This window comes from Lutjanus erythropterus, chromosome 9, assembly GCF_056507025.1.
Source record: "Lutjanus erythropterus isolate fLutEry1 chromosome 9, fLutEry1.hap2, whole genome shotgun sequence".
Taxonomy (NCBI): Eukaryota; Metazoa; Chordata; class Actinopteri; order Lutjaniformes; family Lutjanidae; genus Lutjanus; species Lutjanus erythropterus.
In genome coordinates this window covers 11226313-11370491 of record NC_139325.1, presented here as the reverse complement: position 1 = coordinate 11370491, position 144179 = coordinate 11226313, and the positions used below count along the sequence as shown (strand labels likewise).

The 144179-nt window shown below is 40.7% G+C and overlaps 3 protein-coding genes across 4 annotated transcripts; all 3 read right to left on the bottom strand.

The window, feature by feature from the left end:
• Positions 1 to 5714: 5714 nt before the first annotated feature.
• On the bottom strand, positions 5715 to 14519 carry slc52a3-2b (solute carrier family 52 member 3-2b). 2 transcript variants are annotated; one of them, XM_084726156.1, is made up of 4 exons: positions 14338 to 14519; positions 8306 to 9399; positions 7671 to 7794; positions 5715 to 6492 (listed from the first exon to the last, which is right to left on the bottom strand). In XM_084726156.1, the coding sequence occupies exons 2-4, from the start codon at positions 9340 to 9342 to the stop codon at positions 6280 to 6282; spliced, it is 1374 nt and encodes a 457-aa protein (XP_084582282.1). In that variant the 5' UTR covers positions 9343 to 9399; positions 14338 to 14519; the 3' UTR covers positions 5715 to 6279. The 2 variants fall into 2 exon arrangements, with proteins under 2 accessions (XP_084582282.1, XP_084582281.1); XM_084726155.1 differs by lacking the exon at positions 14338 to 14519 and adding an exon at positions 11376 to 11650.
• Positions 14520 to 18613: 4094 nt separating this feature from the next.
• On the bottom strand, positions 18614 to 45623 carry macf1b (microtubule actin crosslinking factor 1b). Its single transcript, XM_084726153.1, has 40 exons — positions 44920 to 45623; positions 39585 to 40321; positions 39351 to 39407; positions 37906 to 38067; positions 37082 to 37248; positions 36810 to 36969; positions 36617 to 36701; positions 35276 to 35520; positions 34480 to 34599; positions 34261 to 34368; positions 33921 to 34139; positions 32563 to 32766; positions 32239 to 32470; positions 31902 to 32128; positions 31683 to 31805; positions 31491 to 31592; positions 30097 to 30198; positions 29796 to 29960; positions 29434 to 29589; positions 28882 to 29079; positions 28311 to 28439; positions 28034 to 28204; positions 27791 to 27946; positions 27478 to 27684; positions 27243 to 27362; positions 26987 to 27156; positions 26723 to 26882; positions 26292 to 26486; positions 25730 to 25855; positions 25194 to 25337; positions 24805 to 24993; positions 23657 to 23771; positions 23310 to 23476; positions 23000 to 23162; positions 22621 to 22775; positions 22451 to 22525; positions 22081 to 22198; positions 21730 to 21875; positions 20616 to 20736; positions 18614 to 20471 (listed from the first exon to the last, which is right to left on the bottom strand). The coding sequence occupies exons 2-40, from the start codon at positions 40239 to 40241 to the stop codon at positions 20446 to 20448; spliced, it is 6342 nt and encodes a 2113-aa protein (XP_084582279.1). The 5' UTR covers positions 40242 to 40321; positions 44920 to 45623; the 3' UTR covers positions 18614 to 20445.
• Positions 45624 to 58934: 13311 nt separating this feature from the next.
• Positions 58935 to 132752, bottom strand: LOC146321116 (plectin-like). Its single transcript, XM_084726152.1, has 36 exons — positions 129122 to 132752; positions 101320 to 101381; positions 96851 to 96865; positions 95746 to 95835; positions 94113 to 94190; positions 93880 to 93972; positions 91552 to 91718; positions 87382 to 87497; positions 87107 to 87210; positions 86264 to 86383; positions 85399 to 85494; positions 85178 to 85305; positions 83859 to 83952; positions 83200 to 83354; positions 82759 to 83080; positions 82347 to 82424; positions 81961 to 82122; positions 81709 to 81813; positions 81522 to 81617; positions 81264 to 81389; positions 80612 to 80764; positions 80366 to 80520; positions 80058 to 80184; positions 79399 to 79582; positions 79257 to 79280; positions 78437 to 78594; positions 76680 to 76858; positions 76443 to 76581; positions 75604 to 75960; positions 75428 to 75511; positions 75227 to 75331; positions 74692 to 74790; positions 69399 to 72752; positions 60250 to 67315; positions 59933 to 60049; positions 58935 to 59755 (listed from the first exon to the last, which is right to left on the bottom strand). Exons 1-34 carry the CDS (start codon positions 132735 to 132737, stop codon positions 61163 to 61165), a joined length of 17094 nt encoding a protein of 5697 aa, XP_084582278.1. The 5' UTR covers positions 132738 to 132752; the 3' UTR covers positions 58935 to 59755; positions 59933 to 60049; positions 60250 to 61162.
• Positions 132753 to 144179: the final 11427 nt, after the last annotated feature.

Sequence of the window (144179 nt, the reverse complement as noted above, 5' to 3'; positions counted from 1 at the left end):
TTAGTTACTTGGGAAAGACATGTCTGCTTTAATTTAATAATTGTGTAATACTCTGAGTACTGATTCAACTTCTTTAATCAAGTAAAGTGAAAAGGTACTGCCATTGAAATGTATATGTATATGTAAGTATAAAAGTAAAATTTAACCCTGAAGGACATTTCTATCAGCTGTTTCTGTGCAAAGCTAAGTTAACTTAAACTTACTCCACAGTCGAGTCTCTCTCTGTCTGTTTTGTCTTCAAACGTCTTTTAGGCTGTTTTCTTCTTGTTATGTCTTTCCTCTTGTTACATCATTTTTTTGTCCTGTTCCACCCATTTTCATCTTGTTACATCACTGACATCATTTTGTTTTGTTATGTCATTTTCATCTTGTTATGTCATTTTTCATCATCTTATGTCTCTTTTGTCATGTAACATCTTTTTCATCTTATGTCGCTTATACCTCTTTTCATCTAGTTACCCTGTTTATGTTGTTTTATGTCTTGCTACGTCACTTTTATTTATTGTGCTATTCATCATTTTCATTTTGTTACATCTTTTTAATTTTGCTTAACTCCTTTAAAAGAAAACATAGTTATATTATTTTAGTGTAGCTATATTAATTAGCGACAGCTGTCACATTTTTATCTATCATTGTACCCATTATCATTAATCAGAGTTATTATTACCACCACCAAAGAGCAGTAACAACTAGCATGTGTACTACACTTTTATTGTATATGGTTTAGACAATAGGATTTCAGTAGAAGAAGACCCACAGGAAGCTAAATATGTAGCTCACATCATCTGAACTGTCTTGCGCCACTGTAAGGTCAGGTACTTTGTGACATGTTACTCCCAGCACTGGTCATATAGATATAACAAGATAATAAACCTAATGTGGTCACACCAAAACAAAAGTTATTTTCTTGGTATAAACTGCTTCATTATCTCAATAAATCAGCTTCGTTTAGATAACAAGATAATTTAACTCATTATCATGACAAAACAAGCTTTGTTATGTCAAGGTAATGACATAATTAACGTATGATCTCGAAATAAATGCTTTTTTTTTTTTTTTTAAATTGCAAGCATGGCTGGTCACGGCTTCCACAGATGTGAGAGTGGTATCTTTGTTCTCATTTAGCTCTCTTAGATGCCATCAGAAGATGACTCTCAAAATACTTCTTACTTCTTACTTCTTACTTCTTACAGTATAGATCTCCAGAAAATAGTGAAATATTACCTTTTCTCAGGTCTGAAAGATCTGACTGTGTGCATTGCGTAAGAAGCACTGATAGCAAATTATTCAGCCTTCGCTTTAGTATTTATATGTGTGTCGATGTGTATGTGTGTGTGTCTGTATGTGTGTATAGACATATCTCTTAGCTGTCATCAGTCTGTCAAGGTAATGAACCCTACTTTACTGCAGCCTCCAACAGCTCTTTAAGGCATACTTCACACCACTGAAGAAATACACTCAGGTATTAGTTGTTTTGCCTGGATGGGCCGCTGGATGATGGGTGGGCGGGGATGTTATTAGGAGCATTCATCTACAAGGCTCCCCAAGCCATACTATACTGAAACTGACCACAAGACAACCCTATCATCCTCAAAGATTACCTGTCTCCTGCACGGTATATGAATGTTTTATCATAAAAGCTTTTCTTTTTTGCTAAGTGCCTCCTTGAGTGTTTGCTTTTAACTTTTGATTACTTTATGTCTTGTTGCGAACAAGAAAAAAAGAAAAAGACCTGGCCCATTTGAATATAATGGACTTAACGGGAAAGGTAGTCTCGCTTGCTTCATTGAGAGGATATATCGCACCGGTGTAATCCAACACAGCGGGTGTGAAAAAGTTTGCACAAAGTGGTAAATTAGAGCAGTGGCAAAAGTACACACAAGTAAAAGAAGATCCATGTGTTAAAAAAGACTAGAAGTACTGATTCAACTTATAGGCTCTGAAATGCACTCAAAGTATAAAAGTAAAAACATAGACCCATGAAGGACATTTTTACCAGTAGTTTCTGTGCAAAGATAACTGAACCTCACCTTAACAACCTCATCGTCATTTCTGTTATTTTTGACTTTTCACACTGTTCTTTTCAGTGCGGATAATTTCTCATCTCTCATCTTAAATCTTTTCTGTCTTGTCACATCATTTTCATTTCGTTACATCACTCCTGCATGATATGCAGTGATGGATAGACCAGAGAATCATCTTTACTATGTGTTTTGTCCCATCCATTTAGGTTGAAATCAGTCTCGATGTCGCGGGGGCGGTGCACAATGACACAAAATAGAAATAATTTATCATTTAACTTAAATACATTAAAACAATTTTTTCTGAAAACTGAGTAAAACAGAATGTAGGGGAAAAAATGTAGGGAGTAAAAGTAAAAAGAAAAATAAATAATCAAGTAATGTATAGATACTTGAAATCTCTGCTTTAGTACTGGTAGTTACTTCCCAAATCTGGTAAGTGTGTCCCTTTAAATATCTTCTGTTGTGTTTCAGTGTGTTGGAGTCGCCGAGTTTTTATCTTGACATTGTCAAAGTGGGCCAAGCAGGTGGAGAGTCGAGGGAAAAAACAGACATGACACAATCATATAAATAAAACAGTATGGCAGGCTTTGTATAGGATCCATATGTTTCCGTCTGCGAGGAAATATAGGATGTCATGCATTACAGTGTAAAAAGACTCATTTACAACCATTAAAAGCAGCCTGATTCAACATCTCAGCCTTTGATGTGGCAGATCACATCTCTTTTGGCTCTTTTTTATATATGATAGCTGAGTTTCTCTTTTTATATAGACGTGAGTCATTTAGAAGAAAAAATATTTTTCTCTAGTTTGGTCTAGACGTCGAGGTTTCCAGCCCCCCCACCCCAGCTCCTCTAGGTTTTACCAGACGTCGCGTTGTGAGAGGGGAATGGTCGATTGCATAACGGAAGGCGAGACTTGATCGTTCCTGGCCTTCTCACAAAATTCAATCATTCTCTGCATACTCCAATCCCATGACGGCCCATTAAAGAGCAGCGCAGGCTAGGATTTCCCCTCATGTGTTTTAAATTGAAATTATGGTCACAAAGTCTGCCATATGCATGAATGAAGGAAGACAAGGAGCCTGGGGAGAAGGAGATATCAAAATAGTTGGACAGAGGGAGAGAAGGAGAGAAGCAGGCAGGGAGATAAGGAAGAGTGCAGTCCCTTCTTTCTCTCATTATGTTACTTGTGTCATCCTGCCATGAACATATTGGATATTGGGCAACATGTCCACCTGTCTGAATCTGTGCACTTGGATCATTTCATAATACTTAATGGGACTGTGTTTTTATAGACGATTTCAGAAAAACATGAGAAAAATTTCCCCGTACTCTGATATTTACCTGTTGCTAAAATCATTCAGAACAGGTCTGTGCCTTTTAAACTCAGCACACCATAAGTCATAGAAACTGTGGGGAGAGATAAGGGGAATAGGTGAAGTATGAGACACCAGGAGATGATGACCCCAGATGTTCTCTGAGGAACCACTGGGATCTGAATCAGACGCTGACTGGCCATGAGTTCCTCATTCCTATTTGTCCCCGTAGACTGGAGGAAGGATATAAACACACACGTGCATGCACACACGCGCACACACGCGCACACACACACACAAATACACCTCAAAGACACTCTCTCTGATTTAGTGTGAGGAGGATATGATGCAGACATGACCTTAGAAAACACCCCAGAGTCATGCATCACTCCTACACCTCAACTCAGGTTGAGCAATTTCTCAACAAACTTAGAACCACCCAATATGAGGACAGAGAAGTTTCTGTTTACGCTCAGTTTTTAAGCAGAATCAGGTTTAAAGTTCAGTTTGTTGTTACTGACTCATTTAGCCGATATGACCTCATAAAACAATTTTTTGAAGAAGTTATATTTCATAATTAGTATATTGTTAATCTTGAATCTTGACTGCAGCTTAATGTGCAATCGCCTCAATTCCCAATGAGTATCTTTTGATCATACAGCGACATCTAGTGTTTGTTTAGAAGATGTGCAGGCAACCAAAATGAGTGAATTATTCACTGGCGTACCATACAGAGACAGTGGGCATTGATTCAAACCAATAATTCACAAGTTAATTTCTGGAAACGGATAAACACCATTCTTAAATGTTCAATAAAAAAAATAAATTAAAATGTGATTTAGGAAAATAAGATATCTTTTTTTCCAAATGAACCCTGCAGTTGCTTTTTTCAATTAAAGTGCCCAAACAGGTAAAATATGTGTTATTTAGTTATAGTTTTTAACTGGTTATGACCTATATGGTCTAAACAAAGAAGACCATCAAGATTGGCTATTTCCTTATAGTTATTCTTAATGTCTGCCACTGGGTTGGATGCTCTTTGAAATCAGATAAAAAGTGTCTGTCTCCATTTTCCCAGGCAAATTACAGTGAGTACATTAGCCAGTTAAAAAGAAACATTGTCTACAGGCACCTCCAAAATCAATACCATATTAAAGTTCCTTAATAGCAGCTTTAAATAGAATTTATCTATGTTATCTTTTTAATTTTTATGTACAGTTGTGCACTACCATGCCAACCTGTGAGGTACCTCAGAACCACTGTCAACACATGGCTCAAGTTTTGAGTTCAAGTTTTGTTCACATGGCCTTTTATTTCATAACTATTAAAATACAGTGGGCATTGCATTGATAAATACAGTAGATGTAGTGTGTGGAATGTATATCTGTTAAGGAGTGGACAGACTATTAATTGGAAAAATAGTGCAATATTTCTTTAACTTTCAATTCAGAGATGCATTTTGAAATTGTTTTAAATCCAATGTGTCCCTTTTCTAATGAAAAAATCTATTGGCACACAAAACATGTTTTAGGAATCTGCTGATGCTCATTGGATTTTGGTGTCATGTGAACTATATACTAGGGAATATTATCAGGACACACATTTAAGTCCAGATATCTGAAAAACTGTGACTGTCTACTGGGCACATAATTCTGTGAGACTGTGAACTGCAAAGTGGCAGAGAAGGGTTGGACAGACTGTGTGTGTACTGAATGTTTTTTTTTTTGTCTATTTCTTTTTCATCTTTTTCTCTGCATCTCTTATTTTTCCTTTTTTCCTGCATTATGTGTCTGTTCTGTACCCTGCAACATTTCCAGTTCTGTGCACAGAATTTAGTGTGGGGGAATGCTGCTTAGGTCTCTGATTCAAAAGTACCCTTTACAAATTCTACCACTTAAACCAAAACACACAACAGAAGATATTTGAAGGGACAGTTCACCTCAAAATCAAAAATACATATTTTTCCCCTGATATGTAGTGCTGTTTATCCATCTAGATTCTTTTGGTGTGAGTTAGAGTTTTGGAGATATCAAACGTCTGACTTCGTTCCACTATAATGAGACTTTTGGTGCTCGAAGCACCAAAAAACTACTTTCTGTCTGCAGTAGAATCTAACAGAACTCCTTCAGAGTCTACTTTTCCACTAGAAAGAAAATAGTTCCTACATGAAACTGCTTACAACAAGGACTGTGGATTATTTTGAGTAACCAGGTCATATTGAAGAGAAGCCCAACACCTCGAAAACTGATATCTCCAAAACTCTGCAAGTCACACCAAAAAAAAAAAAAAACACTTAGACATAAAGCCTTCTGCCCCAGCTGGATTTGTATAAGGGAATTGCTGTTTTGTTTCTTTGCAGTACAATGCAACATACTTAGGCAGCAGTAAAAGTGTTTTATTTAGTATTGTAGAACAGTTTCTCCACTCAGGTAACACAAACAAAGTACTTCACAATGTTAAACATTGTACACTAAAAAAAAAAAAGCACAAATCTTTCAGTGTCTCAAATTAAGGCACATTTTAAAGCCAAAAGTACCATATGTTCTTATAAAAGTAACATCAATCAGTTATACTCTCACATAATGTTAACAATTCAAGTAATCTGGCTTTGACCTCTGGACTGAGAAGGACAGACAAAAATGTCTTGTGCAATCCAGCCCACTGACAGGTACCATTTTATTTTATATATGTAGTCTTTATGTAGAGTTCACTTCATGAGTCAATAAATACACTATATAAAACATAAATCTAACATCTGACTGACAGAGGAGCAAATCTATTACACATCAGTAGGCAAACATCTCTGACCTCTCAGCTCTGTTGAAACAAATTGGAATATGTAAAGCTTCTGACTGCAAAGAGTTCAGTGCTAATAAAATAAGAGCAAATTACATTTCAGTTTTTTTACAGCAGTGCTTTGACTTAAACATATGTGTTTACTACATCGGACACTTGGTGTTGCAGGCATCACCCGTCTTGAAAAGTCCGTAGACACTGACCAACGGGAACATGGACAGTGCACCAACCATGGAGCCCAACTGCACTACTGCCCCACACCACACGAGGGCACTGTGGCCCTCATCCCTCAGAATCACCCCAATGATGACCTTCACATAGGACAGGGACAGGACAAACAGGATCCAGGTCAGCACCTGCAACAAAGGTGAATATTATACATTACAGTGATTCATGAACAGAGTGGTACAATAGACAACAAGCTGAACCAGTTTACGTGTTAGTTCCTCCTCTTTTGTGGAAGTTCTGCAAGTTAAGAAATAAGTTCCTGTTGTGTGGCTGAAGTTGTCATGTCATAATTACTGACACAACAATCATAGCTAAACTAAATTTTTAGTGCATTTGTTTTAACTGTGTGGTAGCAGGCCAATGTTTTTTTGTGTTATTAATTTTAAAGGCACTGGTCACCTGAAAATCCAAAATATATGGGTCTGTAGTGGTGTGAGTTGGCAGGTTTTGGAGATACTGGCCATAGAGAAATAGAAATAGATGGCACTCAGCTTGTGGTGGTCAAAGCATAAAAAATTAACACCAAAATCTCTTTCCGGAAATCATGACCCAGTTACTTAAAATAATTCACAGGCCTTGGTGTGGTAGTTTGATGTAGGTGCTACTTTTTTTTCTACAGTAGCATGAAATTAATTTCTTTATAACTCTGTTTAGAAAAAACAATGAAGCTGCTTTTGGTGATACAATTAGGACACATACAATACACACATGAACAATGGAGAAACAGAGAATATGAATACAAATATAAGGGAAATATATAAAAAAGAAAAAAAACAAAAAATAAATATTAGCCATCAGCCTTTCCCAAAAGTCACCCTGATACCCGATATCTCACTTGCTATTGGGATATTTTTCCTAAAACTGTTTTTTTCTGCACTCTAAAACTTTATTATGAAAGAGTGTCTGAGCCTTTTTCATGCCAGATACATGGCAGCATGATGTTTCTTGAAGCGTCACTATGCTGACAACACCCATTATCAGCAGACACAAGGGGTGAGTGCGGCTGATATACACTTGAGTCAACATGTCTGGGAAAATACATGAGCGTTTACAACTACAGCACAAACATGACTTGATATGTTATTTGAGTTGACACGACTTGATGTTAAAACCTGTCAATCATATTACAAAACCAAATCATATAAAGTCTAAACATACATGTGACTATGACACGTGGGTTGTACTTGCATTCTTTTGTAAGGTGCAGAATGAGTGCCTTTTACAAGACAGAACATGACTTCAAAATTCACAGTCTAAATAAATAAAACATCTTGATTCCCAGTTCTTTAAAAAAAATGAATCTTACTATGATTGCAGTTCCAGAGGCACTGTGGACCAGCAGTGGACACGGACTAAGAGCAGCCATGGCCATGATGTAGGCTCCAAATCCAGTTCCAACTGCTGTCAAGAAACCCATGAAGATGAGAGACCTGGAGACAAAAATAAGTATGTGTAAACAAGCATTTTCTGTTTACACTACTCTACACTACTAACTACTTTGCGTCATAAAATACACAAATAAAATACACAAATATGATAGTTTTAATTAATACAATACTGATAACTGGTTTGCAAATGGTGCCGAGGCACAGTGGTGCGCCTTGAGGCAAGTCCAGATGTGTCTTGGGATGTGTGACAACTGTATATATTTATGAAAGTTATGAATGAATTATTCATTTACTATATAATGTACTCTGTACACACTGCTGCCTCCATTGGTAATGGAGGCCCTTTTTTGCAGAGATATGAATACAGATGTGCCTTTGGTGCACTTTGGACCCAAAACATTTTGAAAACCACTTTTTCTATCTATGTGCTCTACAAACTCTAGTGACCAGTAGATCAGTTTTGACTGAACCCATAGAATTCTTGCAGGGAAAAATCTTTGAGTCTTTCGTCACAATGATCATTTGAAGTAGTGGTTCCATAAATCATTCTTACCTGATGGGCATAAACATGGCGATGAAGCAGGCCACTGGGTTAGCAACAGCTGCCATGGTGGCAGCTAGATGGTAGGCCTTGTTCCCATAAGGCAGACAAGAGTAAGACTGGACTGATGGGAGCACTGCATTGGTCAGAGCATTGACCCAAGCAAGTACGACAAAGATGAACATCACCTCAAAACTGCTATATGTCCCCCTCCCAAAAGAGCTCCTGGGTTCCCTCCTAACGGCTTCCAGTGGGCTGATCATAGGTTTCTGCTCTGGTGTCTGGGCGTGCAGGGACAGATCTTGCTCTCCCTTCCCAGGGGCCAGATTTACACTGAAGTACAGGTGGTTCTTCCTCTCCCGAGCCACAGCTGGGTGATAGTTGAGTAGGATGAAGGCTACCAAGCACACAACCATCATGGCGCTGAGGAACATGAAGAAGACCTGGGCAGAGAATTTTGCTGGCAGGTAAGTGGCTACTAGTGCTCCACTGTCTACCATTGAGGCATTGTCAGCTGTTGGGTTGGCTGCACCAGCCAAAGTGGCATTCTTACACTGGACTACACCAACACCTTGAATCAAAGCCACTAGTGCAGGCACCAGACCACTGAGGCCTTCGCCTGCGAAGTACGTGGTGAGGTACTGCGGACGCAGCCGCATCATGAACGGCAGAAAGGTAACAGAGGAGGTGCAGTCCACCACTGAGAGCAGGAAGCTCAACACCAGCAGGGGCACACTGTGCAAAGAGCCCGCTATTGTCACCGTGTGCCTCCAGAAGAAAGCCAGCAGGAATGTAGCAACGATCCCCAAACCTACGATGCAGTAGATGACCGGCCGCTCATCGAGCACCCCTGGGCGGAAGCGGTGCATCAGAGTGATGAAGAGAGGACCTATGTTGGCCATCTGGATGAGGACTGTGAGGTAGGATGGTAGATACCAACTCTCTGGGATCTCCGGTACCACCAGGGGGAGCTCTACCCACATCCCGTTGATTGCCACCCAGGAGCCCATACCGAACAGGCACGCGAGCACGTGAGTCAGCAGCGACATGATGGAGTGATGATGATGATGGAATGAGGTAAACCAGGAAATGTAGATCTACACAATCTGAAATACAAACACAACACAGGACATTTTTATCAGCAGAATGCGAAAAATTGAAGAATCATTACCACAGTCGAAAATAAAAAAATTAAATTAAACTAAACTGCTTTTTGTCTGGTATTCTTATATCAAAAGCCAATTAGTTCATCCAACTCTATGATGGACATGTTACAACATTTCCATTTAGTGTGTTGTTACTGAGTAACAAACTAGCAGATTGTACAAACTACAATACAAACTGAATGTAATAAGACATTACTATTATTTCAGTACAGATATATGTACTGTTTAATAGAGATTATAAGCAGAAAGGGAAATGATGATTAGGTTTTTTTTGTACCTTGGAGTCTACATCATGCCAGCATCTTTGTAAAGTTATACTTAGGCACACGTTTACCATGTTCACCATCTTATAGTTCAGCATATTGATATTTAGCACACAAAATGTGAGTGGTTGCTAAGAGAAAACTGAGGAATAGTGAAGAGCAACCCACAAAGAAAGTGTCCAGTATGTCAATTTAGATATTTCTGAACTAATTACCTAATGATCTATTAATATAGTATCTCCCAGTCTGATCACTGACTCATGATCCACCCAGTTATTCATAATTTACTCATCAACATTCATTATCTCATTTCTTAGTAACTACTGAGTAACAGGGCTCCCCCTTAATATTTGATTAAACTTAAACACAGACCTTTTCTCCTATAACACTGAAATCACCTGTGCACTGCTGCGAACTGTGCTGTAGCTATCAATAGCCAATTAGCTCAGTTAGCTGTACTTTTGTTAGACTGGCACACAGTCTCCAAGACTGACAATAACGTTACCGAGGTGATATACAGGACTCTGACTCCAAGGACAGTGAAGACACAGTGGGTTCAGGCAGGGACACGAGGCATGAAGGAATTTGAGCAGTCAGTTTGTAGCAAGTTAATTTGTAGGTACACATCATCCACAATGCTCATAATTCTGCAGTTATTGTTTTTTATGAAATTGGAAGCTATTTATTCCCATGTTTTAAACACTAAGAACTGTATGAATTGTTACTGTGTTGAAAATTAAATGTTCAGTGGCTTTACTATTTTTTGCAACACATTCAGAATGATCACTACTTTTGCTGTTTGGATTTAACAGGTGGCTCACTTGCTGCCCCAAAAATATATATTAGAATGATTAAATTTATATCATAAACATGCTACAACAGGGCAACTGTTGACTTCAACAGTAAAATTATTAGTATGGGGAAGCCCTAGTACTCACATCTTGTGTACTATATTGTACAGTTTTACCACTTAAATTATTTGACATAATGATGGCACTAGGGGGACAGGAATGTCTGCCATCATCCTGTCATTGCTAAAAATAAATGTGTTTTGAAAAACATCAAAAGAAAAAAGTATGTCTCAGTAAGTCAGCACAGTATATCTGAATGTCACATATTTGTCACTGAGTGCAAAACCATGTCCCCATGTGGCTCGGATTGACCTTCCCTGTCCCCCCTTTCCATTGCCTCTCATCCCATCCCTCACTCATGTGCCATTTGGCACGGGATACCTGACCTCTCACATACTGACACACTGCTCCCATAAAAAGCTCCATGTGGCTCCGACATAAACAGATACATTAAAGGGGAATGATTGTAATAAACATTATATCTGTCACTGTGAAGGACTTCCTCTAATTAAAACCACAAGCAAATGGTAGCATTTCATTTACACCATTTCAACACATTAGTAAATTTTTATTCTGAAATCTTTTTATAAGAGTGTCTTGAAATGAAGAAATGCTTAATGTCAAAATTACCTGGAACTCCAAAGTTTCAATGGACTTCCTGTTCCTGATTCTAAGTCTAATACCTGAAACTGTGCAATCATCCTAGTTCCAAAAGGATTGACGTCCTGGGATAACCAGGAAATCCTGTAATCCATACTTCCGTCATAAACCCTCTACAAGGTGTCAGAATATATCATCTTACCTCAATCAGAACATAGTCGGGACGAGCCAGCTCTCCTTTTCCCTCTTCCCTTTCAAAAACCGTCACTTCATTGTGACCACAGTGTTTTCTCTTACATCAGCCGTAAGTGTGTGTATGCCTTCCCTCCCCCTTTTCTCCTCCACACACGCACACACATATCCACAGGCTTACATTCTGCTTCCGTGTCCCTGCTGCACTTGACATGGAAGGGAGGGACTGCACAGGCGCACATGGTTCGCACCACCATGTCACTTTGATCGTCCTTCTATTGGAGGGTGGTTTCAAAACCAGACAGCCATGTGCTCTCAGTGTACCGGGGAGCTCAGTAATAGGAGGATACACAGTGAAGGGGGAGGACCGAGTGAGAACAGCTCCTCCTTTTCCTTTTCCCTCCCCCAACCAGAATACAACCTTGCAGCCTGCCCTCCTTTAACCACACAGGCTGTAGAGTAAAAGAGAAGTGTGACCCTGTTTTTGGTTTCACAACCAATCAAGTTATGTATTAAATGTCAGAAATACCCAGCCTGAAATACCCCCTTGGTTTTTACCTCTCTTCCTCTATCGTTTTTAGTTTATTCCTCGTGGCTTGCTGAGTCTTTCCTGCTCATTGTGCCAGCAGTACTTTGCATGTTGGTTTACAAATCTAGCTGCACAATAATCTATGGTGTGATCAGTTACTCAACTGAAAATACCAGTCTGTCAAGTTGAACTCCAACAGCACACCCATGACACTGCAGTTTAGATTTAAAAATGAAATGAACTGAAAGAAAAACCCTCACAACATACAGTATGGTGTTTGTGTGCCAGCTGAATAGGCCAACAATCCTCATTTCTACTCAGTCACATCTGACACACAGTTACTATAAAGTAGAGCATGTGGTTGTAATGTCTTGGTAGTGTTTAAGGGCCTTTTCACATCTAATAATCTGAACAAAGGTTAATTTTTATGTTACATTGTATATACTTGATCTGGTAAGTTTTCTTTTTTTTTTTTTTACATTGCCTCATTTTATTTTGTTTTCTGGTCCTGACACTTACCCTATTCCTATAATTGGTCGGAAAGTCTGAATCATCCAAAAACACATTTTGATCTGGACCAGGACTACCTCTTTCGGGTTGAACCAAGGTTCGGCTGGTTGGTCCGGGCTGTTTAGCTTGTGAGGCAGTTGGATTCGGGAGATCATAAGATCACGCAAGAATCCATCTTGCCAGGCCTCAAATCACCAAAAGTGGTGCAGTCAATCAGCATCCTAGGAGGGACTGCTGACAGGTTTTAGGTGTGGTGATATCAAGAAGCATCCATGAAGGCGATAACCTGAAAAGTGTCTTTTATGTGCATGCTTTCTTTACAAAAATGACAAGAATCATCTACTGACATGCTATTTAGTTAGCGTGTCAGTAGATGATTCTTGTCATTTCTTGTCACAACTTCAGACTGCAGTTTGTTGTTGTATTTACATCTGGCATGTCAGGTTACGGGACCGTGGCAAGCTCATAAATTTTTGTTTACATCAAACTGTAAAGTCCAAATGTTTAGCCAAACAAAAGTATGAAGGGGCCCTAAAACATAATTGTAAATTTAAAGGATAGTACAAATACTAAAACCATCAGTGTTGCACAGAAGTACCCTATGTGCTTGATAGAACAGAGGCAAGAGGTTTCCGGCCCTAACCTCCTCAACGCAAAGGAAGTGGTGATGGAGGGGTTTTTCAAAAAGTTCTGCAGGGCTTCTTATTGCATCCTACAAGCAGCTCCTTTAATAGACCCTCCCAGTAACTCAGTGAAATGGCTGTTCGGGCATGAAAAACTGGGTTTCCTCTGTCCTGCATCCTTAAGTAAGCCAGGATACTTTCATTAACTAGATCCATTATAAAAAAGTTGCATGAGACCTTGGGCCTGGAGGAGGACTCACAACCCACCACCACAGAGCTCTACCAGCTGATCTCACCCTTCTTACTAAACCTGCAGTCATCACTGTAGTGCTGATCAGTATGGCTGACACAGAGCACAATGTCGACATGTTTTTTAACCATGCTAGCACTAAGGATGCCAATGCTGGTAGTCAGTTGATTCAGACTGAAACATCTCAAAAACTAGATGGTTTCCATAAAATCTGGTACAGACATTCTTCATCCCCAGAGGATGAATCTGCAGCCTTTGGTGATCCCCTGGCTTGATTTCTGATGTCTCCATGAGCTGATGAAATTTGGTTTTGAGCAAAAAGTCTTGACAACTTTTGGAGGAATTGCTATGAAAGTTGGTGTACACATTCATGCCTCTGGCTGAATTGTAAGAACTTTAGGGCCCCTTTAAATGTTCATCTCACACCATCATCGCATCAAATTTTTTATGTTTAGAATAATTTTGTTCAACAGACATGACTGGAGAAGTGAGCAAAAAAAACATACTCAAAAACTAAACCAGAATGCCCTTCTGCAAGTTCACACGAATCAGTGATAATACTGACAGACAAAGCAGTACATTTTTTCAAGGTTGCCAGCTACAAATAGGATTGAGAGCTGCTTGGGAATGTTGGAGGACCTGTGTTATACAGCAAACTGCTATAGAACACTGTACATTAAATTGCATAGATGTTGATATTGTTGTGATCTTATATTGCAGTTACACAATTTTAAATAAATGAAAACCAATCTAAAAGTATATCAAAGTGCTTCATAGAGTCAAATTTGGTCTTTTTATATTCTCAAATGTTGAATATACAGTAAATGAAGACAGTTACTAAGCAAAAACAGTCCAGTGGAAAAACTGCCAGATCAAACTTTGGTTGTTAAAAAAGTTTTTTTCATATTTTCTGTTATCAAACCTCTAAGCTAGACCATTTTAGATTTCCTCATTATAAGATTACACAACTTCACACAAAACACTATAAACTGTATGAACTCCTTTCAGCATGATAAATTACCTCTATTCATCATTCTAAATTAGACAAGATACCACCTACCTGCTTGTGGGAATGGCAGTGCAGAGGCAGTTCTGGTCGCGAGGTTACACAAGTGCAGCAGAAAGTGGGTTGAGGGTTGCTGCGTTCAGATGCGTAACACCACTGCGGCCTTGTGATGTTTCTGACTGGAGAGAGCGCATGCACATTGAGTTGAGCGCTTTGTACTTCACAACTCTGGATCTTTGAGTCTGTGTCATGTGACAGCAGAGGGCTGAGCCAGGGGTCCGGTTTGGGAATCAAAGTCCTCAGCAGCAGCAGCAGGGGTGGGTGGGTTGTTAGGTGGAGGGAGGGAATGAGGACAGAGGGAGGAAAGAAAAGGATAGAGGATGGATGAAGATGGAGGAAAATGAGCTTCAAAATGTTGGCAGTTAAGTATGAAAAGAATCTGATGTGTCTACTATGAGAGCGAAGGGTCTCCCCATTTTTGCAGGGTGGGTGCGGGCAGCTTAGCCAACCAGAAGATGACTTTGGACAGCTTTCTGTGCTGTCTGCGTGGGTGTTTGGTTGGGGTCGGTCTGGCTTTGTTCCGAACAAATTCCAGCCCAAATGAATGACTCCTGTTGAGCACTAACTTCATGGTATTTCATTCGAGTGACCTTGCACCCACCTCTGCACTGACTGGTACTACATGTTCCCTTCCTGAATAATAATTCTTTTTAGGCTTGTGACAGTGACTCAAATTACTTTTGATACAGTCAATAAAATTGATTTGAGTTGTCCTGGACATGGGATTAAGGCGACTGTTACATAACTAACAAATTTACACAGTGGATTGTTTTTTTGCTGCCAAATGTCAATTATGTATTTGTTCTTTGCTGTCCCAAAAGTATTTCTGTTCAACCCAATTAATTCATGCAAGAAAGCGATTCATTCTGTTTTGTTGTTTGCAAATTAGCCTTTGTAATGTTTCAAGTCAGTGTTTCTAAAAAGTTTACACTGGGTAGCACCTTAAAAAATATCGAGTTTCAAAGTACCATCATTATGACCAACATTAAAGTACATTCATACAGGCCTACCATCTTAAACCAAGTTCTCAAAACTCATTTTTAAATTGCAATTTAAATATTTCTTAATGTATTTCATTGAAATTTTGATATGTGTTTTAAATTACTTAACTTTGAAAAAAATATTTCTGAAATTCCTCCACTTACCACTAGGGGGAGATTGCATGTGTACCAGTTATTTCCCATATTGTAACTCTGATATCACATCCTTTTTCTGTGCTGAGTGTGGGACAATTTGTTGAATGGAAAACTACTACTATTAACCATACCTTTAAAAGCATAATAGGTCATTTCCACATTAAAATATTTAAAAAATTACTAGACCTATTTTATATATTGCCTTGATTTGTGTGCTTCCATTATCCCAAATGTTTCCAACCATGCTAAACCCCAGATCTGTAATTTATTCAAGGTAACAGTGCGTTTCATTCGGTCAACTGAACCCCCGTTAGTTGCAATAACTTCCAGGGAAACATAGGCTAACATGGCTAAATGTAACATGAATAAAATTTGACATGATTTCTATTCAAGTCATGTAAGTTTGTCATCGGCAACTCCCATGATCCCACGCTACTTCATTACGTCATCAAAGTTATATATTATTGTTTTGATTGCAAGACCCTGCATACTGTGCATTTAAAGGGAGGGTCATTGAAAATCATTCTAAAGTTATTCTAAGTGATCACCTTTATGGTATGAGGAAATATGATCCCTGGAAGAATGTTGTTCATAACCTCAAGCACAGTTTAGCAAACTTGGAAAATCTTTGCCAAACAGTGCTGAAGCTAATCTGGCTTATTGATGTGCAGGGTGCAGCTCAGCCTGATTCTGAAGCATGGATAGAATACAGTGTGCCCCAGGGTGAGATGATGATGAACAGAAGACAGTTATGTCCAGCCTCAGGACAGTGCTGATCTGATGAAACCCCAGGACACTCCTCTGACCTCCTCTGACCTGGACTCATGGTGGATGTTTGTGTAGAAGTACAATACTCTGCTTACTTTCTCAAAACTGCTGGGCTGTGTGTTTAAACAAATATGTCTGTGTTTTTGGTACCTCATGTTTCACTTGTTAGACATCAACAGGAGGGCAACTTGAGCTGCGGACCCACGGATGGAATTTCTGACACTGAGAATTTATGATTAAATAAGATAACAAACACAAAACTATGTACACTTAGAGTCTCTTAGCTTCACTGTCTTGTAACAAAATCATGGAACAGAGTTATAAATTTATGCACAGGATGTATTTTACCCCACTACACTTGAGGAAGATATATCCTAACTCATCCTCTCAATGTTATTAAAATAAAACATGTACAGGGTCAGTCATTCATGTTTCATGGGAATGTAGAACACTAAAACATTTTTGGAAAGAGGCGCACAATCTCACTGTTCAGGTCTTGCAGATTCCATCTGATATTTCTCCAGTACGATACCTCTTTGATACAGAACTGAGCAGGACACTGGACCCAATGTCTGCAAAGATGATCGCCATAATATCATATACAACAAAGAAGTGCATTTTATTCAGCTGGAACCAGCAAAGACCCCAGCATTTAATTTGTTCAAAGAAATACTGAACGACACAACTGGAACAATGCACTTACACTTAAAAAAATAAGGGGGAAATCTTATTATTTTCTCCCCATGAGTCATTAGTATTATCATTTTATCTTGTCTTTACTGTCTGTGTACTCGTTCAGGGGTGTTTGCAAGTACACTTGACCTTTATTCTTATTGTGTTGTTGTTGTTTTGAAGGTTGTCCATTCTTTCAGCTTAATATATAGATCCTCATTAACAGAATGTAACATGCAACATATTGTCTTATTTTAATACCTTTATCTTAATAAAAAGTATTGAAAAGTTGTATCACTGTACAGTTTTTAGTTTCATTTTTTACAATTGCTTATGCACTAAAATGAAAAATAATGCACAGTTAGTGAGACCTGACACTCACACACACAATTTTAAGTACATTCTCAGCCTCACACTCCATACGAAACACTACACACAATGTTTTGCAACATACAAAACAAATTTTTCTACATTCTACATTGCAATATTGAATGCTTGACTGAGGGATTCCCATTTCAGTGACTGCATTTCAAGTGAAAAACTGTAATTCACATAATTGGAAGCAAGCGCGAACTTTTTTGAGTCACTGCATGTAATTGATGACAGGTGTGTTGTAGTTGTGTTCAGCATCTACTGCCCACATTTACCATTTTGCAACAGGTGTGCATCACAGTGCAAAACGTGTCTTAGCGAGTGAGGATGTGTTTAGAGTTTTGCCAGTAGTGTGAATGATTTGATAAATAGGTTAAGAGCTCTGAGCATTTGGTTCACAGCATGAGTTTTTTTTTTGAGGTCAGTATTTTGCAGTTGTGAGAAAGTGCAATTAGGTCAGAATGGCAATCTTTCATTTTTTCATTGTTTTGTTTTTGCAAGTGCAACGGTACTGTTTTAGTCTCACTGCTCTTGTATCATCATGTTCCAGCTGCAGCAGGCAGGTGCTTTCTATGGAAAAGCTCAGATAAACCTTACTGCATGCTACACGCCCAGTACTGAGAAAATGGTGGAAACCAAAAACAGAGATATAAGGAGAGTCAGTACTGGATTTATAAACATCAGACGGCCAGAAACATGGTTCCAGTGCTGCTCCAAATTTGCATTACGTGTAAATAGACAACTGCTTCCCAACAACTTCATCAAACCAACTTTGGAGCAATTATAATTAAATTGTAAATACAATATCATGTTAATGTGAAAACAATGAGCAATGTGAAAGGGATCACTTGTGATAACCGACAGTAAATTTACTTAAGCTCTTTGTTTAGCTGTAAACTTGGTTGACTTTCACTGCTCAGATAGCATCACAGCAGGCAGCTGTTTCTAGTGAAAAACCTCTAAAACCCCACTGTACACCACCTGCCTACAGTTACTGACTGAACTGATGAACAGGGTGGAGTATTAGGTAACTAAAGAGACACTTACTTTTTGTTGGGGACCAAAAACAGAGTTAAAAGAGAGTGAATGACTCCAAATGAATGATAATAACTGCTGAATGAATAAATTAGCAACTCTTTGCTAACAAATTCACCCTCAGTTTAAAAGGTGATGTGTTAATGTTGTGTTCACAGCTGGTTTCTGCTGCCCCAATTCTTTTAATTGCATGTATAAGAAATTACACATGCACTAGCACATTAGCCAAACTGAGCAAATGTGTTTTAAATAATCCTGAACACTGTATAATATTGATGAGACAATGATCATGGCAAATATTTAACTTTTATTACAAAAAGATTTATTTTTTTATACAAGTGGACGTAAAATTATTAGTGACATTCATCTACAGTTTGTCTAAATCAGAATGAGTGCTGGGTATAGAAACATTTACAGTACAGAAAGATTAGGGTGCATAGCAATAGAAGTGAAATCTGGCTATTTTTACAGTACAGTAAATTTTCAACCTTCTCCAACATCAACACATTGAGGCGAAGAGGAAAAGGTACTTTATCATGTAAAAACATTTTTGACTTTAAAAAATCATTTTGACAACTGCATAGACCAAATGCAATTCGGTACATAAGCTATCGTCTTCAACCTCAGGAAGATCTAGTACAAACGTACACGTACAAATACAGGAACTCTACACGGATGATAACATATTACACTGCTCTATAATGAAAGAGAGCAAAGGCCAGGAGCAGTGCAACACTGAACAGCAGGTGCAGCAGACTGATGGTGGAGCTGCTGTTGCTTTTTTCTCTAGGAAAATCTATTTCAGTATTTTTTTTGTTTTTGCTGAAAAAAAATGCATATTGGTATCTTCAGCATCATGAATAAACATTTTTCTAAAACACCTTTGAAAGAGAAATAATAGCATCAAGATCATTTCTGAATGGATTGAAGGTCAGAGAAAAAAAACATCAAGGTAGAAATACAGAATATTAATAATATACTGCTTTTGGTAAAAGAGGCTGGAAATGGAAAACAAAAGGAAAATAAAGGTAGATTTCACTAAAAAAAATGACACTGTTCAACCAGACATCACCCCTAGTGCATTCACATGAAAAATTAATTCTCTTACTCACGACAACTGCCGATTTTCCCACTTATCTACAGTAGTTGGACACAGAAAAGTGCATTTTTTTATGAACAGCATGTGCTAAACAAAACGTTCCAAGGAAGAAAACAAACATCTACATTTTCACAGTAATGTTCCATAGAAATACAACATACATCCAAAGGCAAAAACCAATCCTGAGAAAATAATCTCTACAAATCAACAATGACCTGTTGTACTTCAGTGCATTGTTCATCGCACAATCTCCAGTGTTTAAAACATCCTTACAATAAAGAACCATAAAAATACATAATTATCTGAAAACATGGTGTCAAAAAGTAAAAGACAAAAAAAAAAAAAAAACAGCGTGGCCCTGCCAACAATGTCATCTTCATGGAATGAAATTAAAACAAAAGTATCACACAAGTTGAAGGACATAATTCTGTGACCTTCACATACTCATGGTTTTGGTATATGTATTTTTTGGGACGCTAGTTGGGGAAGTCAGACAGTACAACACCTTCACAAACAATGTACAAATGTCTTCTTGCTGTATGTCACTATTAAATCAATAACACCACATCACTGCCCATAAGAGAGTATTATTCTTGCGTTCTGGTACCGTCTGACTTTTCTTTTCTTTACAACCAAAAAATCACAAGCTGGAAAAAAAAATCTGATTTAAGCAAGGCTCTGGCTATCATGCAAAAAGCATCCATGCAGAACTTTTCGATTCCTACTCTCTACACAATCAGATACTAATGTATGAAATGCAACATGGGACAAACAAATCTTTGTCTTGCATCTGGACTGACTGACCTCCTCAGTGTCCACACAGAGAAGACATGATCAGATGTTAAAGAGCCTTTAGCATCACCTCTGGTGACCTTCGCTGCACTTTTCTGTCAGTGTCGGCTGTTTCTTTTTGTCCCCCCCCAATCACGTTGCTTCTTCTTATCGCTCTGTTTCGGGGCCCCAAGGCTGTGTTTGGACTCAGCTCTGCAGCATTCACATGGTGCTCAGGGGCAGAGGTAATCATGTGGGTAACCTCTCAGCTTCGTCTGCAGGGTGCACAAGAATGAAAACAGACAAGGTAGAGGGTTAACTTCACAAGTTGTAAGTCCCTTTCATGTTAATGTATCCAGTGGGAAAAAGTAGCCCTGCAGGATGCATGACAAAGCAAATTTCTGAGGTGACTGGCCAACCTGATGGCGAGGGAGAATCGTCCTCCCCTGTTGTGACAAACTGTAGATCAGAGCCCAAAGCTGCGATGGAGCTTCTGGGACGAATGCAGCGGTCACCTGAGAAACTTCTGCGCAGTAATGCCTAAAAAAAGACACGTTAGACTGATTAGAGTAAGAAGTGTCAATGGTAAAATGTCTTAAAGTGCTCATGGAAAGTTGCTGAATGTAATATTTTACGGTGGGAGTGGGTTTTTTTTTTCAGCATTTTACACAGGATAAGATTCCACATGTTGACTTGTTATGCTAACATGAAGTCAAAACTTTGCAGTTAGAAGAGTGGAACTGGATGAACTGGAGGACCTTATATGTAAATTAAAAGAAGTTATGGTAACGTTATACTGGCTTATTAATTAGGATCAACTTAACATTAAATGTCATGTCTGTCAGGATATAATAAACACTTTCTTCAACTCCCCAGTTTCAACACTGGGTCAGAGTTTCTGCTAACTTAGCTGCCATTGGTGGGCAACAGACCCACAGGCTCAGCAGCCTCCCAGTGAACACAACTGGACCGGGACCAAACAGAGCCCCAGAGGCCAACAGGGCATTCAGTACCAATGTTTCCTGATGCAAAGATAGCTTAACTTGTTGCTAAAGTAGCTAACCACTACCTCAACCGCTGGATGCCAGGAGCCAAATCTGGCAAGAAAACCACCTTTGTACAGTATTCCCTATCATAAAACCTCCATCTGTCTCGGAGGCTGTGTTTGGTCACAGTCTAATCTTGTTCACTGGGAAGTCCCAGACTGTCAGCAGGGTTATGACCGCTGTAGCTGAATGGCAGGGTGGACATAGCATGAACACTTATTCAGTGCTACTGAGTGCTGCAACAAGTCCCTCCATAGCTGCCTGTTTTTACAGGAAACATGCAAATATGCAGAAGCAAATAGCACTCTGCTCTCCGTATCATGTGGACTTTACTAAAAATAATGATAGTAATAATAATAAGAATATTAATAGGGTTTTGTATTCTGATGACACTATGACATATATTTTCTAAGATGCTTATCGTAACTTGGAAATCTCATACCGTTGCAACCCTAATAATGATAATGATTGATAATAATTGTCTTGCCTTGCGTGTCATGGGGCTGGTGGGGGCAGAGGCACTGCTGTAGAGGCTGAGGCTGGAGTTAGACCTGCTGACAGTCAATCCCTTCGAAGAACTCCCTGCAGGAGACAAGTACTTCTCCTTGATCTTCAGGTTGGTCCTGCCTTTTACTGTTGGTGACACGGCAGGTGAATTTAACATAATACTGTAAGAATGTGTCATTTATAGCAGACATTCCACTTGACTAGTTTTTATAGACGACATTACTGTTGTATAATAGAGAGGGAAAAAAAGATTTTTCTGTGTGCTCTGTTCTCTTAAGAAAATACAGTTTGCAGGAGTTCTTGGACACTAAAGGTATTGTAGTGTACTGACCTCTGCAGGGGTCATTCTTGACCAGGAACTCATCTAGAGCAGTCCAGCCTCCTCCCACCCTGACCATCAATGTGCTGCGCAGGATACGAACCATCCGCAACTGCTGGGAATCTCCAAACTTCAACAAACAGACAAAATACATGTTTCAAGTTAGAGTTTTTGAAGCTCTTGTTGCTGTGGCATCTTCAACCTGCATTTTCAAGATATTACTGATCATGTTCTTTACAATAACCCAGGTATCATATATATATAACTACAAACAAGCTGGGACTATAAACAATTAATTTCGCTTCTGGCCAATGGAAAGCAGAGAACTCAATGTAATAGCTGCTTTAATATGTTTTTATAACTTTGCATTAAAATGACTCACCCTGTATCTATTGGCACTTATTTGCTCCACTTGGAACCTCTTGGGACAGTTGCACTGTGACACCTGTCGACTCACCTAAAGAAGGCGAAGTAATGAGATAGAGTCCCAGTAAGTACAACAGTAAGTGTCCTCTGTGTGTTTGTGTTTTCTTATGTACACACTGTCCACACCTCTTCGTTGATTTGATCTGCATCCAGCGTTTTCCTGTAGGGATCTCTGCTCGGGTGAAGCGCACTCACAAACTCATAGTAGTCGATGTATCCGTCGCTGTTCATGTCGAAGATGTTTGCAACTGCATTCATCTCCAGAGAGTTGGTGGGAAATTCTGCAGCAGAGAGGTGTAAAGTTATTAATAATAATTAAGAATTTTGTACCTGTAAAATTCATTTTTCTTTTTTAACTTGAAGTGCTTATGCTTTCCTGCTTTGATCAAATAAAATAAAAGTAGAATGCCATGACTTAAGCATGTGTAAAAAAGGGTATCTGACTGACATGAAATGAGTGATATGGGCGGAAACACTGGACCGATTTATGACAAGCAGGTCTTACTCGAGGCAAGGACATAATCAACAAACTCCTTCTGGGTGATGCGTCCGTCCTGGTCCCGGTCGATACTGCGGAACACGTCTAAGATCCGTGACTTCAGGTGACTGATCCACTGAATGTAACGCTTTCGCCAAATATTGAAGTCAAAGTTTGCAAACTCCTCCATCTGTCCAGAAATGCAAAATATCGTAAACGTCATGTGGTTATTACATTAAGTGGTGACGTTTTATCGAGCTTGATATCTTACAAAACATGTTCAAAGGACTTTATTGGCCAAAATTTAATTTGTGTATGATTTTAAAAGGACAATAACCTCTTTGAGTGCTTGCTGGTGTTGTTCCAGGTGTTTTTGCCTCGCCACAGACAAGAGCCACAGTTTCTGCCACTGACTGACCAGCTGACTGAGCTCTGGGGTCTGGGGGTCGAGGTGCTCCAGGGGAACCGGTACAGCGGGCTGCAGCTTCAGAGTGCTCCTCCGCTCTGGAGGGAGGAAGAGCAACATGAGAGACTGGAATCAGCTTAGGTAGCTAATTTCTGCTCTACACATCATCATCATCATCATCATCATCATCATCATCTGTGTCAGTGCCTGTATTACAGTAATGACCTTTTTTATTGTGTTCATAGAATTTACACTACACTGTTTTCATGGTGTCTTACTTGTGAGTGGTCGTTTGCTGGGGGAAACTTGCTGTTTAGAGACGCTCTTGTGTTTGCAGGACTTTGTGGCATTTTCAACCTCTGGAAACTTTTTATTCAGCTCCTCCATGAAAACCTGCAGAGACGAATGATCAGTGATAACATGCAGCAATGATGCTTTTTAATGTTCTGTGAGTGGTCAATTATCTGGTTACTTGTAACCAGGGTGAAGTATGTTACAATGAAACAGTAGGATGTTATAGATATTAAAATTTGTACTGCATGTTTTGTCCCAAAGTACAGTTAAGGAAGAAGGTAGAGGAAGTGCCTTAGCAGTAATCTCACATTCTGGCACCTAACTACTAACTATGCCTATACGTAACTAAAGGGACAGTTCACCCAAAAATAAAAATAGTCATTATCTACTCAACCTCATGATGATTTAAGGTCAGGTTTAGTTTTTTAGTTCACAAAACACTGCTGGAGTTTCACAGGAAAACAATGCTGAATCTCCTGAACAATTTAAGTGAATAGTGAGCAGTTTTCGAACAGAAAAAACAAAACCCCCAAAAACCATAAAATGTCATACAATGTCTCCTAAATCCCCGACATGCCCCAAACACACAGTGACATCTTTCAAGCCAACTTGGCATATTGGAGCTTTAGGAAACATGGATTACACCAGACAAAAGATGGAGGCATTTTATGTTTTTTGGTTGTTTTTTCATGTTTAAAAACTGGCAGTATTCACTTCAATTGTTTTGGAGGTTCTGCAATGCCCTTTTCCTGTGAAAGTCCAGCAGCGTTTTGTGGACTAAAAACCTAAAGCCGACCTTCAATCAGCCAGAGTGTGAGTGGATAGTGACTTAATTTTCATTTCGGGGTGAACTATCCCTTTAAATTAGTGAGAATATCAGCCTGCTATAACCAGGAAACCACCAGGAAAACATCTGCTGGAGTGAAACAGGGGCATTGTGATCGGGAGGCCACCGCAAACTGCGCTGAAGGAATAAAGCATGCATCAAACCCCGGGAGGCCGCAGGAGGACAGCTATTCAGCTGACAGCAGACCCAGTAGGTGGATTCAACAAACACATAATTCACACAGCAGGTTGTCACACACAGCCTCCCAAATGGAGGTCAAATCCATAAAACAGAGAAAAAACGTACCGTGTGCTGCTCGATCAGCTCTTGGTTCTGCTCTGTGGTCTCAGCTGGAGGCTCCTGGTCTCTGAGGCTCAGAGCTTCCTCCGCTGAGGAGATCCAGTCCAGCAGCCTCTGGACTTCCTCTCTCTCTGACTCCAGTGCTGCCAAGCTGGCCTCAATCTTCTGGCCCTGCTGTTGAGCCCACGTCTGAACCTGACTCAGGAAATAAGACGAGGAAGAAAATTACACCAGTTATATTAACATGCTCTCAAATGTTAAGACTCTAAAAAGTGCTTGAAGTATTGAAACATCAAATCAGTGTCTTCAACATTTTCAGTTTCCTAACTGATGCGGTGTATTTAATTCCTAGAGGAAATAAAAAATAGCCTTTCTGCAAGCACAAAAGCACTCACCTCCTCATAGCGGGTCTTGGTGACACTGATCCAAGATTTTAGGGTGATTATGGAGTCTGGGTGACAGGAGGCCAGGATCTCCTCACCCAGACAGTGGATGTTCTGTAACTCCACAGCCTGAGCCTGCAAGGCACCCATCGATTCCTTTACAGGGGAAGAACAAAGGATATATTCAGGAAAATACATATTCCCAAGTCAGACGAGCCATTAGTTCGGCATTCAAATACAATTCCATTAATTTCAAATGTTTTAAAAATGTAGTTAATTTTTGATCTTTTTAGACATGTTAGAAGTTTTTGGTTCAACAACAAAGTACTAACTAAAGGTCAGAGTCTCCATCCTTCAACAGGTTGAATGGGTTCAAGCAAGAGTGCAATCATCCACCCTGCTTAGCTACCCTTGATAATAACGAATCCTTATCAGGACCAGCTTGTTGTTCTGCAGCAGACCCTGACCTCTGACCTCCCCTGAAGCAAACAAGATGCAGAACAATGTATTTCCCTTAAGGGACCGATAAAGTATCACATTATACTGACCTTGTGTTGTTTGCGGAAAGCAAGCAAAGCTTCCTCCTCCTCTGGTATCACCCCATACTTCAGTACCCTCTCTGCCTCAGTGAGGCGCTCCATGAAAGAGTGGACAAGGCCGTCAAACTTTTCAGCCTAATGAGAACAGAGGCAAAGATTAAGATAAGAGTACGGGTTAGCCCTACTAATCAACTTTTATTAAAGGTCACATATCAGCCTGTCCCCTGCTTTTTTTCCCCTCTCTTTTGTTTATGACCTCAGCGTCCTGTGTCCTGAGTATTTTTGTATGTTTGTCTTTTCACGTAAGGAGGCTTGTAAATTTCCATGATTTGCTAGTTAGACTTTTCCAGCCTGACAAAATTCTGAGTGAAACACAACTACATCTCATTTGTATACGGTCAGCACAATTAAATGGATCCTCACAGCTTCAGTACTAAAAATTCAAAGACTATATATCCCCAAATAATGAGAAACTCTCAAATTAATTACTAATTATTTCAAAATAATGACTTAGTTGGACAAAATGGGCTTCATACTTTTACTTTTGACCTTTATTATTCGTTTGAAGTACCTGCTGAAGTGCTGCTTCCAGTCTGTCCTGCTTGCTGACAGACAGTTTGCACACGGCCTCCCAGCGGCCTTCCAGCTCGTCCATCTGCTCCTGCAGCCAGTGAGCATCAGCTGTGCTGCTCCTGGTCAGGTCCCTCACAGAGCGCTTCAGGGTCCTAATGCAGCCAGCCCGCTTCCCTAACTCCTTTTGGAAGGCCTAAGAGAAAGACAATTTACTGAGAGACTGCAATTTCACTACAAGACAGAATCGTGAAGAAACTGACAGAAAGTTGGACAATTGCAAGTTCAAATCAAGAAATTATGACCAGATTAATCTGTGTAAACAAAGTTGCACAAAAATTCAATACGAATTAGCATGATTCCTGTATTTCAATCAGTTTAATACTGTTAATTATTGATTCAACACATTAAAATGCATGATAGATGTTGTACCTTGTGTTTGTCTATCAGGTTGTGCACCATGTCTTTGTCTCCACCAACAGGGACGTCCTCAGCTAGTTGGGGCTCTGCTCTGTACAGCCAGTCGTTCAGGGCCTGAAGAGCATCAGTGAATCTACCTGAGAACAGCAGCGCCTCCTCCAGCTTGTGCTGCCTAAGAGAAACAAACCAGAATATTGGGTAAATTTCCAAGATGAGGATTTTTTTTTTTTAACGCTTGGTAGAAATCTGAATGCGTCCCTATCATCTGTATCATACCTCTCCATAGACTTGCCACTGATGGTGTCCCAGGTGTCTTTGAGTTCAGACAGTAGATTTTCCAGATGCTGTCTGTCATGGCTGGTTTGAGCTCTTTCGTGAAGGCTGCGTCCATTTTTTGATGTAGCTTCATACATGGGCCTCTTTGACCTCAGCAGTTTCTGGAACTCCTAAAAACAAAAGAAGTGATCAGTGAAGACATTCACATACAAATATCATATAAAACAAATTGTATTGATTGTGATGCTTACTGCACCTTCTGTTCAGTCAGCTGTTGTTTAATCTCCTCATGGGACACAGCAATCTCTTTATGTGTGTCTAATGTCTGTTCTACCTCCGTCATCCAGTCCACTAACAGGCGCCATGACTCATTAAACTGAAATTTGAGAAACAAAGACAAATATTATGCATAAGTTCCTCTGAGTGGCAAAAGCTACATCAAAATGACATGTACTATATTTTGAGAAATATGGAGAAGGTCAGTGGTATACCTGTTTAGCATTCTTTTTGACCTCCTCCAGCATCCTGCCTCTCTCTGAAACGCGCTGCTGCAGCTTTTTGTAGCGATCCTGGACGGTCATGATGAGGTTATGAATGACATCGCAGTCTTCCTTCCTGCTCAGCTCTGTTAGTCTACGGGCGGTGTTCTCCGCTGTCATCTTCTTCTCACCGTGACCGTTCACCTCATTCACCAGCGCCTGTGCAGATAAGTAAGTGTTTAATGAACCAGAAGTAAAATGTATCTGTAACTCTGGATGTGAAGCAGACATATAGACAGACTACGACAGGTATAAAAAGACCTACTCTGTGATCCTGTAGTTGAGTACAAACTGTGTCCAGAACAAAGCTGGGAGCAGGAAGGAGCCCAACAGACTCCTCACACTTGCTCATCTTCGTGAGAAGTTCCTGGACACTACTGTGGAACTCCTTGGCCAGACTCAGTCCTTCTGTAAGCTTTGCCTGTGGGAAAAGCGCATCGCTCAGATATATAATCAACCGCTAAATTAATGATAAATCAACAGGATGACACATGAAGGGTTAAATAACCTTTCGCTCCTGGACTTTGCTGTAAACAGACACCCATTTCTGTTCAAGAATAGACATGCTGTGTTCTGTGCTTGATCCCCGGACAACATCGCTGCTCTCCAGCATCCTGTGGATGGCATTCTTCACATCTGTGTAGGCGTGCAGCTTTGACTCCATCTCATTGCACAGCTCCTTTTGTGGGCGAGAAGAAGGACAGTCATTTTTTAAGAGTTTAAGAATTTTAAATTTCTTGGGTATCGCTTTATTGTGACAGTTAAAAAAAACTTTTCCATTTTACCAAGTGTGCATTGAGCCTTTCGCTGGCAGAGTCTGGCATACTCCACATAGTTTTAGAAGAGGACAGTCTCAGGTCTGTGTTCTCCAGCCACTGCAGAAGATCTTGAATCTCCATGGTAACATCTTGTACCTGCAGTAAATCATGAATTCATGAAAAGGCCTTGTATGGTCATGTGGGTGTCAGTTCACTCCAGCCTTAGAAAAGGCAAAAGTCTTATCGTGTAACATTAATTGCAATCAACCTTTGTGCTATATTTTTAAGCATGAGTGGAAAAATAACGGCATACTGACAGATTATTACTAGGTTATTACAATGTATTTGTAATAACATTGTTTAATTTATTTCATTTTAAATGTTGCCTTCCTTTATGACAATTTGGACTCGCCCCTACATGCTGGTATGGTCAATTGTACACCACAAGAGGGCGCCATGATACAATGATAATAAAGCCGAAAATGCAGTGTAGGGGAGAAATGGCTGAATCCTAATATACTGCATCACAATGTATTATGTATACATTTAACAATATTTCTATACTACTTAATAATGTAATCTATTTTTCTCCGTTCACCTGACTCAGTCTGTTTTCCAACTCCAGCTGCCTGCGTTCAGTCTCACAGCGGACAAACTCCCAGCTTTCATTAAGCTGCTCCAGTCGAGACTGCAGACCATACGGGCTGTCCCCTGACCCGACCTCCAGCAGGCCCCTGCCTGCTTTGTTCAGGGACTCCATTGTGCGAACATGAGACATCACATCATTGCGCAAGACCTTGGAGAAATAAGAAGCATTACAGGTTAGAGATTTATGATTGTATCACAATGTGTGTATCATTGGTAAAGCAAGCATTGACGGAAATAATACAGACGCTGGTAGACACAATGAACACTGTCAGGAGATTTTAATGAAAAAGAAATCAGTGTTATTCATTCAAGGCTAAGTGTGTTATCTAACAGATAAACACACAGCTCTGTGAGTTAGAGAGTTACTGTTTTCTGAGACCTTCAAGGTCTGGAAGAACTATTACACTACAGCCAAGCAATGATGGCCAAGCTGTATAATGAAGGGCTTATTTTGAAATATTCATCTCTATATATTATTGTAAATATTAAGGCCACCACCTACCTTGTGTTTGGCCAGCTCTATTTCGCAGGCCTGCAGGTCGATGCTGATTGGTTGGCTGCCCTGCAGTTGTTCAGCAGTTCGGGAAAGCCATGTGTGCAGCTCATCCAGTGTGTTTTGGAACTGACCCAGACCCAGCAGCGCACACTCCAGTTGATGCTGGTAGCAGCACAGGGAAAACAGTAAAATATCATTTTTATATATTTAAATATGGTTTCTACATCAAACTATAATAAATAACATTGTGCGTATAATGGATAAAGTAAAATAGCATATTTATATATTTAAATCTGGTTTCTACATCAAACTATAATAAATAACATTGTGCGTATAGTGGATAATGATATCTGCTTGCTTATTCTCACCTGTCTGCCAACAGTCTCTGACTCCAAGCTGTCCCAGCGCTGTCTGAAGTCACACAGCGGAGAGACAGAGCCCGGACGCTCTGAGCCTGGAGACAGACGGCACACAAAGCGATGGTTCAGGCTCTCAATCTCTATTTTCTTCTGGTAAAGTTCTCGCTTAAATTCCTGAAGGAAAAAATAAAGACAAAATACATGTTTGGAACAATAATCATGACCGATAAATCATTAAAATAGAACATGCACATCTCAAAAGTGTCTCTTTAAAATGTGAGACCAATTTACTGATAGTGTATGAACTCACCTTAAGATCACATAGCTGCTCTTTCACTGATTCCAGGTCATTTCCTACCATGAACTCCTCAGTAGACCTCAGCTCAGCTGACTTCAACCACTCAAACAGACCCTGTCAGCAAAACAATATTTACAATATTTAAAATTACACGCTGCACCACTGTATGATTTTAAAATTCAAGAAATGCTCTTAACAGCCAAACATGTACCCTTGTTGGCATATACAGCTGGATACATTTCACACAGTTTTCTTTTGATTGCTGTCTCACACAGTTGGCACCATTAAACTCATCTGCCTTTGGCAGAGGACCACACAAACTGTCAGTCACTCATCAGTAAAGCTACAGGGAGCAAGAGTCTGAACTTTACTGAATAAAAGAACTGCTTTGTCTTTGGCAGGATGCCGTCACACTGCTTGAATCAGACAGTGGTGGCCAAAGTGTCTTGTTTGATATGTCTATGACACAGACCAAGAAATATTGGTTAGTACCGTATTGGCCCGAATATAAGATGGCCCTGATTATAAGACGACCCCCTCTTTTTCAAGACTCAAGTTTGAAAAAAGACTTTTTGAACACCAAATTAATTTTTATACAGAAAATTTTTCCTTACGTTGATTACATAGCGCTGAAAAGACAACAGCTTCTCTCCAAAGTCAGAGGGCAGGCGCTGGGCTAGACTTGTTCTGCGTCGCAGCGTTAGTCCGTTACGCCGCATCATTCTTTTACACCAGCCGAGGCTAGCTTTGAAGTCAGCGGTGGGTATGTTTAGCTCTTTGGCTATTTCCACGGCCTTGAGCTGAATGACAGCTCTGCTGATGGGCATCCCGTCCTTTCGTTTCTCGTCCACGTACGCGCACACCCTCCTGTCAAGTTCTTGGAAGCGGCCGCTCTGAGGACCATGGAAAGCTTTTCTCTGACTGTGAGCATTTTTTAGGTGATCTTTTTGAGCTCTCCATCTCCGTAACATTACACTCTGTGACACCATATTTCACAGCCGCTTTGCAATTGTTTGAAGACTCTGCCTCATTTATCACCATCATCTTGAAGTTTACATCATAACTTCTCCTCAGCTGCCGGTTAACCTGGCCGATCTTCGACCCACTTTTCTCCCGATTGTCGCTACGTTTCTCCATTTTCTGTTATCTCTTCTATTATTTTCTTCTCTTTTCTTTCTTACCGCTATTTTTTATTTTTCTTCTTCGTGACACGGGTTCGCTTTGGCCTGGGGAGTCAAGTTCAGCATTCTGGCACCATCTAGCGTCGTGAATGGGTATGATGTCCAGACCCCGAATATAAGACGACCCCCACTTTTTCAGTCTTATTTCAATGCAAAAAACACCGTCTTATATTCGGGCCAATACGGTATATGGGCATGCATATAACACTATATATTGAGACACACCTGCATAGTGTCTTGATAATGAAATGCCATCTGCAGGGACTCCTCCAGCTTTTTGTGACATTCGTTCCACAGTTTGCTCAAGTTGTTCCATGTGCAGTAGAGCTTGAAGACAGCAAACAGACACCGTTTTAAGTTAGCCAACACAACACTGAACAGAGTTACGAAGGATTTTATTTAAATATTATTACTTACTTCATCTAGGCTCTTTGTGACATCTGGTTTGTCTGTATCCCCACATGCTGACATCAGATCCATTCCCAAAACGCCAAGGGTGTCCAGATCTCCCTGTAAACTGTCAATATCCTCCCTGAGAGTCTGTAAGTTGAGAGGATGAAAAAGGTTATAGTGTCTCATATATAACAATGTGGGTTTCTTATGATTTCTGTTTCTTTTAAGAGCTTCCAGACAAACCTGCATGGTTTCAAGGCTCTGGCGGATTGTTTCGGAGTCTGTCCGACTAGCGTTGAGATCCAAAACTGCCTGCTGAGCATCACTGAGAGCAGCTGTGACATCGCTGACATCACTCCAGAACTTCATGGCCAGATCTAAGAGTTTGAGCAGCCAGCTCTCCCTCTCTTGGGCCTGAGTGTGCGTCTCATCCCACATCTGGGACAGGCTGGACACTCGTTCCTGGATTGCTAAAATCACAAGGATATAAAAGGAATATTGTTAAGAATCTGCCCGTTCCCCACAGTAAATAGCACTGATACTTGTAGCATATGACTGCATACAAGAAAGATCACATTACCTGTGCCAACGGAACCATCACCAGCTGCCTGAGTGTTAGCCAGCAGCTCATCTGCTTGTGTTTTGATACTACCAAGGCCAAGTTCTAGCTTGGACAGCTCAGCCAGGGTGTGCTTGTTGTCCTGCAGCTGCTCCTGGATCCTTGGGGTGAGGCCTTGAAGAGCACTGGGAGTCTGTATGCGACTGCGCAGACGGTCCAGACTCTCTCTGATAAGGGTCATCCTCTCATTAAGCTATAAGGTACGAGAAAAGATAGGACTTTGTTTGCCTGTGCAACGTTAAGGAGAAGTTTAGAACATTTTCTGCACTACTCAAGCGTTCTTACTTGTGTGAATCGAGGCAAAGACTCCTCCAGCAGGTTAGCTGTCTCTCTGACCCGGTCTCTGATGGCTCTATGCTGCTCCTCGGCCTCTGTAGCCTTCTGGCAGAACTCATCCCCCTGAATGGGGTTAAGCTCTGACAAGCGTTTTGCCACAGAGCATACGCGTGCAATCAAGGGTCGGTGTTCTGCTATAGACTCCCTCAGACCCTTAACAGAAGAGGGATAAAAAGAAAAGTTAAAAACCTCTTTTCATATTTAGAGAGCATGCATGCTTTCAATCTCCTTTCAAAGGTAACACTGAAGGTTACAGTCAGAATCACTGTAATTGCTACTGGCATTGTGGGTTTTACAAATATTTATCAGTTGAAAAGTATTAAAAAGAGCTTCTAACTTTGATTAAGCAGAATTCAATTAGTTTAAACACACAGTTTTTTTTATTTCCTACAAAGTAACAGTTTTGGATATGCAAGGCTTCTGCCCAATAGCAAAGTTAATGTAATTTTCGCATGTCATCTATGCAGTCTGTTCCAACTCTCTCTGCCTTTAGACAAGAAAAGAGAGGCAGGCACTGCCTTTCAATGCTGGGTCTTGTTCGCTATGGTAGGCTGTGGACAGGACATCAAAGTTCCTGTTTGCTCAAGTGAGGTGTCAATCAAAAGATCAGACTGCAGTTGCCATCTTGAGAGTAAGATATTGCTTCAATCTGCATACAAACTCCAGACAGAGATGTATATATTGAGGATTATAACAAGTGTTGGCTTGCTCATGCAGGTCATGGGTATTTATGAATGGAAAGAGTGTGCTTTGGACTAAATATGTTTCTGGGTTGGGTTAATGGGACCTTGTGTACCTTGATGTAACAGGACCATTTTTGTTGTAATATTATCGAGGAATATCAAGGGATTACAAGTGCTCAGTGGTGAGTTGCCTCAGTTTTATAAATGTCTTTTTGCTTGTTTGTGGCACTGATTGTATCTGCTGTTATGATTATATCTCAAAGTGGCTGGCATCCACCACAACACAAGTATCTCAGCTTTCTAACGGTCCCATGAGTATACATGTTCACATATTAATTGTGTACTTTGACCCCCTACCCCAGTTAGGACATGATTTTAGCTTAATCCCTTAAATAGACGGTGAAGGCTGAAAGAAATCACTTGTCTCACTTTTCATTGCATACTTGACAAAACTGATATGCCATTATAAGACACTGAAAAAAGCAGAACAGCTCATTTACCCAGAAGGAAATGGTGGCAGACTGTGAAGTATGAAAGGACTTCTTTGTTAAACTGGACAAAAAGGGGAAAATACAAAAAAGAAAAACGCTGGCACTTGAATGTGGAGAGGCAGGTTTCCTCTACCTGTAAGAGGTCCTGTTGTTCCCGAAATGCCTCATAGCTAATTGTGCTCAGGGAGAGCTGGCCAATTAGGGTTTGAGTTTCCTTGAGCCAGGGAGAAACCTCAGCGAGGCCCTCTGAGAACTGGAGAAGAAGTGACTGCGCATGCTCAAGCTGCAGGACCACATGGGAATTGGTGGCTGAGGTGGTGTTGCATTGTTCTTGTAAGGCCTCTAATGGGGTCTGCATGGAGAGGTGACAGTAAAATGAAGACATCAGAAATGTAAGCATATTTTTAAACTTAAAAGTCTATTTATTTACATTGTCAGGAAAATGGTTGCATTAGAGCAAATGAGGGGAGTACCCGCAAATCGCCTGTTTCTCCTTCATCGCTGTATGTAAGCAAGATCTCAGCAATCTTCACCATCTTCTCAATGTTGAATCTGTGCTGCAGAATCTCCACTGCCAAAATCTGTTCACAATGCATCAAGTCAAAGTCACTTACCAAACAACAATCAAGTAATGAGTATTATTCAAAGTGGGAAAACATTCATTTAGCTATTTAGTTAGTTAACGTCCTGACCTTTTGCTCATAGAGTTGTTCTGCTATGAGCTCTGGATCCAGATTGATGGTTTTCAGCTTTTCAAGACTCAGCGCTGTGTCTCTGAACCAAGCCATCTCCTTCACCACTGCCTGCTCCAGCTGATGAGAACATACTGCATGTTAGCAGAGCATTATTAACAGTAAAATTGAATCATGACATTATTACTTCTGAAAACTAACAGCGCCTGGCAGCACACGCTGGCAGTAATACTCTTGGTTTGAATCCCTGCTGGAGTGCAAGATACTAAAACACAGTGGTGGTTTTGAAATAGACATTTTTCACACAAATACAGTTTCATATAAACACAGTTACTAATAATGTTATCATTACTACTACTGCATGTTAGCTCATGGGACAGGCTCTGCAACACTAAATGAAATGGGACCTTAATTGCATATCATTGGTAAGACCTGTGTTTAACCTACTATTTCATATTAATAATGCTGCCATGAAAAAGGTCTATTACAGCTAGATTAAGGTGTATATTAATGAGATGATAAGCACATAAAAAATCATTTTAGCGAATAATAAAGCTAGTCTGAGTTAACTTTCTAATTTCTTTTTTATTAAAAAGATACATAGGATGACAACATTTTCACCCATTGACAAAAAAAAAGATCTTGTATGTGAAAAGGGATGTAATGATGTCAGCGACATGACATGCAGCTTAATCTAGAGACATCTAGCTGTTTTTCGAGCAGGCTTGAGCAAAAAGTCCCATTCAAAATAGATGCAATAATGCTGGTCCTTTGTATGATTGTGTGGGAACATTACCCTCTGTCTCTCAGCTGCACATAGTACTGCATCTCCAGCATGCGTCTGCGCTCCTGCCGCCCCCAGGAGCTCCCTCTCGATGCGGCCCAGCCACAGGTGGAGGTCCTCCTGGCTGGAGGTACAGCGACTGGAGGCCTCCAGGGCCTGCTCCAGCCTCTGCAGCACGTCCAGACTGCTCAGACTTAGCACGGAGCAACGGATACGCAGAGCGTCCATCTTCTCCTGTACCTGCTGCGCTTCCTCCTCTGAAAAAAGAACAAATTGCAAACAAATAGGCTATATTTTTGCAGATATTGACAATATTCAAAATCAAGGAAAGGCAATGTTTTAAGATAGCACAAATCATAACAAAAATCACCACTCATTACTAAAAATATTACTTCATCATTTAATGTATGGTGCTGTAGGCTGCTAGAAAGTCCATTTGATACATGTGCGTGCCTCCCTTGTGTAGAGTCAGCGGGGCAGGTTTTTCACACATTGAAAATGTTATTTTTGAGAGGCTTTATATGGATTTTACAGTGCTCTGGAATTAATAGAAATGTTTGAATCACACAGGATCTCCGTTTAGCCTTGATGTTAGATGCTCTGGAATCCTCCCGTCAGCTTTGCGGGTGAGTTTTCAGATATAGCAATAGCTTTAATCAGTCCATGGAGAAAAAAAATATTTTCCAGCAGATATATTAGTTACAGCAAGATTGAGCTAGCAAAGCAGTTTTTTATTTGTATGTGTGGAATTTATTCAGTCTGGGAAATCCAACAGTCTCTTGAAAGCATTAAAATTAGCTGAAGTTAGCTGGCTGACTCAACAAGAACTAGAAATTGTCTCTACTGCTTGGTTGGACTTGCTGGAATAGTAAACTAGGTTTAATTACACTGGAGTTCTATTGACTGTTGTCATGTCAAATTGTCAAACTGCCCCACAATATGAATACAATCTTTTAAATTTTTTGGTAATCTGTTTTATAATGATAATATAACACTCAAGGGTGAGCTTTACTGTCATTATTAACACGACAGTGATGCAGTCAGGATCGAGGCCCTCATGGACACCTTCTCACACTGCCTGATTGATCAACAGAACTGTTAAATATCATACCAGATATCTGTTAGAAACCAATCATCTGGATTGGTTATACCTTTTTGACATGTTGATCAGATTCCACACAATGGAGCATGTATTAATATGATGATAAATAAACCATTTTACATATTACAGTAAAGTGGTCTGCTGTTGTTGTTGTTGTTTAGTATTAGTACTGATGTAAATAATTTAAAACCTATAATTATCAGCTTCAGTGACTATACTATGGCCATTTTACTATATGCAGTTAGCATTACCTGAAATTGCTTCCATCAGATCGTGTCCTGACTTTTGTATTTTCCCTAGATCAGCAGTTTTGACTTGAATCTCTTCAACAACAGCCTAAAAGAAAATGAAAAAATGTTAAAAATATAATTCGCTAATCAAAAAGGTCAGTGTGCATTCACAATACTGTACATGCAGTTGAATCATGCATGATAGATTTCCAACCTTGGCCTTATCCGTGGCCTCTGACAGGTGCAGCATCACTCTCTCTGCATTTCGTAGTTCAGCTAGCGTCTGTTCCACAGATATGAGCCACTGCTGCAAGCTGTCCACTCCTTCCTGGAAGAGCTGGGCCCTGGGCAGGATGAGCTCCAGACTCGCTCTCCTACCAACAACAAAATGTCCCCTAATTGTTAACACTGGTGATGAGTAAGATTTATATCACACAGTAAGCCTTGCCAAATGAAAGTGTGGCATTGCCAGTAAACATAGCCGACCTTTGCTCTGCCTCTAGCTGTAAGGCCTCCCACTTCTGTTTGAGCGTAGCGAGCTTGACCATGGCCTGCTCCCCCTCCTCTCCTGGGTGGGCCTCCACCAGCCGAGGGCCCTCCTGCATCATGGAGTTCATACTACGCCTTCGGTCTGTTAGGAGGCGCTGCAAGAGCTGTAAAAGAACACATTAAGCCATCATACTTCATGAAATCAAGGTGTACTAAAGATGGAGGAGTCTATAAAAATAATGTAATAATGTACCATTATTTGAAGAAAGACAGAAGCTTAAAGAAAATGGACAGGTGTTAAATATTTCCTCGCAGTGACTCTTAAATCAGAAACTTTCTCATCAGTACTACAGAAAATGATTCCCCTTTAACTGAGGTTTAATCTAAGAGAAATTGCATTGCCTGCAGTAAGAATTGACATTTATTTTGTATCAAAGCTCCATTCTTGTTGTTTCTGCCTTTGTGTCAAGATTCCTGTCTCATGTGTCAAGCTTACATTGTTAAGAGTCAGGCAGGTTTCACCTCATCCAAAGAGCTCACAATGGGTGTGATTACAGCTGAAAGGTGAGAGGCTTCCCTGCTTTTTTCATACCCCCAGGAAATGTTCACAAAGACCCGCTGAGGCTCATTGTGACTATGAACGCCACCCATTCACAGCTGAATAGAACTGAATTTATATTATAAAGGGAGCAGTTGAGCATTTTCCATGACCTCAGCACACCGTCCTATAAGTTAACCTCTCAGGTGTATTCCTACTATAGTACTTGAAAGATGTCTTTTGGAACAAGAAATGAGGTGAGGTGATGTTGGTGATAACAGACCTTTTGTTCTTGGAGCTGTGCTTTCACCACTTTGACCTCTGAAGATGGGGGTTTCTGATTGGCTGTGAGCTCCTCTATCTCACAGACCCATGTGAGCAAGGCTTCCAAGGTTGGGAGAAATGTCTCAGAATCTGTTGACACATCTCTCACTGATCTTGGTCCCTTGAGAAAGACCATAACAAAGTATTAGCCGGAAGTATGAATGAATGAAATACTGCAGGTGAATGATCACAGGTGAAACATGACCAGTTTCACTGCTGCATAAAAGAGTAAAAGGGTAACTTCAGTGCTTTTCAACCAGGACCCTATTTTCCCATGTTTTTGAAATTGGTCCAGAATTGAACGAGACTGCCGCCCCAATCAGGCAGAAAAAGGGTGGTCCTTGGGGGCAGTCACCATCTCTGGTTTGGTCAAAGTAAATGCTTAGATCACAGCATTAGGTGTAAAACTATTGGAAGAGGAGCAGACTGAAGTTGGACAACAGAGAACAAGCACTTAGAACAAAAATATTTTAACATCTAACACTGAATTAAGAGCTTGTTTCAACCAAACAAGAGTTGGTGATTGCTGGAACTGTGGAAAGATGAGTCAATATGGGTTTGTTTATTTTCTGTCATGTTTGGCTAAAGTTTGTTTTGCAATGATAAAATTACTGTTTCTGTAAATGGAGTGAGTTTGGAAAGAGCAAAAAAAAAAGCTGTTTCTGATTTAACAAATTCCTCCTTTCTTTTCCATGTCATCAGACAATTAGCGGAACAATCTGAGCCTGTCAGTGGAAAAAAAAAGCACTTTCAGTGGACATACTTTGATGGTTGGCAATTGCCCCAAAAGACTGCAGCTTGTTTGGGGACTAATTCCAAAAATTGTAGACCCCATCGGTCAGTTAGGGCAGGTTCACACCAACCTTGCTTAGTCATTAGTTGGTGTGAATGCCAGACTTGAACTCTGGTGCAGACCAAACAACAGCTCTCTGGTTTGGCTCAAAGGGGTAGTCTTGGACCACTGTCACGAGCATATCACTATGTACCATTTCACTGGTTTCTCTTTCTGTTTGGTGACTGGTAAACTAGTACCGCATTTGCTACCAAAATGTGGACTGGCAGGGAACAACCCTGGACACATGATGACATAACAAATGCCTGCATTATTAAATTATTTATGCAACTTTCATATATGTGGCCCCCAAGAGTCTGCTGATATGTGCTCCAGATTAACACCAACATGAATAGAACTGACTGCATGACCAGAAACATTTTCACCATGGCTTTTGCTTGCAATTTCTGGACTGTTTAAGTTTTGCCATTTGTGAGCACAGGCAGATTATTATCATTATCATAATCCTCACATTGGTTCAATTCAGGAACTAGACTTTTAGGTGTAATTCACAAAAACATGGGACATAGGGTTGAAAAATCCCAAAGTTACCCTTAAGGGTAAAAACATACCCTCCATCTATCCAGGCTGGAATCCTGGTCTGAGCTTGAGTGTCCATCACTTTGGAGCTGCAAAATAAAGAAAGTCCACAGGTTGTTTTGACTCATAAAATCACTGTTTTAAAAAGACCATTTACGATGACGTAGAGAAAAGTGAAAAGAGGTCAGAATATCAAGCTCAGATGAGAAGAGGAGAGAATGAAATGGAAGACAGATGAAATTTGTCGAGTTGGTGGTTTTATCAACCTCAGCAAGTTCCTCAGCGACACCATTCAGGACTCTAACAGTTCTGGTAACTATGGGGTCTCCTCCCTTGTCTCCAGGCGGGTACTCTGTCACCTCCACAATTTCGGTTACAATAGTCTCTGTCACCTCCGTCACCTCTGTAACTTCTCGTGATGATAAAGTCTTCCAGGACCAAGGGCTTCCTTCTCTGGAGTCTCTCCTCTGGAAGCTGGCCCTCCTCTCTGCAGCAGTCTTGTCCAGGTGAGCCAGGGGGGATCTGGCAAACTCGGGAGGCACTGTTATCCTTGTTAGTGTTCCGTTTCGGGATGTTTTTATTGGAGAAGGGCTGCTGTGCCAGGCGTTATCCAGAGTGCTGGTACTCCTGATTGTGGAGGCGGGAGAACTGCGGAGGGGTTTGTCCGAAATAGGAGTATGAGCCCCCTCCTCTCTCCTATGATCAATATCCTGTGCCTCCTTTTTGCTCTCCACCTCTCTTTCCTTGTTTGCATCCTCCCTCGTTTTGTCATTGACCACCACCTCTGGTTTGGCCTCTCCATGTTGCTCTGGGGGTTGCCACTCTCTTCGTCGTTGGTAGCACTCCTTCAGGAAGTCCTCGTCTGTCCTCACATGCTTGGACTTCTGGCCCAGGCAGCTGGGCCGGCTGATGAGGTTACCCATAATCCTTCAGCCCAGAGGCTAGTGAGGTAATAGGTGAGGTAAGGCCCCTCGGCCATGCATGCGGAAGATCCTTCAGCTACCTAAAATAAGACAAGGGGGCTCTGTGTCATGATGCAGTGAACAAGTGCTCATTGTATAAATCACTTTCTTTGCACAACATCCCCACAGTTCAGAAAATACGTATCTTTCCTCTTACCTGTAGTGCTATTTATCCACCTGTTGAGTTTGTTGCGTAGCTGAATTTTGGAGATATCAGTCATACAGAGTCTGCCTTCTCTCAAATATAACAGAACTAGTTGGCACTCAGCTTGTGGTGCTCCAAACACCAAAAGGTGAGCAGCAGACCTTGTTGTGAGCAGTTTCATGTATGGACTATTGTCTTTCTACTAAACTACACCCACCAACCATATCGTACGCAAGCTAGCTCAGTGGTGAGCCTTCATCCACGAGTAGATGCATTCCCTCTGCACAGTGATACAGTTGGTAAGGGTGGCTCAGTGGAACAAAATTGTTCTTACATAAAACTGCTCTCTGTGTCTGTGGATTACCTTGATTAACCAGGTCATGATTTCTGGAAAGAGTCACTGGTCTTGAGTTTTTCAAATATATGTTTTTGGCACTTTGAGTGCCAGAAGCCAAGTCATAATAGTCAAGAGGAGGCAGACACCTCTAATAATATATATCTCCAATATCTCCAAAACTCCAACTCACACTAAAACAATCAAGAAGGATAAATAGTACTACATTTTTGATTTGGGGGTGAACTGTCCCAGTCACTGAGTAATGTTTGTCACAGCTTACAACTTCAGAAAACTGCCATGAGACCAAACTAAACCAGTCTCCCACATCCTTTATTTGCTATATTCCTGTGCCAGCATTGCCCTTTTCTTGGCACTGAAAGACCAGAGAGAACTACAGCAGAGATACTTGGCCTGGATTCTCCCTGTCCCTTTGTCTTCCTTTAGACCACATACACACATGCTCCCCATCTATCTCACATCACCAACTGAAATATTTTGGGCTTAGAAATCAATGTGACAGGCTTGTCGAGGATCCCACTGTTGAGCCTGGCACGGAAAAGCGGTGGCAGACAGCCAGCTCTTTCTCTCACTCCGCCTGCACCAGTCCTGGGAAACCCGTGGAGGATCTGATCAAATATGACAGCCATAAAAATGCAGACATCGCCTCATTTCTCAGGGGTGACAATAAGAGGGGGGAGTCGGAACACAGGGGGTGGCATGGGGGCAGTGGGGGGGTAGGTAAGAAGAGATACAGCAATCAACAGTGTCCCTTCGTGTGCAGTAGAAATTATCATCCATAATGATCACCAAGTGGAGCTCGTAAGATACTGGGCTCTTACTGCTACAGTTTTGAATCAAACAGTGATCTCATCAACATGTTGTTTGACGCAAACTGGAAGGACTCTCATTGGCGCTGACAATTTCAAACTGTGTCAGCCCGTCTGCTTCCCCCTCAGCTCAGTGCCTTCATTGTTTTGACAGAAAGGTCAGAGGGGAATGTAATTATCTTGGTCTAGAGGAGCTGAGGTGAGCCCATCAGGAGATCACAGGGAGGGTTCCTGCTGAAGACAGGTCCTCCCTCTGAGGTGGAGTCGGACTGGTCCATTAAGAATTACACAGGTCACCTCAGGTCATGCTTGGTGACTAAAGATCTGTGGGGGGACCAATATGGGTTAATAAAGGGTGAATTGGGATGCTGGCTCCCCAAACTACAGAGAAGGGTTTTTTTCTGGCTTGAAATTGCAGATGGGGTGGATTTATAGTGCTGTATGGGTATACTCTCAGAACTAAGGGTTCCAGAAGAGTTCTTTCTGAAGGGCTGAGGTTCTACCCAGAACCTTTTTTTGAAGAAAGGTTTTGTCAAGGGTTCTTTGTAAGTCTAGGGGTTCCATTAAAAACCTTTTCATCCAAAGAACCCTTTTTGGAAAAAATAGATTCATTGTAGAATCCCTGATTGGGTTCAAGATAAAACCCTTGGAACATAAAAAGGTTCTCTGCATAACCCCCTAAGTGTGTTCTAGATAAAACCCTTGGAGTATGAGGGGGTGCATGCATCAGTGCTGACCCTAGATTGCTGACATATATGCTCATCTCCCCATTTGCCATTGCCAAAGAGGAATTTGCATGAATTTAATGAACAATATAAAATATAAAAAGGTCCCTGGTAAAACCCTCTAGGTGAGTTCTTGTTGGAAAGATGGAAAGGTTCTGGATAGAACCTCAAGAGAGAGTTCTGGGTGAAATGATTACACCACAGAAGAGTTCTCTTTAGAGACTCCCAAAGGGGGTTCTGGGTAAAACCTTTCACAGATGGTTGTAGGTATAACCCTTTATGCTGGGTTCTAGATAGAACTCTCTGAAAGGGTTCCAAGTGGAACCTTTATAAAATGCTATTCCAGGAACCAAAGTGTTATTCTATGCGGATAGGCCAAAGAACCCTTTATGGTTCTAGTTAGCACCTTTCAGTAGGCGATTTGAGGGGGGTGCTAACCCCCTTGTCGGCAAAATGACCAAAATGCATCCTTTCTAACCTGCCATCACCCCTCCCCATCCCCTAGAAGCAGTAGTTGCTTTAATCTGCCTGATTCATCGACCCTTAATCTGACTGTAGTAGCACATGGATTTGTAATTGTGACTTTTTCTCTGAGTCCTGCCCTTCTGTTTTGAAAATACAAAACCAAAAGAGTCATACATGAGTGGGTTCACTGGTCGCAGGTGAATGAAACAAACCAGGTCCATCCCCACTGCCTGGGTGCAATTATATGTTACAGTGGAGTTGAAGGGAGAGACATTTATGCTGAATATGCAGATGTCTTATCTTTGGCAGAGGTTAAAGAAACAAAGAAATCTGCATTGCGCTACTGTCAATTCCAACCCCCAAATCTGAATCAAATCTCATTTGTGCGCCTCCAAAACATGGAACCAATCATATTTGAGAGATATCACAACCTTTTAACTAAATGAGAATCTAAAATTGACCCAGTTTGGTATAATGCCTCCATGTGCATTAGGCTAGTAATTACCCACATCATGTATGTCTCTGCAGAGCAGATGATGCAGTCAAGGGATCCACAGGGGATGACACAGTCAGATCAGAGAGTGGTGGCCAGACAAAGCCCCGGCCTCTCGATCAATGATTACCCAGTTAGCTCAGATCACTGCCCAGCGGTCTCCTGAGGAGGGCAGAGAGAGTGCCTGTGGCCGTGTTCACATGGGTTAACAATTCGAGAGAGAGAGGGTGTGCCGTGTCTGGTTACTGCGCCGCATGTGTGGTCGTTTGCTAAATTACACGGTTGCCTCTACAGTGAGCTCACAGCAATGTATGTGAGGATATGCTGAGTGGTCTCATTAGAGCGCACATGGTGCACAACTAGGGAGATGGTATTAAAACTAAATATGCAAATATATTGTTTTATTAAGTCTACTAGACTCAGCCACTCAGGCTCTGATATACTACATGCTCTAAAAAGGGCAATAAAATCATTTTATAGGCAGTTTTCATCCCTCACGTGACAGAATAACAATGTCTTGACCTACTTTATTCTACAACCAAAGTAAATGAGGAAATACTCAAAAATGCCTTGAGCAATACACACCTTTCACTTTCTAGCATAATGATACCAGCAGGAGAACCAGAGAACCACTCCACCCACCACCATTTACCTCATATTGCGGATGACCTAACCATCCCATCACTTAACCTATTTTGAAATGGTCCTTAATTCAGTCCAACCCTTTCTCTGCTCTCAACAGTGATTTATGATACATGACTGCAGTCCATTTCCTGATGAATTTGATTACGACCATAGCAAAGGGGTTTCTCCGTGGTATGGCAAAATAAATACGCTAAAAAAAAATCCTGATATTAATGTTTGAATCCTGGTAGAAATCAAATCCTTCACATTTTATGTCTAATTCTAATTTAAAATGATTTTTTTTAACGGGAGACATGAGCAACACCTTGCTATATCAAAACACTATGAAAGACGTTTGTTGTATGTTCTTTTATCGATTGACCCAGTTACATTTTTCAAGGAGATAGCGGGGTTTGCAATTAGTAGCAGAACAATAATCATTAATCACAACAGTAGAGAGCCATAATGTTGTGTCACTGCTGTGTGTCTGCCTCTGCTAAGGGAGGTCCTGAAGTAGTAATCATGGTAGTGGTCTCTAATCAAGTATGGCAGCTGTGCATTCACCCATGAGACCCATAACATTTTAGGGTGGATATTGTACAAGGTCGTACGGTTCATCTCAAGGAGAATCGTCCAAAACATACAACACAAAGCTACTGTACAGAATCCAGTTTCAGCATGGCTTTGGCTAAATGAAAAGTTATTAGAAATGGCCATGCCTGCTGAGGTGTGTTAAAATTTTGATCAGACTTGAGAATCTTTTCATGAAATCCAAGCAAACTTCCGAACCAGGTAAAATATACTTACATCAAAATGATCCATACATTCTGATGGAGCATCTCATTGCCTCCTGCCCTTGCGCTTTTTCATTTGGTTAGAATAAGTAAGGAAAATCCCCCAGTTATAACTGTCACATGGCTCCTTCAATCAGTGACCAGCAAAGTCCACAACCAAACTCTCCCTGGGCCAATCCTGGTTTACTGGCAGTTTTGGCGGTTTGAAGCTAACGTGCACCACACTTACCCTGAAGCACAGTTGAGCCAAACAGCATGAGTAAAGGAATCCAGCCGGTCCTCAATCACCATTCAAAAAGGGAGAGAAAGGGGGGGAACAAAAAATCCAGCTTTGTTTGAGCATCCTTTGAACAGCCTCCCAGCCCCTAACATCCCAAACTGAAGGCTCCTCACACACACACACACACACATGCATACACTCAATCAAGTCCACTCATTCACACATGCCCACATACAAACACACTTTCTAAACACACTCACACATGCCCTGATAACTCATGCTTTTCCGTTGCCCACAGTCACAGGCAAACAATGTCCTCCTTTCCCCTCTCGGTGCACCCCTCCCCTCCCCTCACTTCACTTCTCCTCCCACCAGCTCTGCTCCTCTCCCTTTCTTCTTTGTTGTGGGAGCTGTGATAGAGGAATTCCTTCCTTGTTAACGCCGCCGATGGGATAGTGCGCCCAGATGGAGACAATGTATTCCAACGGCTCAGTTGAACTCCCACAGTTCCCGGCCAAGAGCAGTTTTCACATGGAGGTCAGATTGTGCCAGCTCCGTGTAACGACAAGGCGGCGGCATTCTCCCTGCTGCTCAGGTTGCTCCTGTACCAGGCGGCTAGGCGGCAAAGTGCCCCCTTTACCTTCCACCAGGCTTTTTTCTCTCACTCTCTCCCCCTTCTCATCCAACAAAGCCCCTCCTCTGGCTCTGACTGTGGCTCAGAAAACTCCATGCTGCTTCTGCTTGAAAAATGGGGATGGGTGGGTGGGGGGGGCAAAAAAAAGGGAGAGTTTTCTAAAGACCCCTGGGCCGCCCTTGGAACATTCACATGTTAAGTGACAGCTGCCTCTGCCCATTCCACTCTCTCGATGGCGAAGGAGAGAAGTGCATGCTACAAAAGAAGGGACCCACACCCACCCTGCTAACCCACCCACTCACACATTCACCCCAACCCCCTTGCAAGTCCCCCCTTTCCCCATTCAGAGTCAGTGCAGCAGTCTCCACAGCAGCAACAAAGACGACTAATTACTGTAAAACATCTCAGATTACTTTTCAACTCACTTCCAGCCATTGCAACCCCGGCCCATAAACAAAGAGGCTGGAAGAAAACACAAATAGAGAGCAATGGGAAGATAATACAGAGTCTTTTCTGTGCTTTTGGCATGGGAAAGCAAAGGAAGGACCCCTATGGTGAAATTCTATCATTCCCCATTTCAATAAGTCACAATATTTGCCTTAGAAATGCAGAACAGCAAGTGAACTGTATGCAAACACTATTACAGCAACATTCACTCACATTTTTTTGATGTTTGAACTAAATCATGTGAACTTTTTCTGTCCAGGTGGTAATTTAGATACAAGCTATGAGAGTAACACTGCTTTCACTACACCAGAAATACAGTATCTTTCTGGAAATGACATCATGTGCAGGTGCAACAGAAGAGTGCATACAGGTGACGGTCTCAAAAAGGGCGTTCACGCCCCAAATCCTGCCCTCTTTATTCCTTTCTGTCTTTCTCCAGCCAACCAAATAATCAACCAATTGACTGATCCACCAAATTCATGCATGCATGTACAGTACACACACCCACACACTCCTTCTCGCTTTGTCTCGCCAGGGAATGTGGACACACGCACATGCATGCAGATATCTGCCACTCAGCCTCCTCCTTAATCCACAAGGTCACTCATTTGAGTTAAAGGAGAACACATCTGAAGGAGGGCAAACCTTACTATTGACCTTTTCAATAAACACTTTTATGCTACACTATTTTTTACATAATATACTGTATATAATTTGCCTGTATAATATCTCATTGTGTGCAGCTTTAAATAACATCATATATGACTAGGAAAGAATCTTCCTGTGATTGTCTGCATGCATTCCCCTGTGCAAGTACATATATCACTTCATAAAATATCAATACCACTCGCTTCAGTGTAAAGTGCTTTCTTCATTACATGTGAGTGAAAATGTATTTGAACATGTCAATGCAAACATGGTTTATTCAGCATGAGATGTGTGCCGAGTCCTGATTTATTCACTTTGGGCCAGAGGATCATGATGTAACTCCATTAACCGAAACTTGAGTTAAATATGTTCTGCAGGAGCTTCACTCAGCGGGTTGTGTCGTTCAGAATTAAACACATCCCAAGATAAATGTTGTGTCATTTCGCTGTCATATTATATCAAAGAGTGAGTAAAATTTTGAAGGATGAGTCACTAAACAGGACGAAGAGTTTAAAGCCATGCCAGTGGCCCTTTGTCTTTAGCAGGCGATAAGTACCATGTTCACCATCTTACTTTAGCCTTTAGATAGCATGCTAACATCTGCTATTTAGCTGATTGGAACGCTATTAGTTTTGCAGGTACTGCATTTGGTCATAAACCAAGGTACTGGGCAAATTAAAAGTGACGCCAAATTTGGCTGAGGTCGTTGAAGTGCTTCCTGTGTGGTGGTGGCTGTAACTGCACAGATCCTGCCCCACTAACCCCCAGCCAATACAGTGCACAGGTTATGAGGTTGGGATACTACAAAACCATAAACCCCTTTCACGCTCGCACTGCAACTCTGCGATTATATAGAAACTGACGACAGAGCAACAGTATGTGTGAACAAAAATGTCTCAGTTTTTTGGCCCGAACCTAACTCTGTCAATTCCTTAGTCCTAAGAAAAGAAGAAAAGAAAGTGTGGGTCTTGTAAGCAGCGCACCACAAAGAGTTTCTCCTGCCAGGCAATGGTATTTTTTTCCCTGGATGGGAAAGGCATAGTGGGTCAAAACCAGAGATATACAGACGTACGCAACCAGAGCAGACTGAGGATAGTGTCAGCTGTATTAATACTAAATCTGTTGTTTTGCAGAGGTCTGGGTATCTTTATTTCTGATTTAGACTGCAACTGCTGTGAAACAGAAAATAACATTGTATCCACTGCTTTGTCCTTGCTAACTACACTTAGTCTCTTAATTCCTTTCCTATGTCGCCCTGCCTCTCTCGTTTGTTGAGCTGGGGAGGAGGGGCCAACTGTGACTGGTGCATTAACAGTGTTGTATATTATACCTTTAAATACCTGCAGTAAATCCTCTCAATAGTTGTCAAAATATTTCAATCAAAACCAGCGATGTAAACCTTATGGTGGCCTAGAGTAAATGTCAGAAGGATTCGTACTCTGGAGAGCATAAATATCTGTACAGGACTGCCCACTGTTTCGATTTTTCAGACTGACAGACCATCATCGCCATCCCTTGATCCATACTGCTAAATTTGCTAAAAAAAAAAAAAAAATCACATAATGTTATATTTAACTTTTTCTGAGACTGTTGAAGGTGGGTGTGATGAGGATCAGCCGCCAATAGTGAAAGTTAAGTCTAAGTAATAATAACTGGGATTTTCTGACAGTAGTCTCAGACAGTGCCTGATTAATAAAACCCTACTTTGCAACTGATAACAAGACTATAATCTTGGATGAAAATATTTCCTAGTGCACTTCTAGTCTTCTAAAACAGTCTATCATTTGTTACATTATCCGCATAGCTATTCATTCAGTAGTGTTATAAACCTCAGTGAATGAGCACTAAAGATGCTGGTGGTGGTAAAAATAGGCTGTTAAATCTGCTTTGAAGCTACTTCAGGTTTTCACTACAGTACTGTCCCATTTCTGACCCCCCACACTCTTCCAGCCCCAACTTATGCAAATGGTGATGAAAAACAAAAGCAGAGAAAAAAGAAAAGTGAAAATGCCTGCCACTGTGGCCGACGAGAGCGAGACTGAATTGAATAGAATGACCCCCGTAGGGTCAAGTTATTTAACCCCTAAGTACTCCAGTGCTGATGTTAGAGTTCCAGCTCTCCCACGAAACACACCCTGTACCTCACAGTGTTGTAATCTTCTGTCGTACAAAAAACAGGCTATCATATATTATGAACACCTTTAGCTGACAATACAGAGCCCAGACAGTTTAGCCGTAAAACAAATCCACAAACTCAAAGATAGCTGTTTCTCTGGGTCACTCAGAGAGCTAATGTCTTTAGCTGTTTAATGAGCAAGTAAGGCCCACATTCCCCGTCCCCCCTTTCTTTATGTGAAAGGAGCTGGCAGTGATGAGGCACCACTTTGCCAGGAAGACATTGTTGTAAAACCATGACACCTGATCCCAGCTTTCAGCATCCTGCAGCCCCCTCTGTACTAATTAAATGATTTTGCCAAAATTCTCTCCTCTCCATTTCACAGTTGGTGCACACAGAGACTGCACACAGTTCTTAAAGGAAGATGAGAGCTGATGTGGATGAAGAGCAACTGACTACTGAGCTATGCTGAGGTGTATTACACTGTAAAAAAAGGAAAGAAAGAAAAGTTGTGAAAACTTCAAAAGTAAAGCAACCAGCTGAAAAGCCTTTTTGACTTTACTCAACTAAGGGGCAATTTGTTGTGTCAGCTTACCTTAAGAAGTTGACTTAAAGTGCTGTCTTAAGTTTGTCAAACATTACATTACTATTCAGATCTTCTCACGTACTTAAAGATAGAATAGGTAGGATTTGTTCAGATTCTTTTTGTAAGTGCACTAGAGAGATAATTAATCGTGCAGACTCATTTCAAGGATGTCAAGTACTGACGTTTTGGGTTGTTAAAGTCTCTTAAGCACAGCAAAATAATGTAAAAATAAGAAGGAACTGCCTGTAGACAGGGTCTTTGGATGCAGGCACCACCACTCTTGATTGAGGGGGTTTATTTTTATATGAGTCTTGCATAATTTACCTTTAAGTTTGCTGAAAGTGCTAGTTTAAGTTTGTCACACTTGACATTACTATTCACATCTGAACTTAAGTACATAGATAGATCTTAATAGTAGGTTAATATTGTGTTTATAAAACTTAAAACAGCATGTTGACTGAACATAAGTACATATGCATATCTGAATTACAATGTAAAGTTTAACAATTTTAAGATAGCACTTTCACTGAACTTAAGTACATGGGTAGCTCTGGATAGTAATGTTAAGTTTGACAAACTTAAATTGACACTACAAATTTAGCTGAGTAAAGTCAAAAAGGCTTTGCAGCTGGCAGCTTTACCTTTTCTACTTATTTCACAAATTTTTTACAGTGCACGCTGCTACTGAAAGAAAAAAATAAATTATCTGTCCATTGTTAGAAGCTCTCATTATCCTCCCAAAATGCATGTGATAATGGAGTGGACATTGCTGGGATAGAGTAAAATGAGTTTCCAAATTAATGCGACTCCAAATTAGTGTCCAGTGGGGGCCTAAATTTGATCACAGATCCCATGTGCCAAAGGACCAGAGGAAAAAAAGATTAATTTTACGGGCTTGTTTTCCCCCTCCTCTCCTATCTGAACCTCTCCGCTGCCTTCAAATTAAATAAGACCTCAATGGCCCCTCTACAGAACATGGTAATTAGCCCTCTTCATGAGTGATGAAAAAAAGAGGGGGTTCCTTTTCAGGGTCAAACCAGAAGCACCATTCAGCATCCACACTGTCATTTATCACCAAAAGAGGTTGCTTCCAAGAAAAGTGGATGAAAGGCTGACGGGCTTCCCTACTGGGTTGCCTGGGCCTTGCTGGGCTGCCTGGATCCTGGAAATCACAGTCGTGGCTGAGACGAGGATTTAGCAGCTCTGGGACAGAGGACTTCAACTTCATCATCAGCTCTGCGTTTGATCCAACTGCTCCAAGAGAGAGGGGATTTACAGCCATAAGTCCACATCCTCCATTGAGTACAGGAAGGACGGGCAATAAAGGAAGGGGCCCCACATTGCTATTAACCCTGATAAAGTGTGTGAATAAAAAATCTCCTATGGGAGAGATTACCTAAAGAGCTATAAGATGAAAATCAATTTGACACGCCGAGCGAGAGATAAACAGTCGGATGTAACATTTAATCTCAACTTGAGGAAGCAGAACAAGCATGTTTACATCCCTGCCATCCAAGCATCCTCCATTATTCATCTGTCTTGTAGGTGGTTCACAGCAATGAAAACAGCCCCCCCTTTTTTCCTAAAGGTTATGACAGCGTCAGAGAGCAGGGATGCTGTTTGCAGTCTGTCAGAAACAGACAGGAGAGGATAATAAGCTGTGATCTCTCACCCCTCTTCCTGGCCCTGTTGGTAAGTTGTGTGTACAGGGCTTATTTGGGATGCAGCATCTGCCATAGGCCCAGGGAAACCAGAGACCTTTAAGACACAGAGAGCCTTTATGCAGAAGAGCCTCCTCAGCGGGGGGGCAGGGGAAGCTGAAAGAAGAACTTTTGACCTCAACCTGACTGTCAAAGTGAAGAGATGTCGTTTTGACTTGTCACTGACATGAAATTTAGACACAGTGTAAATAGAAGTCAAAATTTCTTTCAAAAGAAAAAAACAGTCACTATTACTCAGATGTGTCAGGATTTCATTTTCATCACTACTGACTACATTTACATGCATACAAATTTTCCACTAATATTCAAAAATAAATAAATTTGATATGTATCATGTCAACAGGATTCTGTCTGAATAGTCTGAATGTAGTATTTTCCAATTAATACATGTATGCCAATATTATTCAGGTTTTAAGAGCATTCTTTGGACATCTATACAGCACATTTGGAATATGCCTTTCACATGAGGGTTTTACCAGTTTGTGACACATGGCCTCTTGCCTGTCAAATAAACAGATTTTTGTTTATGCTCACACATCGCAGTGTCTATTTTGACGCAAAGAAGCAAAATGGCTCAAGTGGCTCCAAAAGTTACACTTTTCCATGAACCGAGTATACAATGTTGTGTGTAAACCAGAATGTTAGCAGTATATTAATTTTAATCAGTCCTGTAAACAGCTTGTTAGGAATATTACATTTTTTTTATTTTGTGCATATAAACATCATGACTGTAAAGTGACCTGCAACTAATCAGAGCGATGAAACGTGACATAGCTGTGCTTGGTCTGTTTCCAACCAGGCCATAAAATGGTTACAAGTTTTCTCTTATTACAGCTAAAGAGTACGCTATAATATGTTTCTGAAAACATTTTAGGCAAGAAATAGACCATGCAGTAACATAATCTTGGTCCATATCAACACTGCCTTTTACAGTTTGATCTGAGGCATTACATACCTGCTGGACACAATCGGATAGACCTACAACCAATCAGAACAGCAATAGGTGATTCTTCAAATCTGGACTGGCGATGCTCCTCTGTCAATCATGATACAAAACCCACCCTATATTAAATAGGGCTGATCAGGCAGGTGGAATTCTGCCTGACTGCAAGGGGAGCCAGACGGATCTACCAGAGCAAATGAAAACATGAGCTTGAAAGTTGTTTGGCCAGGGAAACAGCAGTTGACGAAACATTATTATTACAAGGTTCATTCAGCAGCTGTTTTTGAGCTTTTGATCATGTCACACAACACTCTTTTAGTAAAGGCCTTTTTAAATAAATCCTTTAAGTACTCAGAGGACTGGAATTTTGAACAACTACCTTTCCAGGACATCTGGGCAACTCCATCTGCAATCGAAAGCTCCAGAGCAGCTACTTAATGGACCCTGTGGAATCCCTACTGTGATATCAAATTCAGTAAACAGAGATAGAAAATGTTGTTTATTGTTATTATCCAGGCCTGTTCTTATGTACTGTATTTTAAAGTTTGAAAGCTACTTTCAAATTTTTGTAGCAAATTAAACATTCACATTTACTGAACTGATGGTTTGTTCTTAGACTTCTTGATCTATTAATAATCTTGTCATGTTCAAACTCTCCTGGTACATAAAGTATAAATTGACAATCTGAATGGTAATGCTTATTATATTCATGCTTGACGACCTCCAATTTGAGGCTCATATGCATCTCAGTGTTCATGGGAAAAACAGCTTAAGATGTGCCAGTGCATGCCTTGTGTTAAGGAGCAGGTGTGTGTCTCTCTCCTGTGTATTGTAGGAGGGTCTGTATATGGGGGGCTGCTGAGGGATGTCCTCATTCATGCTGCTAACTAACGAGTCCCTCAGGCCCAGACTGAAACCAGCAGTGCAGCAGACTAACAGCATTACCATGACAAAGGTCTGAGGTCGGATGCAGTATGATAAAGGCATGGTAGAGATAAAAAAGACACCCCCTTATTTCACACACTCTCGTTGGGGGTCAGGCTAAAGCTCTCCAAAGCGTTCAAGCTTTCACGATTTGATAAGACATGCCTGTGCATCTTGCACGTCAGTCCCCGGGGAAACGGAAACAAAATGTTACGTGGAAAAAGAATATTTAAACAAGAAGAACGTCTTCTGTAGAAGAATGTTTTCCCTGAGATGGTAATCAATGAGTTTCTTCAAAGGTCATACGGGTTCAGACACAGATCGTATTTTGTCCCTTGGCACTTTTAAGCACACAATCAATTAATGGCTCAAACATTCAGCCAGGACAATGGAACACATTTACTTCAATGGACCATATAACTAAATCAACCAAAACCGATTTTTACTATAACAATAAAAACATCAAGCACTCTCGACCCTTTTGTGTAACTGATTCACAGCTCATTGAAAATGTTGCAGTTACCCATCACCAAGGATAATCAAATAAATGATTACCTCACCATCTTGAAGCTGTATCATGTTAATGTTTTGTGTTAGAATGGCTTTCAGTTGGTGCTGCACAATAGATTAAGCTCAATGAAAATGTTTCTTATCTAAAGGCTGAATTTATTCTTTCAGCACCAATGCACATAATTTTAGACATAATATTAATGTGTGATTGCTCCATTGTAATTTAAATATTCAGTCAGCAAAGTCCAAGCTTTGGTAATGCAAACATTTCTCACAGGCAGAGCTGCTTTGGCGATAGACATAATCTGATTGGTTGAGTCAGACCTGATGGGAGGAACCTGACACAACAGGTTTTATGACCAATTTAGACAATGGGAGAAAAGGTAGCTGACATAGGCAATGCTAGTGCTAAGGTTAGCTTGTTAGCAAACCTGCTGCTTACGATATGTATCAAGAGATATAGAAGTATCTATGGCCATACCACCAGACTGCAGAGCAGCTTCTTCCCTTAGGCTGTGAGAGTGCTTAATTCTTCCTCAGCACTTTGATATTGCAAAATAGTTTTGTTTTATTTATGCAACTATTGTACTGTATATAATTATATATATAATTATATATTCACGTGTTTCTTAATGACAAATAAATCTGCTTTGTACCTTATAACAGGAGAATTCTTGGCTACAGCCTTGACCAAAAAATTGTTGTACAAATATTGGTATAAATGGTTGTATGACACAAAATCTACAGTTGGTGTTCAATAAATGCCTCAATAGTCAGATCAGAGTGCTCTTACCATAAAGATCCTGTTTTTCTTTTTTCTGCCCCCTTGCCTCTTCCTCCCATCTGAGTCTAACGTCTTTTCAGTGTGTGCGCTCATGTGTGCAGAGGGCCTCCAATGCCAAGCACTTCTCTAGCCTGGCTGTCCAGGCCAGGCACAATGGAGCCTGATCCCCCCCCTAGCCAGTCTGTCCCCCTGTGGCCTAAAGAAGTGTCCCTGCAGGAGTGGAGGAGGACCACCTCAAACCTCAGTCTGAAAAACCTCTCTCTCTTCTCTCTCATATTGCTCTTAATTAACTTAAGTGTAAGTTACTATACCAACCAGCATGACTCATTGGTTCATTTTTCTCATCTTTGTTGTTTGTCTTTGCTCTCCTACCAAAATTTTCTCAGACATTGTTTACAGGTGCCAGTTTTACTGTTGTTGTTGAATTAACATCAATCTGTATTGATAGGAAAAGTAGCAGCAGCAGGTAATGCTATAAGATTGAATAATCACAAGATGCTTCATGGGAAAGCGTCCTGTAATTCCTTTTGTTTGTTTTGATCATGAGGCGGGTCTAGTGATGGTGGTGTATGGCTGTCTGTTAGTTGGCCCACCATTTTGGTCCAGACAAGAATATCTTGACAACTATCATATGACTTGCTGTGAAATTTGGGATATTTTGAAATTTGGTAAACCCCTGTCTTTTCGAATAACACTGCCATCACAAGGTTGACATTTGCAGTTTGAGTGCATTTTTAAATTTTAAGATTTCTTTTTCCTATACTATTTTTATAATGAAAAAAACTGACATTCCAATCAGCTTGAGTTGTACTTTGTGTTTAATGTAAATGTACAAATGTTAGCATGATAACACACTAAACTAAGATGGTGAAAATGGTAAAGTAAACATCACACCTGCTCACCATCAGCATGCTGGCACTGGGAACGTGTTAGCATGCTGACAATAGCATTCAGTTTGACGCACCACCGCTTTAGTACAGGGCCACCGCTGTGGAGTCCTGTCACTTGAAGATAATAAAATGTTGTTGCATTGTTCCTCAGTGTGATGAGAACACGGGGCCTCACAAGTGTCTTTGTAGCCTTCAGAACAACTCTAGTATTTGGACACACAATGAGGTAGAGTGAGAGACAGGGCAGGCACATGAAAGTTTTTTTTTCTTTTTGCATGAGGACAAGTTTGGGAAGATGCACAACATGTAAAAACCTGAGGAGCAATAAAGATAATCCAACAAAAATAAACAATAAAAACATTTTTTCTAACCAATTATCTTTTATGTTGAAGTGTCCAATGCCTGATAATATCCAGCAACTTGAAACAGAAGCAGAAATTGAGTGAAAGGTAGAGGGACAACAGAAGGCAGACAGACAGTAATCCCAACTAACCCTGGGGTCCAGAGGAGGCAGCCTCATCTCCATGCTCTTCAGCCACTGTCTCAGTGCTCTGATTTGACCCCTGAACTCACACTGCCATTGACTCAAGTTCTCATCGTCCCTCCTGAAACAGAGGAGAAATAGAAAGTATAAGATGTTATACTGATCATATTTTACAAATATCTTCAACATATAATCAGAGAAATGGTGCACATGCATCAAATGGATGATCTAAATCAAGCCAAACAAATATGAATACTTGCTTTATTATTAATTTGTTTATATAGAGATATTTTTGTTCTGTCTCGACTTCTTGGTTCTGTTATCATATAATGACATTGCGTTCATTGTGATGCAGTGTATTTGTGGAATACCTGTACTACTCTGGATGCAAATGCTTACTTTAGTGTTATTTCTATTTCAGTGACTTGACATTTGTATGAGCTCTGACTGTGATGATGGGAAGCAGAGAATTGCCAAAATACCAAAGTCATGACCTGTACTACAGCAGGAAGAGGTGAAACAAAGCCTTCAAGAGTTATTATTCTTATCAAAGCATAATATAACCGGGGCTTAGAAAAATATCTCATTAGGGAGGCATCTGCTCTCTCTCTGTCTGTTGGGCTGGAACCTTTGTCTTCTTGTTTCAGTATGTTTCAATTAGATGTTTTACACTGTGTGCTCACTTCACAATGTCTTCACAGTGTCTTTGTGTTGCTGCAAAGGCAGACTCACCGGTCTATAAAGTTGATACAATTGACCAACTGTCGTCACAGGGTGTGTGTGTGTGTGTGTGTGTGTTTTAGGTGACTGTTGGTGGCCACTTTCAGTCACACTGGTCTTACTTGGATTACAATATTTGCTTCAAAATATAGACTAAAATTTAAATTTAAGTTTCAAATATTTACCATTAGCGCTTATATTGCACATGATCTGAAACTCCTTGTTTAGGATTTCTCTAAGGTTGAGTATTTCAAGGCATACCATGCAGCATTTTCCTAAAAAAAACTATATAGACTCATATACAACATAAACATGATCCCTCTAAATCAGCCAGTCCCAGGCTTAATCATCAAATCACCCAAAAATCATCTGTAGCTCACCCAAACCTTTAATCACAACTATGATCAACACGGGAGACTTATTGCCCCATGACAAGGTATAAAATTCATTGCAGTGTTAATGTTACAGGTCAGCAAATACAGTGTAACACCTGTTAAACTAGATCAGATAAACAAGGAATAACCCATCATGGCATTGTTTTATTAGTTCCAATTACTTTTTAGTTAATCGTCAATATGCAATGGTAAAGTCAAACCTATAAAACTGAAATTTAAAAATGACCTCTAAAGGCCCACCAGTGGGCTTCAGCCTACATTTCAGTCAATCACTGGGAATCACTCATGGCCCTCTAGACGTGTGTGATGGTATCTGTATTTGCAGAGACATTGCTCTCTGTCTGTAATTTCTGATTTTCTCATCATTTTGTTTGGGACATCTCTGGGCTTCAGTCTGCTGGGCAGTGCTGTCTAGCCTCCAGCCAATCTAGCATGATTAAACAAATCATAAAATAATTTTATATCTCTGATTCACTGTTTTGTTCTTGCTAACATGATTGCTCTCCAAATTCACTCTGTCTCTTTCTCTTTCTTGTTGAGCCAGGGCCAAATTTGAATGGTACAAACAATGCTGCATGGTCTACCTTTAACAGATGTTGGAATTTGTCAGTTAATCAAGGGCGCAAATTACCTATTATTGCGGCACTGTGTTAAGAAGAATGAATAAATCTTGCACATTAGCATACCCATATCTCTGATCCTGTGATGTAGGCGTTCGTGAGCCAAAGAAAGCACTTCCTTTATCCTGCAAGAGACCATTGGGACAATAGACATGCAAAGTGATCCTTATACCAGTTCTTGTGTTAAGCTTACTTTTATAGCATTTCCAGCTGTTTGAGCAATCAACTGTTCATAACTGAATACGGTAAAGACGACACCTCCGGAAGATGGTGTGAGTGTTTTTATACTCCCTTCTCCGTGTTCTTACCTCCCTGCTTCCACCCTCTGATGCAGAGAGAGTTGGGAGGGAAAGGGTCAGCTCTGAGAGGTCAAGGGAGCTGAGCGAAGAATTCTGGGAGGTGAGTACACCGTTTCTTCTGTTGGCAGAATCCTCTATCAAATCCAGTGGCTAATGATGGCAAACAGAGCAAAATATGTTCACATCTGGCATTAAAAGATTGGGTGTAAATCCACATGCGTACCAGTATCCAAAAAGGGTCTTTCAGTATCGGCTTTATCCTGATTAGAACACACCTCTTGGAGGGAAATCAAAACATGGGAGCTAAAACTGGTGTTATGTCTGTTGTACTGTATAATCATGAGCTTTCAAAAACCTAGTCAGACTCTCATTAATCTAATCATCATGGTAAACACCTTAGTGGGTTTCTAACATCATCAAAGTAGCTAAGTCACCTGATTCACTGTTGCTTCCTTAGGGATGAGTATGGGTCAGTATAACACTGCCCTCATGTGGTCAACTGCTCTGCTCTCCAGAGGAAAGAGTCATAACACTGGGTAGTTGAAAGCTATGTAACTAACCAACAGAGACCTTGCACAGCATTTCAATGAAATTGTTTCTCCTCTTTTTTAACTACTGGATATTATGTTCATAATATACTTTTTGTGCAGCAGTAAAAAAAAAAAGCTAACCATTGAAAGCTTATGTGGAATGGAACAGTAACACATTTTTTAAATATTCACATTATATTTCATATACACTATGTGCAAGACATTTACTTTTCTTTGAATAGTTCTCATAAATGTCCACATAGAACCAGCTGCTCTACAACTGTCGTGCCACGTGTCTATTATTTAAGTTTCTAGTGTGTCCTTAGTGTTCGACTTAAAGGCATAGTTTCCTCCAAAATCATCCGAAACAAGAGGTTACAGCTCAGTTGAGGAAGTTGTCTTTAATTTTTACATATGACACTGTCAAAAGCACAAGCCCCTCATCCATGAGCACATTCAGACTTCCTTCTGCACAATGATATGGCTAGAGGGTGTAGTGTGGTAGAGACAAATAGTTCCTACATGAAACTGCTCACAAGGTTTTTGGATTATCTTGAGTAACTGGGTCATTATTTCTGAAAAGAGACATTGCTGTTGAGTTTCTAAACTATATTTTTCTTGGCACCACAAGCGGAATACCATCTATTTCCATTATATTTGAAAGAAAGTAAAAATATGTAGTTTTGATTTTCCCTTTGGACAGCACTGAAAACCATATTCTACTTTAAAAATAGCTTCAGATGCAAGAATATTGATGTATGAATGACAAGAGGGCCTCTTCAGAGCATATTTATTTACAACATAGTGTTATGTTCAGAACATACAACAGAATCCACTCACCATATCATTCAAGCAGAAAATTTGCCCCATAAGCAAAATGAACCACTTAGTTTGTGAATTCATATAATGCTAAAATTAAAATCAGCAGTTACATCTGCAGTTGTCTTTATTTTACACTAACATTTTTTTTCCCAAATATCCTTTGTAAAGTTAGTAAAAACATGCAAGGCAAATTCATGATATATCAAAAAACATGATGAGAACAAAATAAAAGGATTTACAGAGGTAAAACACTTGAGAGATACATAAAAGAAATGCTTGCTGTGGAAAAATATCTAAGCAAAATAAAGCTTCAAGCTGTTTCTTCAGTTTCCAATCTGTGGCAAACTGTCAACTGAAATGAGTTAATTTGATATAATACATACATTCATGCAATGTGGTGCTGTATCAAATATGTCAATTCTCCAAATCTATCTTATTAGCACTTTGGTTGGACTGAATTTACAGAGATCGTATAAAAATATACTCAGTGGACAGCAACATGAAGATGTGCTGTTCTACCACTACAGTTAATCCCAATTTAAATGAAAGAATGAACACACAGATGTGTGTGTATTTTGGGAGTGTTCTCTAAAAAATCTTAATATGACAACATAAATAGCACTATTAGCATTCAAGTAATAAATATATGAAAAATGGTCATGAATGATGAGTGTTCCTAGAAAGGCATCCCAAGATGATGTCAGGTTGACTCAGCCTCAGCTTTCTTCAAATGTGATGTGCAATGGAAGAAAGGACATACTCAATGGCAGATCTAGAAACAAAAGAAAAAAAAAACTATGAATTGAAATCAAAATAAACCAAACCATGCAGCGAGAAAAGATGAAATAATTAAAAAAATGCAAAACAAATCTTGATGAAATTTAGCTTCATCTTTTGCAAAGGAAATTAAAAATGACATAATGTTTCCAAAAAAATGTGTACACTGTACCTGTGCAACTGTGTGAGGATGACATGGACTCACAAATCCATCCAAGTTGAAGGGATTGTATGCTCTGGCCAGCTGAGTATCTGTGCTTACATGGTGCATTCTGGGGGACTGAGGCACCTGTCAGAACAACAGGACAAAATAGCAGTAATGAGAAGGGGATTATGAATGGAAATAGTTCATGAGTCATTTCACAATGATAGTGAGTGGGACAAGGCATACATAAATGGCATAATCTAGGTTCTGAAATGTGATCAAAATCAAATAAAGAAAACAAACAAAATGAAACAAACAAACACAAAAAACTCATTTCAACTTACAAGAACCAAAATAACAGGAGGCAGGTCTGAATGGGAGAGCAGGATCAAGTCTGACATCATCTTGGGATTTACCAGGAACACTTGATTGATGGTGAATAAAAAGAATCCAATACTTGGAGTGTGTAAAACAATGGTGTAATGAAGTCTACGGATGCAAGTCCACTGAACATAAATGGGCACAAATACAAGGTAATGGCAGATGTGAAACTGGTTTTATAAAAGCCTGCGTAATTCTAATTCTGGAACTTATTTTCAGTGTTTTAAGTCTAATTTTGTAATGTGTATTCTTACTGGGTATATTATTTAGTTAGGCATTTAACATGAGAACATTAACACAAAATGTGTCCATACTCTATACAAACATTCAGAGATTTGAAGGCATCTATGTATTTTAGAATCTGTTAAAAACATTAGAACTAAATTGATATACAGTATCTTGTTAAGTAGTACTGTCGAAAAAGATAAAAAATAGACAAATATTTTTGAATTTCAAAGGAAACAAGGAATACTGGAAAAATATTTCTGTTTGACATACATACAGTATATATTAGTTTCAGAGAGCACAAGTATACAATTTTTTAACAGGTGTAAAATGAAAACTATAAAGTCACTTAAAAAACTGCAGAAATTTCATGCTTTGCTTTGAAAAATATAAAGTGACTTTAGAAAGAAAATTAATATCTTTTATATCTAGCAATGCTTGGTTATGTCTCCATATATGAGGCACAAGTTTAGACATCTGTTATGAAAAAAATAGCCTGGGCAATTCTTGATGTGACTATATGCAAGGCAGAATAAATAAATTATATTTTCTTTGTTAATGTAACTCTATTTTCCTGTGAAAAATGCAACTGTAAAGTGCATTAGTATTGTTGGTTCTTAGTCACAAGTTGTTAGGAAGAGAACTAGCTAATCAGAATCTGCGGCCGTAGCTAGTTGAAGAGGATGAGAAAGAGGAGGATGAAAAGTTCATGCTGAAGCCAGAGCCAGCATCGAAGCTGCCTCTCCTGGAGCCTGTGCGGGATCCGGTTCTTGAGCCAGTTCGGGAGCCATAGGCAGATCCAGGGCCGCTGACATTGTAGGGACTGTAGAGGCCTTTGCTGGACTGTGAGGAGGCCTCTAGAAGCCTTAAGCCAGTTCCTTCCTCGACCATGCTTTTGTCCATGGCATCTTTGAAGGAGATTTTCAGTTTGGTTTTTGGACATGTCAGATATTTAGAGTAAGCATTGACATCTCTCAGTTTCTGGGCAGTGCGGGCATCGATTGTGCCTTTCTTGATGGATTCATCTAGTGACACTCTGCCCTCGACCTCAGGCTCGATAAGTCCACCAGTCAGATATTGGACCTCCAGGAAACGCTGACCAGCCTCATAGTACAACCAGCCCTTCTTTAGAGCCTGGGAGGCAGACATCTTTACTTTAGTTCTGGGGTCTTCAAATCCATTGAATGCTTTTTGAGCCAGGTTGAGGCGATCAACCATGACTTTATCCACAAGGCCTTTTTCTGCAGCTTCAGCGACTGAGAATTTCTCCCCAGTCGTGGGGTCAATTATTCCTCCTGTGCAGGCTTGGGCCTCCAACAATCTTTGGCCTGAGATGTTGTCTACCAGATTTCTGTGTATGGCCTCAGTGATAGACACCTTCTCCAGAGTGTCGATGTCTAAGATTCCAGCTACGGGGCCTGTCTCCTCTGCTGGGTCATTCCATATGACTGCGGGTGCTTTGATAGAGGGTATGGGGCTCATAGGAGAGGAGTAAGTGGAACCAGTGGTGGAACCAAAGGAGGATGAGCGAGAGCGGAAGCCTCCCATATTTCCAGAAAGCATGTCAGCAAATTCTGTGATGGACAGGTTTCCAGATCGATATGTATCAAGAGCATTCTGGTCAACAAGGCCTCGTGCAAGAGCATCATCAACATCATACTGTCTCCCTGACCTCCTGTCAATGATGATGGATTTGACAGTACCATCAGAGGAGGTCATTGTGATCTCTTCCCATTCACACTCCTGCTCAGCAAGCTCCAGGTAGGTTTGGTGGTCAATGAGCCCCTTCCTGTAGGCCTCATACACAGTCATTTCTTTGCCTGTCTCTGGGTCTACGATGACAACTCTGCGTTTGCGAACTGAGGACTTTGAGGAGGTCTTCCTTTCTCGCTTCTTTTCTTTCAGTAGCAGGAGCACCAGGCCAGTGTCGGGATCGGTGATGCACCTCTCCATGAGCTGGAGGTAGGTGAGGTTTTCCTCAGTGTTGGGATCAAAGAAGCCTTTGGTGTCATCAGATGGATCTGTCAGGATCTCATTCATTTCCTCATCAAAGAAGCCACGCTTGTAGGCCACCTCAACGGGCAGACGGTGACTTTCCTCTGGGTCAATGATTCCACCAGTGGCAATCTGGGCTTCCAGGAGACGGATACCATGATCTTTCAGGATTAGCCCCTTTTTCATGGCCTGGAACAGGGAGATTGTTTTGCCTGAATAGGGATCTCTATACCCTGTCACTGCACGCTCAGCAGACAGGAGCTTGTCTTTGAATTCGGGTCCCACAATGCCCATCTTCACTGCTTCATTGACAGTCAGTTTGAGGTTTTTGATTGGATCAATGACATACCCTGTGGATGCCTGGGCCTCAAGGAGTTCAAATGCAGTGCCTGGCCTAATCATGTTCTTCTTCATGGCCTGGTAAATTGATAGACGTTCTTTTGTGGACTCTAAAAATACACCAGCAATACAGCTTGTGCCCTCAAGGTACCTTGATAGTCGACTGCTAACCTCCTCCACTGAAATACGACCTTCATTCAGTTCAGTGACAGTCTCCTGGTCAATGATTTGGGAGCGGAGCAGCTCCTCCATTGTGATTTGTTTTCTCAGACCCTTGAACATCAGCCTCTTGTCTCCCAGAGAGAGCAAGCGTAACCCACCATCTAACTTGCATCTCTTGAGCAGGTCTGCATATGACAGGTTCTCTCCAGTGACAGGGTCAACAAATCCTTTGACACTGTCAGTCAGCTTTTCATTGGTTTCCTTGTTGATATAACCTCTTTGCATGGCTACATCTGCTGGCAGGTGGAACTGGAATTCAGGATCAATAATACCACCAGTGGCAGTTTGTGCCTCTAGCATTTTCAGAGCGTAATCCTCTGGAACAAGGTCCTTTTTCATGGCCTGGAAAAGAGATATGATTTTGCCACTGTATGGATCTTTGTATCCTGTGACTGCCCTCTCAGCTGAAAGAAGTTTATCATGGATCTCTGGGCCGACAATACCCTTACGAACAGCTTCATCAACCGTGAGTGTTTCATTTTTGATTGGATCAACAATGAATCCTGTAGCAGCCTGTGCTTCTAGGAGGCTGAGGGCTAGTTCTGGTTTTATAAAACCTCTCTTCATTCCTTGATATATGCTTAATTTGGAACTGGAGTCAGTTGTGATTCCAGCAACACAGCCTGTGCCATAGAGATACTGTTTGACACTGGTCATCTCCATTATGTCACGGATGTCCCTCTTCCCTTGTTTGAGAAGGTTGTATGTCTCCAAGTCAATGATGCGGGCATTGTAGAGCTCCTCAATAGTTATCCTTCTCCTGATAGTCTTGTATGACAGTGGACTATCATTTCTGATGATCTCTCTCTGCTCCATGATCTCAATAATGATGATGATCATGCGCTCCTTAGTGATTTTACCAGAGCGATATTCATCCATGAGCTTCTGCCTCTCCTGCTCTGGAAGCAAATTGGAGTTCATGACATCCCAAAGGTTCATTGGTTTATCAGCAAGCCCCTCGATTGGAATGTCAATTTGGGTGTTGGTCAGGTCACTCTGTGTTTGTTCCTCTGTGTAGAGGTACGTCTTCTCCACAACAGTTGGAGACTGAGGCTTGGAGAGTGGGAGGATGTACATGCCTGTCTCTGGATCTTTCTGACACTTGTCTTTAAGCTGCCTGTAGGTACAATTCTCATCAGTTTCTGGATCTGAGAATGCCTTGTTTTCATCAGAGGGTTCAGATAGGGTCTTGGCAGTTTCTTTGTTGAAAATGTTCTTCTTATATGCAACATCAGTTGGGACACGGTGGCTGTTTACAGGGTCGATGATTCCCCCACTAACCATCTGTGCTTCTAACATTGGCATTGCATGCTCTTTCAAGATGAGATCTTTTTGCATTGCTTCAAAGAGGGAGATTTTCTTTCCTGTGAATGGATCTTTATATCCAGTGACAGCTTTTTCTGCAGAGAGGAGTTTTTCATGTAGCTCTGGTCCAACAAGGCCTGACTTCACTGCCTCATCTACTGAGACACACTGCTTTCTTACTGGATCCACAATGAACCCAGTGGCAGCCTGTGCCTCCAGAAGTGAAAGACCTGTGTTGTGCCTGAGGAGCTTTTTCTTCATAGCCTCATAAATGCTTATCTTCTCTTTTGTCGGCTCCAGGTAGATGCCAGCAATGCTATCAGAGCCCTGGAGGTATTTATTGACATCGGGATTCTCACTGACTTGTTTAGGTGTTGTTTTTCCTTGTTTGAGGAGGTCAAATGTAGGTTTGTCAATAATTTTGGAATCATACAGGGAGTCTGCTGGAACAGGAGCTCGGAGTCCCTTGAAGCTGGACTGTTCTTGTTTCTTAGCCTCTTTCTCATCTACAATTGTGATAACAATCTTGATTATCTTTTCAATTGTAAGCTTTCCTGACCTAAACTGTCTGAGCAGGTCAAGTCTTTGCTCCTCAGTGAGATATTCAGAGTTGATGATTTCCCAGATGGTCATCTTCCTGCCCTTAAATGGTCCAGAATCAAGCTCCACAGTTGCTTGAGTCATAGCCTCTTTTGTCTGGGCTTCAGTGAATGCTTGCTCCTCCTTTGCATTGATTGCTTCATCAGAAAGAGGCAGAAGTGGGAGTCCAGTTTTTGTGTCAGGGACACATCTCTTGAAGAGCTCTGAGTATGTGACATTTTCTTTTGTGTTGGGATCATAGAAGCATTTAGTTTCATCAGTGGGGCTGCTGAGAATCTTTTTCATTTCATCATCAAAATAATTTCTCTTGCAGGCCACATCATGAGGAATGTGATGGCTCTTTACTGGATCAATAATGCCACCGGTGGTCATCTGGGCATCGAGCAGTCGGATTCCTTGTTCTTTCGGTATGAGATCTTTTTTCATTGCCTGGAACAGGGATACGGTCTTTCCAGTGTAAGGATCTTTGTAACCTGTAACAGCTCGCTCTGCAGACAGGAGTTTTTCATGCAGCTCAGGACCAACAACGCCTGCTCTGACAGCTTCATCAACAGTGTACTTCTGATTATTAACAGGGTCAATCACGTAGCCTGTTCCTGCTTGGGCTTCAAGCATATTCAAGGCAGGCCCTGGCCTCATCATGTCTTTCTTCATAGCTTGATAGAAGGACATTGTCTCCTTGGTTGAGTCAATAACTACACCTGCAATGCAGTCTGTACCCTTAAGTGCTTTGTGGACAGGCTCCATTTCAGACACCTCTTTGACTGTCTTATTGCCCTTGTGCAATTTGTTGTACAGGTCTTTATCAATGATTTTGGATTCCAGAAGCTCAGTGGCAGGGACAGGTGCTCTCAGACCATCAAAGGTAATTTCATTCTTCTTCTCTTTCTCCTCTGCCACAGTAATCACAATCTTAATGATTTTTTCAATTGTGATTTTGCCTGTCTTGTACTGACGGAGAAGGTCCTTCTTCTGGTCCTCAGTGAAGTACTCAGAGTTGATTATTTCCCAGATGGTGACACTCTTTCCTTTGAATCTTCCAAATGGAACAGACACAGTTGTTTTGCTGAAGACATCCTTCGTCTCCTCTTCTGTGTATATACTTGAGCACTGAGCAGCCTTGTCTGTGATTGGCAGGAGAAGCAAACCAGTGTCAGGGTCAGTGGTGCATCTCGCCATTAGCTCAGAATATGTCAAAGGTTCCTGAGTGCTGGGGTCAAAGTATCCCTTTGTGTCATCTGAAGGGTTCTGCATAATCTTGTTCATTTCTGCATCATATTGTCCCTGCTTATAGGCTATTTCATTGGGTACACGATGACTATTGATAGGGTCAATGATGCCACCTGTTGCTTGCTGAGCCTCAAGGACTCTGATGGCATGATCATGTTCTATGAGACCCTTCTTCATAGCTTCAAAGACTGAGATCTTACCACCGGTGTAAGGGTCTTTGTAGCCAACAACTGCCCTCTCAGCTGAAAGCATTTTGTTGTGCAGTTCAGGGCCAATCACACCTTCCTTGACAGCCTCATTAACAGAAAGTTTCTGGTTCTTAATGGGGTCTAACATGTAACCTGTGGCTGCCTGGGCTTCAAGAAGGATCATGGCTGTGCCTGGAGTAATCTTCTTCTCTTTTGATGCCTCATAGATTGACATTTTCTGATTAGATGGTGTCAAAACACCAGCAATGCAGTTCTTTCCTTTAAGAATTCTTTTTAGATTCTCAGTTTCACCAAGATCTTGCACGGTGGTTTTGCCATTTTTCAGCTTGTCAAACTCCTTCTTGGGTAAAAGCCCAAGGTCATGAAGTCTGCTTGCAGGTACCTTCTCACGGATACCGTCAAAAGACAAGGGATCTGGTTTCTCTACACTGTCAGCCACATCAACATTTTGGCCATTGTAAACCTTCTTTGTTGTCTCAACCATTGTTACATGGATGACCTCTTTGTCTGTGTGTTGGGCCTCCTCAAGCTGCTGCAGCTTCTCGCGCAATTTCTGATTCTCTTCTGCAAGAATCTTTTCCTGCTCTAGTCTCTTCTTCTCCAGTTCCTTCATTTCTTTTTGTTTGTTGAGCATTTCTTTCTCAGCCTCTTTTTGTTTGTTGAGGGCAGCATCCATGGTAGCCTGGAGTTTCTTCTTCTCGTCCTCCATCTCCTGTCTCTGGCGTTCCTGTTCATCTTTGAGAGCCTTAGCCTTTTTGACTTCCTCTTCAAACTGGCTCTCCAGCCTCTTTTTCTCATCTTCAATTAGCTTCTCCTTCTTCAACAGCATCTCTTTTTCTGTCATGAATGTCTGCTGAAGCATGGTTTTCTCATGTTCCATTTGTTTCTGCTGTGCATCAGCCATCTAATAGAAAAAAATAGAAAATATAAGTTAGGACCGGTATGTAGGTAAGGCACATATTAATTGCATAAATGTTATAATGTTATGTTTTGTATCTAAATTATATATTTACAGAGTAAAGTTGTACAATGCACTCTGCTTATGCATACTGTATGGAGATAAATACCCCTATTAAAGTTGTATGTGTGTTTTTATGCACCTTTTTTTTTGAGGATGATAGTTATAAACTGATTGTCCAGTATTTTTTTTAAATAAATATACTCTTTTTCTAGCATCCTTGTTTCAAAATTTTAGGAAAAAAAAAAAATATTTGTTTAATTCTTTAGTATTTCCGCCAACATTACAAAGTTCAGATGAACTGTTAGAATGATGTTCCTTAACTAACTAATAAAAAACTTGAATTGACTTACATAAACTGGGACAAGACAGATAACTGCATGAACGTCATCCCATTCTTAACATACATATTGTTATGTGAATATTGTCCTGTCTAAAATAATTTGGACAGAACACTTTCTGAGAAGATACCATAAGTATGTTCAGCTCATCAAGAGGTCACACTGGACTGAGGACTGGACAAAGGACCCTGATCATTTGTAAAGAATTGAATAGTGTACAGTGGTACAGTCCAGTTGAAAAAATCACTGACACAGTTAATCTGGACAATTATAAACTAGATTTGACAAAGTCTATACTTTTTATTTAAATATGAAAGCTTTTATAAAGTGATAATGAAATGATGAAGTAATCTGCTGAATTTGGCAATAATAAATGGCAAATTTTGTCTTCCACAGTGCTATTTTGCTGGCTCTTACTTGGCACAGTATATTGTGTTAATTAATGTGTTGCAACTTGAGAATTTAGTGCTTACTATTAGATATCAGTAAATTGTATTCATGTGTTTGTTACACTTTATAGTGCGAGAGCTACGCCTAATATATGTCTTATTATAGATGGCAAGGGACAGAGGACACACTGTGTAATGCTTAGTTTAACAGGGATAATGCCTTCAGTTCTGAATGATTAACAGTTTGCATGGACTTTTGGAAGGTACCCTTTCAAAAAGTTAATATAGTTAATATTAAAGGAATACTCCACTGTTTTTCAACTTTATCTCTGTGTATTCCTAAAGTAAGAATAATGGTCATACCAACAACGCTTTCAATTGAGTGAATGGTATGTATACTAGCAAATCTACCTGACTCACCCCTAGCAAACCTAGGGGTGGGGGTTGTGGGTGAAGTTAACATAAACTTTGTCAACAAGGAAGTATGTGCATGTGTTTCGTGTCAGTTGATACACACTAGTGCATGTCATGCTTATGTCAGATGCAGGGCAGACAGGCTCAATTGGTATGGTGACATCTTATTTTTTTGCATGTCATCAGTGGTGGCTTCCCTAGCACAGACCCTCTACATATATTTGCTGGGGTGGAGGCATGTTTGCTGCACCTCTTAACATAGCATTCACCTTGTAACAAGTGGGATCCTGACTATTGATGACAAATGTCTTTTTCTTGACTAAGAATGGGTGTGTTTGAATGTTTTTATCCTGCAAATACATTCAACATTCAAGATTTGGGTATCATTCATGATAAACGCCGTGGGACTCCTTTAAAACTCACTAAGCAATTTCTTAGTTTCCTGGTTAATCTGTGGGTGCATGTGCTGTAATACTTGGCTATCCTACCAATTATTGAACTTGATGTTTTTGACTAAATGTCTAATGCAATATCATATTTTAATAGTTTTAATATGACTTGAAATGATGTACTTTTAATGTATTTCTGAACCGAGTTGCAACTGAGTTTCGAAACTGAAAGAAATATGAAACATGTTTTAAAAATGAAGAAACATTCCAGGAAGAAACATTCCAGGATATGAGGGGGCATTCAAGACATGATCTGCATGAGCACAGTGCACTGTAAAAAGTAAAATTAAAATCATATCCAAAATGAAAGATACGGTTTCATGATTAGTAAAATCAAAGACAGGAATAGAGAAAATTTAAGAAAGGAGTGTGTTAGTTTTGAGATAGAGTTAACAATGACATAAGCTGCTCTGTTATGCCATTTTTGACACAATACCTCTTTAGACTGATTTTGAAGGTCTTCAGCCTCCTTTTTCAGTCTAGCCTTCTCCTTCTCTAGGTCTGCGATAGCTTTGCGTAAATCATCAGCCTCTTTGCTGGTATTTAGTCTTGCAACTTCCAGTTTTTGCACTTCAGTCATTTTTTCTTTGGTGGCTATTTCAGTCTCATGAAGGCGGGATGCAATTGTATCGGCTTGCTTCTTGAATTTTTTAGCCTCCTCTTCAGCTTTGGCCTGGGCTTCACTGAGCTGAGAAACCTGAAGTTTGAGTTTTTCGGCTTCAGCTATGATCTCCAACTGCCTTTTCCTCTCTGCCTCGAGTGACTTCTGGTATTCCTCTGTTTCCTCCTCCAGACACTGTTGCATTAGTTGTTTATCCTCCAGCAGCTTTTGTGCCTGCTCCTGAGCCAAGTCCTTCTGCCTTTGGAGCATCTCTGCCTCAGCTCTTAATCTGGATGCCTCTTGTATGGCCTGCATTTTCTCTTTGACCATTTTATCTGCAAGAGCTCGTTGTTGATTGAGGTCATCTTCAGCAATCTGTCTCAAGCGTGCGGCTTCTTGAGCCTCTATGGTAAGTCGAGCAGCATCCTCTGCCAGTTTTTTCATATTGTCAGCCTCCTTGGCAAGGAGTTTTTGTGTGTTATCTTTGTCTTTCTTGATGAGGCGTTGATTTTCCTCCTCAATTTTGGTTTTCAGTTTGAGTAGTTCCTCCATCTGCACCTTGACTTTGAATAGCTCCTCCTCCACCTGGGCCCTTTGTCTGACAGCATCATCAACCTCATCCTTCAAGTGCTGTAGCTCTTCATCAAGGACAGATTTCTGCTTATCAGTTTCATCGAGCTGAAGTTTAACCTTGGCGAGCTCTTGCTCAACTTGGAACTTCTGTTTTAATGTCTGCTCTGCCAGTTTTTTGTGCTTAGCCATTTCGTTATCGGCTTGCTGCTTCTGCTTGAGTGCCGCAGCTTCAGCTTGTGCTCGTTTAGCAGCTTCGAATTCAGCCTCCTTCCTCAACCTCTCAGCATCCTCCTGAGCTTTAGCTTGGTTTGCAGCTTCTTGCTCAGCAGCTGCCTTTTGTCGTTCTGCTTCCTCTGCTTGTTGACGAAGGAGAGTGGCCTCCCTCTCTGCCTTCTCCTTAGCATCTTCTGCCTGTTTGGCAAGCTTCTTGGCTTTCTCGTACTCTTCCTTAAGCTTCTTCTGCATGATGGTGTCTTCCTTCTGTTGGGCGAGAACACTCTGGACTTGATGCTCAGCTGCACTGCATTTCTGGGCTGCTTGTTGGGCTACAATTATCTGTTTTTCTGCTTCCATGTCAGCCTCTTCTTTCTGCTTTCTGGCTTCTTCTGCTTTCTTTCTCAGGCGCTCGAGCTCATCCTGGGCTGCCTTGCGTTGTCTGGCTGCCTCTTCCTCTGCGGCAGCAATTTTCTTGACCTTTTCCTCTGCTTCCCTCCTCTTCTTCTCCTCCTCAAGGGCAAGTTTCCTCAGTTTCTCTGCCTCTTCTTCTGCTCTTAGTTTGCTTTGTTGAGTTTCCTCTGCAATGTTTTTCAGTTTGTTCAATTCGAGCTCCAGATCAAGTTTTCCAGATGAAGCCTTTTCAAAGTTGAGCTTGAGAATTCGGATTTCTTCTTCGACAACTCGCCTCTGTTTAAGCGTGTCATCCACTATTGCCTTTTGTCTTTCCATTTCAGCCTCAGATGATTTTTTGAGTTGGACAATCTTTTCCTCAATCTCTTGCTTGTGCTGGTTGGCCTGGTCTTCAAGAGCTTTCCTCTGGTAAGCCTCATCCTCAGCTTGCCGTCGGAGTCTTTCGTTTTCTGCCTCCTTCTCTTTCAGGGCAATTTCGGCCTCTGTTTTCAGACGAGTTGCATCGCTGATTGCAGCCAGCTTCTCTTTGAGAATCCTTTCAGCCTCTGATCTCTGACGAGCTGCCTCATCTTCAGCAACCTGCCTCTGATGCTTGGCCTCCTCTGCAATGGCTCTAAGCTTGCTTGCTTCGTCAGCCAGGTCCCTCATCTTAGCAGCTTCAGCCTCAAGAAGTTGTTTGCTTTTCTCTGTGTTGGACATGGTCTCCTTTTCTGCCTTAGACTTAAGCTCAATGAGTATATCCATTTCACTCCTCACTTTGGCCAGTTCATCCTCCAGCTGTTTTCTTTGTTGTTCAGCTGCAATGACTTCATTCTTCAGGCGGTAAAGTTCATCTTCAAGGAGGGATCTCTGCTGTTCTGCATTATCAAAGTCTGCTCTGAGTCGAATCAGCTCCTGTTCTGCAGTAAGTTTCTGCTGAGCTGTGCTCTCAGCTACCTTCCTCTGCCTCTCAAGTTCTTTCTCGGCCATATCTTTCTGCTTCAGGGCTGAGTCTTCAGCTTTGGCTCTCTTTTTAGCTTCACGCTCAGCGTCCTCCTTTTGCTTCTCAGCCTCTTCTTGAGCGAGGCTCTTTTTGTGAGCTTCTTCCTCAGCCTGAAGTCTTAGACGGAGGGCCTCATTGGCTTTTTGCCTCCATTTCTCAAGCTCTTTTTCTGCTTCCTCTCTGGCATTTTCCGCATCCTCTTGTTGTTTCTTGAGACGTTCTGCTTCTTGTTGCAGCTGAAGGACAGCCCCATGCTCTTGTTTGAGTGATTCTTCCAACTTTGAGGTCTTTTCCACAAAGGACATGTGTTTGCTCTGGAGCTCAGCTGCGGCACTCTTCTGGGCTGCCGCGTGAGCAACCTTGATTTGTCTCTCCTTTTCAATCTCTGCCTGCTTCACTTGCCTCTCAGCCTCCTCCGCCTGCCTCTTGAGGTTTTCTAAGTCATCCAGAGCTTTTTGCTTTTGCCTTGCAGCTTCCTTCTCTGCCTCAGATTTGCGTTTGAGTTCCTCCTCTGCCATGCGCTTCTTCTGGGTCTCTTCATTGACCTGTTTGCGGAGCTTCTCAGCTTCTTCCTGAGCGGCCTTTCTGAGTTTCTCAGCTTCAGCTGCTCTGTCACGAAGTTGCTTGAGCTCAGTTTCTGCGGTGGACTTTTGTTTTACTGTTGTCTCAAGTTGGAGCCTGATGATGCGGATTTCCTCCTCAATCTTGACCCTGCTTTGAAGAGCCTCATCCACCTGTTGAGACTTGTCCTTGATCTGCTGCTCTGAGAGGTTTTTGAGCTCCTGCAGTTCCAGCTGGACGTTGTGCTTTTGCTTTTCTGCATCTACAGCAGCGACTTCTCGCTTGCTTACTTCTTCCTGCATTCTGAGCTTCAGCTCTTGAGCTTCTTTCTCAGCTTTGGCAATGGCCTTTGCGTGAGCTTCAGCTAACTGCTTCTGTTTGTCTAACTCGGCCTGCATCTTGGCCATTTTTTTCTGCTCTTCCGCTTTGAGTTTCTCTGCAGCTTTCTGCATTAGTGGAAGCAAATGGTAAAGAAAGGATTACAATCAAGCATGACATGTTAAAAGGTAACACTATACATTAACCTGCTCAAAACCATGTGGATTAAAATTGTAATTACTGCTGTAATCACAGCCTAATCACACTGGAATATGAGCAACGTAATGTACTGTATTACCCAGGCAATGTTAATGTTAAAGTTAGCTCAAGGGTCAAGTCAAAGATCAATCACTAGATGCAAATTAGATGCACATTCATCAAACTGATGTTAAATTCACGATGCAATTAAAATAACACATGACAAGACAATTCAACAAAAATGGATGATGAGAATGTATTAATTAATGTATGGAAACAAAATATCACTTCACAACACAGCAAGAAAATCATATGGCATGCAACTGTAGCTGTAGCACTAACTCTTAAAAACTGCATTATATTTGTGATTCCAATTTATTATAATCCACTATATTTCAAGTCTAACTGATCATTATTTCTTATCAAATTGCTGAACATATATATTTTTTTCAATATTTTTTTCAAAGTTTATTGCATAAGTGCCTGGAATATTTTTATTTCCATGTATGTATTAGAGTGTCTCCCACACATTCATTTTACAATTATTATAATCATTACTAAGTTTAATATTTGTTCAATAGGCACTTGTTTAAGGCTTCTATTGAACTGTTTCATATTAAATTGTTTTCCGTCTTTATATTGTCTGTGTGCAAAGTGTGGGAACATTTTTTAACGCAATATACACATTTTTTTAAATTAAGACTAAATGCTTCATGTTAGAATATTATTCACACCATTCACTTAAGACTGGTTTTTAACTCATCCCATGCACTGGGGGTTCTTTAAATCACTATGTGCCACAAAATAGAAAGAAAGACAAAGTCAAGGATAACAGGTTCAGATGATGTTACTGTAAGTTAGGAAATAAGACATGATTCCAGGAAGTGTAAGAAGCACTGTAAAGTAGGTTAAAATGAATGCTAAGTGCACAGAGTAAGTAAGAATGATAGTTACTCTAAGAAGTGTGAATTCTATATAAAAATGCAGCGGTGAAAAAAAAAAATGCCACAAAAAGCTAAAATGCAGTTTGAAAGCGAGACACAGATGTTAGGATGACAGAGGGAGTGGAGATTATACAGTAAAGTATAGATACTTAAAACACTGTACATGATTTACCTCTTAAATGCTCAAACAAGTTAAGCATTCATCATGGCAAAGCACTGGCAAGCAGTTAAGAGAAGCAAAGAAAACAAACAAAACATTAGGGTTAGAAAAGAATGTGAAACTTTAAACTTGTGTTAATTTGGAGGAAAAAAAGGAGAGCTGAAGACCCTGATAACCAGTCTTAACTTTGATTTTAACCTTGGGGGGGGGAGTGGCCAGAGGGAAAGAAAGGAAAGGAAAACCGTAGTGAAAGAAAGAACCCCTCACTCTAAATCTACAATGGCACAATACACACAATGGATGGAGGCGGAGTAGCTAATACAAACACACTGTGTACGCTATTTGTTCAGTTTTGTTTTAGACCGTATTCACTTGAATTTAAACACAATCACACCTCATGCATCATATTTGTTTGCAATTGCTATTTTGGTTATTTTTTTCAGTTTTGCTGACCCTTTATCACTACTGAAAGCATATAATACACTCCAGTAAATCTGTGCTTCTCTAGCTTATACTGTAGATCAGCTACAGCATGCCAATGTTTCGTGCATAACCAGTGTAAAGGAACTATTTGTCATCCGTACATTAATGTAACATGTATGTGTGTCTGTATATGTGTGTGTGTGTGTGAGACACGGAGAAAAGTGCATGCATGCGCTTCGGTGATCGGCGGGGCATGTTGTTTGTTGGTTGGTTGATTATTGGGTTGGTTAGGTTAATGTTAGAATTTAGTTTGTTTGGGATCCTCAGCCAGTTGTCACGCACCTCCTCGTCCTCCAAGCGTCGCTGCGAGTCAGTGATGAACTTGATGTACTGACTCGTCAGAGTCATCAGCTCACTGTACCGGGTCCTAAGTGTAACATACTGATACAGGAAGAAACAAAAAACACTTAGAAATGTGTGATTTTCAGCGTCATGCATATATCTTTCACAATGAAATTAGTGAACGGTTAAGTTGTCCATCAAAATTAGGGCTGCAACTAATCACTATTGATTAATCTGTAGATTATTTTCGTGATTGATCAATTAACTGTTTAGTCTATAAGAGAGCCTGAGACTGTGGACGTCCACACAGACAAAGCTTGGAAAAAGTGATGTTTGCAAAGTGCAACCACAGTCCAAAACCCAAAGACTTTTCATTTGGTATCATAAATGACAAAAGAAATCCTCACATTTAAGAAGCTGCAAATGTTTGACCTTTCTGATTTTCTTTTGATAGACTAGTCAATTAATGGACTAATCATTGCACTATTTTCTGTTTTCTAGAAACTGTGTCCAATATGGCTTCCAAGAAACATACCTCCTGAATGATGTTGTCAGAAGCAGAATCAAGTTTGGTTTTCTTCAAGGGAGAAGCGAGAGGCTCCACCTGAGCTTTGTAGGCAACCAACTGGAGTTCATAGTCCTATTTGGAAAAAAGGGACATTCTCAATACATCAGTTATGCCATCAAAACTTTCTCTAACAATAATTAATGCAAATTAGCACTGTTTAATGCTCACCTTGATAGTATCAATGTATGCTTTAGCATATGTTTGACACTCATCAACTTTGTCTTTGTTGTTCTCAATCTCCTCCAGCAGTTTCTGTTTGAAAAAAGGGAAAAGAGCTGAGCTAACCGGTTTCACGTAAGGACCATTAAAAGAATTCTGGTACTATCAAGCGGCACACAACCTACCTTCTCTTGGGCCAGTTGTTCTTTCAGAGTCTTGCTGTCGGTGATGGGTACAGCCTGGATCTTCTCCTGCCTCTGCTTGGCGTCTGCGATCCAGCGGATCAGCCAGTCGTAGCTCTCGCGATAGTAGCTCAGCTGGCGGCCGAGCTGCTCCAGCTCTCTCTGACGAAGGTCGATCTGTGAGAACACGGCCTTCCAGCGGTCCTGGAGACTGGACAGCAGCTGGCGGTAGTGGTCCAGCTCGGCGTCGCGCTCGCTGTGCACGCGGGACATCTTGTCGCTCACTGATGTGGCCTTCTTCAGCTCTTCCTCCAGAGAGTCAAACACCGGCTGTTCGCCCTCGGCCTCAGCACGCATTTTCTGCAGGGTTCATACAAAAATAAAGACCAGTCAGCAGTGAGAAAACATGGTCACAATCATCAGTTAAAGGGACACTCCACTAGTTTAGCATATCAAAGTTATTTTATTCATCATGAGGAGTACATTTAATGTAAAAAGTTATACAAAGTCTTCTGTGGTAGAAAGTCTGTGTTAGAAACTGAAGGTGTGAAGTTCAGCGGACGTTGGCATTTAAGAGGCAAGTGAACCTATTGAGTTGTGGTTATGTTTGTGGAGTTATGGGAAATGTAGGATCCAGTGTTTCTGGAGATTACTAGGGACTAAATGGCCTCTGCTCTGCTGTTTTGTTTTTATCTTAATCTGTCTCTTGTGAGTTTTCTAACTTTATGAAAGAGCAACACTAAGCTGATGAATTAACCCTTTAAGACTAGACTGAACTAGTGAACTGAACTTGATTTATTTCTAAAGTGAGACATCTAATAAAAGAATCATATGCTGTTTACCTTAAGCTTTGTTCTGTAAGTCTCCACTTCCTTGACATCACTGGGGACGGTGTGAACATCGCGCAGACAGTCCTCATACTGCTTGAGAACTCCCTCAGCACCCTGGGAGTTACGGATCACCATTTCCACAGTCTTCAGCCTGGGACAAGTAAGAAGTTAATAAAGTAGCAAGGAATTGGTAAAAAACAAACAAACACTGTTTTCTTAAATCTCAAGAGTAAGTGGCTGAAGACTCACTTGTCGAGATAAACTGAGGAAAGCATGTAAGCATGATCCATCTTCTGCACAGTGAGGTCGAGCTCTGAGCGCAGGACAGGAGCTGACTGAGACTGCTGAGGGGAGGCCAAGACCTCTTGCGTCTTTACAGAAACCTTATTGAGGTCCTTCTTCAGGCCCTCAAGTTCTGCCTGGCATTTCTGTACAACAAAAGAAGACAGCAACATGTAAGGAGTCAAAACTTAACACAGGTTAAACATAAAAAAACAACCCACAATCAACTGAAAAAGAAATCCCGACCCGGCTGTTATGAGGAGCAGATTCCAAAAATGCGCTAGAAGGCGCCTTTAAATTTTAAATTACTCTGCTGGGCTTCTCTGTTCAGTGATTGGCCTGGGGAACAAATTCTTCATAAGAACCCAAGATCTCGAAGCAAATTCAATTCTCTGCTGTATTTTCGCACTTCAAAGGAACAATGAGTGCAGCTCTCACTCCATTTTTACACTACACCCCATGGTTTAGAGGACGAAGCAGTGAGAGCATGTCATTTTATTCCTCATTCCTCTTTCCACCACATTTTCCAGTCCACCAATCACGGCCCTTAAATTCCAATGTACTGCACGGGTTCTGCTACAATATGATTAAACAGCGTTGAGCATTTTCATTCAATCATAGAATTATCTCATTTTAAATTATAGTCACTTTTAACCACATCTTATCTTTTCTTCTTCACTCTCTGTGGAGTGATTTGTTTTAGCCTCTGGGTCTAGTTGGCTCCAAAGATCGGTGTAATGGATGTTTTGCCATCTAAAGATTTTGGCTGTGGAGGCTTACATGAAGTAGTCAAGGTCATTAAAATACCATGAGGGTCATTAAATGCAAATACTGCAGACACATCAACAATGGCCACATTATGTAATGGCGATATGCAGAGCATTTTGTATATGTCTAAATAAATCCATATGGAGAGAAGAAAAAAACTTCTCCATTGCCTACAATAGTGAATGTTTATGTTTTACATGAATTGTGTGTCTTATAAGACTTTTATGACTCAATTTTGCACTTTTCTCATACAACATAATGTGAGAAATACATAAGAATGAAGTAAACATTATGTATGTTGTTTAAAAATTAAGTGTATGGCAAATTATGTTTGTAATTTCAGCTATGTTTGATGTACTGAATAATATATTTAAACTTTTCTCTGTATTTTACGTCTTACACGTCTTTTAAGCCATTTATATAACACACTTACAAGATTACAGCTTCACAAAGGCTGCCCAACTCTTGTAAGTTTGATATTACACAAATCTAATAAGGTTATTGTAAGCGGATTTACAGTCATATTTAGTCTTAGCTTCCAAAGTTATACAAGTTAAATATTACTCAAATTTACTAAAGATATTGTACCTGGTTTGACTGTCATTTATATTACCTACAATTTGCAAATTAAAGATAATAATATGTAGTAAAATTTGTCTGTTGTCCATATGGGAAGAAATATTTCCTTTTGCAAAGGATATTTCCTCTTTATTTCAACTTCATCCTCACATCTAAAATGACGGGAATACAAGAAAAGCTCATGTCAGCTGGCCTTTGAGGTGATCCTCCAGACAGTTCAACTGATTTAAGCTGAGTGGGACATGACATAGAGGCTCGTAGAGCAATATCCCAATAGTCTAATTAATATGGTAATGTAGTGTAATTATTATGGTAATGATTTTTTTGATATCACATTGCTGTTTCAACACATTACAGACTTCATTTGAGTACAGTACCTTCTGCTCTGTGGTCTTCTGAACACACTGTTTCAGAGGTTCCTTCTCCATAGGTTTACGTATGCGAGCCACAGTTCCAGCTTCACAGTCCTCAATACGCAGACGCAGGTCCTTGATCTCAGAGATGTAGTTCTTACACAGAGTCTCATCCTGTTGACCTGTGCAACAGTAAACGCATTAGTTTAGTGCGGCAGAATTAAATACACTATTTATTTAGCCAAAAGGTGAGGTTGGGAGAAAAACAGATTTTTGATGCACCAAGAATGTAGAAATACTGAATAGATAATGTCGTGTTTCATTTGATTTATTCATTTTTTAAAATACTTTTAATGCATTGTCATTTTATATATGTCTTTGCTAAATATTTATTTTGTCCAATGAGCAATGAAACTCTTAATTGCTAAATAAATTAATAAATGTCTACACACCTTTCTCAACATTTCTCCGACCTTTTTTTAGCGGTGCACTTAAACACAATCATACATGCAGCTCTGCATGTGTTACGGCACAAACACACGGAGCTTTGTAGAGACTGCAGTCAAAGCATATGGTATATCAAGTATTTTCTATCTAGTAGTAGTAATCACACTATTAGGTGATGTGGCTGCGTGACCAAAAGCATAACATTCCTGTATATTAACCTGTAAATTATTGATTCTACTCTGCACAGAGCTGCAAAAAGCAACCTAGGAACCAAAACAACATGCAGTCAGAACTCTAATCTAACTGTACTGGTTATTTTTTGAACATCTCATCCACGGCTTAGAAGCGTGTCCACACACTAGCTTGGTGAGCTGTAGCTTTAACTGGCTTGACTCACCTTTGAGCCTAATAACCATTAGTCCTGAAAGGTGAACGACAGTTATATACCGTAAAGTTGCTGTACATTTATTGTTTATTCCCTTTTTATATCCATGATTTATAAAAAACTAATTTGTGTTAAAGAGACAAAAAAAAATTACCTTTCTCCATGGAGCGAACGAGGGTGTCGAAATGCTGGGTCACCTTGGTGTAGTCCTCCTCCATCTGCATGCGGTCATCGGGGCCGAAGAGCTGCGAGTCCTGGCTGTCGCGCATGTAGTCTTGGTAGTGGAGCTCCAGGTTCCTCATGATCAGCCTATATTCTTCTGGTTTCATGGTCTTTAACTGCACAGGACGGAAAAAAACGAGGGGAGGGGTTAGGAGGCAGGACTGCAGTGGTATTTCACACCATATTCAATTTGGTTTAATGATGTCTTTTTGGTTTGGAATCAGGTTTATTTCATGGACTGAAATATACAGAACCATAAAAGCAAGAACAAAATGGTCAAACAGTTTCTTTGTTCAGTTTTATTTAGGCTAATGTACGCTTTCCACTGCCTGCAGTAATTAAATTTGATTCCAAGCAATAAAGACAATAAAAACCCTGCATAGCCTGCTCTTAAAATAACAGCCTTTAGGGGCCCTTTAACCTTGATTTATTAATTTAGCTTCTATTAACTCTTTACACCTAATAGAAGCTATTGGTTTGATCAGATTTTCTATAGTTAGCTGAGGTGATGCCTGTGCTTGAAGTTTACACCAAACCCTAACATAACAACTCACAATGGCGTTTTTCTTAAATAAACGTGTCCATACTCACCATGGTGATGTTCCAGGAGCGGATCAGTGTGAAATCTTTCATCAGGTACTGCCATGACAGCAAGCTCTTCATGTCTATATGGAGTCTCTGCCACATAGACACCATCTGCTGATGACCTGCATCCAGACTGGGGAAAGAGAGAAATGAAGAAGCCGTTTAATTTAGAGAGTAGTGCGTCATTTATCAGTTAACAGTCATTTGTATCACGATTATACAGTATTTCCTTAAAAGAGAACATTTTCTAAGGTCACTTTTGGGACAGCTGCCACATAGGGGACTCGTTTAGTTTTGTTTTACTGTTTTCTCACCTGGACACGCTGTCCATGGCCTCTTTGTTGACCGGAGGTACCATGAAGCAAACAGAGGGCACCACCGCCTCGTGTCCAGAGCGGTTCAGGACCTTCCACTTGAAGGGCTGAGAGTTGTTGAGGAGCGCACACTCGTCCCCTTTATGGACAGTGATCTGAAAAAACAATCCATGACTTAGAAATACGCATTCTGTGAGAAGTACGACACTCTGGGCCGTGAATGATTACAAAGCAGTTAGTTCTAACCTCCTGTTGCTTGAAGTCACAGACGGCCTGGATAGGCAGTTTGCCTTTGATGGAGGTGGTGGGGTTGCGTGGCTTCAGCTGGATGATGGACTTGGCTCTCTTGTTCAGGCCGGTCACAAGGGTCTTGAATTCATTCAGCTGCTCCCTCTCCTCCTGTTGATTGATACATAAAAACAAACAAGATTACATTAAAATCACACCCCCTTTCTAATGGTACACATTGAATATAAAAAAGTGGGATATCATCTTGATATACTTTCTTATTCATTCTATATTTTCTTAAATTTTCTGCATTATTTTCCAACTATTTCAAGTGGAAACTCCCAATCAGCCGTCAGCCAAGGAGTGATGTAGCTGACAGCACTGATGATCTCCCTGAACCTAGTGAGGTTTATATGTAGTAACTTCATCATGCTGAAGCCTACGTCACTTCATGTAGGAAAACATTTGTAAAAGGAGTTGGGAACATTTTGATGCTAAAACATATGTACATTAACCAGAATCTGAGGGTTCTGATTTGAATACATAATGAACAAAACTGAGATGCTATAGAATGGTATTAAACCCCCCAAAAATCCTTTCCTTTGCTTTCTGGTCATCTGATCATGTGCATGCACATGTAAATATATCAGTGTAAGGAGTCTTCACTCACCACAGCGTCCTGCAGCAGATCCTCCAGTTTTGTGGCTGTGGTGGAGCGATCAACACTGTATTTCTTTTTCATGGTCTCCTGCATTTTCTTCATCTTGTCTTGAGCATCTTTCACATCAGCAAAGAACTGCAAGGAAAGAATGGGGAACACGGGGGAAAGAAAATTAGATTCTGTGCTCACTGAATACTAACGAGTGATTACGGCGGAGCAATCTGAATTCTACAGATCAATTTTCATCAATATCCATCTGTTCCATACCTGGTAGTAGGCTGTGTTTTCTTTGAGATGAGCCTCAATGCAGCAGCACAGCTGGAGGATCCAGCTCCACTGAGTCTGCAGGGCGGCTGTGAAGGCCTGCAACAGACCAAGAACACATGTTGAATGTAACTTTTACATTATGTGTGGATTTTTTTTCCTGTTTATCTAGCTTCAATAGACTAATTACCTCAACTGTCTTCTTGCCAGGATGTCCGTCCTTGACAAGTTTGTCTCCCATGGCCTGGATGTCATTGACCTTCTTCTCCCTCAGCTCCAGCTCTCGCATGAGACCCTGAACATCCCACATAAAACAGTTAATGACAACGTGGAGAAACATCATGTGTTCACATTTATGAATTTATCTAAACATGTCTCACAACATCTAAAGAAAACACGAAGTATGTGACAACAGACTCTGATGTCTTGCTCTAAAACACACCGAGTAGTTGTCTTTCTTCGCCGTCATGTTGGTGTTCCTGTCGCTCCAGTCAAAGTTGACCTCCTCCTCTTCTTTGTCATTTAACCACATCAGTTCCTTAGTGGCTGCACTGACGAACACATGGAGTGAATCCAAGTTCCTCAGACGGGACTTGGAAGAGTTCTGAAAAAAAAAAAAAAAAAAAAATATATATATATATATATATATATATTATCATTAGGAGTAGTAATGTGATATGGGAATTACATGATTAAGAAATTAATTAAAATACCAGCACTCAAATATCTACAAATTAGAGATGTTTCATGCTGTATAGAGAAACAAAGGTTGGACAGACATCAAAATGTTGTCCACATAAAAATGTTTGAAATAACAAATATATTTACCAGTAGTTTGCCATACTGAAGGTCCAGTTTACCCAGGTATTCTTTGTACGTGCCCTTGCTGACAGGAGATAGCTGGCTCTAAGGAACATGAAAGATGTTACAGGTTACACCAGTGGACCAAGGTTATTATAGTGAATTAAACTTAAAACTAAAACTAGGTAAAAAAAAATAAAAATAAATTAAAAAAAAATTAAATTGCACTGTAGAAAAAAACAAGAACTAACTGAAACAATATTTTGTACTTAGAAAACTAACTAATAAATTAAATTGAAACAAGCAAACCCACTCTGGACATTAACTGAAACTAAACAAAATTGAAAACAAAAATTAAAAACTAATGAACACTAGTGAAAAATACAAAACTATAATAACTCTGCATCTGGCAGTATGTAATGATTTCCAGCCTTACTACCTCGTCAGCCTTTGCCCGTTCGATCTTGGACCTGAAGTCCTCCACAGTCTGGTGCAGTCCTCTGTGGCTGCCCAGCTGAGACTCCACAGAGGGAAGATCGGAGCCCCACTGGGCTTCATCGATGCGATGCTGGTTCTCCTCCACCCAGGCCAGAAGGTCTTTGACGTAGCGGAGGGTCACGTCATCCAACTCAGGCCGCGCCTTCAAGGTGGTCTGCTGGGCGGTCTGCACCATGGGAGCCTGGACGGTGGTCACAGAATTCTTCAGACGAAGGTTGTAGTCGCTGCGCAAGTTCACCAGGCGCTCATGGATGCGGTAAACCCTGTAGAGACGAGATACACCATCTCCTTTATACTTTATTCTACATACATACTTTTTTGTATTCAGATCTGTGTTTTGAACAGCTTTGTAGCACTCTATCATGTTAAAAGTTGCACCCACCTGCGGTACATTTGTTCAGCCTGAGGGTGGCGCCCATCCTTGAGCACCTGCACATCATTGAAGAGCAGGCGAATCTTGTTGTCTGCCTTGTCCAGCTCCCTTTCCACTTCTGCTGTGTGCTGAGCTGGTTTCCCTGCATTCAGCAGACGAATGTCCTTAAGGGGTGAAAGTGAAAAATGAAAAATATATTAATTTTCAGTTTCTTTTCATATATATAGGAAAATAAAAGCTTGTGACAGTGATCGACACACAATCATCAGTCCTCTCACTGCCTGAAGGTTACTAGACATTCCTATGATTTTTTTCTTTATTTTTCTGTAGTTATGCATGACAAATTTGACAGATAACCTTTACAGAGATTAGTGAATGAGGCCATATTTTGGATTGAATAATGACTGTTATGTATGCTGATGCCGGTGGCAATCTTCTGCTCAAGACTGCTGCTACTGCACAGCTGAATTCTTTTAAAAGTTGAAACTGGTATTTAAAAAGTTCAGTTAAAATTCTAATCCAAAACTTGTGATCTTTGATCAAAATGACGTTAACAAAAGCCACATGGCCTATTAAGTATGATCATCTTCTGGACTCTGACTTATTTCTTCTCTGTAAACACATTTCAAAGTAAAGTACTTTCAGCATTTGACCTAAATAGGACTCACGGTCTGCAGCAGGGTCTCCAAGTGGCTGAGTTGGTCATCACACATCCCAGACTCCATCTGAACTTTAGTGACAATCCTCTGGAGCTTCTCAAGCCTGGATAAGATCAATAAAGAAAAAATATGATCAATAAAACAAATAAAATTGTGATATTCTTTGTTCCACAGGTCCCACAGTATTAACTCCCTCATTGACTAAAAACCTGTGTTACAACCACGCTGCAAACTCCAAATCACAACTTACGGCCATCTGTGTTGCAGCAAATACTCCAATTTATGAGGGTCACTCACAAATGCCATTCCTCAACAATTTTATAAAAACTACAGTTCCAGCTATGAGAAAGTCCGCTCCTCTCATACTCCCATTGTGTCTCAGGAAAACACTGCCACGTAGCAGCACCGAGTGAGACACAAATGTCTGCGTTTTCTGACAAAGACATCCAGTCTGCCCATTCAGTCATTCCACATCTCTGAACCATAAACAAGACCATCAGACTGCAGGATGAGCGGACAATCTCGTGACATGAAACCATCCCATTTTCTAGTATGCAGCGCTACTCTAAATACATTTATCATGTTTCATCAAACTTAATTATGTCTTTTATTATGTGTACAATTAGGAACACATCTATCTCAATTTAAAACGAGCCAACGAACAAAACAACAATTCAAAGATCGTTCCACCAGAATGTTTCTACCAAAGCAGGAAATTATGTAATAAGCCTGCAACTAAAAAATTACAATGGTAAAATAACAAACTGTTTGATAAAGAAGCAACTGTGGTAAAAGGTAAATACAAATATAATTATTCATGACATATTTTTTGTCATACGTTCATGAGCATAGCTTTGGAGATGTTGATGAGTGTTAGCAGGCTCGATAACTTTGAGGCTAAAACTAGGCTACTAGCTAGGTGGTATTTCTTCAGTTATAAATTCTAATAATTAAATTCAATTTAGTATCTTATTAATGTTCCAAAACTATAAACTGCTAAGCCTATTACAATTATTACTCTTTCAGCCTCTGCTGAAACAAACTGGGTTAGCACTTAGCATTGTTTTGTCCTTTCTGAACCTTTAATGATGTTCTTTTTACCGGCTCTTTTTTTAACATACTATACATTAATATCTTACATTCACTGGTGTTTTAACATCAGTTAGCCAGGTTATGAATGATAGTCTATTGGGCTAGATGTGGTGCTTAACTTATTTATTTATATACTGTTCTGTCTTGATATCAATAGACTCATTAGTTGAGGAAAAACTAGTACAATATAAATTTTATAAATAAAAAAGGTATTTTATATCTGCCACAGTCCTAACCTCTCAAACTCTATCCTGAGCAGTCGTTCTCGTTCCAGGATGGCCACATGAAGCCGACCCCATTCTTTCTCCACATCAATGGGATGGTATCCTGGAGGGACCTTCACCTGACCAGCATGCACGGCGCTCTGTGGACAGTTGGGATCAGTATGAATAAGTCATCACTCAATAGAGCAGAATACAATAAAACACAAAAGAATGGAAAATTGGGGTTATCTTGCCTCAAAGGACTGGTAGATGTGTTTAGACCGGTTCTTGTCAGACTCTTTAACCGGCAGCTCTGTTTCTTTGAACTTCAAGAACTGCCGCCACAGAAGCTAGAAGAAAAATACACACAAATGCATACATTTTAAAAATGTGATTTTGTTCACAGACATCTAAAAAATCTGCCTTCATTTTACTTGTGCAGCACGTTATTATGCTGCTTTATAAGAAAGTGTTATGCACTTGAAACAGTTAAATTAATTTGAAATCCTAATTTTCTTAATAGGATAAGTAAATTAAGCTAACACATCACGCTACAGTTCAGGTGCTTTTCTCTATAGTATCATCTCTTCAGTCACATAGCAGGTTGAAATTGAGTTGAAATTATACTGAGACAAATAACTTTACTGCCTTTATCAATGAAGAAAAATGTGACCCAGTCTTTAACCAAACTAACCAAAGATGCACGTCTGAACCTTTACTTTTGATGACGCCGTGCTGCTGATAATTTGACTTCAAAGTGAGTTAACAAAAATACTGAAGTCACGCCATGCTTTTGTTCTGCAGCGCTGACAGGGAGTGGCACAGCAGTGATTCTTCTGAGGATTAGGTTTAGCATGATTTGCCTTTTGGCTGCGTTTTCTCAGCACTGGCACTGCCCCACCTACTGTACAACAATGTCTGGGAATACAGTTGCCTCGATCTGCCCACAGCTAGACATTATGTAAGCATGCTCTTTGATCTAACAATGGACGGCCTCCAAAACCTCTTTTTCACAAGACTTATGTTATTAAGACATTTTTTTCACATATATTTGTGCTGCTCAACTTTAAAGACACCCATAACAAAGACAGATCTCATAATATCAGCGTATCAGCTCACCTCTATCTCTTCGTAGCTGGCAGGGAACTTCCTCTCCTCGAAGATCATGACATGGTGGCGGATCCACTGGAGCAGAAGAGTCACCAGCTCGTAGTACTCCTGCCAGCGCAGCTCCAGCTCCTGCAGCCAACGCAGCAGAAAAGACAGCTTGGAGTTAAACAACAACGGACAGGAGGGCTTTTCTTCTCTGGCGTCTCCATGTTCTCTCACTCACACACCAGGCTAAACTCAATTATGCACCAACAATCCAGGTCTTGTGTGAGCGCACAGGGAGGCAGAGTGGTGACGGGGTTGATGAAGGGGGCAGTGGGAGAAGGAGGACAATGGTGGGAGACAGACAGAAGCATATTTCTGCGATTCTCCCAAACTTATTATGTGCAGTTGTACCCATTTTTAAAAAGAAATTTATTTGAAGAGATCAGTTTTCACTTTATGTCAGTCAAATTTGAGATTAGGACATTACACGCATAGCATAAGTTCAATGAATGAGTTTGTATAACGTACCATACAGTGTATTTTATGAAAGCAAATGATTAGTAACAAAACATATGATCCTAATGCCTCATTTTCTGCAGTGCTAACACCGCAGGTTGCTAATTTCCTGCGATACTTGGTTTCACAAGACTTCTATTTCTCTTTAAACTTCTGCGGGGAAAAACACCACAAACAAAAGCTCATTCATGAGCACAGTCACAAGCTTGTTTGGTTTTGATTAAATCTGATCAAAGATTCAACCAGATCAAATTAGAGCAAACATTTGTGTTACCCCCAAGCACATTTATTTATAGCATTTTGGAGGTGTGCATCAACTGGTATTCATAACATAGAAGGAGTTCTGCTCACGTTAGCTCTGAGGCCGTCATGCACATCAACCCGAGGCATGGCATCATACAGGGATGATACGTAAGTGATGATGGACTTCTCATCAGGGTGTGGGACATCCACATCTGAAAGGATAAGGTAAAACTGTATTACAATCTTATTATTTTATGCTCTAATTTAATGACAGTCAGTAACTTTTAGTATTTTTGCATAATGACACAACAAAGATTCAGAACAAATCTATCACCAGTATCAACAAACGAGTCTCTGCCAAATTGGACTTTGGCCTGTCTTACCCTCTGGGTCCAGCAGGCGTGTCACTCCCAGGTCTCTCTCTGCCACGCCGAAGGCCTGTTCCAGGTTCTCCAGGTTGGTCTGTCGGTACACTTTGCCCATGTCGATGAGTCTGGGACTAGGGGAACACAGTCATGCACAAATGATCACCAATAGGGCCCAGGTCAGAGGGTTGTAAGTAATTTACAGTAACCTTCAACCATGGCATGTATGTGTAATGTCTCCATTTTGAACATTGCCAATATACATTTGATTGCTGTTTTTTTAATGGTGTGTTGATTCTTTGACTGGGAAATTTTTAAGCTATACTAAAAAGTACAGTGACACCATAGTGACTACATTCTGCATGTTGTGTTGTATTCCTTGTTTTCCATGTTCTATTTGCAGCCTCAGGAATCAAAATTAAGACTTGAGAAATGGGGAAGAATGGAAGACTAAATGTTATTAAAGGGACAGTTCTCCCTCAAATCAAAAATACATGTTTCTCCTCTGGCCTGCAGTGCTATTTATCTATTGAGATTGTTCAGGTGTGGCTGAGTTTTGGAGCTATCAGCCGTAGAGATGTCTGCCTTCTCTTGAATATAATGGAACTAAATGAAAAAAAAATAATTACAGACTCAAAAGCAATGTCTCTATACCATGTCATTGTGCAAGCTAGCTCAGTGATGCTAATGTTACAGCTCAGCCGAGAAGGAAGCCATTAATGTTTACATCCCTGTGCCCAAAGACCACACTCTCGTCCATGAGCAGATACACGCTTCCTTCTGCATGATGACATGGTTGGCTGATATAGTTTGGTAAATAGAAAATAGATCCTACATGAAACTGACTGGCAACCCACACCAACACAATCTAGATGGATAAATAGCTCTAAAAGTAAGTGGAAAAATCTGTATTTTTAATTTTCAGGTGAACTGTCCCTTTAACATTAACAAATGTGCAGAATAATATATGACATAATCCTAAATATATTAGCAGCAGTGGCTGTGCTTTTTAAGAGCTTCTGCCAGTGGCTAAATGCTGTTAAAAAGCCCAACCGTTCACCTTTCTCATAGACCTGTACCAGCACCTGCCTTTTTGTCCTCTGGGTGTTTGACTCACACTGGCAGATGTCAGAGCATCTATAGATGGATTGTAATTTATAGAGCAGCTAACAAAAATCAAGCTGACACATTTTACGTTGGCAGTCACTCGCACCTTGAACATCTCCCAAAACAGACAAAAGTTCACGTCCTCAATGCAGAACAGCAGAACAGACTGAATCCATCACTGAGTCTCATCTATCATGCACACATATATGCATAGAACTTTCAATCATATATCACAACTAAAGCAGTTTCAAATGCATTACCAACTACACAAATTCAAATGTGCAATACACCTCCCTGCAGTACTGATTATGATATGTGATAAGCAAATACAGTGCAGTATATGCAAAAAGCAACAGCAGGAGCAGATTCATACATCTCTCTGATACGTATAGTGGACCTCCGTCCAGAAACGGGAGAAGACTCCACATGGCGGACTTCCCGAACAGTGTACTGCTTTGTTGGCTTAGAGGAGCTGCTCATGCTCACTCCCTCTCTTCCATGAAAGCTACGGGACTTCCATCCCTGGGTCAGTTCCTCGCTGCTTGAGCGGGCCCCTGAGCTATGGGAGCCCCTGCCTGAGTCCCAGGAGGATCCCTCTGATGGGATATCCTCGCACAACATGACCACCCGGTCGTCCAAATCGCTGACAGATCCTGACGTGCCACCGATGAAGCCTAGGCTTCGCTTCTTAGGCTTAGACTTCTTCCGTACACTGAGCATCTTCAAATGTGCCAGAAGCTCCTCGTCCAAAGACAAGTAAAAAGGTTATTCATTCATAGAGATAAATCTTTTGATGGGTGCATGTAAATCCATCCTTTGCATAGTCTCATGTGTCCATCATCATTTAAAGATCCTCTTAATCCTTCTCAGGGGTTGCTCAGACTTTTCTAAGTTCAACTTGTAAATCTTGGAAAATCCTGAATTCTCTGGGTGAACGCATATTCTGCACTAGGATGCCCTGAATTCTGCCTCGGCACTAAATAACCACAGTTTTCATGCAGCAGCCTCAGAGTGCTACAGTAACGCCCACGCACCACACCCCTCACCTTTATGAAAGACGGCTCTAATCCAGCCTCAGGTGGCTCCAAAAAAGAAAAACACACAAGAGAGAAAAAGCTGCAGGTACATGTCCAAGTCTAAGAAAACTTGCCCCTGCAGGCATCCCTTTCTTTCAATACATAATGACTCTAAAGGATTGTGTCTTCCTCAAAATTCAACTTTCTCTCATCTAATACCGCTTTTTCTTCTGTTTGCTGTCTGGACCGTGCATGAAACCCTGTATTAAAACACCTAAAAGAAAACCAACAAACTGTAAACTGTATTGACAAATCTTGCTGAGAAACAACTGTGCATTCATTTCCCAGGATGCAATTACACAAAGCAACCCTTAACCACTAATTCTACTGTAAAGACACATGACAACATCAGGAAAATTAACATGTGCAGAGTTCAACAGCAAGGGGTTCAGATTTTAATGTTTAATACTAGGTTCCCAGCAGTTTAATAAGTTAATCATACTTAATAGAGGAATTAACATCAAGGCATTGAGTAGAGTATTACTCATGGCCAACGCCTGCCAATGATATTCCTAGCCTAAAGGTCTGAAATGTTCCTGGAGAGCCTTTAATACAGATTTTATTATAGCAGCATGAAACCACTACTGTCAGGTGCAGTAACAGCAATACAGGGCAAAAGAAGATATTTCTATGGGAAGTATAAAGCAAAAATATCAGGTTTCAATTTAACAGATAATTTGAGCACTGTGAGTACAACTACATGAAGGTTCTGCACTGTTAAATCTATATCAAACTGTCCATTATCCTTCCATTAAAATAAATCAGATATATTACCATCACATTCATGGTTATCATGTCCAAAATTATTTCAGGAATAGACACATCTCATCAATACTGAAAGTGGAATCTAATTACAGAGCAGGTTTAAACTGGCATTATGAAGTGTAATATGACATTCGAATGTGTGCCAAGGCTCCACTCCTGCTCCAGTGCACTCAATATTCAATAAATATCACTGATGGTGATGTGTTCTGACAAGATCCAGCATCTCGAATTACAGAAGCAAATATGAAACCCCACATTTTCTACTGCTTGCTGTATGATTCCATAAAAGCAGAAGGTGGGACTAGTCTGGGAACTAAACGAATCTGCGCACTCATGTTTAATTTGCTCTGGCATCTTCATCGCCCTCCCCCTCCCATTCAGACAGATTTCCACCCACCCTGGATCTCATCAGGCCAATCACAACTGTTGGTCTAATATGGGGCGGGTTTGATATGATGACTGAGGCGTTTTCATAAACAATGTGGAGCTTTCTGTTGAGTCTGCCATTGCATCAGTATTAAACAAACTGGACTACGGATGTTAATGATTAATCATTAATCGCCATTAAGAATTTAATCGATTAAAAATGTACCATTTCTCTGGGGATTTTCTCATGGCTTGTCTTCCTGGTTACTGTAGAAATAGCAACAGTTGAACCCCATCTCACACTGGACAGGCGGACCAGAGCAGCCTTTTCAAGTGAGGTTCATTTAAATTGTGTCTGCTTCATGAATTAATGTTTCAATCAAATAATGTGCTGCTAGAATTATTTAAATAATCCTCATGACAGAAAAAAAGCGTGTTTTGTATCTCATTAACTATTGCTTAGGAAAAAAAGGCACAATATTTGCAACCCTAAATTGAACGGTATTTTTTTTTCCAAAGGCAAAACAAACAACTGCCCTTAAATCTTTTGTTAAGAAAGATGTGTTTGCCGCATCTCTGACAGGATTTGGTAAAAAGTTGAATTTACTGCGCTACATCACACAGTTTATTGGTGTGGTGGTTGTTGGTCTAACCAATTGTGTCCAAAGGCATTTTGGTCAGTGACCACTGATAACGCCCCTCGTAAATCGAAGACGAACTTGAAGGTTCCAGACTAATATAGATTTACAGATTGGTCTGGCAATGCTAGGTTAAGTGGGTAGTAGTTAGTACAATAGACAGTGTGTTCTCGAAACTGTGTGCATGGCTGGTTTTCACAATCATACAGTTAATCAGTAATAAATTCACCACTTACTAGTGTTTGTGTATGACAGCATTGAAGAGCTTGCCGTCCCTCCAGCTGGTGGTGAAGTTATCACAGCGGATGCCCTGGTAGCCGTCTGTCATCCTCTGGGACCAGAGCAGAAGCTTCTCCTTGGCCGTCATGTCCTCTGACTGGCCATTGACCTGAATGTCTGAGATCTGAGACAATATATAAATAACATGTTAGGAAGGTGGCTGATGTGTGGAATATGTTAATAATCCAATGAAGAAATGGAAAAACAAATTAGTCATTAGTAGAAACCAAAAGGTCCCATTTGAATGGAATTACTGGACACCAATGATTACTTATCATGAATATGTTATTATCATCATGCCCAAGATCAATTAAAACCTTCATCATTCAGTGACTTAAAGGACCAGTGTGTAGGATTCCTGGTATCTAGCAGTGAACATCTACGGTAGCTGTGAAACGCAAAAGGCCACATCTACAGCAACTGTTGTTTGTCCATTCTCAGCTACTGTAGAAAAATGGAACAGCACCCGCACCCTCTATAGATATACAGGGCTCATTCAGTTTATGTTTTCAGGTGATTATACACAAATGAAAACATTCTTATGACAAATATATTCTATTTCTTTCATAATCTGCCAATAAAGCTCTTTAAATCTTGCACACTGGACCTTTAATATCTTTTGTGGTTGAGCAGTCAGTTATCATATTGTGTCTTTATTATATCAGTAGTGTAAAGTTTTGTTGCTTCTGACTCAGGTCACAAGATGCAGCAGGATTTCTGTCTGGTCTAGTCTGGAAAACGCTGTTGCAGCATCCAGATAACTTTTCATTTGGAGAAATTGCAGATGAGTCATAGGCATTGGGTTTTCCATTTTGTGTGTGTGTGTGTGTGTGTGTGTGTGTGTGTGTGTGTGTGTGTGTGTGTGTGTGTGTGTGTGTGTGTGTGTGTGTGTATGCATAAATGTGTCTGTACTCGTGTATTTGTGCCATATAAATTCTTTTCCCTGAATTGCTCTGCCCTGCAATTCTGCAAACATCTTTAATAAGGAATCTTTTTAAAAAGAAATGGATAAAAAGAAAATAAGTGGGGGTTTGATTTGCATTTCAAGAATAAAGTCTGAATGTTGAGAATAGTCAAACTTTCAGTGTCAGTTATAAGAAAAAATCAATTAGGGGAGGAAGATTTTATTTTCTTTTTTCTGCATTTTGATTATTAAGTTGAAATGGTGAGATAAAAGTCAAAATGTCGAGAATAAAGTTTAAAATCACATTTTGAGAAAAATCAGAATGGTATTTCAAATTGAATTTTGCCAATAACAATAATAATGATGATAATAACCTTCTCTGATTTTCTTTTCTTATGCCTGGCACTAATACCAACATTTTGGACATTTTCCATACATCTTCCATCTTCCTTCTCTCACTGTTTTTTTTCCTCATGCATAGCCCTAATACTTTTCCATAATTACATCCCTCTTCATGCCTATTTTTTTTTAGAACCTTTTCAAATAAAATGCATACAGACTACATAAAATATTTATGCTTTCATTATGTAGGTGCTTGAATAACTATTTAAATCCAGATCTTGCATGCACGTTCAACTTCAGAGTCTATTCTCTATAAAAAGCAATTAATTTAGGATGACCAGATTGTGACACTACATGATAAAAGGGTAATTTTACTCTCCACTTTGATCTCCGTGACTCACCAGCAACCACAACCCAGCTGTTTTCCCCTCTCTTTTATACAAAAGTATAAAGACTCATTGCAGAACAGAACATTGCATGTATCTACAGGGCGCAGTGATGCACCTTGACCAGATCACCACTCTCACTACCAGTGTCTCTTTTGTTTCCCATGCTGAGTTTTTGTGCAACCCAAACCACAATTATCTGACATAAAAGGGTGTGGTCCCGCCCGTTGGGCTGATACCCAGGGATTTCTGCCTGGCAGCTCTTGGCATACACAAGAAAAGCAGGAAACGGCCTGGATGCCTGGGATGTAACTGGGAGTGTAACATGACTAGTTTGGCCTGACACACCCTCCCCTCGGGAGAGTGACTCATACTTACACACCCTGATGGTGTGTCATTTCTTTATACTGTTGATAAAGTAGCTACTAGAATACTTGATGGCAGAGTTAGTACGTTATAATAGCTGTAAATGTTTTTAGAAATATGGTGAGAGGTATCAGAAAATGTCTTCTTTGAGAAGAATTATGAAGAGCAGAATCCCCTCTGATTGGCTCCAGGGAGACGGGAAACAGCAGCTGATAGGTGCAGATCCCAGAGACAGAGGTATAAGAGCGATAATAATAATGAAACACAACACTGACAGAGGAGGAGACCTGGAAGTGGAGGATGATGGTCCATATTAACCCCAGGGTCAGCTTGGGGTTCCCATCTGCTATGTCATCATTTCTGATGTTAACCAGCTTGACCTGAGAAAACAAAGCAACAATGAGTAAATGAAAATAAAAAGGTTAATGAAAAAAAAGTATCCTGTGACACAGCATTGCTTCTTCTTTGGTCAAGTTTTCACAGTTTTTCAGGATTCGGGGTCTCATTTTATGTGCCATACCTGCCGGTGTTTGAGGAAGTCCAGTGCTATCTGTACATTCTGCAGTTTGTGGAATCGCATGCGGCCTTTCTCTCTGGGCTGAGGAGGAGAGACAAAAGATAAATACAGTGTTAAGTTACTCGATAGATACTTGACTGACACTAACGATCCTTTTGGTAAACTAATGGAAAAGGAGAACGGAAAGTATCCTGTCAAAACGGAAAAAACGACTGGGGAGAAAAACTGAAAATAAGATGGAAAGACATTTACAGAAAGAACACATGTAGGAATAACTGGTGAATCTTTGATATTTTTCAATTAGGAATTCATTATTTTGATTTATTTTTATGTCTGTAGAGATACTGAGTTGACTTTATGATCCACATGGTATTGTTTTCTTTGGCTCAGTCCTCTTCACCACTATCCCACACACAGGAAATAAATGGAACATGGAGTAAAATAAACCCTTCAGTATACTGATAACAGCAGGAAATGTGCATTGACTGAGCCAGCGACAAGGTTTTGTATCATTTAAGTCATCTCACAGCAGGCTGAAATTAGCTCATGTTACAGTATACTCAGTTTGTCTTTTGAATCTCAAATGTAGATTCAAAAAGTGAAGCTAAAGAAAAAAGAAGGAACAAACACAGATGTTTCAAAAGCTCGTGCCACAGTGCAAAATAAAGAACTGCTCATGCCAAAAGCCATCATGTCAATCAAAGTCGAGTCCTGCATGTATCAGCAGCACCTATTGATAATTGAATATTTTTGTTTATATCCTGTAGCTATGTGCTAAAAGCAAACTTGTCAATGAGAGAATGGAAAGAAAAAGCAACAAAACACCGCCAGGGAGGTGTGGCTGCCGTGCACCGCCAAATCACCAGGACAGCACATGTGAATAATATTTAAAAAAAAAAAAAAAAAAAAGTAATAATAACAGGATGTCTACATTAAGTTATCGACCCACTCACCAACCGAATGCTCCTGACCACGTCTCTCTCCCTCGGCTAGCCCCAGCAAGAGCAGTGCAAAGAGAGGAGGCAGAGGCCAGACGGCAAAGATCAGCACACACAGAGGAAGGTTTAAAAGAAGGCAAACGGGAAGCGACAGAGAGAAGAACATTTAGATCAGACAGGAGTGTAGTTTACACGCACGCTCACACAAACAGGCCAGAGTTAATGTGTTGAGGCTATGGAGGCATTCAGAAGATGAGCGGAGCTGGAGCTGGTGGAGGAAGCGATGGACCGCAGCAGCAGAGAAGCTTCTGTAACCCCAGGGTGCAAAACATACAGCACCCTGCTGCGAGCTTTGAAATGAGTCTGATGCGTAAGATCTTATTTACAGACATAACAAGACTAAAGGGTGTATGAAAAAGTAAAAATCTAGCAAAGAAAATAAAAATGGCTGGTCAAATAGCTGAGATAGAGCGAAAGGAGTCTTTGTTTAGCATAGTTCAGCTCAGGTTAAGCCTCTGACTGACAACTTGGCTGCGATTTGTTAGAACTTGTTGCCACAAGGATGATATTCCTGGTTGATTTAAGATAAGCATATCTTATGAAATTAGTCTGGATTAGGTTTTGTTTTGGTGAATGGTTGAAGTAACACATGCAGAGCTTAGAGAGAGTCAGAAATCAGACGTCACGGCAGTACTCACCAGTGTCTCCCCAGAGAGGACCTCCAACAGCGAGATCAGGTTATGTCCATCCCGAAGGTCTTCATACAGGTCTGTCACGTGACGCTGTGTCTGATGGTGGAAAGGGAAAACAAACAAGTGACCATCTTCAATACTTAATCAATTCCATTTAATCACCACAGAGAATTTTCTACTTAAAGTTATTTCACTTAAAATGAGGGCAACAGCATGTGGTGAATTTCTGTGACTTATAAATAAAATTGCAAAACCGGGTGACATGTCAAACTAGGGATGCAAATTTTGTGCATTTTCCTTAACCGATAGCTGAAAATGCCAAAAATCAATTAATAATTAACAATTGATAATTTACTTTCATTTTTTCTTTTTTTCCCATTTGAAGTTTAAGTTTCCCTTTCATTTATTTTTTATTCAACCTTTATACTGAGGTAGAAACCTTTTCAATGTAAAGATCGAGCAAAACAATAAAATAAAAGCTTTCAGACACAAAAAAAAACAACTTACATAAAAGTGGCAAAACTGATTATTGATTAAAGCATTTTTAACTGATTAAATTCTTAATACTGATTAAATCATTGGCATCACTACTTCAAAACTACCCTAGTGTCAAATAATATTGCAAACTTTATGAGTTCAAACATTTTAAACTGTAATAGAAGCACTTTATACTGGTTCTAAAACCCGGCTGAGTTATATATACACGTTAGCTCAGAGTGTTCTCTCCACTAGTACAATTCTACACAGGTCAGGAATGCATAGCCGTGAGCAGTCAAGCATGACTCCAAATGCCAAATGTCATCCCTGACAAGTGATAGATGGGGGTAAAAACCAGATCAGTAAGGTCAAAAAAGGTGCACCGGTGACCAGAAAATCAACAGCAAATAAAGATGTTTAGTTCATCTTTTGGATTTCACTCAATCAACAGTCAAAACTGCATTCAGGGTTTATATAACCGACAGTGAGGCAAGTGAGAGGGGTGACGGTGCCGGAAACAGAAGATTGGATAGGAGGAGGAAAAACAAGTAAGGAAACTGACATTATCCATGCAGAAGTCTCCATGACCAGACACACATTTAGTGCAGTCCCTCTCCAGCATGCTAGTACCTACCTCCGCCCTCCAGTGCTGGGTGATAGATGGAGGAATGAGGACAGATGGATGAGTAACGGAGAAACGGAAAGAATGGAAACAAAGACGAGAGAGGAGCAGCAATCAATGGACATGAAATGAAGAGCGATGATTAGGATGAAATGGAAAATTAGATCATATGACAATGGTCACGATGGTGAATGAGACAAAAAGATGAAACACAGAATAATAAAAATTAGTTTTTGTTTTTTTTTAGTTGATTGTCAAAAGTCGGTTTTGTGGCTCTCTCATCTGTGTGTGTTTGGTGGGTGAAGGAGGCCTCGGCCCCAAAGTGGAATGAAAGTAAATTTCCCTTGCAAGTTACAACAGTGGCTGATTTATGTTGGCAAGAATTGTTGGCAAGAAGCATCCAACCTTGATGTGCTCCTCCCTGCCAGGACACTGAAGATGAACTGTGTGGATCTGAGTGTAACACTGCGACCACTAGGGTTCACTGTCTACACATGGAAGAATTTCACTGAAGACAGTCTGTTGTGTAATGTGATTAACTTGCAGTGTAAAGCCTACTAGAGTTTTGAGTAATATCTGTATTATTGACCTGCACACAATTATGTTAAAAGTTAAACATCCTAGTCAAAGAATGGACATTTGTTTGCTCATTCCCTTTGTTCAAACGATGCATTTTGTTTTTATCTAGCAGTCAATCTCTTCAGTGTAAACTCAAGAGCCATCTTTCACCACCCCTCAATTACTCTGTACTGAAGAGGCTGTGGTCTCTGAGGCTCCCCTCAGCCACGCTGTGTCTGCTGAAAGGTGGGTGTTACGCTACAAATTGCCCTCTCAGAGTCAAACAGAGTTGCTCTGTAAACTTTTCAAGGTGAAAATCATTAGCACAGATGGCTGACAGCCCCTCTTCCCCCGGTCCCTCTGCATGACTGCGATACGGTGTCTGGAAACTAAACACTTAGCATACCTCAGGTTCTGCATCATGTTTACGTCATCTTGTGCAATTCCTCTCGGGGTGGTTCTCTCACTAATAGCCTGATAATCTGAGCTCAATCTGCAACAAGTGCGGTTTTTAAGCTAGTCAAATGTAGTTTGTAGGAATCAGCTAGAAAACAGATTCTGGTTGTGCAGATGCTACGGCATTCCACTCTGTCTTAGGCGGTATAAAAAGATTTACTGAGCGCAGGAAACCACTCAACGGCCCTTTACAGCTTTTCATGGCTTCACCCAACCTGTAGTCTGCCCCTGTCAGGCCAACCATTAAGCCATTAAATCAGTTTAACATCAGTTTAACCTTAGAAGAAGATATTCAGACACGAAGTTAACACTTTCCCTACCAAACATGTGCCTTTTTCATTCAGTGACATTTTCAGTTGCTGACTATAGGTGGAGATAATGCTCCTTTTCTTGTTACTTCATATGTACTATATATACCACCATTTTTACCATTGCTACCAGCTAATCCAGTGGTGCTTTATTGGCATGGGAAACAAATGTTTACCAAAGTGTGACATAAAAAAAGAACAAAAGAAAAATGTGCACAAACAAAACAAAACATAAGAATGTAGACCTCCAGAAAAAAAAAGATACTACTACTGATGCAGGAAAAAAATACTTCTTCTACCGCTTTACATGATCCCTAATCAAGTGGAACCTGGACTACTGCTATTAACAAATCAATACACCAGTCTAAATTTGAAAATAATGTTCTAACAACAAAAAAACATCCGATTACAAAATAAGTGGCATCTAACATGGATGTCCTCTTGTACCACATTAATTTGAGGTGTAAGTCCTGTCATTCTTGGAAAAGCATCTGCACAAAAAAGCAATTAATTGAAACTAATTAACAAACTAATAGCTTATTTTACTATGATTATTATTTAGGTTCATACCGTTCTCCTTCTGGTGTGTTTATGTGTTCTGTATAATGTTTTTCTCATTACTTTTTCCAAAATATTTTTTCTATGTTTGAGACTATTGTTACAGAATAATGACTTGAGATTTTGAAACTAAATAGTTTCTATTTAAAGTTGTCATTTACTTTTATTGATACAATCAAAACTGGAGCGACCCATGATGAGCCTTTTAGACTTTTTGCCCCTCTTGCATATTCTGTGACTATTTATATCTTTGTCAAAATTCAAGACTAAAATCAGTGAGTGACAGCACATTATGTAAGATCTAAAATTCAAACTTTTGACATAAAAAATTATATTATACAGGCTATTCTTCTACAATGTAATGACAACAACAGTATCGATGTTTGAGAACTTACGCAACTTCCCTCGTATCAGTTTATTCTGGGCATAAACACAGGTAACCACCCAGACCCACAGGAGTCTGTGCAGCACATGTGCTACCGTTGGTCCTTAACCACTGTGGGCTCTGGGCCGAGACCAGAATTTGCCTTTTCAGAAGGAGCTAAGTGAGTCCAGATGTCTGTGACTCACCCTCTGAAATTCACAGTGAACACTTAAGAGAAACAAGAGGGAGTAACTCCAGTATGTTCTCATGGTGCCCTAGCAGAATACGTTAGCACTGCACATTCATGGAAAGGAAAATACTCTGATTGTGCTTATTTTTTCCCTCTTGTTCCATTTGTAAAAGAATGAATGGGCCTGTGTCTGAGGAGTGGATATACAAATAATGTGGGAGCACTTAATGTCCCAAGGTTGTAAATGTATTGCTGCCAATGGGAGTTTCCTGAAAGAAAAGTGGCACAAGGAGGAATATTTTATACTGCTGTGTGGGTGGGGGATTGTGTTACGGGGGGCTAATTTTTCACTCGTAATGAGCAACTCCAGAGTGAGGAGGGGGTGCGGCTTGTTTGACCTGCTTACCTCCCTGAATGTGTGATGCATTGGAGGGCTTTCAGTTTGAGAACAGAGAGTGAGGTAGGTGAGAGTGGACGAGTGCTGAAGGACGGTTGACACAGTCGCTCAGCTGATGACAGACTGAACTTCTGGTAAGCCTCCACAGCACAGTGCGACTCTAGAGACTGAGTGCGAGACAATAAGTGACCAGCTAAAGTGTGTTCATGAATGGGAAGCGAGGCCTTGGTAATTTTCACAGAGTCACCAACAAAGATTAGTTTAATCTCAGATCAGTTCAAATCATTCTTTTGCAAAACTACATTTTAAAATGAGTAAATCCAGATTTAAAAGTAATCAGAGCTCTGTTGCACAATTCAAACTAATCTCTGTTCAGTAAATCCACATTTAGTGATGCAAACTGCAATTAAATAATTTAATCAATGTGGCAATGCTTGCTTACCCAAAGAAAAATAAATAAAAACTAAGCTGCTCTGTATTCTTTAACAAAATGTTGCATTGTTAGCTAAAAAAGAACAAAGTTATATTGTTTGCTTGTCAGCTAAAAAGTGAAAAAATTATTTGCTAGCTAGCTAAAAGGTTTAAAAAGTGACAGTTTACTAACTAGCTAAAATGTAAATAAATGTTACATTGTTTGCTAGCTAACTAAAAAGTTAAAACTTTACATTATTCACTAGCTAGCTAAAAACATTGGTTAGCCTAGTTAGCCTTCTCATGATAACTCATCAGAGCTAAAAAGACAACTAAAACTGAGCTTTAGAAAACATTAAATTTAATTTCTTTCTTAATTTTAAGATAGTTTAAAAGTTTGGTGCAACATAAAGTAAAGTTAAAGCATGATTTAATCCAGGTTAAAAGTTAATCCTGGTTGGTGTGATCCCAGCCTTAGAGTGCACAGGTGAGGGATGGATTACATTTTAGACAATGATGGGCTTATACATACATACATAACATACATAATGTAACATTGCACTCTGGGAATGTGATCAGATATTATGCTCTGCTGTCATAAAATGTTGTTACCGCAGTTTATGTTCATAAAATAAGCCGTTCTGTCACCGGACTCAATGTTTAATCTGACATTATGTCATAAAACCGCCAGGAAACCAAAACATTACCTTCCTCATATAGACATTATCCTCCATGATTACTGTTTTGATCACCCATTATTACGCAGTGTCAAGCATTAATGCTACATCAAAATTCTTGCCAACACAAACATAAACCAACAATTTGACTCTATAATTGTAGCTCATGGATTTAATTCTATAGGTGCAGACTGATAACCTAATTTGAGTTGCAGCATTTATTAAGCACATAACACGGTGTCCTCTGGCTGTATGAAAATCAGTATGTTGACTCACTGGGAGAACATCTGCTTGTATTATTGTATCCTGGACCACAAACCGTGAATTTTACCCTTTGATATCCAGCGTGGTTGTTGCGTAAGAAAGCAGGCAACCACATGTTCATGAGCTTCAGAGAAAGTGCAATTTGCGGACACTTCTTTTGGTGAAGTTTCAACTATTCTGCGTATCTTGTTCGTGTGAAAATGTTGTCGTGGGCATGTGTGAGCAGGTACGTCAGCTTTAATGAGCCTTTTAGGGTACAAGAACAAGAAAGAGTGAAAAGTGAAGGACGTGTCCTCACCTTCATCAAGTGCTTGTTCACCCATTTTGTGAAGGTCTTTTTCTGTACTCGATCTCGTTCATCTGAAAAAGAGAAAAAACACGTAAGAAGAGGAAAATTAGAAACAATTTTTGTAGATGGAAACATTTAAAAATGTGTGCTATAGTTTGGCTGCAAGTTGACAGTAACAGAAAATGTTTATTGTTATGTCTGGGTAATACATATATATCAATATCAGGATATTAGACTGGATATCATCTTATATTTTAAATATCACTATACTGTAATATGGCATGTGTACTTTCTTTACCTGGTTTTAAAGGCAGCATTACAGTAATTTTCTGTAATCTTTATCCATTTATTCATTACATCCACATTACTGATAATTATTTATCAAAAATCACATTCTGTTAATATCTTGTGAACACCATCCCATACTATACTGTCGCAACATAAATAAATGTATCTGGTCAAAAATATGGTGATATTTGATTTTGTCCATTTCACCCAGTCCAAACAGTATGTTATTTTAGAGAAAATGTATATAATGCATTGATATATATATATATATCATACAGTATACAAATATATTATTATTAGGGCATTATATTAGTATTAGGGATAGGTACCAAAGAAATAATGTTATGGCAAAGACCGAATTGCTTCGATTCTACTGTGTAATGAAATCTGCTTGTCAATCAAGACCAAACTTCCAAATTGGTCATTCATTACCAGATTTTTAGAGTAAATCTTCAAGTTGTGCTTTATTTTGTATGTTGTAAAATTGCTTTTCATGGAAAAATGCAAGCTGCTGAACCATAAAACTAAAGAATTGAAAGACGGCTTAAGTTTAACAACATCGTGGTAAACATTTTATATTTTCATGTTGTGAAACTGGTTTGTCTATGTAAAAAAGAACTGAAAAATGAAAAGGAAGATTTGTGACATAATGTGAATTGTTCAGGATCCGGTATCAAAGTCAAAGTAACACTACCAGTATTAGTATTGTAAATTTATGGATGATACCCAGCATACTGAGATATTATTTATAAAGCATATTTCCCAGCCCTGATTGATGTATATTATAACAAAGCAGTAAACAAAAGAGGAAACCCCCAAGATACCAGACTTGTTTGATTTGTATGGTACAAACAGATTTATCACTGGGTGGAAAAACGTCTCATTGCTGCACACGCCTGCATCTGACTCAGACCGCATCAGAGCACATTCATTGTCGGCAGATGCTCCCCTATGGTCTGACAACCGCTGTATCTGCAAGGTCATGTCTCTCTATGACACCACTGCCAGCTGTGCTCGTGGACAGAAACATTCATAAAAAAGGATTCCATCGCAAAGGCCAAATTTTTAAGAGTGAAGATACTCAGCATGATCACCACAAGACATGGCATAACTACTAGATCGTGCAATTTTCCAACAAGAAACAACAAGATCTTGACAAGGAACACGCCCCGTTAAGAAAACAAACCTCCACACACCCACCCAGCGTTATGCTTCTGTTACAGTACACCACAAGGTGTGTCGCCCGCAACTTTTATTATGGACGCAGTGGATGGATCTCCCTGTTTCCAGCTGTCTCATGTGAGCACACTTAAACTAAATGATGTGGTTCATTGAACAGTTTAAATTTCACAGGACGTCAAGTGGCGCTTTGACGACTGAGGACACCAATCAGCGGCAGGTTAAGGGGCCGCCTTCGCTCCATGCCACTTCATGTCTGAGGAACCCACCTTCAGTGACTCACACAGCAGTTAATTCCATTCACATTATGCCAGAATGTATTATGGAAACCAGCACAAAGTCCTCTGTGTTATCAGCTTTAAAGGGAGTGATCTGACTGTCTACTGTGCAGTGACACACCCAGCCATGAAAAGCAATGGGCTGTGATTCAGCGCTAAAACAAAATACTTGCCCAGAGGCTACATTTGTTTTCTCTGGATGGTGTCCGTGACGGTGCAATGACTTCTACAAATGTGTTTTGGTACTAGGTTTCCATGGAAACCTCATATAGACACCGCAGACCTTTAACCTCCTCATTTATCATTCAAACCAGCGGGGGGACTGAGCTTTACCCATGCGACCTCTGTGGTTCCACTTCCTGCCAAGAGGGCCAAATGTCACCCAGAGTGGAAGCGTGATGATTGGTGACACACAAACAGAGGCTGCTGGGGACAAAACAATTTCCCAGAGGAGACACACCTTGACCTGTTGGGTGCTGCGTTCTGTTCACATAGCATTACCTAATCCTGTTTCGACAACTACTAATCTCTGTGGAGTAATTGCTCTTACAAGTGACGGGTGCATGAGAAGATAGGGGCTTCAGGTATCAAATGTCAGCAGACACAAACAGGTTTCAGTGGTGTGTGGAGTTTATGGTCCAAAACAGCATGAAAGGCAACAGCAGTAGTGGAAAATACTGTAACTAAGTACATATAAGTACTGGGCTCAAGTGCAGTTTTGAGGACTTTGTACTTAATTTGAGTATTTTAATTTAATTCTACTTTATAGGTTACTGCACTACATTTCAGAGGAAAATACTGCTTTTTACTCCACTACATTTATCTGACAGCTATTGGTTACTTGGCAGATTCAAACTGTGGTCCGGGGACCAACAGAGGGTCCTTGAGTGGGATATACACGGTCACCAGCAAAGGGATAAAGAAAATATTTTAACCTTTATCACATTTTTTTGGACTTTGGAACAAGAGAAGAAATAGAGTTGGCAGCTCTGATTAATTTAAAGTGATCCTAGTTTGATTGTTGATTGACTATGAAGACTTTATTATCTTCAAATCTAAAAATAAACACTCAGCAGGAATTCCTTATGATAACGATGGTCTAATGTGCATCTATAGTGGGGGTCCTTGACATGAAAAAAGATATAATATGATTCAGTGCTATAGATGAAATGATCAGTCTAGTTATCAGCTCCACCTTAACTAGATATTTACACATTAACATATTAGTTTATTAGTAATAATATTTTAAGAAATGCCATTAATAATATATTAAAAATGACTTTTGAGACTTTAGGTAAATTAAGGGGCTACTTATTTACTTATTAACTTTAACTTTAGTGAGATTTTGAATGCAGAACTTTTTATTTTTACATTGTTTAATTGCTACTTTCATGCAACTGTAAGATCTGAATACTTTGTCCACCACTGGTCAATAGTTCTTCAGGCTGGTGTCAGTACTGTGTGTGACACAAGAGAAATGCAAACACAATCACAATGGCAGAATCAGTGTATGTTGATGAGGTCCATTCTTCTATATCACTGCATGATAAAACCAAAATCAATTGTAATCAAGTCTGATTTGTGCATTAGATCTGTAGAAACGCCCAAAGTTTTACATTAGAAAAGAGGAACAATCTGATTGGGAAGAAGGAACACAATGTAACACACCATTCATTGTCATTACAGTACAACTAAAGTCATAAAGGCTGCAGCTACAGTGACTCATTCACCCCAAAACACACACGCATGCTGCACAATAAAAATTGTGAATGGGCTTTGCTGACCAATACGAAGTGAGGAAGCTGCTGATGCATTAGGAAAGGGGAGTATCCTCCTTCGAGTCACACTGGACACTACAGTCCAATCAGAATAACTACATGTCTGTCATTTTAAATAGACAGTAATATGGACTGCTGCTGATAATGTTGTGACATTTAAACCTGCGTGTGTCACCATCTTTCTGTGAAATCTGACAGAAGAGCCTACTGATGTACAAAATCATGAATTATATAACACACTATCCAATCAGAGCTTAACACACAAATCTCAAATTATTACAGATAAAACAAGCCTAAGACTTGAAAACTGTGCAACACTGTAACTCCATTAAATAATTCTCTCACCTCTTCCTGGAAAAACACTTAGTTCTTGCCCAGCGGCATCTCACACACATGGGAGCAAATAAATCAAGATCAAGGCTTCCAATTAAGCTATTTTCCTTTAACTGCCACCATACTGGTACCTTTTCTGCCGTCCATAGCCTTCAGCATCCCCTGGTAATAGCCTTCGTCTGAGGGCACCCTCTCTCTGCCCATGCTGCCAGAGGAGATATTCCTGTACCTCTGCGGCTGAGAGGTCATTGTCACCGTTTGTCAGCACACACAATAATAATCCTAATAATAAAATATCCTTGATGGTTTTCCCCCTCGATGGCAGCTTCTGCTTGTCTTGCTTCTATCTGTCCCTCTGGCCCTCGGTTCGTCCCAGAGTATGCAGTCCCGTGGCCACAATCCACTCAGCACTTCCCAAAGCCTATGATTTCTCTCCCCTTCTTGCTTCCTAACCTCCTCACTCCCCAATTGAGTTTGGCTCTGCCCTTCTTCTTCTCTGTTTTTTTTTTCTTTTTCTCCCGCTCACTTTATTCCTTTCATAGCAAATGGTGCCTGTGGGCTATGAAGTCTGGGCCTGTCCCTGAGTGTGATGTGTGAGTGTGTATTTAGTGGCGCTATAGTGTGCAGGACATGGTGGGCAGGGCTCTGAACACACCCCTTCCTCTTGCAGGGCGCTGTGTTTCGCTGAAGTGAGGAAGGAGAAGAAGGAGAGGCGGGGAGGGACGAGGTGTGGCAACCTGCATGTGCTATCACCTAATCGCTTCGTTTGCGCAAGACAATGCACACACAAGCTGAGTCACCGAGGATGATAAAATCATCATAAAAGTCTGTGCTAATTGTTTTATTATTATTATTATTTCTCTTGCAGAACTTTAAGAAATGTACACCCAAAAGTAATATAGATATCCATCAAAGATCCTAAAAAGGTTAAAAAGTTACAGTTTTCTCAGTCAAACACTCAAAGACATCTTGTGGTTAATCATTACTCACTCACAACATTCCTCCAACATTTCACATTAAGGGTTACTCACTGTGACGAAAAAGGAGAAGAGATGGGGGGATGAGATAGTTTTGGGAAGGGCTACTATGGTTTCCAGACAGTGATGAATGACCACACCCTGAACATCAGTGATATATTGAGAAATACAGCAGCTTATAACTCAGTGTTTGAGAAGGAGTGTGTGGTAAAATACACTTTCTTTTCACTTTTGATTTCTGTTTGAGTGGTCCTTGTTGCAATGCAGTTCTCACCTCTTAGCTTGAGTTACCGTAGCCAAAGCTCCTTTCTTTAGCTGTTGAGTCACAGTCACCATTGTTTCTCAGTCTGACTACAAGTGTCCCGCTCAGTGGTTTTTAGACCAAACAAATTAGAAAACATCAAATGCATCACTTCCTGGTAACCAGACAATTTTGGCAGGGAGGCGCAGGCAGACAAGAGTGTTCAGAAGTGAAAATCTAATAAAAGAGGCATCAACATCACTTTAACACTGTTTAAGATTATTACTCTGGGTTTTCTAAAAACTGCAACAGGCAATATGATTTCATTACAATTTAATAATTCATTTTGACCATTGCATGACACTAATTGATCGGTTCATTTTAAAAATGTGTGTTTGTTAGCACCCGAACCTTGTATTTTAGTTTTTTTAAAAACGTGGACCTGATCTTAATCAAACCTTCCTGGTTAGTTACAGCAGTCATCAACAGTCTTGTAGCCCAGCAAAATGCCAGTGCATGTTTGGTGTGTCAATTAGTGGGAGGAGCTTAGCGGAGTGGTATGAGGCAGCACATAGAGAGGCAGAAAGTTTTGCTTTGTGTATGTTGCAATTGCTTCCTATATATTGGAAAATTCTAAGCATATTTCCAGGATAACACTCTGTATATTAAGTGTTCTTCCATACCAATAGGTGTCTGCAAAAACATAAGAACAAAAATCCACTTTGTTCTATTCAATGCATCATTAAATCCAACTGATCAAGTTGGAATTGTGGGCAGTTTCACTGGTTAAAGCACTAACATGTACACTTTGTTTAAAAAGTGGCACCTGCAGCAACAAGTTACAATGACTGAATAGTGATTAATATTAAAATGTAGTGTACCAGCACAAGTGACTCACTATTGACAGACATACAGCAATATCTATAAACTACTGGACATACCAGACCAAGAGAGGCTGTAGCACCATGACACTGAGGGTACTGAGTTGAACAATGGTGCATTTTATTGCTTATTAATTGAATTCTCTTTTGTAAAATGAAAACTTTGTGATTTCTCACTATAAAAGTTACATATCATTGCTGTAAAGTTTCTCTCCAGAATCTTTGGGGCCTATTCACACAAAGTCCCCCCATTATGATCCCCTATATGGCTAGTATGTGATTTAGCAGAGGCAGGGAGTGTCCTACCTCTGCTAAATCCTGCCCCTCTTGCCCTGAGGTGGGTATATATCCCATTTCCCCCCACCCTGACTAACATCACCTCATCAGGCATCTAAAACCACTTTTCTTCCACAGCGCCTGGTATTGAACACGACCTGTACGAACAAGAAGGTACTTAATGTGTCAGCGTAAGTGTGTCTGTGTGGGTGTGTGAGAGTGTGTGTGTGTGTGTGTGTGTCCGCGCGTTGACTCATTTCGAGCCACGTTAGCAAATTTGGAGACACACCTTTGTAGTTCCATACAATGTCTAGGCAAGCTGAGGAATTAAGGAGTGGTATGCGGGCAGGCAATTAAATGAGAAAAAGGAAAGGAATAACACCAAATGCAGAATTTACTGTCAAGGACTGGCAGGATTTCATTGTAAAACCATGCATGCAGTAATTTGATTTAAGGATTCCTTAAGTTTTTCATTAATGATATACAGTGTGTGTGTAATTGAAGAGAATAGCTTGAATAGGTTATCTGAGATGCAGAAGCAACAGCAGATGATAGATGGTAAACTTGGTGACGTTCTGGCAGCGGAACATGCAGCGACACCTACTTGAGCTGGATTTCTAAACCTCATGGGAAACACTGGCGGACCCAGATGGGCGCAGGCGAGGATGCAGAAAGTGTGGAACATCTTAGTCATGAGATCTTTCCACCAAAAAGGAGACATATCATTAAGGTCTCAACATGCTTATTACACTGCTCCCTCATCTGGCTTCATCAAAACCAGATGGAACACTCCGGCTTTTTATATGAGCGGAGTGAGCTCGGTGAAAATAAGAAGAGAAAGCCCTCTCTTTCTAAATGACAAGTCTGAGGTTTGATCATTTATTATGATGTAAGTGACGGGGAAGTTGGTGTTCCTCTTCCCACATTGATCTTGTATTGACCAGCAGACATTCTGACTCTTATGGTGGAGGAATGAAATTATAATTAGCTTCACAATAAATCACGACAGAATCCCAGACGACCAGAATTATAAATTTGAATCATTAAGATAACCATGTTTGATTACCACACTCTGAAAAAACTCATGGTGAATACTGTCCAGCAGCAACCAAAGTTAGCAACAGTCTTCCCAGATGTTGGCACAGCAGCAACGTGGGTCTGTTCTGTGTCAGTGACAACTCTGACATCACAATGGACATGATGCTATTTGAAATCACTGAGAGGTTTCGATATAAAACTTGGTGTGTGTGTCAGTACTTTTTGAACATTTCCAGCACATTTTAACAATAACGCAAGAACAGTGATAACTTTAAACTCAAAATGCTTCCTTGTCCTTCTTTGTCTTTTTTTCTTCTTCATTATGGAGCACCAGCAGCATGAATTAATAATATTTTTTTTGTGTTTATGTAATAAACATACCAGTATTTATTAAATAAACTAATAACTAATTTTATTTGAAAACAATGTCCTGATGCATCTTTTTAAAAGACGTGCTGCATCAAGAGTTCACTGTGAGGCGATTGCATACAACTCAACTCGCACAACAATTGTTTTTCCGATGGCACATCAGGTAAACTTGATGAGATGCTCTTTAATCATCAGGCAGTGTGCGAGGCCACTGTTTCAGATGGCATCTTCAACTGCATTCTGCCTCAGGACTTTTGAGTATATTCATAACTACTTTAGCAAATGTTAGCATGCTAATGCTAAACTACAATGCTGATCCTAGAACACATTAAACCAGCTAAACATCAGCATGTCTCTATGAGAATATTAGCTCGTTAGCATTTAGCTCAAAGCACAGTTGTGCCTAAACACAGCCTTACAGAGCTGCTACTGTGACCGGAGACTCTTAGCCTTGTTACCAAACAATATATCATTGTGAAAGTTGTTTGTTATAATTATCATAAACAAATCCGACCACCAGCATCATGGATTGGTTCAATCCCACACCAGCGCTGGTGGTTTCGAAAACCACATGTCCCATAAACCCTTTTTTTTGTTTCATGCCAAAAAGTGTTACAGTATGCTATATGTGACATTTTTCTAAATATTTAATCCTGTCTGTGACATGAACTACACCTGAATTTATATAAAGCTAAGCAGGACACTATGTTGCCAGTTCATCTGTTATGCCTCTAATGGATTCTGACAAACATGTGACTGAGCTTGCAACCATTTCAGTCTAAAACAATCTGTATTGAAGCACTTGGGACTCCCAAACAAAGCAAACACATTAGAGGACAAAAGAATTCTAAGAATGTGTCATTATGGTTTTTAAAAGAGCTGAAGTGCCGAGCAATTTCAAAGGTTTAGACAGACAGAGACGCTGGACAGCACCTTTCATTGGAGAAAGGATTTGTTCTCCCAGCTTAGTTTACCTCTCCTCTCATTTCCCTCATCCGTCCCTTTAACCCCCTAATCTCCTGTGGTCAATTCAGGTGAAAGTGTAAGCATTTTACTGGCCGCCACACCCTGAGGAAAAGGAATGCTGATAAAAGTAGGAGCAGCCTAAACACACCCTGGATTATCACTCCAGTTGTTGTGTAAAGAGAAGGAGGAGAAGGAGGAGTAAGGGGGAGGCAAGACAGGGTAGCTGCCACCTGAATTACAGCACATGTTGGGTCATATTTCTACTGTGCTTGGCATACAAATCCAGTTGACCAAAAAAAAACAAAACAAAAAAACAAAAAAACAAAAAAAAACAACCCACTGCCATGTAGAGAGGTCATTGGCAACACGACTGTCCTTTTCAAGGTATAAGATCAAGAGTATTAACCAGGCTGTGATGATCAGTACATGACTCAAACACTCCGGTATGTGGATTTTAAGCCTTTTTTAATGAACGATTCCACTGAAAATCCACTTTAAGACTAAAACAGAGGAAAATCAAAAAACAAAACACAGACTCTCTGGAAATAGACTGTCAAGGCCAGCCTGTTTCTCAGTCAAGCAAAGCTAATGAGATCACTGAGGCTATGCTATTAAATATAATTGTGTTAAATTAGCCGTTAACTGTGTTTAATAAATCAGGTAAGATCATTTCTAATCCTGTCCTGTTTAAGGGAAAACAAAAAATAAGACTTCTATTAAATGTGTATTTGACATTTTGATCTTTATCTTTAATTATTTATTGAGATACACACTCATCCAGCTGGCACAAATGAGTCTAAAGATCTGATTGAACCACAGGGGTGAGTCATAACTGTGCAACGAGGCACTGTCCACTTATTACTCACGTAGATCTGCAACCTGTCAGCAGACCGTAGACTATGTTGTCAAAATTAGAACCAATGATGAAGCTGCAAACCCAGTTTAGTTCAGGCTAAACAAGCCTCTGGATTAGTGACGGCAGCTGAGTTTTAAAATAGCTCCATGCCGAGCTTTTCGAAGCCCCCTGTGGAAAGCCCCACATCTGGGATTGTGTCGGATGATGAATCCAAATTCAACAGGGTAGATGGTGAGATAGCTAAGGTAGCTGCAGATTAACTGGCACAGGAGGATAACATTTAAAACAGCATGTGCCTCCCTCTGCAGGTGAGAGCAATGAAATGTGTACCTCGCTTAAGGTGTTGTCATTTGTCTGGAAATGTAAACTTAGTTTGCCAAATGTAAGTTAAATGAGTGACTCATTAAAAGGAGCTTTTTTCTTTGAATTAAAGCAGAAGTTATAACAAGATTTTTTTTTACAAAATGAGTTCCTTAAAGCATAAGTAAGCACATATTTAGAACTGCATCAGTGGTGGTTTATGATCACTGTCTTTAATTAGTGCATTCAAAGTGGCATTTTCAGAGCTATAAATGTAAGAAGGCTGTCACTGTGGGTTGGGGTGTGATTATGACCACCAACGTTTCCTCGCCTTGTTTACTTCACTCCTTATAGCAAAACACTGTATACTACTAAAACACTAAAAACACAATGCTGATACTGTGTGTAGTTCTTTACTCCTCATGGCTGTGCTGTTCGCACACTGCTGCTTACTGCTCCTCTTCTCCTGTTGCAAACACACTGTAAACATAAAACATATCATATCCTGTGCAGCAGACGATTTCCCCTGCCTTAGCAGACACCGGCTTTTTCGAAAATCAAACAGAAAAGCTTTGCTGAACTGAATTAGGGCTCCAACAAACAAAATGACAAACACGGCCCATTACAAGATTTTTGTTTTGTCTGACCAACAATTTACAATCCAAAAAAATTAATTTCACTTTCATATAAAACAAAAGACATCCTGACAGATGAAAAGCCTTAACAAGTTTTTTTTTTATAACAATTACACAAAAAGCTACTCAATTTCCATCACAAAAGTAAGTAATTTGTTGCTTCCAAGCTTTATAACTGACAAACTCAACAGAGACAACTGGATTTTCTCAAATTCTATCTATCTAATTCTCAATCTATGAGGAAAATCAGCCGTTATTACTGAAAGCAGATATCGCAGGTTCCCCTTTTCTTTCGTGCTCTATTAATCCATTATTATGACAAGTGGTATTTCCATACGCTACTGTACCCTTGGCAGTTTCCAAACATCAAAGTAAATGTGGAAAAAAGGGGAACTTGAGCTTTGTTCCTATGGCAACCGCTATAAACACACAGAACCATGTGCCGTGGTAGCTGTGACTGAGTCTTACTCACGGCTGTATTTTTAGACACGGAGAGCGGAGTCTCCTGTAACGGACTGATTTGACGTGGAAAGGAAAACACCGTCCTCCACCCAATGAGCTGCTCTATCTGGGCTGGCAGAAAACGATGACTTATCCTTACCACTAGATGGCGCCAGAGCACAACTACACCCAACTTCTTCTCTCAGTAGATTCAGCTGTAACTATAAAACCGTGAACTATGAAAAAAAGACTTCTCCAAAAAATTTAAAAAGAAAATAAATCGTTTTCTCTCATGCTATGGAATTCTTACACCAAAATATAGTATTTTCTACAGGTATTCAATAATTACTTCCTTTGTGGAAGGCTCCTTGTGGATTTGCTGCTGTATAAAATCTTAAATATCAGCAATTATGTCTGTATCACTAACTATAGATTGCAAATTCCTATTTTGTTGATGAATCTTTTTCAGAGGAAAGTTTTCCATTGACCACTGTAATGTTTAAGCAGGTTAATACGATACTCTCTATCGTACTATTATAGAATTAAGAAACGGTTTTAAAAAACATGACATAGGTTATCATGATCAATCTTTTAAACTTGTTGATAAAGATAATGCTCCCAAGAGCAGACCATAACGACCACTTCATATCTATTGTAGTTACTCATTTGCAAAAATACAATACTATGAGGTTTTTCTTTAAACTACAAATCTTCATATACATTCAACAATAGACATTTACTGGCCAATCTGAAGGAGTGAATTTCTTTTTATTGACATTACTCCTACTTTTTACTACCTTCAGAAACACCTCAAAGCTTAACCTTATAAACACAGTTCCCACAGGTGTGGTGCCTCCCCCCATCATAACACAGGTGTGCCAAATGAATGGTTGACAGTTGTAATGTATGCAGTGTGTCTGGTACTCCTTCACTCATGTTTGATTTATGTTCTGGGATTTACTGCAGCAGCCAGAGGCAAATGTCTAACATCTTCAAATGTTCAAGGAGAGACGTTCTGTGGCTTTAATTTTCACTCCTCTGGATGTTGTTGTTGAACAATTTGCACATAACTTCACACATTCAGAAAACTGAATTCAGCTTTCCACACAGACAAACCACCCCCTGCTGTGTAGTGTAGTGTGAGAGCGCCCCCTTTAGGACTCAAATATAGTTTTTGAAAGCAAGAGGTTGCTCTTTGTACGCGTTAATGTGTGTGTTTGAGTGTGTGCAAAGGTCTATGACATTCTCAGGTTTTCCTCCAGATGAATGTTTTGTGATTGTGATGGAAAGCTGAGGTCCTGCCCTACATTTAGGTTTCTTTCTGTTCTAGAGCACCTGGATGTGGGGCATCAGTTCTCAGGGCCACCCTTTAGTCCACGGTGCAGTGGCATGAGTTTATTTTGGGTGTTCAGTTTTCTCACACATATTTTAAAATTTGCTTCAACAAAAGTGTTAAAATTACTTACATTTCTGATTTGAAAAGTGTGTTTTGTATTATTTGCTTGTGCCTGTTTACTTAAAGTGAATTCCTACTGTTTCAGTTTTACTCAGGTAATAAATTAATTCACAGAGGTGGGGATAAAATATACACATGAATCACAAAATATAAACCATCAAATCAAATCAATACTTTCATATTCATTATTGCCTTTCTATATCAGATATTCACTTATTTAACTTGCCTTCAATTATTAATATGTGCTGATGTAAAATATGTATATAGGACACTCTAAAATATTAAACAACTATTTAACTTTCTAATACATTCACTAAAAATGCTAGAATATAATTAAGTGGATTTTAATAGATGTAAAACTTAACTTCTGACCAGTCTCTGTGTGTGTGGCTCTGATAGTAACAACCATGTGGTTTCTCCATGCTCAGAACACAACAGACCAATTAACTAACTCCTCCCCAGCCAGCCCATCTCTCCACTCACCTGCACAACACATCATACTGTACAAATATCTGCGTCTTTCTCCGTATGACCTCATCCCTTTCAGATAATTCCCTCCATCAAGGTTCCACAATGAAGCCATTATTGCATGAGTGTGACGTGAGATCCCCCGGTAACCATCTGTGAGACCCGCACACACCGTGCCAGCTGGTGTGAAGAGACTTAAAAAAAGAATCAGGAACAGGTGAAACTTGGTACTTGGCCCTGCCACCCCTCGCACGGCAAACCGAAGATAACAGACAGGTAATTCAACATTATTTTAATGTCATCTTTGCTCATGTTGGCTGATCTATTTATGGTACAAGCATCATGTTTCACACTTGACCAACCACACACAGGGAGTGCCTTGCTTATATTAATTCTTAATTATTTTCAGCAGTTATATTTTCTTCCAGCCAGACTGGATTAAACAGAAATAACCCCGCCATCCAGTGATCACACAATCTAAAACCAGACTCATTTTTGTTCTGTATTAACTTCAAGCTTCTATTCTTTTTATCAGTAGTGTATCTGTATCTGATATTTATTTGCCTGTTTTTGCTCACATAAGCAGTATAAAGGAGAGATGTTTGAGAGCCTCAGGGCGTGTTGGTTTATGTGACTGTAGTCATAATTCTTGACAGTTTTAATGCAACCCTGTGGCAAAAGAGACAAGTCTCTTATAATATTATAATCACAAGTTTTTTCAATCTCTGTCTGTCTTGAACCAAGTTGAAAATTTACGAGCATGATATACCCTCAGCTCCACAACTTGAACAGGGAATGATATGTCTTAATATAATAAGACCTCAAACGCTAAACCCTGAATGTGTTAAAATCACCAAGACATGATTTTAGATCTGCTCAAAGGAGCGGGGTTACTATGTGTGCCGTCTGATACACACACCAACTGTCGCCAGTCAACTTTCGGATGTGACAATTTATGACTGGGCACAGCTGAGTTGCTCCCAGGTCCCATTTAAAAGGGAAAGTGACCTAAATATGTTGTGCACTCCTCTTACAGAACACTGACCTCTAACCCTGAACTAGACAGGACGCTCTCTGATCTTCTCACATCACAATCACCCACAGAGAAGCATTTAAGGGTGACCTGTTTCGTGCTTAGAATCTTTTTACAGCATTTGTTGATAACAAATTGCTGATACAATATTTAATATAATTTGATTTATTATGCCAAATTTAAGATATTACAAGACTGTTTTAACAGTGCCTGGAATTTGACAGAATTTAATTGGCATCACATCCTTGCAAAATCAGAATGACGGAGATGCTGTTTGGATATTCAAACTGCTGAATACATGGCAACAAAGTCTGAGGCTCTGGAAACGTTTTGTGGAAACTCCTGGAAAAGCAGGAGTACTTCTGGTGCCCCCTGCTCTGTAGTTCTTAGAGTGGGAAAGATTGATTTTAAAAGAGAAAAACATGCAGTATCTGTCCATTCAATATGAAGCTACTGCCAGCAGTCGGTTAGTTTTGCTTAGTCAGAAAGACAGGGGATTTAGATCTGTCTCTAAGTTAACAGCATCTATCAACATCTCTAAAGCACACTAATTAACATGGTATATCTAATCTGTTTAATCCATACAAAAGCCTACAAAAAAAATTGTAAAATGTCTAAAATTGACAGTTGGTGGTTTTACAGACTGATTATGTATAAGACTATTTCTTGGCTGGGAGCAGTGACTCCCTCTGCAGAGTCTCCGCTGGCCACAACTTTATGGTGACAACATTCAAGAAAATCTGTACCCAGCCAAGTTTTTTGTTTCCCTTGGACACAGTCAGGTTAGCAGTTTCACCCTCTTTTCAGTTGTTTTGCTAAGATAAGCTAACTCGCAGTATCCTCATACTGAACAGACAGATAAGAGAGTGATAATCTCTTACTAATCTCTAACTTTCAGCAGAGTGAATAAATGTGTTTCCCAAAATGTCATACTATTGCTTTAAATGTAGATGCAGTATTTGTACTGAAGCTGTATTGAAGTCAGAATTCATCTTGGTTTTGTGAAGGCGCTAACTGAACAGAACTGACAGATCGGTCCTCTGGAAAAATGGATTGAGGCAAAGCCTGAAAAAAAAGTTTTAACAAATGTTTTGTTTATTTGACAAAGAACTGATGTTGTCTGCAGAACATCAATTACATAACTGCACACAAAGACCGCCATCTTGCACAAGATACATTAGTATCTTTAGGTAAACTGCTGATGTCACTGTTTACTATAGACTATGCAGTGCAGAGAAATCCCTGATGGAGGTCACAAGGGGTATAAATAAAGTCCCAGTACAGGACTGGATGTGTGTCAATGGTCCCACTGCTGCTCATAAATATAATCGGCTCTAAATTAAGGTCCTGTATGTGCTACGTGTGTCTTTCTGTGTCATCAGTTCGTTTACTATTCCCAGAGGACATAAGAACTGTATCCACTGCCCCTTTGGGTTTCTATGAGCCCCAGAGACATAAGTTCACTGTTTATGTAATGACTCATGCCCACTGGTTCAGCAGCAGGAGTCACAGTGATGTGGGCTATCGAGGCTGTTTTATATACACCCATGAGCCCTGGAAAAAACGCGTGCACACACACACACATACTGATGTCCAGTAAGTGGTAGCTGGATTGCTCCAGAGTAGGAGTTGTGGCTGTTTCCAGGAAGAATGCTGGCTTTTCCACAAACCAGGCCAAAAGCCAGAGCCAGAACCACCAGGGCCCACACAGCTCTGTGTGTCTGACATTCATCTCAAAAAAGAGGTTCGCTTGGCAGTGTGTGTGATTAAGAGGCAATCAGGGTCTTTGCATGTCAAGCAGGATGTTATACTTCACCAGCATTGTGAAAAATGACTCGACACATTCTCAGCATTCTCCTGTATGAGGGAGGTGGAGCATGAGTTTATTTGAGCAAAAAGAGCCACCTGTTCAACCTGTTATGCCTCAGAATACCGGCTATAAAAATTATTTACCAGCGTCTTATGCAAAACAATTCAACGTCCACTTAGCAACCTGGGAAAACCCCACCACATCCCTTACTCACTATGAACGTGAAGTCGACATGATGTTGCTCTAACACCTGAATTAATAAGAGCGACTTTCAGTTTAAGAAAATCTGCTTCCTCCTGGGCCCCTGGGGTTGACATGCCATTTTGGCAGTTTGAGAAAGGGAAAACAAGGAAGACAACAAGTCAAAGTTCAGCGAGAATGTCGAGTGACGCACCCTCTGTTTGACACAGGGTATTTGCAGTCTACCTCAGCCACGCCCCCTTCCTCACGACCTTTCAGCTGACCTCATTCCAACATGGTCGGAGGAGTATGTTAATATCCGTGTTGCCACCTCTGCACGCACAGCGCAGTCACAGTGTATCTGCATAGACGCTGAAGCAGGTCGCCGCTCTAGCAAGCGATAGCTCACGCTGAGGAGCCAGTGAGTGAATTACGTACAAAGCTGTCATCATGCAGAATGGACGCCAGTGAAAAGGGGACAGCTAAGACCAGAAAGCCCCATGACGGGCCTGGGCTGAAGAGCACAGATCAGCCGGGACAGCAGCTGCATTTAACTCCTCAGTGTCACAAACATTAGCAGATAGAACAGTATAATGTCAGGGTCAGATAAACAGTGAATGAGGTACTCTCAGATATTTGTCACCACAGATTTAAGTGATGCAATTTAGTTTTGATATTTTTAGCAAAATGTTGCATTTTGTGCAAAATATTAAATGACACTAGGTATCCTGCCTTTAGCATCATTTTAGCCAGGTCGAAATGCATCTACTGTAATATCTTCCTATCCTCTGTCAGCACTGATCATATTATTGCCTGTACCATTACCACACAGACTCCCAAATGTTTATTTACTCATCAAAAATAGTTTTCTTCTGTTGCCACCCAATCTTAATCCATGATGGAAGCTGAGTTACACATTAAGTATATCTCAGCCCAGTTTCCTCATACTTCATACTTCAGTCTCTCACTACAGCTGCCTTTCTTTCAATTACAGCTATCTTAGATTAGATAAGATTATGGCAGCAAGTTCTTTCTCTTGGGGATATCCCTGCTTTTATGATTTGTGAGCTTGTACTCAGGTGCTCAGCTGTACTTAAATAAATGTTAAACTCAACATTACATTACATTCCTGATGTTGGTGTAAAGCACTTTGTAATATATGTTTTTTTATATAAATAAAATTTTACTTACTTTTAACATGCTCACAAATACAATGTTTATGTGCTAATGTTTAGCAGGTATAATACTAAGCACTTGCAACATCATTCAGTGCTAGCTTGCTAGCATTTGTTAACTGACCTTTGCTAAGCCCCACCTTTATTAGTTTCTGTTGCAGTTTACAGCGATAATGGTGGCAGATTCAACCTCGTAAAACTAGGACTTGGATTATTACAGAGAAATAAATAAAAGCATGTTGCATAGCTATAGCTAATATAACCTAATGCTGATGCTTAAACTGCTTAAGCCAGCTGAGAAGTCTGTCTCCAGGTTTTTTAGTGTTTCTCTCTGACACATTTTAAAATGAGAACACTGTAAAAGGGTCTGAAAAATGTAAAACTACATAACAGCTAAGTACATGATGTAATGTTTACATTAAAAGACTGAGGATAAAGCTACATCCCAACAGGTTGGTCAGACAGTGAAATATGACATGCATATGTATAGATGGGGGTTAAATAAAGTGCAGTGGACCTTGAGGCGGTCACCTAACAAGACCAACTGGACCATGATCGCCCCAGGAAGAGAACTGGGTTATGAGCTAAGCTAACCCACCATGATCCTAAAAGAGCGAGCCAGACAGAGATGTGCTGTTACGCCAACATGATTTTCTTCAAACTCCCAACATAACAAATCCCAATTTAACCCCTGGTGGGAATAAGTCATGTGTTTGGCAAATGCAGTGGTATCAAAAACAAGTTTGGCTGAAAGTAATGTTACTGAAGGTAGTAAGCTAGTTTACAGACATGCTAACAGTTGCAGCTTACACTAGAGCAGATTCCTCACTGTGTTTTTAAAGTTTTTGAAAGACTAAAAAAAGACACCACCCTTCAAACTCATGAGACACAGTGTATTGCTCTTATTAGAGCCCCATGCACAGAGATATCCAAAGCTTGGCAGGCCTGCGGTACCTAGTTACAATTGCTACTCTATGATTGGACAGTTGCTGTTTGAAGGAGGGGCTTAGCGAAGGGTCAGTTAAGGCTAATCACACAGAGTAACAGTTTAAAAGGTTTGGATTGGTTTAGATTTTGACCTAATGATGGTGCAAAAGGCAAAGTCAAGGCATCACCAAAGTCAGCAAGCCTTATCATCTTGGGATCATGAGTGTCTGTACAAATTATCATGGCAGATTAACAGAGATATGTCAATCAAGACTAAGAGAGTAGACTGATTGACAGATAGACTGATGACACCACGCCACCAGCACGGCTTAAAAACTCAAGGTTAGTAACGGTGTACATTGTGATTAATACCAAACTCAGCTGCAAACAAAGACTAATGTGCAGTCATAGGATCAATCACTTTATTGTTGATCTGCAATATTACAGGGCACTGTCTGCTGGCTAAATCCAAGACAAAGTCATCAAAGTGTTGCCATTGAATAGACACATGAGTTCATGTCTTTTGTAAGGCTGTCTGTCGGTTCGAACGCTGGCAGACGGTTTGGGGACTGGCAGTGCCTCCAAACTGGCAAGCTGACTAAACCAGTGCTAAGCGAAAACAATTCATCTGACAGAAGAACCACTACAACAAACAACACTACCCCCAGGACATACACACACCAACACACACACAGGCCTTTGATCCATAACCAAACTTGACTAGACAGGTTTGGGAGGGACCTGGCAAGGAATTGTTACAACACCACCCATTAGTTGTTCTGCAGTAGAACAAAAAGAAGTCAGCTAAGTTCATCATGGTGGAGCCTGGACTGGTTTGTATGTCTGCATTGTGACATGTTGGGGGCCACTGCAACATGAGCCAAATAGAAGGCCCCCCACACTGTCTGAGCGTAATGAGGGCTAATCCCTTTGCAGCTGCACGTAAGGACAGACACTTTGTGAAACTGGCACGGAAAGGCCTGGTGGCACCTTCACCAGGTCACAGTGAACAGTGGCTGACGGGTTTCAAGGTTACACATGAACGTGACTAATGCACAGGGTAAACATACAGCACGTGAAGGGTTTTTGTGAGCTCACAGAGTATGTAACATAACCTGTATCGAAAATATCCTCATTAACTAGAAGTGCGAACACAGTTTAGCACCAAAATCAATTAGCGAGTTAAAGACATAAGGAAGACACCCTTCTTGCGTCCAGCTACTTTGACACTTTCATGTGATTCTCTAACCTTTACAAAACCACTGAATATCCTGCAACATGCTGCTCTCTTACCTTTCCTCTTTCTCAAGCGCCAGAATACAATCAAGGTGACTAAGTGCCCCAAAACTACCAGGGCGGGGAGAGTGGGTCCTGGGGGGTTTGCAGGCATTTGTTGGGACAGAAAGAGACAAGACACAGGGGATGAAGGGACGAGCCTGGGCTGTGGCGACAGGTGGGCCTTCACTGGGAGGAGGGAGAGGGGAGTGGGCCGGTGTGGGTGGGGCAAAAAAGGACGCCTCGAGCAGGAATTCCTGCTGTTTTCCCCACCCTGAAGCTATTCCTGAAAGTCTTCTTCTGGTCAGCCTCTAATGATTGTTCAGCTGTTTTCAGACACTTGCCTAACTGATGTATTCTACACAACAAGATTCACACAACAAAGATCAACTTGTCACATTACGAAACATGTTGTTTCTTTTCCAACACACAATACCAAAAGAGCTGGTTAGTATTTCCTTTTTTAATAAGTTTAGCTGTTAATCTGTGTAATAGATATCTTTACTTATCATGTTCTTCTTTCTGTATTAACTGCTGCAGGATGAAAAAGTACTATATTGCATTTCTGTTCCTTATCAGATGCACCTCTGCCTCTCATTCCAATTTACTGAAATAAGCACTTCAGGTTATCATGCAGGACAGCCTTGTTATCTGCATTTTTCACAGATAACTCATTTCTAGAGAACAGGGTCAACCACAATGAAGCAATGATAAGCGTTAATATCATCAGCTTGTCCAGCTTGCTTTTCTTTGTTTGATACAGTCTATCTCAAGTGAAAGCACAAGGAGATTATTAAAAAACCCTAACATTACTTAGAAAATGACATAAAAAAAAACAAAAAAATACAAATATATAGGTGGCACAGTGATGAAAGCCTATCTATCTATCTATCTATCTATCTATCTATCTATCTATCTATCTATACTGTCAAAAGGATCAGAGGATCACTGTTTTTTCAATACCATGTTTAAAATGATACCATATCTGTTAATTATAATATTGATAATACTGAAGTAGGGATGTTAATGATTAATCAAGAAGCGATCATTTGCTGTTAAGAATTCAAACTGCTTAAACATGTATTAATTGATATATGGTTGAGAAAGTGCAGTCATTTGACATTATTTTGCCTGTTTGAGCCATTTTTTGAATAAGGAAACTTAAAATGAGAAAAAACAAGAAAAAATGAAAGTAAGAAAAAAAAAATGTGTCTCATTAATTATTTATGATAATTGTTAGTGTTTTCAAAAAAGTTTTCAAGGTTAAGAAAAAATGCACAAAATCTGCTACCCTATACTGAAGCTATATAAAAAAAGATTTTTCAAAAACTAAAACTTCAGTTCAGTCTTTACTGCCCTGCCTGAAAATAGCTTGTAGCAAAACCACTTTTGACTTACTTGTCTCCCTATTTTGTGTGCCTCTGGATTTTTTTCTTTCTGCCATGGTTTCAAAAGAGGTTTCAAGTATTGTTTTTTTATACAAGTATCGTGGTTTGCCGCTTTTGTATATTAGTTTATATCTATCTATCTATCTATCTATCTATCTATCTATCTATCTATCTATACATTTTTGACACAACAACAATAACAAATGCACTTCGGCAGATACTACAGGACTGTACAGCACGGTAGCAGGTGGTCCTGGTTTTATAGCAGTCTGAAATAGCCTCGACACAGACACACACAACTGCCTCTCTCTCTCACACACACAAAGTAAAAAGTTTTGAATAAAAAACACTCTATATAAGTCACCCCTGCTTGTTGACATCCATCAGGTGTCAGATTGACAGGAAAAACACCACCTAAAGGGAAGGGGGGTGGGGGGTGGCGACACTGCCCTCCTCACCCCCTGCCCTCGCCCACTTCTATCCACATACCATCAAATAAAGGAAAATATAGAAGGCAGCCAACTTCACCCGTAATTCAAGTCAGTCACATCGTGGACAGGTTTAAATATGGAATACAATCTGTGCGGCTGTGGTTGAAGGTTGCTCTTTGTTAAATGTGAATGTGTGTGTCGTGTTGGTGTCAGTATGTGCACTGTTCAGGAACACAACACACTTCACACGTTGTGTTTGCCAAAAAACTCAACGACAGTCAGCAGCCAAACGGACAAATGGAGTTAGACACAGACAGACACGCCACACCAACCCCACTCTAAGGACCTACCAGGTATGATCTTCATCTAAGAGACGGTACAGAAAGGAAGAGGAGGACGAGGGCGAAGAGAAAGAGAGCTGGACAAAGGGGAAATGAAGAGGACAGAACAGGAGAGGCTCCTGTTTGTTTGCTCTGGACTGGCTTGTTTCTCCCGTGTGTTGAATTTTGACAAGCTGCGCCTGCTGCTTGGATCCGTCAGCCTGCTCTCCCGTGGCCAGGGGGAGGAGGGACGACACGCCAAGCCTGGAGAAGGGGGCAGGGGCGAGGGGGCGAGGGGCTCAGAGGTCTGAGGAGGGGTGGTGGGTGTCCAGGGGCGGGGGAGAAGGCTGGAGCTGACTGGGGGCTATAAATATCCACCAGAGCCAGATGATCATAGTGTCACAGTTAGAAACTGATGGAAGAGCTCTGGCGGGACACTTGGCTACAATCGCCCCCTAGAGACACCCCCCACAAACACAAGCAGACGCCCCTCTCTCCTCCAACCTCTCTCTTTGATGATGATGGTGGCGGGTTTATTCTCTGATATTAAGTCACAGCTCCCAGCCAGAAAACAGATCACGATTACCATACGGTAGAGTCATCATTTGGACATAATACTGTCAGCACCTACAAAAGTGGACTCATCACTATTATACCAGAATTGATGCAATACAGTCCATGGTTCACTCGATGATTTCAGGGCTGCGTATCATTACTCGCCTGAAATAACCCAGTTCTAAGTAGTATTGAAATTGCTCCAGTCAAATGATGCCTGCAATGAATAGTGTCTATACCCAGATCTAGAAAAAAATACTATTTGTTCGCAGCCAATCACCACAAAAGTTCTACTGCAGCAGATGTGGTGTGATGAAGATGAGTCCAACATATTTGCCAGAGGTGATAATCCAGTGTGAAGAGTTTTCAAATGCATAAAATGAGTGGAAGGATTGTTTCAGAAATGCTTCCATACACATGATGGGTACTCAAGAGAAGCAGAAAAAGGTGTCAAATCAAGTTGTCTATTGGTCACTTTATGGGTATTGGTACTGGTATCTTAATTTTTTAAACCAGTGATCCCCAAAGTGTGGGTCACAGCCCACTGGTGGGCTGCAAAAAAAATAATTTATTATTAAAAAAAGAAAAAAAAATCAGAACTAATAAAACAATGCCATGGGATTTAAATTCTGTTATTCTTCATTTATCTGACTTAGTTTAACAGTTGTTATGCTGTATTTGGTGACCTGTAACATTAACAGTGGAGCATCTCTTAATTTCTTATCATCAGTGCGATACGTCTCTTGTTGATTAAAGCTGGGATCAAAGGTTTGGGTGGGCAGCAGAATATTTTCAGATTTCAAATTAGGCCATGGCATTCTTAAGTTTAGGAATGGCTGTTTTAAACAATACCCAGCTCTATTGATACAGTCATAGAAATTTTCTGGTGCTAATTTTCTCACCTCTTATTTGTGGTGATCTCAGCGTCATTTCAGCATATTCTACTATTCCCCTCATGACGCATCGCTTATTATAAGAGTGTTTGCTCAATGTCTGACATTTGAACTGTAAATGAGATGGGTTAAACTGGATATGTTTGGTGTCGTCGTGGGAAAAAGCCCTGGCACTGACATTAAGTGGACGGAAATAGCAACAAAGAGAAAACATGAAAACTGAGAGCGAAGACTGACGGTATAGCTGCTAAATCAGAGTTACACAGAGTTTGGTGATGGACAGATTGTAAGAGAGTTTAGCATGACCAGAGCTCCCAATGTTCATCCCCTATTGCTTTTGGGATCACAGCAATGTACAACATTCTCTAAATATAGTCGGCTCTAATATATGCATATGGCTTTGTCTATTGTCGTGCTGACAACTGGCTCCACTTCTCCCTAATGCTAAAAGCAATTCCGCCCAGCGTCTGGAGAGTAGGGCTGGGATTGTCTTCTCTCATGAAACGTGGACACTCTAGATGGATGTCCTGCGAGAAATGGAGGCGGCTATCCTGAGATACCATGTAGGGGGCTTTACAGAGGATTGCAGGGAATTCCTCCACGAACATCCTCATGTGCCTTCACGAACTCCTGAACTTAACAGGCGCCCGGGCCTCACGCACATATCATTCATGTTAAGACACACAGCCGAAAGGCATTCGAAGCTTGTGTCCGGAGGGAAATACCTCTTGTCTCAATCTGCACCGATATAGTGCAGAAGCTCCACTGTGTAAACAATGCTCTCCTCTACTTAACAATTAATCGCGACTAAGCAGGTGGTGAGGTCTCTCTTGAGAAAATAGTGCCTTAATCCTGCCGACTGGGAGACCCGCAGATCCCAGAGGTATACTTTTAGTCATATGTCACAGTGATTTATTATATAATTCAAATTTTTTATGACTTTGTCAATCCTAATGACTTCATATCATTGAACTCTGTCAATCTTTTAGGCTAATTAGTACTATTTAAAAATACCAACAGATTACAGTCCAGAGTAGTGCTGCAATGATTAAATGATTACCTGATTATCAATCAATTAGGCTATTAAATTAATTGTTAACTATTCTGATTGTTTGTTCAGACATTTCAGTCGTTTTTATTTAAGAAAAACAGGTCACACTTCTCTAATTCCAGCCTCTTAAATGTGAATAGTTTTGGTTTCTTTACTCCTTTATGACAATAAACTGAATATTTTTGGGTTGTGGGCAAAACCAGACATTTGAAGGGATCTTCTTGGGGTTTGGGAAACACCAATCAACATTTTTCTGTCATTTTATAGACCAAACAATCAATCGATTAATTGAGAAAATAATCGACAGAATAGTCGACAACGAAAATTTAATGTAATGTAATAATATGTTTTTTTTATGACATTCATTACATAACTGATTTTTTTTTTGAGAGGAAATAACGTAACATTTGGTTGTGATGGTCCCTAGGGACCCCAGTTGGTAGTCCTTGAATGTTGGGTGAAATTTAAAATAAGGCTAAAAACCTCATAGGATACTGAACACATGCAGGCTTCACAAAAGACTGACAAACTAAGTATTCCTCCAGCTCAGTCACAAATGTGAAGTTGAGTTAGTCAGCCCCTGTAATAGGGCCCAACATGTACCCTGGGAAATGACTAACATCATAACCATCTCGGCCAAACCCTCAATATATTCCACATGTTATCGATCTGTCTGTTTCCGGGGTGTGGCCTGCATGGATTTAACTGTAACACTGGAACAACACATTTCTGATTCTGTGTTACAATCCAGCCTCCACTTATTATATTGCAGCAGACTGCTATTAAATTTGATATCAAATGCATTGTGCTTGCCAACGCGGCACTTCAAACTGGCATCTAAAACTCGTGTGTTGGACGATCACACACAACTGAGTCATGGGAGAAGATTATGTTTTGGTTGCTAATTTGCTTTTTGCCTGCCTTCCAAAAATTTATATTGATGTCACAAGGGTATCAGTTACCGATTCTTGTTTTATATTTAAATCACTATTTTACAGAAGTAATTCAGCAGCTTTGGAGGACCGCGGCCGCCTTCTCAAGTTTCATTCGGACTCCGTATTTTAAGCACTGGCACACACTGTTGTATAAACATTTCTTCATTGTCAAAATGTTGGCTTAGTGTGCATGCATCTCAATTTGTGAAAGCTAGGCCAATATGTTCTGACACTTGTGATGAGTCCAATAAAATATAAGAAGTGTTTTCACAGGTGGAGTCAGCAGTAAAAGATAGGGCGCGACGGCAGCTAAGGTCGTTTACTCTGTTTTGAGCAAAACATCAGTGGCAGCCAACAGCAGAAACAGAGGCAGCGGATTCTACTGGAGCTGCCAACTCACAACACAGGCTATTGATAGATGGCATGAGATTGAGCCTTTATTATGTCCCCCATTCTTATTCTCTTCTACTCAAAAAGGTCAGGCTCATAATTCAAGCTCTCAGATTTGAGAATGATCCGGGTGAGTCATAGCATCAAAATGAAGTGCCACCATAATGAGAGGCACAGAGCTGCAGCATAGTGTAGCTCTTCATTTAACCAATCACACAAGTATGCACCGGGCCCGATTTCAGAGATGAAAACATGGAGGACCTCGGTGACATGTCTGGAATATGATTTAGCCTAATTGCCGCTGGTGCCATGTGCAGACAGTCTTTAAACAGCCTCTCATGCATGTTCATCTCATACAAAAAGTGCTCACTGTCCAGCTTTTGTTTCAGCACGTACAGCACCCTGCCTTCAAGAGAAATCTAAAGTGTCACACACGCAATATCAAACAATTCCCTTGAAATCTAAACCACTTTGAGGAGCCCTTGTTTCGAAAGCAACATTTTTGTGGCATAAGTCTGTTTTACAAATACTTTCCTCCTTCCTGGTTTCCACATCACTGATGCAATAAATGAGAGACAGAACTTGTAGCAGGACAAAAGTAGACATACCTAACTGCAACTATATCCCAGGGCGTAACTGAGGCTGCTGACAGCTATTTAATTAGCTTACATACCAAGAATACCACACTCGGTAGGATCACGGCACTAAAAGTTGTATCTCAGTAGACAACTCCCTTATCTAAGACTACTCATCCTACCTGAGGTGAAATCAGAAGACAACTGCTTTGGCAACAGTGCAGAATCTGTCTTAAGCTAAACTTGATAAGCTAAGAGAAAACAGTTTGTCTGCCGAGTATTTGGTGTGAAATGTGTGTTAGTGGAGATCAAAACACCTCTGACTCTGGATTTGGTCTGTCTGACAGAAGACAATTGTTGTTAGTCGACAGCAGATGTCAGCAGTGGGACATCAAACACTGTGGCCATCTGATGCCACCGCTGGGACTATATCTGATCATGCCTCACATCAGACAGAACTCCACAGTTAAAAGTGGAACTTAAGTCCTTGTAAATGTTCACAATTCAAATGATCATGAGCGGAGGTCAAGTTTTTTCAAACTTGCTGAACTGCACTGCAATTAATTGGGTTCTCTTTATGATAAGTTGCATATGCTGTTTAGTGTATATGTGAGTCATAAATAGTTTTATCACACTGCAAAAGGGACTTATTTTCCTGATGAGTACCGCAGATTGAATAAAGGAACCATGCTGGTAATTGAATCCAGATCTGCTGTCACGTGTGGAACCAAACAAACACACCCATAGAGCTGTGAGCAAGCTATTCCAACTTCCTGACTCTTTGTCCGTTGCTCACACCCACAACAGACAACGCCCATGTGAAGTCCTTGTCATACACCTTTTTAGGGCCATCAAAATGCACATACACATTAGTCAAAATAACACATGATTTTGCTTCTGAAAATTGTGAAACATCAGACATCATCCAGAACGTGGTGTCACATGAATATGCCTCAGTATCATGAGATGTAAGATGAGCACTGCCAGTTTCACTTCAGCAGAACCAATGCACCCTTTTCTGGACTTTTTGGAGCTGTTATTTTTTCAGATTTAGCAAAGGGGGCCAACATAATACTCCTGTTGTAACATTGTCTACATAACTCCCATATCCTACGCATACCATTACATAATGGTATGCAAAGGGAATGCTTATCTCCTTTACACGAAAGGCTGAAAAGAGAACTGAGAAAACAACCACAGACCATAAAACGGTGCCAAGAACACAGCATTACTGGAGCAAAGAGAAGATATGCTCCCAAATGCACCACACCTCCCTCTCACAGTCAGTCTGCCTTTAACTTGCGCACAACTATCTCTACAGGGAACAGGCGAGGCAGAATCTCAGCAAACAGCCCCACCTTGTTGGAAGGACTGCAGGTCTGCATAATCTCATTTGGCAAACACTCAGAGATGGCTCCAGAGATTATTGTTTTCACAGAAACATTCACACAGATCAATGTATGACCAAACAGAGCTGGAATTCCCCACCCCAAAAAAAAGTGTGATATTTGGGTTTAGTAGACTGATAATTGTAAATTATAGGTCAGATTTACTTAATACTGAATGCTGAACTTTTGCATAAAGTTTTAATGTACAACTTTCTTTTTTTTTTTTTATGGAGGGGGAATCCATGGTATAATGCCTGTGTGAAATCTGGCAGTGTCTCGAATACACAACAGGGTGTGCTATGACTGTGTTACTGATACTTCATCTATTTTAGCACACACATAATTAAATCACAGCCACATCTCAGTGGACTCTTCTCACCAGCTCACTGAAACTATTCCTAAAGAGAGACTGCCTCTGCTCCATATCACAAAGTAGAGGCTGAGCTGTGTAATATGTAACTTGAAACCATAAACTGTAATCAAATCACCCCAAATAATACTTTGGAAGAGAAGTCAGAGACAGATAATTACAGTATGAGGATGAAATACTTGGAGTACATGACAATGTGAAAGAACAACAATAGAGCCGGCATCAAATACTCTACCTAAGACCTCCCACAATAGAAAGAAAGGTGTAAACATATATGCAGTGGCAATTGCATCACATGCCCAGAGATAACAGGACAAAGCAGGAAGTAGGTTAATTGGCACGCATTCAAACCTACCTTCAATGAAATTGGGCCAGGTCTTTTCCTCTGGCTCTTCCAGTGAGTGGTCCCAGTCTTCCTCAGGTGAGGCTCCTTGAACTCTGGCCCCCGCCGCCCCTGACAAAAGTGCCCGCTCTATGGCAATTTCTTCCAGAACATCCAGGTCCAGTTCTTCTCCCTCCGCCTCAGGTATTACAGGTGGAGATGGCGGCTGCTCCCCAGCTGCATGAGGACTAATAAGCTGCTTCACCTCAATTATTTCTTCAACCACTACAATTTTCTTCTTCATGGCGGCCTCGTCTATGTCAGGGTTTGCAGATTCACAGGTGTCCCCCAGGTGAGGCTGGTCAGGCTGAGCAGCTGCGGGTGTGGCGGTGGTAGAGGGTGTGTCCTCCTCCAAGTCCCTCTCCTTCACTTCCTCCTGCTTTGAGGCCTCGGAAACAGAGAGCCCGTTCTCTGTGCTGCGCTCTGCTGCCTGACTGGCTGAATGTTGTGCAACTTTGGGAGGCTCCTCTTGCTTGGCGAGGGGGCTGGCCTGTGCCTGAGCTACAGCTGCCTCTGCTGTTACCACTGGTGCTGCTGACGCTAATTCTCCGGCTGCGTGTGCTTCCCTCGCAGTGGAGGATGTTTTTGGTTTCGGAACCTCCCGCTTGATTTTTTCTGCAAAGAGCAGTTCTGGCTCCACCTCCCCTTTGTCTGCTGGGGCCTCAGAGAGCACAGCTGCTGCCTGCCTGGTTTCCTCGCTGCACATTCTTTCAGGAGTCATCTTTGGAGAAACACTCACTTCTGTCAGTTCAGAGGCCGTGACAGGGCTGTGTTCAACTGTGGCCTTGGGCAATGATGTAATGTTAGTGGATGGGAATTCTTCTGCTTCAGGCAAAAAGACAGGCTTTGTGTTTACGGTGTCTGATACTGATGCCTGGGCCTGCTTTTTCCCTTTCCCTTTCTTTCTACCCTTTGAAGATTCATCTGCAGCTTTTACTGTGCTTACTAGGGATTTAGTCTCAACTGTAGGTTTCTGAGGATCTGACAGTGGTGCAGGGCTTTCCTCTTCAGGTTTGGGGCTTGTTTGTGTGAGCTCAACTCGAGTTATTTTCTGCACCATCACGGTTTCCACTTTAGTGACAGTCATTTCCTCAGATTTCACTGGCTCTGTGTGGGGCAATTTAATGCTTAACTTGCTCTTAGAGCATAATGGTCCCTGTGTTTTTTCACTGATACTGCTTTGCTCAGCCTTCTTTTTTACTTGTGCATCGCCTGGAAGCTCCACTGGGGGCACTGGAGGAATCTGATCTGAGGGGAGTGATGCTTCTTCAGAAACACTCTGGTCCACAGTTTGTTTAGGGACATCCATTTCTGGCTTCCCGTCAATTTCTTCAGGGGCTTTCTTTAATTTTCCCCCATCACTATGCATTTCAGCCTGAGTCTTATTTTCCTCTGCAGGAGCTGCTCCCTCAGTCTTCATGCTGGTACACACAGCTAATGGCTCTGAGGTAATCACTGGTGTGGGTTGGAGAGTATTTTCAGCCACCATCTCAGGGGGCTTGTCTAAAGAGGTTTTTTCCTTCTCCAACTTTGTGTCAGGCACTTCCTCAGCTTTGACACTCTTGGATATCTCACCTGGAGATTTCTTTTTCTTTCTTTTTGATTTAGAGCTTCCCTCAACAACTTGTTTGGTTTCAGTAACCACCTCTGTGGTGGCAGCACTTTCACTGAGCTGAAGGGAAGAGGAATCTAATGTTGGGCCCTGTACTGAGACCTTAAGGACCTCGTCTGGCACTATTTTTTCATCTTTCTTGACATGAGGAATAACCTTCACATCAGTTTTCTCCTGTTTTGTAATCATTTCTGTCACTGTAGCTTCCCCTGTGAAAGGTTTTGCAGCTACAGCATCAGCAGTAGATGCTAAGAGAGTCGTACTAATAGTTTTAACTTCAAGTATTGAGGACTCAACCACTGTAGTAGTTTTCTGAGGCACTGCATCGATTTTGGGCTTTGATGAGAGATTCACTGAGGTCACTTTAGCATCAATGGGTTCCTGAGTCACTTTAGAGAACTCTTTTACTACAGCAGTGGGCAATACTGGCTCGCTGGTGGTACTGTCAGGCGGGGGTTTGGTTGTCTCCTGAGTAGCAGTTACTTTGGCAGTTTTCTTGGCCTTCTCATGATCTATTTTAGATTCAACTTGGGTCTTCACTTCTGCAGGTTTAACCGGTTCGTTGTTAACCTTTGCTCTCATAAGCTTCTCTTCCTTGACATCTTTAGTGACAGGCTTTGTGGTGACAGGTGTGGTGGCGGCAGCATCAGGAAGAGATTCCTGATCAGCAGCCACTGTAATAGCTGCCTGGGCCTTCATTTTATCAGTTGCAGTTTCAGACGTATCTTTAACCTTTGCAGATTTAACTGGATCCACAATCGCCTTTTTTGTCTTCTCTTGCTTAACATCTTCATCGACAGGTGTCATGATGACAGGAGCAGCAGTGGCATTGACAGCAACGAGTTTGGAGGTTTCCTGAGCAGCACTCTTTGTAATAACTGCTTGGGGCTTTACTTTATCAGTGGCTATTTCTGCAGTAGCCTTGACCTCTGCAGATTTAACTGGATCCACAATTCCCTTTTTTGTTGTCTCCTCTTTGACCTCTGGATCAGGAAGTGTTATCTTTGCTGAAGCGCTTGTTTCCATTTTTGTAGACTTCATGGAAGGTGTTTCATCAGTGATCTTAAGGGTCGCTTTATTTGCTTTGGGAGGAGAGGGTTCATCTGGAATCTTTGATGCTGCAGCACCTGTAGCCTCAGCGACAGCAGCCGCAGTAAATGCTGGGGCAGCTTTGGAGAACACTGATGTCAGAGCTGTCTGTGGCACATCCTGTTTCAAAGCTGCTCTCTGAACCTGGACAGAACTCTGAGCCTTCTCCTTTTGAACTTCAAACACTCTTCTCTCTTGTGATGTTGTTACTGGCCTCTCGCTGCTCGCATCATGTTGCTGATGAGAGAATCTTTTCACCCTGCTCTCCTCCATCACTGCTTCTTCACCTCTGAAGTTGTTCCCCTTCCTAAACAGAGGCTGAGGCCGATCCTCTCCTTCCCATGATGCTTTTGGTCTGACTGGCTCCGCAGCCAACGGACGACCCCTAAACCTGGGGGTTCTATCAGAGTAGCTCTCTCTTTCTCCGGGACCCATCATCTTATGGCGATAGCCTCGGCGCTCAGCCAGAGCCTCTTGGCTCTCTGCTTCACCCCTGCGTCCTGGCTTAGGAACATATGATGTAGGACCTTCCACAGATTGGACCCGTGCAGCCCGGTGGGCAATGGCCAGGGTGGCAGCTGGCTTCCTAACCCTCTGCAGGGAGGCAGGAACAATTTCAGGGGGTAGGCGGAGGTAGTCACGCAGGTAAACAATGCCCTCGTTGGTCAGGTACCAATAGAAGTGTCTCCAAGCAAATGTCTCCTTCACACATCCCCTTGACTTAAGAGACCCCATGGCACGGATTACTTGTAAATTGCTCACACCTTCTACTTCAGGGTGCTTGATCTGAGGCCTCTTGTCTTTCTTGGCCACCATGACACCATCTCGAAACAGGACCTCATAGATGGCCCTCAGGTCCCGCAGGGGCATCAGCATTCCAGCAACCATTATGCTTTATGTCAGTAAACTCTCTTAAAGTAAAACTTAAAACAACAGCATGAAAAGAAAGATAAATAAAACAGTCTCACGTGTTGTTGTGTGAAAGAATCCAGTGGCAAAACCGGCTGTCACGTGCTTCTTAATTCAATTGGAAAAAAAAAATGAAAGAAGAGATCCTTGCAATCTTTTTCTTACTTTGTTTTCCCTGTTGTTTTCCTTTGGATATCGTGAAGAAAAAGAATATTCCTCTGTGAAATCGGTTTAATCAAAGTCAAAAGTGTGCTGTCCCCCTGCATTCAGCGTGGCTGGGAATGAACAGTCTCCGTTCTGCCGAAATGGCAATGACAGAATGGAAGAGAGGCAGCGTGTGTGAGAGAGGGAGTGAGTGAGGCACACTTCTCAGTCCGGCTCCTCCTACCTTCTCTCTGTATGTCTTAGGAAAAAACTGGCATGGAAAAAAATCCTCACTAAAGTAAATAGTACAGCAGGAAGTAGGAAGCAAAGAAAAAAGTGTCCGCAATAAACTTCTTGAAATAAAGAAAGCGCAAAAAGTCAAATGAATGGAGCAAGACTCATCTGAAGTGTGTCAGAGCACATGTTCTGTAGCTCTGTGACTTTTACGGAGACGCCCACCCAGGCATGAAAGCACACACCTCCTATAAGCAGCAATGTACACACACACACCTCTAAACACACACTACAACTGGCTGACACACACCCTTTCGCGTGACACAGACACCGGCCCAATAAATGAGCTGTTCTAAACACAGATTAGTGTAGAAGAAAGAGACTCGACCAGTTGGCAGACATCTATCCTGCCCGGGAGCGACTTGCTGGGCATCCGTGCAGGTTATCAAGTACACAGTGTCTAGGTTTACACATTTCCCGGTCAGGCATCACTGAGGAACTTTTACTCTATACACAAGGTGTGGTTTTCAGATCTCATGTCACAGCCTTTGAATGTGTAAAGTAAAGACTGGTGACATTTTACAGATTGGGAGTTTGATAGGACTCTCAGTCTAACAGAACTAATATTATCCTCAATGCTATTCATATATGTGTTTGTTTGGAAGGTCACCAAGCCTACAAGTAAAGGAAACTACATAGACTAATCAGTATTTCCCTCAGCAGCTCATTAAAGTGATGCAATAGACTGTAAAGCACCACAAAGTTGTGTTGCAGCTTCACACAGCTAACATTAGGGCTCCATTCCCCAATTTAGCTGGGAACCAAGGATCTGTCTTGCGCAACTATATAAAGAACTGCGCATTATAGCTAACCTTTTCAGCACTCCCAGGAACATGATATCAGATTTCTTTCCCTAGATCACTCCTCTCTTCTGTACATCTGTCTCCCGTTCGTCTCTCTGTGTCAGTGAGAGCGTCCTCCAGTGAAAATCAAACTGGAAGGAAAGCTGACGGTTGTGGGACAGAGCAGAGGAGTGCATGTTCATTCATCCCATTGGAAAGAGAAGGATACACTAAAGAGTAGAGCAAGCAGACAGTGCTGTGCTGGAACACGGTGATCTAGTTGCGAAATTATAGCGGCCATGAAATGATGCATTCCCACTGGTGTTTGAAACCACACACACTATTACACATCCAAACACTGGCGGGAAACTGTTTTCATTTTATTTGCCATGGCAACAGTCAAATGAAGTGAGCCAGTTCTGAGTAAGCCATGTATCCGCTTTCAGGGCTGCAGTGGAGCAGCAGGCTATAAATCTGTTGTCCTGGACAGCTGGACTACACTGTCATTTATCAGAGCACTATTAGCAAAGACGCTGATGTGATCTGAAGCAAACCATTAGCACACTGTCACAGCTTTCTTCAGCAATCAAGAAAAAAGGAGTTATTGTCACAACAGTATGTGTGTGAGACAAACATTACACAATGAACAAATTAAAAAATAACGTGGTAATTTTAAATTATGTCAGCCCTTTAGCAACAGCAGACAGACTTTTGCAGCACTATAGTGAAGACACTCATGCTGTCACAAAAAAATTCCTTTCACACAACAGTTCCTTGACATCTATCTAGTCCGACTCGGCGGTGATGCCTCAGGCAAAGTACTTTATGTACTCCACCTATAGATAAGCTCTAAATGATCCCTTATTATATTTTATTTTCTTTTGTGGTGCATCTAAAGTTAATGATTCAGACGGAAAGGTGGGAGGGGTTTTCAGTGGAGTCACAAAGGATTTCGCAGGTTCACTGTACAAGAAAGGCATTCCTCTGTGTTACGAAACAAATGTTTTATCACTGACATGCTGCAGTTTGCCTGACGTTGAAGTCGAGGCAGTGGTGGGGGCAGATAGTAAAACCTGGCTGTGAATCTGCAAGCTTGAGGTTAAGTTGGTGTATTTAAGTCACATGAAGTTGGCTCTAAAGCATTTTATTGCTAAACCCATTTGGTATTTTGTGGCATACTGCTGAATGTCTAGATGGCAGTTAAAGATGGTGCAGTTTATTTTTGGCATCACTGGGCAAAAGTACCATAGTAACCATTAAGCATAATGTAATTGAAGTAGTCTGAGAGAAAACTAGAATTCTGCTCCTCCTTTTACTTTTGTTTTCTAGCCATGAAAATTTGGACAATCACAGATTGGAAAGATAGTTGATTCCTGAGTCTCTCTCCCAAAAAGGCAAGAATGTGCTGACCGGGGAATGAGACTTGACAATTAGCCATCCTCGAGCCACCAATCCAAAGCATTTGCAATTTGTCAACCTAAATGACTTGAATAGAAAAAGAGAGATCTGCACGCCAAAGAGCTCCCATTTAAAGTATTTATTTGCATGGCAATTTGAGCTCCATGCTCTTCCTCAGACTGTTTCTAATATGTAGCCTGGAGCTCAAAATGTCACTCTAATAAATACTTTAAATGGGAGCTCTGTGGCGTGCAGATCTCGCTTTCTCTATTCAGGTATTTTATGGGATCCAGCACCCATCCCACTGAGTTTATGAATGTGTAAGTCTTTTTCATTCATTCGTTTTTTTCAGAATGGCATATCAATCAGCTATCTTTCCCCGTAAATGCGTAGTGCACCTTTAAGAGAGCATGCCAGCATGTATGGCACTTACTTTTCACACAGAAAAAAACAAAAAAACAACGCAAATCAGCACCAGAGATACACAGGCAGCAATGTGTTAAATTTCAAGCCTCATTTTGGGTAATCTGCATCACCATGCATGGTGCCTTTCTCTCCGGGCCGCATATCAGTGTGATTTCATGCACTGTTTATGCACAAAGTGTTCAGTGAACTTCAAACTTCCCACAGTGACCCTTGTTCTGGCTTGAGGCCCAGTCCCTTCAGCCATCCAAATATTAAATATGCCCGCTTCCAGACACATTCTGTATCACCAGGACTGGCAAACCCTGGCAATGGCCGCAGTGTGCTGCTGCTGCTAGTTTTTACAGTGACTTGGTGTCACAATAGCTGTGGGCATTCTCAGAAGGGAGTGGGACTTAAGTTTACTATTAATGGCGTCTAATTTTACGCAGTCTATAACCAGATATTGCAACAGCAGACAGCCGCAAATGGAGACATGATGTGATTGATTGCAGCAGATAAAGAAATAATATGACTGAGGAAGAGTGTCTGAATAGTTTCCTGGCCAGGAGACCACTTCTCCTTCAATGTTTCAGACCTCCACAAGTCTCAGAATAGACTTGTCACCACCAACTCATGGTGGCTGGCAACAAGCCCACTGTAGGGCCTTCTGCTCCTGGGTGTTGGTCCTGCACACGTGCCCTCCATTCTGATATCAGATCCAAGCCACTCCAGCCACTTCCAGGGAAAGCAAAGGTCAGGGGAGCCTTTCTTATACACTAATGCATGTGCTTACATTACAATGTTGAAGTTAGAGAACAAATGTGTTATGTTAGAATGACACACATCTGTCAGCTACTGAGTAGAAAGGACTAAAACTTTCTTGCTGAGCAGGAGAAACAGGAACTAATTTGATTCATTCATAGTACTTCAAAGCACTAAACATGACAATGCTGCTCTGAAATTAAATTTGACATCTATTGTGGAGGCATATAAGGTGGATAAAACAGACACGGAAGGGGATTTTAACAGGATGCCCACAAATCATGACTTGCGGTTCTGTAGTTAGGACGAATTAGTCTGCAATGCACGAGAGCTCCATTTTTATCTGGACGAGTTTGACTCTGACACCCCCTCAGCCGAGGGACAGCTGTGCCCCCTGACAGATTGACCCATGTTAGAGCACAAACACCTCTAGTGCAGGAATCTGCTGAAGTTAGAGATTGTTGTAAGTAGATTTATATGAAGGCAGGGGTTGTCAACACAGTAATAACAGTAGTAACAAAGTCCTTAACTAAGTTTAACTAGTGCAATAAAACAGAAAAATATTTCTTTAAAAAAAGCCTTATAAGAGGATTCACATTTTGTCCTTTCACTTTTAACATAATTTAAGAATCCAGTTGATGGATTTTGAAAATGCATCTTAACTGAAATTGAAAAACGCTTTGTTTAACCATTCTAGCAACCTTTACAGTTTTGTACAGACATTCTTGGTCCCAGGAGAATGAGGCCTAATGACCAGGGTGATCCTATGGCTTGTCCTCTAGGGGTTCTCAAATTTTCACCTGTTTGCAGATCAGGCAGATTAGTTTATCTGTCCCCTGAGGTATTGTGATGTAAGAGCTGAAACCTTCTCTCCTCAAACATACGGCATTTTTTCACTGCAGATGATTTCCCATTTGGGGGGGCTGCACAAACTGTTTCTGTGGAGCGCCACTGGCCCACGGGTTGCACTAACAAATATGGCCGGTATTTTTACTTCCTCATAAAATTTCAAGTAAATTTTTTAAGTGTTTCAAACCCAGCATAGTTTGCGAGGTTGCAGTCTTCTTCCTCTCACCTTTGTTAGTCAATCTTCTATCTATCTAATCTATCTAATCTATCTTGATGTGTTACCACCACCTGTTGATCAGTGGAATAGTGTGAACTCATATACTTTTAAATGTGGGTGCAGTTTAGAGAGGTTGCGAGAACGTAATAATTTCACACTTATTGTTGTTCGGGGCCTAAAGATATAAGATCTTATACTATAAAGATTGTAAAGCCCTCTGGGACAAGTTTGGGATTTTAGGCTATATTTAAACTTGCCTTGTTGACTTGACAATTTTAACACTCTAACTGACAGTACATGAGGCCCATATCCCACCCTCACACAACTCCTCGGACAACCTTGACTGATATTTGTATGTGACAGCATGAACAACAGTGTCAAGTGGTGCTTGTACAGGCAGAGAAAGTCGCCTTTGAAATGCAAGAAGGATGAAACCTCAAGGTTTAACCCCGGGTATTGACTGGTCCCTGGCCACTCTGGATGTAATTAGGATGATCTAGAGGGGTTATGGACTGATGACTTGAAGGGAACTGTGTGTTTCATGCATAGCCAGAGACGAGATATATTGAGCGGTGGCCAGTTGAAAAATATTCTATATACTGTCCCACCAAACATAAACCCACAGAACTACAGCTTAGCTTCAGACAAAGACGCACTGTGTGTTTGAGGCTGGTGAGCCTGGAAGGAGACTGAGAGGTGTCTTTGGCATTTCTCATGCTGGCGCAAAGATAAATAATCATCTGTTCTTGGATAACTGAGCTAAAAATGACACAAATTACAGTAGAAGGAGAGAAAGTTTTTGCTCTGTTCAGAGCTGAGGGGGAAGAACAATAGACAAAGTAATGTTCTGAAATCAATCAAGACGCTATAGGAAATGTTCTTGTTGCTTTGCCAAACTAAACCTTTCTTGCCCCATAAATATCTTTGGAGTTACGCAAAGCTTGTTAAAAGCAACTGTGGGTTAAGAAATCCTTGTTTTATAAAATAAAGTGTGTGTAACCGTGTAAAAGTGAAAGACAATTTCAGCACAGAGTAATTTTGGGGCGAAAGCTTAAGTTAAGCAATATAAAAGTGTGCTGACGCCACAAGTACAATAGCCTACTGTGTGAGCAGAGGAGAAAAGCCAACTCTTGGCTTTTGTCTCACCAATATACACATAAATGCAAATGGAAAGTCTATAAAGTGATGTGGGCTTGAGGTAGAAATGACGGGGCCTTGCTTATGTTCTCAACTCCACGAGTCACTGATCACACTGACTTCTCCTTTTCCAGAGTGGAAAGAAATGAAGTCAGAGATTATGCCTCTCTTTACCCTCTTTACTGACCAAAAATAAGCAGGAGCACCCAGAAATACTGCCAAGTCCCTTTCATTCTGACTTACTCTCTCTCCAACAAGCTGTCTGTCATGCGTTAGTTGGGGGGGGTCTCTATGTGTCCAACCTTACAACGCCCTCTACAGCCTATCAGACTTGAACAAGAGCCCTCACATGAGGGGGGTAAAGGGGGGCAGACAGAAAGCAGGAGCAGTGATGTGACAGATTTGCCATGTCTAACACTAGGAACACCAGGATAATGATGGATAATGTTCCCTATGATTGATGCAGAGGATGCCAAAGTATTCCTCCCTCCAACATTTCACATCTATTATCCAACACTGTGGGAAAGGAGTGTATTTATTCCTCCTGCAGTCAAAAAAGAAGAATATGATCCTGTCATCCTGACTCCAGTAATAGAAATCAGCTCTTGGTGGTAAAGTCTGCAAACATCCAGCGACTACAAAAACGCTTTGTGCTATAAACAAGTTCCAGAAGTGAGATCTGGACAGAAAATTTGAACCAGCCCTCGACTCTGTTGCTCTTTCTCCTGTGAGAGCTGTATGCCAGCTCAGCTAAACGGCAGCCAGGGATCAGAATCAGCATGCAAGAGATGTATTGCACCATTTAGGAGTGAGAAAAGGCTCAACTATTTGTTGCGTAAGAGAGATCCACGATGTGCTTCACTCTCTATTCAACTTTCCTGATTCCATAATGTGAAAAATGACCGGTTGTCTGTATGTGGCCACACCTCTTCATGACATGAACTTTCATCCGACCAATGCTGACATCCAGTCACTCACTGCGTCCTGCCTCCTTTTCTAGTATTGTATTATAATCGATTTCGGTTTGCCACTTACCTTTCTTTGGGCTGAGCCAGAACCGATCTCCAAGGGGATCTCCTGTGTCCATGCTGCTTTGATCTGACATACACAAAGGCCTCAACAACACCTTCTTACTGCTTTCACCACCCAGTCAAAACAACACTGCTGCCCCTGCTTTTGAGACCCACTGGCTGTCCAGCGGAACAACATGGCATACAAGATGGGTCTAAAAGAGAGAAGGAATGGGAGTGGAGGGGTACATTCAGGGTAGGGAGGGTGTTTGTGAGAAAAAGAACAAGGGAATCTTTTCATCTCTGGCCCATAAATGAAGAGGAACATCTACACCATAAATCTGAGGGCTATGTCGGGCTGGACACATCCTCTCTGCTGCCACGGATACCCTGCTCCATGTCCCATACATCTGTGGGTGCCCACGCTTGCAGAGATACACACTGGGCGCCTTGTTCGAGAAACCTCGCAAATTACAGCCCCGGAGATTAAGAAGGGTGGACACAGGAAAAAAGAGAGGACAGGAAAAACTAGATACAGTAGAGAAAGACAGCAAACAACAAACTAAGAGCCAGTCTACAAAAGGCACCAGCAAGGCATCCAAAAAAAACCCCTCTGGCTTTTCTCTTGAATACTTACTCTTCGGTTTATGGGGAGCAGTTAAGCTTTTTGTAAGTCGTTAAAGACTAGCAAGTTAATCTTACGACTGGAGACAAGAATTAGTGGACCAAAAGACAAGAGTTCAATCATGTTGAGCTCCAATGCAAATTTGCTTTCAATGCGAAACTGGTGTTGGCATATTTCAAGAGCCGTGAGATCCCACGTAACAACAAACGCTGTTGAGCTCTTATCAGTTCTGGCTTGTTTCCAGTGAGTGCAGTTAACCCTGGAGGGTAAAACAAGGAGAAAAAAATTAAGACTGAACTGCAGCATTTGTTCAAACTAATCTGTGGATCACTAAACCTGTCAAAATATAATTGTTTCAATGTATTTGTTGGTTGTGTCAAAATTACGCTGTGGCCCCTTCCTTGATCCTTAATGAAAGGAGTGTTGACGTATATGACAAGATGACCAAGTGAGGATTTTAACCATAGAAGCATTTGTGCCCGTGTCTTGAAAGATAGGTTTCCAGGTTTTCAGTAAAGTAATATTTGTTCCCCCTTCCTTCTTTATGTTACCGTCCCTCCACAGAGGCTCAGAAAGGAAAGTTGGCTGACTCGTCCCACACCTCTTACGCTGGCAATGCACTTGGATTTTTTTTTTTCTTTCATGGCCAGGAATAACAAGCTAAAATCTTTCAGTGCAGTTCTTCTTCTATGTACATAAGTAGTGTTTGAAAAATTGTGAACCCATCTACTTTTAAGCACCGGTGACTGCATTCATCTACTTCATCCAGTCTCATTCTCTGAGACTACCGTTATCTACTTTACTTAACTTAACTTGCATTTGTAGATGCAGCAACAAACTGTGCTCACCAGCAAAAGTTTTCCAAAGTGTTCCTGAGCCCATGTACTATCATTAATACAATCATGTGTAAATGCAATTTTCAAAGCAGTGCCACTGGGTCACGGGAATTTAATGTTGGTTTTTGGACTTGCCCCTTACTTCTCTAGATTCTCTGAATCTTTCAGTGATATTATGGATTGTAGATGGTGAAATCCCTTGAAATTCCTTGTCAGTTAAAAAACATTTCTTAAACTGACTACTTGCCTACGAAGTTTTTCCACAAAGTGGTGAAGCTCACTGAGCCTTTTCGAGGACGCCCCTTTAACACCCAGTCATGATACCACTACTATTAACAATTAACTTGTTTTCCTGTGGAATTTTCCAACCAGGTGTTTTTGGAGCATTCCACAACCAGTCTTTTGTTGCCCCGTCCCAAATTTTCTGAAACATACAGCAGGCATTAAAACTCAGAATGAGTGTATATTTACAAAGTCTATCAGTTTGTACATTTCATATCTTGTCTTTGTGCTGTATTCAATTGCATATAGGTCTATAAGGATTTCCCGATCATTGCATTCTGTTTTTATTTACGTTTTACACAGCATCCTAACTTTTCTGGAAATACTGTTATATTTCATACACAATGATTCACAGGATGTATTTTTTCTACAATTCATAGTGTATATTTTTTATAAAGCATGCACTTTTTATATAGTGTGTATTTAGTTTTTCCTTTTACGTCACTCCTTTTGATCACCCCCCTTTTACAAAGTTGACTTTGACAGATATGCACAAGAATTCAAATGTATCTGTGTTATCCTGTACCTGTGCAAATGACAATAAATCTGTTGAATCTTCATTTTCATTTTGAAATCATGCTTAAATGGAGGTTGACCTCACAAAATGGAGCTCCTGTCTGGTTGGTGAGGAGGGTATAAAATGGCAGTACGGAGCAGCAGGTCAGGCAGTGCCAGCAGCCTGTTTGTGCCACACAGAGAGACAGACTAATGCCATGAGAGTGCAGGGTCATTCATTCCTCCTTTAAACAGCGTAAAACACAGCGCATGAGGAAATGTCTGAGTGAAAATGAAAACATGTCCCAAACTAAGTAATAAAGTCACATTTTAAGGAACAAAAGAAAAAAAAAAAATTTGAATACATCCGCGATGAGTCAGCGTCTGCAAACCACACATGGGTGTGGCTTTGTTGCTGTAGCAACAGCCCACAGGTTAGGCAAATACCATGTGCCGTCCATGGCTGAGGTTTGCGGGGAACGTGGGCTTGCTGCTGCTGCCATGGGCAACCAGCTATCAAACAGCAAAACTTGTCACAGGATCCGGACTCTGTCCTTCCTGACTGGCTGCCATGATGTGTGGATTTGCATTGTGATCTGAAGAGGCCGAGCTTTATTTTTAGACTGGCATCCTGATGATCAGCCCCGATTAAACCAACAAACACAATACAGGTGCCTCCTCACACACACACACACACACACACACACACACACAGACACACATACTCTGCAACACACGCGCACATACACACTGAAAGGTGATTTATTGTCCTCACTCTCATAAAACCCCTCCATCTGGAGAGAATGAATCAGTTGCATTCTTTCTTTCCTCAGAGCGGAGAGAAAAAAAAAAAGGCTGCAGGAGCTGCTCCTTTCACAAAAGACAGACTTGCAGTAAACTTACTTAGTGTGTTTGTGGCTGAGGAAAGAAAAGGGCTATTCTCCCACTGCTTTAGAGTCCAGTTTCAGACAGCAGTGACTCACAATCATTATTATCTGTCTGTAACTTTCATAAACTGGCTTTCATTGAGCTGAACCACCCACAAGAGGGTTCTTGTAACTCCATCATGTAGGCAAGAATCACAAAAGTCAAGGGACAATGTGACATTTGAAATTCATGCTGCTGCTGTTTTGTATGTGGTTCTGTAAAATAAGATATTGTATTTGCAAGAATGTATCAGGACTCTGCCACAAAAGTGCCCTTGTGGGGTTTTTTATCTGATGCAGATGCAGAAAAGCAAGTTTTTACATCACTTCTTGAAATCTTATCATTCCGGTGCTGAGCGGCGAGGACAGAGCACCGCCCTGACAGCTTTAACAGACAGGTATAATGTCACGCAGATCCAGACCGACTCCATAAAGGTTCTGGAGAGAGAAATGAATTTGCTGCAGACATAACACTCAATTCATGATCAACACATACAAGTTTTTGTTGTTTTTGTTTTCTGTTTCTTACATTTGAGCACTCAGTGAACTTCAGGAATGCTCAGGTTGTGTAAATCACAGCCCCTCTGCCAGAGAGTATAATTACCAGAGAATAAAAAAAAAATATATACTACAAAATGTACAACATGTCCTTTCACGCAATGAGGCGACGAAAAAAATGCAACTCACGGCCTGTCACAAAAATTAATTTTACGACGTGATGCTGCATCAATGCTTGTGGCTAAACCACAATAACAACAACGGATCTTTTATTATGCATGTAGCGCTTCACCTAATGGGTGGAGTGAGATGTAAAAATTGATTACGTTGCATTATTCCTTATTTTAAGTTCTAATCATGCCCATAGGCTTATTGTCTTTTTTTCACAAAGCATTGTCTGTGAGTCTGGAAAGAGTCCAAGACATGAGGGCTGGGAAAGAATAGGCCTTCACCACACCCACAGCTACACCACTGCTGGATTAATAAAACATCAGCTATTAACTGTTGAGGTGCATATTCAAAGTACAATACACTGGAAGCAATAATAAACACCAATAATAAACTTATACTAACCTAATCAGGTTATCTTATTTATCAAAGGCTTTTCATGGGCTGGGTCACAACCACACCCATAATTTAAGTGTCCTCACTGCTCCAGGAGATGGCATTTTGCTTTCCTCTTTGCCTGTTCTTATCGACACGACAGAACTGGCTCTACATCCTGTTTTCCACAGTGACACCTACAGCTAAAGCTCCTGCTT

Coding starts and splice junctions, on each gene's coding strand:
- slc52a3-2b (XM_084726156.1), bottom strand. CDS start 9,342: ATGTCGCTGCTGACTCACGTGCTCGCGTGCCTGTTCGGTATGGGCTCC. Junction 7,795..8,305: donor GCCATGTTTATGCCCATCAG/GTAAGAATGATT, acceptor TTTTGTCTCCAG/GTCTCTCATCTTCATGGGTT. Junction 6,493..7,670: donor CCTCTGGAACTGCAATCATA/GTAAGATTCATT, acceptor CCTTTGTTGCAG/GTGCTGACCTGGATCCTGTT.
- macf1b (XM_084726153.1), bottom strand. CDS start 40,241: ATGGGTAACCTCATCAGCCGGCCCAGCTGCCTGGGCCAGAAGTCCAAG. Junction 32,471..32,562: donor CTTTGCCTCGATTCACACAA/GTAAGAACGCTT, acceptor CGTACCTTATAG/CTTAATGAGAGGATGACCCT. Junction 21,876..22,080: donor CAAGAATGACCCCTGCAGAG/GTCAGTACACTA, acceptor TGTCACCAACAG/TAAAAGGCAGGACCAACCTG.
- LOC146321116 (XM_084726152.1), bottom strand. CDS start 132,737: ATGGTTGCTGGAATGCTGATGCCCCTGCGGGACCTGAGGGCCATCTAT. Junction 101,382..129,121: donor CTGGCCCAATTTCATTGAAG/GTAGGTTTGAAT, acceptor TCTCTTTTTCAG/ATGAACGAGATCGAGTACAG. Junction 78,595..79,256: donor AATGGTTATTAGGCTCAAAG/GTGAGTCAAGCC, acceptor ACTGTTGCACAG/GTCAACAGGATGAGACTCTG.